Genomic DNA, 138,476 nt, shown 5'->3' with positions numbered 1-138,476 from the left:
GCACAGCATCTCAGTATCAAACTTTTCAGACCTACATTTATAAATTTGTCATTTAGACTACCGTCTTTGTGGTTGTTTCTAACAAACTAAACAAAACTTTTCCAGAGAAAAGGAACTGGCCAAAGTCACAATCAAGAAAGAAGACGTAGAACTTATAGTGAGTACAATATCAATTCTCTACTCATTTCCGATGTTTTGTTATTGGCTTTGTTCTCTATTTTTAGCGAAATCTGTTAAGGTTGTGACCTACACAACCAAAATAGTTCTATTAAAAGATTTCTACTTGGATGTGTTATGCTAATATAGAAAAATTTTGTTTTAAAAAAGTAGGTGTTATACCTTTTAAAATAATGTATTCTATACAATGTCGAATGAGAAAACATTGCTCATTTTCCGCAGATGAGCGAGATGGAGATCCCCAGAGGCACAGCTGAACGCAGTTTGAGAGAGCACATGGGCAATGTGGTGGAAGCACTGATCGCCCTGACTAACTGAACGGGAAGGAAAGAGCCTGTAAATGGTTTCTCAATAGCACAACAAGCAGACTGTCTTGAGCTATTCCATCTATGGTGCATGGACTGTCTATAAATACCATTTGATTGACCATTTAATTGACAAAGTGGACTGGATGGGGAATGTGTTTTAAGTGCATCTAGTCCTGACAGAAAACACAAGTATGGAAATGCTTTCATTGCAATACACGAGAGCTGACATTCTACTTTTACTTTTCCAATTTAATATCACTCAATAAAAGTTCACTACTTTCAGGGGCTGTTACAAGTAATTATTTACAGAGAAATTCACCACATATTTAACAAAAAAAGGAGAAAAAAATTCAGCTGTGGAAAAATCAGAAGACTGTTTCTGTGATATTGTTCAAATTAGAAAATGGTATTTTCACTGCAATGGCTATGAAATGGTTTTATATTTACTAAAAAATGTACAGAAATTGGAACAATCGATGACTGAACACCCATTCTCTTTGATGGATACCTGTTTGACATTTATCCTCAATAATGGATTACAACTTAAAACCAGTTGAGCATTTATAGGTAATGTAGTCCGTGAGTCAAGGGTAACCACCCATCCCAAGCAGGGGGCTTCCAGTATGAATGTGAGCTGGAAGGAGTGTGGTTCAGTCACAAGACACAGAGCGTCGAGTTATTGTGTCCCACGTCTTCACCGGAGCTTTCACTCTGCATGGGTGCAGTTTAGGTTTTCCTCTTCTGCACAGAAGGACGATCAAACACGTCCCTCACGCCACCCGCCTTCTGCTTGAAGAACTTGCTGTTTTGTGCACTCTCTTGAGCCCAAGCAGAGTCAAATGAGGTGGTGTCCTGGTCCACCAAATGCGTGTACTTGGTACGCCCAGAACGACCAAAGTTCTTGACCTGAAATCCAGCAATGAAATTCCAATTAGTTTTCAATGAACAATACCAAATCTTTACTCAGTAATACACAATCTGTAGCTATTCTAATGTAACATTTTTTATACTATCTTAATACAATAAAATAAAAAAATAATTTACTATCTATACCAACCCGCTTGGCAATTTGGAATGCACAATCATAAGAGCAAGCCAGTCCATTTGGGAAGGCACACGTGGCCTTTGAAAAATATATGTATCGCAAGACAGCCTTTGCTTTTAGTATGCAATCGACCACATTTACTGCACCGGAATTTCCAACTGGCACTTAGGTTAGTACATTGCCCAATAAAGGCAACTGCCAATCGACCAAAAGTTACCAAATATGCGGTATCCCCTTTCAGCTGAAATCCTACTTGTCTGCATGACACCCTGACCAGTTGTTCATAGACCCACAGGACTCCTGACTAGTCAACTCTGTAATGCACGATTCGATCCACACCGGGTGTGCATCACTACACTAGGGAACAAATACCTCAGTTGGATTTGCCACCTCAGAGACTCAAATAGTTCACTTTTAACATTTGTAATGAAACTCAAGCTGACCTGCATGACTTTGGGCAGAATGGTCTTGTTGAAGTGGTCCTCCAGGGTGGGAGCACTGAAGTCTCTCTTGAAGACATCCTGCTCTTCATCCTGTAGAAAAACAAAACAAACAATTTAAAGTCAGAAAATGTTACCATATCATAATACAAGCATGCATCCTAACAAAAGTCTAATTAGAATCACAGGCCTGTGTTTCTCACCATGAAGAAGGCTCCTCTGTGGTAGTACTTCTGGAGGAACTTGTATTTGCCCTTGGTGGCCTTGTTGGTGATGACTTTGCCGTTGTTGCGAAGCTCTGCTCTGCGCTCCTCCTCGGTGAGATTGTGGAATCTTTCAATCTCACTCTTCTCTTTCTCCATCCTGAGGGGGAAAAAAAACATGCACAACCAGTCAGTCAAATCAGTTGTCACCAATGGAATTCCACTGGGAAAGTCAAACAGTGGCTGTGTTCTGTTTCTAAATAAAGTCTGCTCCTGTGAGAAATTCAATGAATGCCTTCATATATATAGGGCGGTACTCACGCTTCTCGACACTCGCGATCCCGCTTGATCCGCTTCAGCTCACGGACCTTCCAGGCCTCGTACTCCTCCTCCTCATTCTCTCCGTCCGTGTCCAGGGCCTCCAGCGCGGCCAGCGTGCGCCGGTTCTCCTCGAACTCCTTCTTCGCCTCCTCCTCCACAATCTTCAGGGTGTAGCGCCTTCGTTCCTCCACCTGCTTTTTGGCCTCAGCCTCCAGCTCCTTCTGCCTCAGCTCCTCGGCCTCTCTCTCCGCCACAGTCACTCTGTCCTTCCTGTAAGTACAAGCAGGATAAGGATACCGTCAGCTCTTCCACTGCCTGTACACCACCTTTTCTAACAAACTATTTATCATTTATTTATTTAACTTAGCCGGCATTACAATTTTACCTTTTCTTCTGCAAATAAAAAAGCAATTATTTTTTCCTTACATACAATATAGGGGATGTGACATTTGCATTTCCCCCACAGTGTGTCCCACGCCCGCCTGTGTCTCTTACTTGCGTATAAAGACAGGCTTGAGCCGCGGCTCTGCCTCGTCTTCGCTGTCTGTGTACTCCTCATACTCCGACTCAGATTCAGACTCCTCCCCTGACTTGCCCTCCTCCTCCACCTCCATGATCTCCATATCTTCGTTTTTCCGTTCCTCTGCTCGCTGGCGCATCATCGCGCGGCGCCTCTCGATTTCCTGCAACCCAAAACCAGACACCGAAACGTCAAGCTTCATTCTAAGGCCTGAAACATACCCTGCGCAAGTACGCAAATGCACATGAAAACACCGGGCCGAACACTCTGCAAACACAAGGCCCGATGGTGCATACTCAACACGCATTCTTATGTCCCCCTGGAGGTAATGAACCAGAGTCTCGGGGGAGCAAAAATCGAAGAAGACAGCTTCATCGTGTTGTTGCCTGCTATAGCGCACTTCGCAACGCTTGACACCGCAGCCCGCACTTGTGTTGCATTAAGAATTTCAGGTGACACATTTCAGAATGCAACTATGCATGAAATCAACTTTGCGTAGCTCAAAGCCTCCGTGTTCATGTACTTGCATACGGTATCTTTTGGGCCTAAGCCTCTTGTTTTGTTGCTGCCAACAAAGGAGAGGTATTATAACAATGGTTTTATATAGTGGCCTTACATCCCACCAATATGACCATGGTCGTTACTGAAATTCTGACACGCCTGTCCAGCTCACCTCATCGTCAATCTCTTCCTCCTCCTCTTCCTCTTCTTCACTGCTCTCCTCACGTTCAGGGTGCCAAGTCCCCTCATCCGACTCCTCACTCTCCACCACAAGCTCCGGCTCAGCGATCTGCCTGTGTCGTGCCAACCTTTGGGATGCCCACAAGATGGAAACATTATTGCTTCAGAACAGTCCAAAACAAGCAGTGTAAAACAAAAACATCAGCATCACAAAGTACATCTGTGGATGAAGCAATAAGAAATACCTTTCCTCCACATCCTCCGAGACGCGGTTGAGCAGGCGTTTCAGACGAGGGTCTGACACCTCTTCCTCCTCAAGCTCCAGCTCTGGCTCAGCCTCCTTGCCCTTCTTCCCGAACTGGAAATCCTCCTCTTCTTCATCCGACGACTCCATAGGGGCATAGTCAGGACGCTTACCTGACACATATCGCTTCACCTTCACCTTCTCCATAGAAATCTCACCTAAGAAACAACCACATTGACAAAATTGAACACGTTTTACAACAACATAGTAGGACGTGTAAATATTAGCTACGTTGCACACACTACAATAACATTTCACCACCTGTCCCTCATTCATTTCAGTCGTATGACTTATTTAATCAATCAGCCTTATTTGGTCATAATATATGCCGTACTAGACACACAATTACCCATACAGGTACAGGTTAACGTTACTTCACCGCCATAAACATACCGTAATACATGAATAGCGATATTGGTACTGATATGTGTCAGGGAAGTATAATTAGCATTATGTCTCAATTTAAATTTCATTTTAATCAGTATATTTCAAGGACTACGTTGTGCTAAACTGAGAAAGTAACAAGTAAAATGTGCCGCAAATCTCGGGCCCTCGTTAGCACCAGGCTAACTCAGCACTTGCGCTCACCTTTTTCATTTCGCACCGGCACAGCTCCAGCTGTGGATTGGATCGGTGGTTGCTTCATGTTGAGAGCGTTTTGCCCGGACATGATTGACCGGCTAAAAAGACAAAAATGTACGGAGAAACCTAACAAGCAACGTTGAACCTTATTATTTTGTTTAGCCTACTAGAGTGATGGCTGTTTACGGTTTGCCTTTTTCAGACCGGAAATACATTATGGGTTACCGGATCTCGGTGGCGTTCCCTTTAAAACAAGAACTAAATCCTAAAGGTTCCCAGGTCGTAGCTTCGGGCTATCCATTGTATTAATATGAAAGCAAAGGCTGAAATTTTATTTCCATACGTCTCCTGTCTACATTAGATCACTTGCTGTTGAATCTAATTGAGCTGTTAATTAGTAGAATCAGGATTAATCCAAATTAGGGTTGAAACGAAAACCTACAGGAAGGTAGATCTCCTGGAACAGGATTGGGCAGCCCTGCATTAGAAAATCAATGCTCCTATTTTAATGACAGTGGGAACACAGGCTACAAAATAAAATTGTAATAGGTATTCTATGCTGCTCTGCATTTAATTTGGAGGACATGGCCTTTGTTATTTCATGTTACAAATGGTCATTCTCTGTATTAGATTAGATAAGATTAGATTCAACTTTATTGTTATTGCACAGAGTACACGTACTGAGACAACGAAATGCAGTTAGCATCTAACCAGAAGTGCAAAAGAAGCAGTAAAGTGCAGTAGGTGTATGTACATATATATATATATATTCGGTAAGCGCAATACATATACATGTCAACAAATCATACTTTTCCCACTTAAAATTAAAAATGTGAAATTTAGAAAACAGGCTAATTACATGAAATATCTGTATGGAAACTGACCCATTTAGAAAAAAGGAATGACACTTTTGAGATAAATATTTCACAACCAGTGACTGAACCAGTGCAAATTTGGTTCTTGTTTTGTATTTCTATTTGCTGTTCATCATCTATATTTGCATTTGTCTTTTTGCCTATATGGTGTCTTTGAATATAATAAGATAAAGATGAACAATTGTTTTGATTGTCACTTCAAAACATAATCTACTGTATGAAAACCTTGTTCCATGTCATTTGTTCACAGGTAAAAATAACTTATGCCCCTCATACCTTCATTATATTGGATTTAAAAATATATAAATCACATATTTATCAGAAATTAATGTCACTTTCATTATTAAATGTAATCTAGCAGGAGTAAGCAGCAACCAGTTACCATACATATTGTGTATATTGTTTGGAATTGAAATTATATATAGTTTATATATAGTGTATTTTGCAAAAAATAATAATAATAATAATAATAATTGTATTGCTTTAAATTCCCAGTAATGTCCTGAGTATATGTGACTCAGGCTGACAGTTTCACAGGTGCTAATAACTAACCAGAACACAAGGGTTAATATTACAAGCATACATTTCGGCTTTGTAGTCTAACAGGGTGCTAACAACCACTAGTTTGTTCATACAGTAAAAGTATAGGATATATACAAAGCTGTTCAATGTTCACGTGTCAATTATTTCTTATCAACCATAACTGAATAGTGAAGTAGAGAACACAATTGCAGCATCTGTGTGATCATAAATAAATTTATTTCCCAACATTTTATTTTATTTTACAAATCAGTGGAGTTTATCAATGTAAATGCCGTATAGTGAAACTCATATGAGACACAGTACTGACAAATGAGGTAATATGCATTCGATAAAAACCAGTGTTGAGGGCTAGATCTTAAAAGTGCTGTTAGACAAAAAGCTCTCAGTTACAGAAAAATGTGATGAAATCAATTTAAAGAACTGGGGCAACTTTTTTCCCCAGATACATAGGTGTGGCACTCTGACAGGCTGTCCAAAGGCAGTCACATCTCGACACCTCTTTGCTTGAAGAGCTGCTGCAGGTTGTTCTCGAGTGTCTGGTTGGTGCCACGTAATCCTCTCACTACCTGTGCCGCCCACACAAAGTACTCCTGGACCCGTTCTTCTGTCCACCCTAACAGGAGTGAAAAAAGGCCTTAGAAGAGATTCTTATGGAAAACGTATATCATAATATAATTGGCTGAAGAATTCAAAAAATAGAACATGAACGTGAACAACCATTTCCGATCTCATTGTGATTTAAGATTCCAGATTCAAGATTCAACACTTTATTGCCATACCAACTTAGCTGTTACAAATTTGCCTCAGTGTATTCATGACAGAACAACAATAACAACAACGATATCAAGCACAGCATAATGTAAATAAAAAGAACTATTGTGCATTTGGATTGTATGTTGTCATAAACAGCTGGTATATCATTGAGTAGCTATTCAGTAACTGTATAGTCATACAATAGGTGCTGTCGAGGAAATGAGTATTTTTTGTTTTAATGGCTCTGAGTCTTTTCCCTGAGGAGAGGGGTTGGCAGGGTGTGTGGAGTCTTTACAGTCCTTTGCGCTAAATGCAGATCTGATAGGTATCGGAGATCGAGGTGAGCTCACGGCCGATGATGGATTTAAGATAAGATTATTTCATCCTGTGCACTCACCAGAGGGCGTGCAGCGGTTGAGATCCCTCAGGTTGTACAGCTTGTCGGCTAGTTTCACCAGTTTGGCCTGGTGGCTGCAATATGGCGCATGCTCCACCTGCTGACGCTTCCTCTCTTGCTTGGTCAGAGTGCGGTCATCTGTTACTTCTTGGACAATTCTGGCCACCGTCTGCCCGAATACCGCCTCAAGCTCTGTAATGGTGGTGTCAGTGTCTTCCACTGTATCATGAAGCAAAGCTGCCTGAAGGGTTTAAAACAAAGCCAAACTGTAAATGGAAATTTTTGAGTTGTGATGTTTTGTGACCTTGGCTGTATTCAGAATCTGTTCTTCCTTGTATACTCAAGGAGATAACACAGTTATAGGTGTACAGCATGTTATGCAAATTTTGGTACACTTAATTACAGCACAGATCAATGCTTCTGGGGACTTGAGAGTAGACACATTTGGTAAACTTTCACCAGCATGTTAAGGCACATACAATTTAGGCCTAATAACAATAAAATACGAGTACACCAGCATGTTCCATTCATATAAGAACAGCGTGTAGGTCGAGAAATCAATGGATTTCCATGTAAAGGTAGGCTATTTTGCCACACATATTAGCATGGATTAGTGTCCATCTTCTCACCTTACAATACACAGAAAAAGTAAGCAGAACTACACACCAACCTAGATGATGAAATTAAAAGAAATTTACCTGTAAAACTTCAATGTCAGTAATTCCACCTTCATGGCTTAAGATTCTTGCCACACCTGTAATAAAAAACGGGAGGAAAAATACAATGGAAAAAATAGATTAGATTCAACATCTGATTGTGTATTTGAGGGCCGTGACCGCCTTCGTTGTTTACCTACCAATTGGGTGGTTGATATATGGTGTGGCTTCAGGGTCCTTCCGCCGTTGATTTTTATGTTTTTCTGCCGCAAAGTGTACGGTTTCCAACAACAGCGCTGAATCTGAACTCATTATTTCACTACAGATAGCAGGTCATGTATACTGGAGTAACATTTATTAACGCTACGTTACCCACAACAGACTTTAAATTTCACCTGCTACAAGTAATTTAACTAGTTACCTATTCGTATCAAAATATATAAATAAATAAGCAAAATAATTACTTTGTATAAAGCCCACAAATATTTTCACTCAGTTAAATGAGCAAAACGACTTTTGCCCATCGCTCTTTCCGTGTTTGACTCATCGAGATATACAAGAATGTGGATAGCTTCCGCTAACCTGTTCCACAGATTTCTATGGGAGCTGCTCATTGGCGCATGAAGCCAGCTCATGCAGCTACCAGTTTGACTATGGGGCTTTTTTGGAACCGGAGCATGCGCACTGTGTACCTAAAGTGAAGGGATGAATAGGAATAAAAACCTTTTATTTATTACTGTGCAGCTTCGGTCCCTGGAGAGTAATTAGTTCAGTGTGAAGTAATTTCAGAATCATAAAGTTATGTCCAAAATATTATCATTTCGCCATGGTAAATTCATAGTTTTGAATGGACGTCAATGGTGGAAATTTCCTTTTTGGAACCAGAGGCTTCATAAACTGCAATACCTAACCTAAGCACTGGAGTTTTCGAGCTTCACGGGGAATGTCGATCCCTGGTCCCCTGATTTGACTACAGCCTTCATTGAACCGGATGTATCCTGTTACTTGTCCGGAAGAAACAAGCATTGCAGCAACTTTGCTTCCGCATCCAAAGGAACGACAAGGCGTCAGCAGAGAACAGTTCTCTGAGCGTTAGAGATGAGCTCCGAAATGACAATGTTAGCCAGATAGCTTACTACTTTGATTTAGTCGGCTGCGCGTATTCCTGCATGTCACCTATTAGCATTAACTTAGCGGTTCTATTGCAGTTGCTATGCATTTAGTCCAATAATTGGTTGGTGACAATTAAAGGCAATTAACATGTGCTGTGCAGTGTATTGCTGCTTGTTAGCTCGATCATGCGAAGCTTTATGTTATAGCTAATGTTGTGAGCAACATTAACGTTTGGCATCTAAGTTGTCGCTCACACTAGTTGTCTAACGTTTGACTCATTTTATTTTGGTAGATACATTTGTTTTGAAATGTTCGCCCCAGGTCGTTTGAAATTGTTTAGCTTGTATATGGCATAGTATCAACGACAGAAGCTTGTGGTACAGCTATTTAGCTGTAAGTTAAATTAGGACCTTTGAATACTAAAAGTAAATGCTGGAGGTTGAAATAGATTCATTTGTTGCTAGTTTTTTAAACGTTTATAACTGATTGGGTCATACCGCCAATATTTGACAGCGCTAGTACGATAGGAAGAGGGTTTGCAAGTAACGTAGCTGTGTCAGTCAGCTGTTCCCGCACGCTGTACTGTCGCCCATCTGTCCCTATGGCACACAGCAGCAGACGAGATGCCCCCGAGCCACCTGATTTTTCTCTTCTCAAGAGACTGGCAAAGGACCAGCTCATCTATCTCCTGGAACAGGTACAGCAACCCTCCTTATGAAACACAACCAGCTGCTCTATATGTCCACACTTAACAATTAGCTACAGCTCCCATTAAAATATATAACTGTGCCCTCTTGTTCACCAGCTCCCTGGGAGGAAGGATCTGTTTATTGAGGCAGATTTAATGAGTCCTCTGGATCGCATTGCTAATGTCACTGCTCTCAAGGTACATTGTGTGTTGTTGTTTCATCATGGCAACCTTCTATGCTATTTTTTTCTCATTTTAATTATTAATGTGTGTTCTTAATACATACACTTAAACTACGTTTCTCTGGGGTCACTCTTTAAAGTTCTTCCTGCTTATTTTCTGTTTGCAGCAACATGAAGTGGACAAACTGTATAAAGTGGAACACAAACCAATTGTCAGCATGTGTGATCAGTGAGTTCTAGCATGTCCCTGGGAAAATCCCAAGCCTATTTGAAAACCCCACATATTTTAAGGATCTTTATTTGATTTTTTCATAGTAAGTGGATATATTATAGAAGTACTGCTACTTCCGTAATTATTTTTAGTACACAAACAACCCCCCCAGGCCCCACTCCCCTGACATACAACAACATGAGATAAAGAAAGTTAGCATAGCTGCGTATTAAGAACACGTACAGTATATGTACAAGTATAGAATTATAGAATTATAGAATACTCAACTGCCTTAAGAGTACACAGAATAGGCCTGGGGGGAGGGGCTTGCTGAGTGGGTGGGGCCAGGAGCCCAACATAATAATAATATTTTTAATGTCAGAGATGAGCACGTCCAGTCTGTCAAAGTAAGAAGAAAGAGGCTGCCACCTAGAGTAGCATTTATTAACTGAAACTCTGGTAGAGTAATTAAAACCCAAACATGCTTTTAAGTAGTAATTTAATATAATCTTCTCAATCTTTCTGTTTCCCGAAGACTGTGCTTTCTGATTCGGCCCCGAATACAAACTGTGAAGTGGGTTGCTGGTAAGTTGGACTATAAGATTATAATGACTTCTGACCTGTAAAAACAATTAATTAATGCAAAATATTTGCTGAAATATTTTCAGATATTGTCAATGCGGACAAGGCAGCCGGGAAATTCAGGAGATATAAGATCATATTTAGTCCACGGAAGGTGATGTGCTTCCCTTTTACTTTCAAAGGCGCAAAGACACTTATATCCTTTTAAATAAAGAAAACCCGCATGTACTCAAAGTTACTGTAAAAGTCTTGTACCTCGTTACCTTTTTCAGTTCTACGTATGTGAGACGATTTTGGAGGAGCAGGGCGTCTATGGTGGTAAGTGGCTTTACATTATTTATGTTGTAGAACTACACATCCTGTGTGGTGTTATTAGAATGCCCCTTTCTCTTTTTTTAGATGTGAGCACTGATGAATGGGATTTCTACCTTCTGCCTCTGGATGATGACATCATTAGCCTTGAGCTTCCTGAATTCTTCAGAGATACTTTTCTGGTATGGATGAATGATTAAAAACATTGAGTGGTCGACTTTCTGGTATCGATGAACGATAAAAACATTGAGTGCACAAACATTCGTCAGCTCAGAAATATGAACAACAGTAAACCAAGTTTGAAATTGATTTTTATAAGAGCGGTGTATTATGGAGAAATTCTACTGTAATGATCAGGGTAGTAATTGCTAGGTGTTTTCAGGAGGGTGACCAACGCTGGATGACGACAGCAGGCAGTGCACTTCACCTCCTGCATTCTCTCTATGGTCCTTTCTCAAAGGCTTATGGGATTGGCCGTTCGGCTAAGGTAAGACACAAGGGTTTTCAGGGTTAGCTCCATATCAGTGCACAAGAGTGACTCCTTTTGTCAACCAGTCACCTTACAGTCTGCCTGTGTCCTCTGGAAAAATGTACACCTACTCAGTGGCTGCATGGCTTAGTTGGTGGACTGCAATATAAAGTGGAACCAATGAACTACATAAGAACTTATACAGTTCAGTGAGCGGAACCTAGCAATATCCACAATTGTGTCAGTATCCTAGATTTGCTAACAAATTGGCTAGCCTGCAAACTTGTACATTCAACCTATAGCCAAAAGTAATGATCATTGATATTCACTCCCAAAAATGTTTGTAAGCGACTGCCACATTCTTGTTTTAGATGACATATGCACTGTGGAGGGAGCTAGTGGAGGAGGGAGAGCAGAGAGCTCGAAAACCTGATATTGGGACTGTCTTTCTCATTGATCGAGGTTTGCAAGCTTATCTTATTGGCTGTTGACTCTATCTGTCTATCCCTCCATCTATTTTTGGAAGTGTTCTTGTGGTTGCAGTATGTCATGTGTATGTTCATTACTGTATAGCCTATGTGCTGCCAAGTTTGTCCTTTACTGTGGTCATTGCAGTAATTCACAATTCATTTTATCAGTTGAGGATTCATTATATACTCTTTTTCTTCTCTGCCCTTTGTTGTTAAGATGTTGATTTTGTCACTCCACTCTGCTCTCAAGTTGTTTACGAAGGCCTAGTGGATGATATCTTCAGGATTAAGTGTGGTATGTAGTGCACCAAGTTATTCATATTTGATCTGTTTGACTTAAACTAGCAATTGTGCTGTTTGGTTACTTACATTTAACACACTCATGGCGTGATATTGTGAGTGGTTCTTAGCTTTGCTATGATACTCAGCATTGGTTTGAAACTTATGGCAGTGACAGCTGTACTACGTAGTTCTTTTTGGAGTCATTATTGCATAGCCTGTATTCAAATGAACATATTTTGTCATGTAAATATTGTCCTTATCTGGGTTCTGTAACTGCAGCAGTGCTCCAACATCTAGTATAAAGCCTTCCCAGAAAAGTGGAGGTTGTTATAGCAGCGGGGGTGGACCAACTCCATATTAATGCCCATAATTTTGGATGAGATGTTAGATGTTGGATGTCAGGTGTCCACATACTTCTGGCCAAATAGTGTATGATTATTATCATTTTAGAAACATTTTTACAGGAATATCACTTGTCTACTCACATATTGTTTTTAATTTTAATTCAAGCATGACCATTTTCAAAGGGAATTGTGCTTTGTTATATGCAGGAAGTGCGGAGTTTGGTCCTGATGTCACATCCTCTGACAAGAGTGTGAAGGTGATGCTAAACTCTCAAGACAAGGTTGGTATGAGGGAGGATGGCACTTTGTGAGTGTGCTCTCTGTTGTGTGTCCGGATTGCTCTGATTGGATGATTTTGTTCCAGGTATTCAATGAGATCAGGAATGAGCATTTCTCTAATGTCTTTGGCTTCTTGAGTCAGAAGGCCAGGAACCTGCAGACTGCATATGATGTGAGTGATTCTCTCCATTTGAAATGGCTTGTAATTTTTTGTGCTTCAACTTAGTCAGTTCTGTTAAAAAATGTTATTATCAATCAGTCTGTCCCAAGTTATGTATCCATCTATCTATTTATCCATCTTCAAGGGGAATTATGTGTGGTGTGGTGATAATGAATAGAAAATGTTGAGAGGTGAACCTACAAGGGAGCCTTTTGAAAATGTGAGTAAATTTGTAAGGAAATAAAAGGCCACTATCCATCTCTCCTGACACCTCCTTCCTCTTCCTGCAGAAGCGGAAAGGGATGGACATCAAACAGATGAAAACTTTTGTCTCAGAAGAACTGAAAGGGTTAAAACAAGAGCATCGCCTGCTCAGCCTGCGTGAGTTTGCTGACCTCAGTATTTAATCATCTGACTGATTTACACCACTCCCACCACTTAAGCACTTCCAGTGATGGTTGGTGGAACGGTTTGCACTGTACAGATTATCGATGTAAAAACTATTTTGCCTTGAAACAGTCAGACATTTTACTGTTGTAAAAGTCTTATAAAAACACAATGTTTATCATTCATAAAATGGACTGCATTTATATAGCGCTTTTATCCAAAGCGCTTTACAATTGGTGGCTCTCATGTCGTACACATCACTCAACTGCATGGTATTACCAAAGCTAATAAATGTGCTAATTCCATATTTCCCACATAGACATTGGTGCAAGTGAGTCAATGATGAAGAAGAAAACAAAACAAGACTTTCAGGAGCTTTTAAAGACAGAGCACTGTGAGTTTACAAAGCTACATGACTTGCTGCCATGTTTTGGGTCTTTATATTACCCTTTAGTTCCTTTATACAGAAGGTATCTGTTTTAAAGACAGAACTTTTGGAAAGATGCACATGGTAGTTTTAGGTATATAATGTAGATTACTTTTCTCCCTTCTGTTAGCTTTGCTGGAGGGTTTTGAAATTCGAGAGTGCATTGCCTACGTAGAGGAACACATAAACAGACAGGTAAGCATAAGAAGGGCAGGCCTACAAGTGGGCTTACAGTGGTACATTTGGATCCTATCTCTGGTGAGACTGAGATTCCTAGAACTGTTATTTAATTGTTTGTACTGTCCACTAGGTCTCAATGATTGATAGTCTTCGACTTCTCTGCTTGTTGTCTCTCACAGAAAATGGTGAGTCTGTGTGCCAATTCTAATTTGGAGAAATGGAAGCATAACCTAAATAAACCTGACAAATGTTTAAAAATGAATTATATGTCCATTTACCTTTAGGACTTCTTCCAAAAGATTATCGGTCTCTGAAAGCTCAGTACCTTCAGGTGAGTATTCCCTTTCCAAACATTTTAATGGATTTCAAATGTTTGGTCTTTGCCTTAGATTTCCTCCCATTTCCTGCCAAGAATATTCACTGATACTCCAGTGAAGTTGTAATTAATCTTGTTTACTTTTGGCATGGTGTACTTGACAGTACAGCTTCAAAACTTGTTTGGCAATATTACGTTTTTGTCAAGTCTTGTCCAGACACAAAATTGTGACTCCACCCATCATGGAGTTAATGAAGTTCATTCTCCAGTCACTACACAAATCTGTTTTTATCTCAGACACAACTGACCCTCTCTCTGTGCCATCCCCTTCAGAGTTACGGTATTGAGCACCTATTAACGTTTGCCAACCTGCGGCAGCTGGGACTGCTGGTGGAGCAGCAGCCAGGGGAGACGCTCACTGTCATGGAAAGCAAAGTGGGCAAACTGGTCAATGACAAGACTGCAGGTGAGGTACCGAGGCAGGGCACTTAGAATCAAGAGGATGAACAGTCAATCTGTTGGTGAGACTGGTGTGAAATAAGGCGGATAAGACGAGGCATCTTTGAACATGTTTTTCTAAGCGCAGCTACACAGTGTCTGCTGGAGAATAATTCTGAGATCAGACGAACCATAGCATAGGTGCCACTGTAGCATAATGATGTGGCACTGGAGCGTAATGGTTAGGGAACTGGACTTTTATAATTCCAAGTTTGTAAGTCAGGACCCCACGTGGGATGCTTCCGTTCTACCCTTGAGCAAGGTGCTCGACCTGAATTGCTTCAGTAAAATATCCGTCTGTATTAATGTATTGTATGTAAAAATCGAATCTGTGTAAATCATTTTGGATAAGAGTGGCTGCTAAATGCAGACATGTAAATATCTTGCGAACGAGCTTTTGTACGTGTATAGTAGATGGACTGCTGTATTGGAGTCTGTGGATATTTAAATCATGCAAAGTGTTTTCCAGGAAAGTTGACTGATGCCTTCTCATCACTGGCAAAGAAAAGCAATTTCCGAGCGCTGAGCAAGAGGCTTGCCCTAGTGAGTAATCAGTTAATCGTATAGAGATCGACATTAGTTATTTCCCTGCGCTTACTCGTCAAGTTTATTAAACTGCCTTTGTGTGCCTTTGATCTCTAAGCAGGGGTAATAAATACTTGGCCAGAACACTTTGTACTGGTGAAACGAATGCTAAAACAACATGTTTGTTTTTAGGTCCCAAAGTCAGGGGAGGAGTATGACCTCCGTATCCCCAGAGACATGGCCTACATCTTCAGTGGAGCCTATATCCCCCTCAGCTGCAGACTAATAGAGCAGGTGGGTAGCCACAAGTCTGTTTTGTAGTACAAACATAAAACTACACATAATATACTATGCAATACATATGTGTGTGTGTGTGTGTGTGTGTGTGTACTTATTACCCTATTTCTGGCTGCTTTATATTATATATATTTACTTGGAGTCTTTATCATGTATATGTTTTCCACTGTACAAACTATTCACGCTTTACTGAAATATTAAAATCATCTTTGAGCCTTGCCAGTGTGATATTCCCTTGACCTATCAGTATGCAGGCCTGTTCTCTCCATGCTCATTTTGTCTCTCCATAGTCTTGTTGTCCTGAGATGCCAGTGTGCTGTTTCTGCAGGTCTTAGAGCGGGATGGCTGGACTGGGTTGGAGGAAGTTACACGCATGCTCAATGGCAATGAGTTTGCAGTGACAGGTGGGGGCGCTAAATCCCAAGGGCCAAATCACACTGTGGCAATGCCTCTTTTATCATGGGGATCTGCTCCAAATAATTTAACATTATATATTTTTTTTAATTCTTTTTTGTTTTAAGCCCACCAAAACCCCCTAACATTATAGGCATGGAGATGTATTACTGAGAATTTATTAACTTCTTGCTTTTGAGGGAGCAACAATAACTGTATTGAGGGTATTGCATTGCATGTATTACATTGTGGGTAGTTCTGTAAGACAAACCTTGTACAGTAGGGCTTAATTAAATGCAAACAAACAAAAAAAGAAACATTTTGAGCACTATTGGGTGTGAGAGAGGCTTCAGCTGGGGTGAGGCTAATGGAGTGGTCAGACTCCCATTCTTCCTGCTGCGACTGTCTGAAAATGGTTAACTTCCTATCTGTTAGCATTGATGCAGGTACTTTTCCCGGTAGATCTGAAGTTTAGGTTTGTCTGTGCTGGGACATTTTAAGAAAAAAATATGTTAACATGTCTGCACTGAACCCCTTCTGGTGAAATTGTACCATGCAATAATAGAAATATGCTGAACATTTGTTTGAATATTTCCCAGTTAATTACTAGGAGGCTCCCTCCTAGTAATTAACTAGGAAATATTCAAGCTTAAGCTGTGCTTGCTTAAGACTTAACTTTTCATTTGGATTGTTTTGTTTTTCACTAACATTTATTAGTCTGGCTTGTATAGGGAAGAGCTTTATGAAATATTGTATAATATTATCAGCCTTTTTATATATTGAACGAGGACTGCCTATTTGCTGGCCTCAGCTGCTGTTGTGTATTAATTCATTGAGGTTTTATGTAGATTTACAGCCGCAAAGAGAGAAGTTCTGTCTCACTGCATTTAACACCTCTGCCCTTTCAGCGGGCAACAGTGGAAGCGAAAGCAGGCTCAAGACCGACGCCCAGCGCATTATCCTTGTGATGTTCCTTGGAGGCTGCAGCTATTCCGAAATCTCAGCACTACGTTTTCTGGGCAGAGAAAGGGGTAAGGAGACCCAAAGTAATTCTGTAATTTGATCAAAAATGGGAATGTCCTAGAAATTACAAATGAACATAGGAGACATAAGCGATATCAAAATTGTATTAAAATACTTCAATATTAACCGATTGAAGGGAGAATTAAATGAGCATGGAAGAGTTGTGGAAGAAAAGCCTTTCTTCAAATGTCATAATCATTGTAGTTTCTTATTTGTAAATTACATGTGAGTTACAGAATGTGAATAACTATATATGACTGAGGTGGCAGGGTTTTGTAACAACAGAAGTTGTGCTTTCACATCCTATTGTCTTAAAGTGACCATAATCAATATAAACTGACTCATCTGTTACATATCCACCCAGGGTGTTAACAAAATAGTAAAACTTAAAAATGGTAAATAAGGTTGAATATGTACAGTGATTTATTTTACTTTTTTTAATTTTATTTTTTTAATGCATAACAGTATACAATTGTGACATATATTTTGTTTTTCTTTTAGGGTTTAAATTTATTGTGGTAACAACTGCCATTTTAAACAGTGCCAGAATGCTGGAAGCTATGTTGGACAGCCATGTGTGAATCCTAATTCCTTCCTCAAAGGCCAGTAGGAAGATCCAGGTACAAGACTGTCTTCCATCAACAAGCTGTAAAACCACAAAGATCAAGACATGGGGAAATCTGATTGTGCCATGTTCATTTGTCCAGTAGAAGAGCGTACTGAGAGGATATTCTGCTGATACGAACTCTGATATCTTAGCCCCATAAGTTTAGATGCTTTAAATAAAACTTCTTTGGGAGCATTCTCAGTGTCATTTCTCATATTTCAGTAGTCCAAAACAGGGAGCACAGTGGTACAGTGGTGCAGTGGATGGCACTGTCGCTTCACAGCAAGAAGGTCCTGGGGTTGAATCCCAACTGGGGTCTTTCAACTTGGAAGGTGCATGTTCTCCCCCTGTACACATGGGTTTCCTCCCACAGTCCAATGACATGCATGTTAGGCTAACTGGAGAGTCTAAATTGCCCGTATGAGTGTGTGAGTGAATGGTGTGTGGTCCTGCGATGGATTGGCAGCCTGTCCAAGGTGTATTGCCTGTCTCTTGCGCAGTGCATGCTTGGGTAGGCTCCAGCGCTGACCAACCCTGACCAGGAATGAGTTAATGGATGGAATGGAAAAAATAAATCAATAAATGTAATAAAGGTCATAGACAGGGGTTGGCTGCGGTTGTGAGTAAATATGACTGAGGGTATTTAAATTTGAATTGACATCAGATTATGTGGCACCAACACGAGCAACACCTCTGGATGTGACAAAAATCTCAAAGCATATTTCAATCTCTTTCATTGCAAATTTACACAATTTATCTTGTTGGCTTGCTGGATATAATTTTTGGTTCGGTGAGTACCAGCTGGCCAAAGTGTTGCCTCTGATTATTAATTTTCATTTTTAAAAGATTTAAGAAAATATTTTGGCAAGATTTATGACACTGGTCCCTCTGTGTGTTTTTTTTTTTTTTTTTTTTTTGTGATCTGTTTTCCAGTTTGCGCAAATCGGTAGCCTACTCGCCTCTCCCATAATTTGATTTTTAATTTTCAAGCACCGCAAATACAAGTGACCTCACATCGGTTCGTTACAACCTAACGGGGTTTGGTTACGTCTGGTGTGATTGGTTAACGTTGTGTATTGTGCCACTCATGGGTGAGTGATTGTCTTGAGCGTTGAAAAAAACAACTACCCCTGGTGGTTCCTGTAGCGACGGTTCCGTGACGCTAGGACCGTCGTAGCCAATGAGAAGTAAACCTACATGCGGTGCACTATTTGAATCGGCAAAGAAGAGAGACAGTACACTGGCTAGAACAGAAAAGCTCGTTCGCAAGATATTTTACTTGTGATTTCAAACTTTTTACAGTAAACGGACTTGGTGCAAACATTACCATAAAGGAAGATCTCGAGGAGTGCATAATGAGGAGGAGGTTTGTAAAAAAAATAAAAGAAATAAAAAAACATGGTTTTCGCTTTAGAACGATCTTAGTTATCCAGATAATTTACTAGCTGCTCTGCGAACTGTTTGTTAACGTAGTCTAATGCTGCATTCTTCAGTTTTGTTTATACTAGCTGGCTAGGAATAGGTAGCGTTAGCTACTGTGTTATCTAGATACACAAGATGTTCACCATTAGTAACTAATACATAGTAATAGTTTTGAAAATACTAACATGGCTAACGCTAGCCCGATAAAATCGATAGCTAACGTTAACCTAGCTATGTCATTGGCTAAATGGTGGTGGCATGGTATGACAATGTAGCTAGTCTAGCGAATGCTAACGTTAGTCGGATTATCAAACAGATCCCTAGTATAATAGTAACGTTGACTTATTAGGTAGTTAACTAGCTAGCCAAATGATTTTTAAGATCGAATAATATTATATGATTGCAATGAACAACATACCATTAGCTAACGTTAAGTAGGCGGTGACATAGTCTAACTTTAGATAAGATAAGGTAATGACGTTCACAACGGTTTGTATGTATACCTAATGCTAATTCCATGCTAGCCTGCTATTTTGAACAACATTTGTCTGTGTAGCGTTCAAGTTTCTCGAGTCTAGTTGTGCTTCACTGTGACCGTTAGCTAAGTATTTAATACAAGGCGTGATGTAGCTTACTAAATGTAGGTAGCTAAATTCTGTTGGAGCGTTTTGATATAGCATTACCGTGTGATTGTTAGCTAGCTGTCATAACCTTATTCGAGGTAACGTACAGCCAAAGGAATTTTGCAATCTGCAGATGTCGAAAATGTAGCAACAATTAATGTCAGCTGAATGTACTGACGAGCTAGAAAGCTGTCGTTTGAACTTAAAAACCGAGACCGTAGAGCTGGCCAAACCGGTTGGGTGTGTCTCGCCTATGGGAAATGTTTAGCATTATCGGTTACAAATAATTACCATTCCAATGAGTTGAAGTAACACTAAGCGCAGATCTGTCGCTGAGAGCTTGAAATAAGATTAGTTCACAAACTTTACTGACGTACCCCAGAATGTATCCAAGTTATTTTTGCTAGGCAAACTGAGTGAATAAAGCCGTATTGTGACATTTCTATCATGCTTTTCTGCTTATCTTATTACTGAAAAATTGGTTAATGTTGATGTTTGGCAAATATAAACAATTTAGACACTGTTACATGCACAGCCTTTGAATGTAGTCCTTTAAATTCACTTTTTGTGTTAGAGAAATTAAAACCTTGGGTGTTGTGGTTGCTGATTGAGAAATATTGGTGCATTTTGTCTGGCCCATACCAGTGAAGTGCTCGCAGCTGAATCGGTGTCATGTCTGAACAAAGCACTGTGCCGCCTGAAGGATATTTGGGAGGAAATAGGAATCCCAGAGGACCAGCGACTGCAGAGGACAGATGTTGTAAAGAGTCATATAAAAGTAAGTTCTGCCATCAAATGCGATGAGTGGGTTTGCTCTTGGGGGTTACCTGTACGCTCTCATGAGTTGCCCACAGGACTAGCCTAAATGTGCACTATCCCCAGGGTCTGCTGGAAATGATGATCGCAGAGGAAGAGAGCCTCAGGAGCCGGTTGATTAACAGCATAGATATGTGTCGCAAAGAGCTGGACATTCTGTGCAGGGAACTGCATTTACCGCCGTTTGAGGTAACCTCGCGCATTGTTGACGCCTTATCTTGACCTCTGTCATTGTGAAGATTTTTGCCATTGTGACTGTCTTTGCCGTAGGCACCTGTGCAATCTTGTACATCGTCCCCCAGTGGTTTCACAGAATTTTGGTTCTGCTTTGGCAGGAGGAAGAAGGGCACACGATGCTGCAGCTGGAGAAGGACATTCGAACCCGAGTAGAAGTGATGATGAAACAGAAGAGTCAGAGGATGCAGGAGCTCAAAGCTCTTTGTCAGCAGGACCAGGAGCTCTGCGACATTCTGTGCACAGACTCTTACAGTATCAGCCCCGACTCGGTCCCCTCCCTGAAGGACCTGGAGAACTTCCGCCAACATATTGTCAACCTCACTGCAGAAAAGGTAAACCTCTTCTATGGCCACTGTGAGCCTCTCCTCAGTCTGAAATACCTAAATTCACTATGGTGCTTTAGTGGTGTTGCTTAAAAGGTACCTCATGGCATGGTTTTATTGGTGGATTGTGTATTTAGAGTTTTACAGCAGGTAGTAACAGTGTTGTATTGTTTGATCCAAGGATCGGAGGCACAAAGAGTTTGTCTGCATTAAGAGACAAATTATCTTGTGCATGGAGGACCTGGAGCAATTGCCAGACACTAGTTTTGAGCGGGATGTGGTGTGTGAGGATGAGGACGCCTTCTGTCTGTCCGAAGAGAATATTGCATCGCTTAAACTGCTTCTCCATCAGGTGAGAACCTGTCACAGATGTAAATTAGTTCACAGGCTTGTTCCAGCAGACATTTATGACAGTTTTGTGTTCTCTCTCCAGCTGGAAGATCAGAAGGCTGTGAATGAGGCAGTTTGTAGCTCTTACCGCACAAAGGTCCAGGCGCTTTGGGAGAGGCTGCAAATCGCCCAGGAGGAGAGGGAGGCTTTCTCAGAGCATATGGCCTTGTCCAAGAAAAGAAATAGGGAGGCTGTAAGGAGAATGTCAATCTGAATCAATTTGTCAAATTGTCTGTCTGTTACTATGTTAAACTGCTGTTTGACTTACTCTCTGGCTGTATTATCTGTTTATGAATGGCATAATCTAAACGTATAGTTTAATTTGTTTCAATTCCATTTCAGTTAGAAGCTGAGATAAAGCGCCTTGAAGAACTAAAACTTCAGAACATTTGGAACGTTACTGCAGTTATCCGTGAGGAGATTGCCTCCTACTGGGACAAGTGTTTCTTCAGCGAAGACCAGCGTCAGGCCTTTGCACCGTACTATGTTGGTAAGTGGCTGTTTTGATAGAACCAATCAGTAGCTTGCGTAATCTATGGGTTCATTTTAGGCTAAGGCTACCACGGTTCTTTTAAATTTACAAAGAGGAACACATTCATTATGTCTTTCTCCAGATGATATCACTGAAGACGTTTTAAGCCTGCATGATGCAGAAATCCTTCGTCTCAAACAACATTATGAGGCCCACAAGGAGCTCTTTGAGGGCATTCACAGTTGGGAAGAAAACTGGACACTCTTCCAGGAACTTGAGGTGAATGTGATAAGTAGTTGATTTTAACTTCCTTTTTGTTTTTGACCTTTTGTTTTACTTGTAACAAGAATTCAATGGTTCTTAATCATGGAGAAGTTCCAATAGGCAGTGTTCTCTTTGATGTGATTCATTAAATGGCCTATTGTTCGTTTCACAGAAAAAGACAACCGACCCTTCCAGATTTACTAACCGTGGAGGAAATCTTTTGAAAGAGGAGAAACGCAGGGCTGACCTGCACAAAAGCCTGCCAAAGGTGGGAAATCAATCGCAGAAAGTCTGCTGAGAATCAGAAGCAGACTTGTATTCTTCTGTTAACGTTTTTGTGGAGTCATGTTGATTTCTTGATGTTGGACTGTTCTGTTGAGGCTGCCCATAGCCCTTGAAATTTGAACGTTTCACCATGGAAAATGTTTATTTTACCTCAAGCAGAACATGTATATATCATGCTTGCTTACTAGCTTGATTGCAAGTATCTGATATCAGCCTGCTGCCAAATTGGCTAGCTAGCTGTTTTGCACATTGAACACGCTACCAAAAGTCCTTTAAGTGTTATTTGCTGACGAGAGGATCTGAAATTGGTTGTCAGCACAATTTCGGAAACGCTGTTAAAAATTATTTTAAAATTCCATCTTCAATGCTGCCCATTTTTATTGCAATGATAAAAACTGGAGTTGTCTCGTTAAATTATAGGGACTGAAATAACTTGGATAACTTAGAATAACTAGGATTTTCTTATTTTGTGGGGGACCTGTGCAGAGTTCTTGTAGGGTGTGCAGGTGTTTTCCATTGATGAGTGGAAAATTTAAATGTGGTTTGTGTGGAAATGTGTTTTTAATTTTTCAGCTGGAGAAGAAGCTGAAGGCTGAGATCGATGTTTGGGAGCAGGAGCAATGCTGTGAATTCTTAGTCAGGGGTCAGAAGTTTATGCAGTACGTAGAGGAGCAATGGGAGACGTACAGGATGGAGAAAGAAAGGGAAAAACAGGAACGGGTAGGAACACTTGCTTCACAAAATGATTTTTGGCAGGGATGATATGGGGTGGTGTAGTAGTACATTTTAGAATGTTGTGTTTTTAAAAACGGTCCCCATTTCCAAATGTGTCTAAGTCTGCTTTTAATATTTGTAAAAGCAACTGAAGAAAAGCAAGCAAACGGAGGAAGATATGCTGTATGGCACTGCTATTCGTACTCCGTCTAAACGCAGAATTCCAGGCGCCGCCACACCTGGAAAAATGCGAAAGGTAATGCTGGGCCTTTTGGCTCATGTCTTGTACTGTCGCGTGTAGAATTGCATGCCTTTTGCGATTTTTGTGGAGCACATTTCTCATTGACTAAAACTGACTGTCCCATTCTGTGGCAGAAAATCTATGTGAAACTGGTTAATTACTCCAATAGTTGCTTCTGTCATATTTCATAATGAAGGTATTTTTATGCAAGTTTTAAGCTATGAATTTTAACTGATTTCAACTGTTGTGCCACTAACAACCCTTGCATTTTCTTCAGTTCAATACCACCTCCAGCATCTATAGCACCACTCCTAACAGCACAATGCGCTCTGTCTTTGGGGGAACCATCTGTCGCTCTCCAGTGTCCAGAACCCCCCTCTCGGTAATATAGCAATTTTTGCTTCTGAAAGCTTTGTCTGATACAGGATTTTATCACCGTTTACTTTGCATCGCAGTAACTTTGCCAGTGCTAAATGTAAAATGAATTTCACAGGAGTCGAAACACACAGAATAATTCACATGAACTTATTCTTTGATTTTTCTCCCCAATGTCCCTTCCATAGAATGGTCTCATGGTGCGGACACCAGGACGCAGCAAGACTCCAAATATGGGTCTGATGAAGCACAACAAAGAGAACATCTCTCACCTCAATGGGACTGCTCTGAGTGGTGCGTCGAAGACGCCAGCAGGCTCACAACGCACCTTCAGCATTAACTCTGTTGCCAGCACCTATTCAGAATTTGCGGTAATTGACATTTTTCAAAAAAAAAAAAAAAAAACATCTACCAATCTCTTCAGCAACACACAGCCTAGTTGGGAAGAGAAACTGTTGAGAGGCTTAACATTGTGACTACAGATAAAAATAGCATGTAGAGTTCATTTTGCGCATTTAGCTTGGACAGTCTTAAAATGTTTTGGTTCTACAGACTACCCATTCACGATTTTCCTTGACTGTGGATTAAATACTTATTGCCTCAACACCACACAGGTACAGAAAATATCTAATCATGCATTCCATTTTAGATGGAAATTGGCCACATTGATTCCACCGCCCTGCAAAGGTTTGTATAAATTAATGCATTTTGGAACCCATGGCAAAGATCTCCCTTACCTTCTTAATGCTGAATATTAACAATCTAATACAAGTCCCATTCGGTGGTACTTTTTTGCTTTTTAATATATATTTTTTTAATTGAGAAAATGAAGGATGAACTGAAGGGAGAAAGCATTAAATATACTTACACACCTACGCACCAAAGCAAATGACTAGGCTGTGTGTTGCTGTTTTCATTAACCTCATCCCAGTAAATTCAGAATCCTTTAGGCGAAACCCAGTTTATACATTTATCAGGAATTTGCCAATGCATCTAATGTTCTAACACCTGCTGGATAAAAAAACTTTTCCATCATTTGCCAGAATATGGCACTTTGTACTGTCTACATTAATCCCTCTGCTTTTTTCCCCTCTTTCAAATTTCTGTCTTATATTAAAGACCCTGTGCAATCAAAATCATCATATTTCTAGTTCTATTACACGCAAACCAATTTGAACCACTGAAAATCAATACTATGATATGTGCAGTTTAATTTGGTTCATCCCAATAATTTGGTATTTGTCATTTGAAGATTATTTTAAAACAATCAGCCGTTAGGCATTTTAGTGGGCTGCCAAACAATTAAACTTTAAGTGAATATGCATACAGAATGCACAAGCCTTTCTGACTTGTACTGGTGTTTAGAAATAACATATTTGTATTTTCCTTTTTACAAGTTTGTATAAAGTATGCTTCTTAACCTTGATAGTAATTAACTCTTAAAATCCAAGGATTCAAGTATTTCACAGGGTCTTTAATTAGCTGATTTTCTCTGCAAAACCTGCGCTGGGATTGGTAGATGATTTAACCAAAATTGTGAAAATTCAAGATGTAAGACCAGTCATTTCTAATAATTTTAAGTTTTATTATTGACAGTATTTATACTTTATCTATTTTATGTAAAATATCCCTTTGTCATAAATAACTAAATAACTGTTTTGCTTTATATAGAAAACCAGAAGAATACACAGTTCACTGAAGTACCATCCCTTGGTCATCAATTTAATGCTTTTAGGATGCTGACATTTTATGAATTCACTGGCATTTGTGATGGTTCATTGTGTGCTTGATTTGCCATGACCTTTTTAACCCCTTCTCTGCCTTTCCACAGCAAGAACTTTCAAGGGCATCCAAATCTAACTCCAAGCCCGGAGTCTTGAACTCAACCGTCACTCATATTTGATCTTGGAACGCAAGCATATGCACCCTTTCGCTGTCCAGTGAGGGCTCCGTGCTTTGTACAAATGGAATCCGTACAGTTTAACTGGTGTCTGCATTTGTATGTATTAATGAAGGTAGTGATGTATCGTCAAGAATGTGGATGCACACGGAAATGATGTTATATAAAAAGTTGTAATATATTTTATTGTAGTTAACACTTTTAAAGGCTTCTAATTGTTGCACCGATCAAGCGCGTCTTTGTTTTAAATTGGTATGCGTTTTTTTCTCTCTGATTTAACAGTAACGGGAAGCTTCGAAAAGTGTTTTTCTGTAACTTTTTTCTACCGACTTATTTGCTCCTGAAGGTCTACATGGTTCGAAGTCAAGTTGGAATTTATGAACGCTTTCTAACACATGCTATTTTAACCTAATCTGTGTTTCTACTTTTGGGTATTTTAATCATCAGTTGCACATTTTGTCACTACCTGAATATCACACTGCTTTCTTCTATTTATTCCTGACACTACGTGACACTCTCCAAGGCATGGTATTGAATTGATATGTCTTTTTTTTATGGATGGGATGGGTCTATGTATTTGAATCCAACAAATTTGACTGCTTTATATAGGCAAAAATCTATTCACATTCGTCATGTATTGCAAACCCGTTTCCAATATGTAAATAAATTCCTTTTATTTCTAAAGTTGTAACATTGTCATTTTTAAGTATTGGCGTGAAAGTACAATAACCGCTTGCTAATTGTTTAATGGCATTAGAAATCGGTGCTTGCACCAAAATGGGATTAGTATCGTGCCTGGGGTTAAAACAAGATTAAGATTATTGTCCTTTTTTCTTATTGTGTATCCTTTTCACAAAGTTGATATTCACGCCCTATTTTGTAATTTAAAGTTTTACAGCAAATATTTAGGACGGACGTGTTTAATTGATGCACCAATTTAACTTCCGGGGATCCATTTCTTGTAGTCCGCTGCTAAAAACGTGTCCGGATGTATTTGTAAGTTCTTCCTAAACGCAAAAATCGTGCTAACTCGGTGTGTGCGGGTGTAGTACTTGACTACAAGCATACCGTTGTACTTAATAAATAGAGGAACTATTTTCCCCCAGTTCTCCCCATGAATGGATTGCTTCGAAGAGGATTTAGTTAACGCACTTAGAGAAATTGTAAAGGGTAGTAATTGGCAGTGTGTAGGAACAACATGTAATTTTAAATCCCAATGCACCAAGTAAGTTGTGTTCATTAGCCACCTAAACGTTTTTCTTCATCGATATGGACGTATAGTTCTTATTTCAGTTAGGTTATGTCAGTTGTATTAGCTGCATTTTGTCAGTTATTTAACACTGGACACCCCGATGAACGCAAGCTAGCTTGCGAACTAGCTACATTCAAAATCTAGCCTAAACAGGAACTTGAATTAACTTGACAATATTGTGTATGTATCTGCTTATTTGAAGCCGACAGATGTGTCCGTTACATTTGTATTTTTATTATTTTCACGAGACTTTATTCGGAAGACGGAGAACACATTGTTCTTGTACACGCCGAAAATGATGGATACTGGGCGATGGATTCATCGTGTCCTCATGAAGGTAATGACCTAGTGCGTTATGCAGAATGCTAGTTTAGTCAACGTCATGTGATATCTTAAAGATGCTTGGTTTGTAACGTGCCAACGATACACGGCGTAAATTAAAGAAATAAGTCAATACACGCAGATCAAGTGCAGTGCTAATATTGTATGTTATTGGATTATTGGAGAAAGTTTGCATAAACTCTAAAACTAAACGTGCGTTTATGTGCAGGAGGACCACTTGACCTTGGTGATATTGAGGACTTGGGCAATGGAAAACTGGCATTAATATGTCCTTGGCATCACTTCGACTTTTGCCTGGAAACAGGTGAATCCTCCACTGGTCTTAAGGTAGGGGATGTGATCACCATTCAAGGAAGGACCCTCTCAGTTTGATAGATATAATATTTACTGAATCAAGTAGATAGTTCCTGAGCCTAATAGTTTTTGATAACTTGATCAATTTTATTTAAACACTGAGTGACTTCTATCCTTTCTCTTTTCAGAACCAAGTCTATGAGGTCAGAGTGGTTCAAGGAAAGATTTACATAAACACACAAAATGCCCTGTCACTTTGTCCCATTCCAGAAAAAGACACAGTATCATTTGGTAAGAAAAATTAAGATGATGTATGCTAATTTTGGACATAATTCTTTTAGCAAGTCTGTGGCTCATAATTAATCATGCAGATTAAGCATGGACATTTCCGTTTATTTGGGGTTTATTGTTTAGGCAGATTGTTACCAGATAATGCAAAGTCCACTCCTTCTGAGGATTCGCTCTGCTTCTGGGCAACAAAAATCCTCCTTACCCCAGACCCCAATGAGAAGGTAATTAGGCTGCTTATTGAAATAAATGCTATAGCCATGGAGTGGAAAGTATTCAGTGCACTGCTGTAAAATAATACTGGAGACTTGTGATGTGGTTTGTTTCCTAGCTCTGATTTAACTTATTCATGATCTGATCTCTCAAGGTCGCTTTGACGCAGGAAGTGCTGCAGCGGTGGAATTCCGGCAAGATCACGGACGTGGGCCAGGCAATGCCACCAGCTCAGCCCAGCAGGAAGGACAGCCTTACTGTGCTGGAACCAGGGAAGATCAAGCGGGGCAAAGGAGGCACATTGGTCAGGACATAGCAGGAGTTTGACATTGCCATTCAGTCAGCTCTCAGAGGCTATTCCTTCTGGAAATTCATTTTAACTGAATTTGCAGTAAATTTTTCTTTGGTTTCTACTTGAAAATATATATACCATTGTGTCCACGATACACAGTCTTTCAGTGGGTTTGCCGTTTTGTTTTAAAACAATTCAGTGATTGTAATGTAATATTAGTTTGATTTTTTGAATGAATGAAACCCCTTGTTTTTTATTGCGGTAAGGAAATTACTCTTGTCAGCCCAGAGGGTAAATATAATCTGCTGTGCAGCTTCATCAGTGTCACATGGCAACATGGTATCCTCGCTGAATGCTCAAATGCCTTTCACTGTGTCCTGTGCTTTTGTTCTGATAGGCCAGCCGGATTGCCCTGTTGCACTCTTTGGCTAATATAGAGCAGTGGGCCATCGACCTTTCCTGGGACATAATTGCCAGGTTCTCTTCCGTGACACTGAGCTCTGGGGAGCCTCTGCCCCGACAGTTCTTCAGTGACTTTGTCAAAGTGGCGGGAGATGAGGCCAAGGTCAGTTTCAGAACAACTTTAGCTCACGTCTGAATAACTTCCGCATGAAATATCATTAACATAAACATTTTCCCCCACAGCATTATCACTTGCTGGAGAAACGGATCACCGAGCTCGGCAGCTTTTTTGGTTCTTTACCTGTGCACAATGGTAGGTGCTCTTCATTCATTACTCTTTTCATTGGAATATTGCTAGTTACATGTGAGAGATGTTGCAAATGTGTTTGTCTTTGCAGGACTCTGGCAGTCTGCGACAGACACATCCCATGACCTTCTGGCCAGGCTGGCAATTGTCCACATGGTACACGAAGCCAGGTATGATGGTTACCCGGGTCAAATGTCAATGCCAGATTCATAAGAATCTTCTGTTCTCAAAATATTTCCAAACTTCATTTGACTGGCGTGCAGATTTCATACATATTGTCTGAGTCTCCCATATACCAATTATTTCCCTGCATTCTCCATGTCTCAAAAAATTTTTTTTTAAATAAATGTCTCAACCCCATGTAAGTGCAGCCACAGGTTTGATTTCCCACAATAGGTTTGTACTCTGTCTATAATCCCCCAAAATTGTGGGAAAATACATGAGGATTGTGGGGACAAAATGTGCTAAACCATTGCGTTCAAAGCTAGCATGGTGGGTTTGCAGTTGAAGTAAACTCAAAATAGGGCTCGCGCTCACAAAACCAAAGGGTAAAGCCAAAAGCAAGCCAGTCATTTTTCTGAACATGTTCAGTCAAATGTATTCACATGTTTATCTATAGTGGTGGTCTCAAAGGCGCAGTTAATATTTCCCGTGCAGTGGAGTGATGAGGCTGAGTTGTGTGTCCCTGCAGGGGTCTGGATGTCCATCCCCAGACGCTGTCCCGCTTCGCGGCGCAGGGTGACGCAAGCTCTGTGCAGGTCCTGGAGGTAATCTACAGCGATGAAATCACTCACGTGGCTGCAGGGCTGAAATGGTTCACATACATCTGCTCAAAGGAAGCACGGGTATGTTCTGTTTTGTAGGGGTGAGAACTTCTGAATTCAGCTTAAAATTCCCATGTGTTCTTAGTGCAAGTAAAGGCTATGGTAGAACCTCACCTCCCATATCTGACGTTTCTTTCTGTTCTGCACCTCATCCTTACTCAAAGTAGAGGTTGAGTATTTACCATCTCTCCTTAGGATTGTTTGTCAACGTTCCATGAACTGGTGAAGCAGCACTTTAAAGGATATCTGAAGCCTCCCTTTAACACTGAGGGAAGAAGAACAGCAGGAATGACAGAGGAGGTGGGAGTCTGTGACATATTTATACCAGAACATGTTTAATGTAAACTGTGAATTGGACAATTGTACGAGAATTTGTCCTGGGCCCCCCGTATGCAACTTCCAGAAAACAATTCATGTTTTTTGATTAATTCTTGAAAAACAAAATGAAAAAGTTACGCAAATGTTTGAAGTGAACCCTTTGCAGTTAATCTTAGTCTGTTTCATTCCTTCTTTCCTTAGTGGTACGTGCCTCTGGTCAAGCCTAGCTGACTGAAGATTTTTCCGCAGTCCAAGTCCAGGTTTTACATGGACACGCAATCTCAGAGACTTGTCTGTTCTGTAACACAACTGATGAGTGTTACGAGCATGAAACTGGTGTCAGTTGTAACTACAGTCTCGCAAACCAAATTGAGAAAGGTTCTCACTCCCTGGAGTTCAGTGCAAAGGTCAAGGCATTATTATTGAGAATCTGCTTTATTTATTCTGATCTTTGACTCATCATCACTGCATTGTCATGGACTGTAAATTAGTTTGGAGGCCAACAGCATCATATTCTATATGCCGCCAATCTCATCACATTCATGACCACTCAGCTGACTGTTAAATCACAGAAAACCTCAGCACTTGCTATATTGCTGCTGATAATATTATGTTGTACAACAAAAGGATTAAACTGTGATGCCGTGAAACAGTTAGTGCAGTTTATCGCATCACCTCACTTGATATCCGATGGACAGATTTTCCAGATCACCCCATGGTATGAATGAGCTTCTCAGCCTTTGGTGAATCCTCTCTCTACCTGTCCAGATTTTGCCGTTGGGTGCTACTATATGTCTCATGAGCGCGTCATTGTCTTCTTATCTCTGCAGTCGCTGTCCTTGGAGCTGTTAACATTCCACAATCCCTAGCCCTGCAATGTGTGAATCATTAGAATTACTACATCTATATTTGGTAATGAAAAGGAAATAAAGGTAACTGTGTTTCCAGGAAATCTCTGAAATAAAAAGATAATCCCTTTTCAAATGTTAAATTTGTTTCCATATACTCTTATAATGTATTCAGAACCGACAGTTTAGTGTTCTTGACATCAAAAAGTGGTTGCTTGCTTCATTGTTTTCAGAGCTCCATCCTCTTTAATTATTTAATTCTCTTTTTTCTTTTTTAATAAAGATTTGTAAGTCTTTTTTCTTTTTTTTTTTTGCTCTGACACAATCTAAAAAACAATAACACCCCTCCCCCCCTCCAAAAAAAGTAGATAATCCTGTAAATAATTTGAGAATGTATTTCACTTTAAAATACGATTCTTCAAACAGTCATATTTGGTTTTATTGGTGATGTAAATGTGTAAAAAGGTTGCTTCTCTCATTTGGTTTTAAATACCCATTTGGGCATTGGCAGATAGCAACTGACAATGGCTGTGCCAGGAAATTGCAGTGAAATTCCGGTGACCCCTCGTCCCTTCACTTACGCTGAAATGACAGATGGGTCATTCACCTTTCCCCAGCAGCTCAGGTCATCGTAAAGGAATAAAAATCATTTTACAACTCGCACATTAAAGGAACATGTATATTAACAGAAACTGATTTGTGAGGTGTTTGACCGATAGGTTGGTGACCGTTTTTCTTAGCTTCGTTTGACTGACAGTTGGTGGCAGTTTGTCTTAGCTTCCCAGCTCAGTTTAATTAAAATTCAGCAGCTTATTAACTGCTCCATTGTATTCAGAACAAGTAAAATCATTAAATCAGGGTAAGTAGAATTCACCGTCCAATGTTATCCTTAAGACACAGACATTGTCACAATTTATTCTTGTCTGATGCTGCATTCTGAAAGGGTTTTTAAAAATAATGGTTTCGTTGCAACATCACTGATTTTTGTGTCGTTTATCAAGCCATTTGTGATATGTTCATTTATTGTAATTAAAATGGAATTCTGTTGGAAGGCACAAATGAATGGCTTTTCACTAAATAATATGAATCTCTAGCATTGATGAAATGACATTTTCAATGCATGCAAACAGTACATTCTCAGTGGGGCTGCCTGGGGTATAATGCTAACAGCCAGGAGTTATTCAAATCTTCTCATTAGCCCCTTTTCACACGTATTCCCTTCTGCATGCCATCACTCAATCCTGAATATCACAAAAGAAATCACATTGAAGGTATCAAATAATTTTAATGTTCTTGTGTTATCTTACTATATTCAGCATGAATAGCAGAATCTCTAGTAGAATAATCCCCTCCCACCTGAACTTTGGAAATCCGAGAAGAGTTGGGCATGACTCAACAGAGATCATGCTCACTCCTGCAGCTTACTTGTCGAGTTTTGTTTCACTTAAGTTTGTCACTACAGACAGTCTGTCTCCCGGAACTACTAATCATCTCTCTCAGATGTAAGTCTTGTCACATATGCTGTAATATTCTGTATTTTGTTTCTTGGTGTAAAACAATAAATCTAGCAGTTTTTTCTAATAAGGTGCAAAGTTAATCTTAAACATAATTTGATGTGTGATTAAACCCACAGGTCCATAGTTCTGACTGATCTATTGACTAACCACAGAACTGTTAATATAAATTTGAGTAGTGAATGGGTTGAATGTGTTGTGTTGAATAGAATGTTGGATGTTTTGCTTCAACATTCCAGCCTGCATAATGTTTCAGTCCAGGTGGATTTTTAAATGAATTTTTTTTTTGGATTTGACACAAAATTAATATTACTTTGTCTTTCCTCAGTCAGTTATTCAGAATTGCAAATTCTGCTGTTAGCTGCTGAAATTGTGCTTCCTTGCAATGAAAGACTGAATATAAAAGCTTCCAAAAGGAACAAGAATAAATGTGCTCTCAGACCTGGATTTAGTTTCAAGCCTGCATTGACTTGCAGTCAGAACTGCCGCACAACACGCATCAGGATTGAATGCGTCGTCGGGATTGCTACTCAATTTCGTTGTGCACTGTCTATGGCTGTCTGTGTGCCAATGTAAAATTTACAAGATTGTACAACATTCTTTTGTAATTCAGCTAATTCATTCCAGATTCAGGCTTTTTTGTTTTAGAGATTAATATAAATATAAAAGGCTAAATATAATAAAAAATATAATATAAAAGGCTTAATATGCTCTTGAAGAATTTGGTGTTTGTATGCTTGTCAGTACATGTTTGAAGACCAAGGTGTTCAATACTTAGTCAGCGGATGTGGCTTCATCTCATTCACTTGTTCTTCACATTCAGTCAGTCATTAACATTAATACTACTCTGGGAAACAGTTATTCAGCATTGTTATGCATTGTTGGATGCAATTATTTTAAAAGCTCTCTTGGGTTATGCTCATAGATTCTAGGAATTCCATTCACATTGAAGAATGTTGCGCATGTGGATTGTATTAAGCCTGCTGTTACCAGGTAAAGTAATGAATACATTATTTCAATATCTACTCAATACTGCTGCTAATTTCTAACATTTTAGACTTCTATTACAATCATTTTCAGTGTGATCTGTATTTGGACAGTGACACATTTTTTGTTGTTTTGGCTCTGTACTCCAGGACTTCGGATTTGAAATGAAATGATGAATATAAGGCTAAAGTGCAGACTTGTCAGCTTTTATTTCAGGGAATTGGTTTCATCAGAGCAGATAAGATGTTTTTCTTTGCTTCAGAATTCATCCTGCTGAGGCCTTCAACAGTCATATCATCAATAATAACAAGTGACCCAGTTCCTGTGGCAGCCATAAATATCCAAATCATAACACTCCCCCATGTTTCACAGATGAAGTGTTATGCTTTGGATCATGAGAAGTTCCATTCTTTCTCCACATTTCCCTCTTTCCATCACTTTGGTACAGGTTAAATCCAATCTGTTCATAAGACTTTTCTCCTGCATAGAACCCTTAAGGTTATGCTGGTGTAGTCTCTTTTTTATGGTACATCTATGCCTTCTTCCTGGAGAGTGTTCTCGATCTATTTGACAGTTGAAAAGGGGTTTTTCTTTGCAGTCGAAAGTATGCTTTTGCTATCCGCAACAGTGGTTTTTTATGGTCTTCCAGGCTATTTGCTATTACTGAGCTCACCAGTGCATTCTTGCTTCTTAACAATATACCAACCAGTTTATTTTGTCAGCCTCATGATGGCCTGCTTTACTGGCATTTACACTTCTTTGGTCATTGAGAAACAAAAGCGACAGAATGTACATCCAAATGCCACGCCTAGAATCAACTCTGGACCTATTGTTAGCTTTCTTGTGCATGAACTAATGATCCAACAACACAGCTGCCCAAGAAATAGCTGAGCAGCCAATTGTTCAATGACTTTATGCCCCAAAAAATGGGGAGACTATGTATAAAAAGGGCTGTATTTCCAACATGGATTGCCTGCTGGATGTAAATACCCTCAAATTACACCTTACAGTCTACTCTTTAACCTTACATTCATTGTTTAATTTATAATCCAATGTGATGGAGTACACTGCCAAAACAACCAAAATTATGTCTCTGTCCAAGTACTTATGGACCTCACTAAATATCACTCCGCTGGTAGCACTTGTATATTTCTTCAGTATCTGTGATTTTCTTCTCATTACAATGTGCTAATGGAAGAATTTTTATTAAATCTGGCTTAACAGTTGAGTAAATTGACTTACACACTGTACCTGGTGGACATAATATGGTATGTGTCTGCATAATATTACAGTGACGAGAAGCTTCATGATCTACAATACCATTCATGGCCTGTGCTTGCAAGACTCCCGTGGGAGTGACCGTGTGCAGCTGTGGCGCTGTGACCTGGACTCTCACTTTCAGCAGTGGTTCTGGGAGGACGGCCGCTTGCTGGTGAACAGGGGCACGGCAAGGTGTCTGTCCAGCCACCAGATGAATCCTGTCCTCACTGCATCCTGCAATGGCAGCGAAGGCCTCTGGTGGCACTGCCGTAGTAACTGGCTGGTCAGCCACAGCAGCTCCCTGAAGCTAACCACAGATGGGAAAGACTTGTCCCTGTCACATGAAAACAAACTATCCAAGTGGAGATCCCTTGAAGAAGGCAACATCTGTCAGGAAAGCCTGAGTAAGTAAGTTCTGGGGAAAGTTGGCATAAAGAACTCAGCAAAGAATGGTGCCTGCATACCTGTATGGAACTCTCGGATGATGATTTATTGGTGAAGACTGAAGGATATTTCGTCTACTTCTGTCTTTTTTAAAGTGTACTCAAATGCATAACTTTCTGAGACTTCTGTACCAGTATGTGGATAGTATACTTTATTGCCTCACAGTAGCTTTGGCAAGAACTTTCTCCTGTGCATGTGCTTTACTGAACATATAGTTATGGTTATGGAATAGAAAGAAGGGCCAACTTTTTACCTGCTCAACAGTTTACAGCTTGTTTATAGCTTTTCATGTGCAACCTCTGCCAAGCGTCTCAGCAGTGAGGAATGGACTCAGTGTCCTTCAGTGTGATATCAAAGGCATCAAATACCTTGTCCATGGTGACACCACCTCATGGTCACATGGCCTAGGATGGGAACATTAACATGGTGATTTAAACATTCTTGTTTGTAATGGACCCACAGGATTCAAAAGGGCATCGGATGAGCCATATGTCTTACCAACAGACTACTCGGAAACAGAGTATGATTACGCGGAAGAGGGCACCATGACTGAAGAGCAGAGGCACTACTACAGATGGTACTACCGCACAGAAGACTGTGAGTGTCTTTATTTTGCTGCCTGCCTTTCTATTGAATGTTGAATTTCCACCATGCAAGGTAAACGTCAAAAATCAATCAAGAAAGAAGGGTGTGAATACTTCTTTTTTTTACCACAGTTGAGGTTTCTCAGGTTTGATTCATTCTTCGTATAATTTTAGCAGTGGTTTATATTTGGGTAAATGTCCTGGTATGGAATGTTCCTATTTATTAATCTGATAAAATGTTTTTATGCTGCCATTTTTTTTCTTCCAGTGTTGTAAAATAATCTTTAAATGACCCTGTGGTTCATTGGAAGTGGTGAAGAAGTGCAGTAAAACTATGTCAAGTCATGCAAAGGGATAGATAGGCAGTGTAAGTAACAGATGATCACTATGAGAGTGATGGTTAGGGGAAGTGCATACATGCATGGCATTACATGGGAGAACTCTGGCGCAATGAAGTTGAGCAGGCTGTAGACGGCCATCTTCTCCAAACATGCTCTGCTGAAATGTTTTAACCACAAAAATGTTCAGTAACTTATTTTAGTTAAAAATTTTGTCAGGCTTTTAACCTGAGACTTAAGTGCCCATATTGGCCTTGAGGAGTTGTCTGTTATAGCTGAAGACAGAGGCCTGCATTCTCCAAGCATTCATCAGTAACCTGTCATAAAGCCAGACTGAGATAACAACATGAGGAAGTGTCATTCATTCAAAATTCATTTTCATATCTTCACTGTCATACAGGATTATGTCACCATGCTCCTGCCATAAAAGGACATAATAATTGTAAAACCATTTTAGAGATTCACCTGCGTGTAAAGTTATATCTACCTCTGCCAGTAAAATGCAAAGTGCTCACTTGGATTGAATTATTACGTTGTCTGTAATTACCCCTTCAATTTCTTAAAGTGTGCATAATAGGAACTCATTCACAGGAACATTCACCGCATTATCATCATACCTGTTCATTTTGCAGCGTCTCCATGGACATATGCAATGCTGGCCCTGTCTACAGGAGCACTCCTGCTGGGCTGCCTGCTATTTGCCATGGGATCAATGGCAAACTGGTGAGTGCTTTCCCATTAGTTTTAAGGTTATGCATCAGGATAAAAACTAACTAAATGGAAAAATAAAATCTACATGTGTGCGGAATGATGGAATGATAGACCATGAACTGATTTTTATGCTCTGGTTACAATTGACTTGATTAAATTTATATTCATTTTTCAAATAATGCATTACTGTCCAATCTTGAATATGTTAAGAGCCTGAAAAGTGCTAAACTCTCAGTCCTGTGTAAGCATGGAGTAAGTCCTGCCAACCTGTTACTTGGCAGATGGCCTACCTGCCATGCCAATAACCTTTTATCCACGCAGAAGTGAATTCCTTCTAAATCAACTGCAGTAGTGTATAAATCCCTGGATAAGGTCCTCTTTAATGATACGATTCCGGCTGTGCCGGAGTTGTGGTGTGCTCCTGACCTCAGCGCCTCTGTTCAGGAACAGGAAGAAGATTGGCCAATACAAGGCTGCCGCTGCAGCCCAGACAGCGCGGGCGGAGGAGCTGCAGGGCATGGTTGTGCTCAAACAGGCCCGTGGCGCTCCCTCTCAGCACAGCCAGCCCAGCGAGAAGCCGGCCCCAGAGAGCTGCGAGATGGGAGAGCTGAGGGCTGGAGAAGTCATCCTCAAGTGGAAGGATGGGAACGTGACGGCCCTGTACCCGGACGCTCCGGAGGAGGACGTGTAAAATGGCCGACCAGAGCACTGAGTTCACTCCCCTCCTCTTCCTGATAGAAACAGTACCTTGAAAGCTTTTCTTTTGTTAATGGACAGCGCAAGGTGAAAGGAATTCGGAACAGTGAGATCGTCTGGGTTAAGCCTATCCATCTCTCTACTCCTTGTGTTGCTTTCCCTCTCTGTTACAAACAGCCATCGCATGCTGGATTTAGGAATTTCACTCGCAAAAGACAAGACATGCAGTTGGCCATTAAGTATTTCTGCATTTATATTTCCAATTGCATTTGTTTGAACAATGTCATCACCTTTTCATCAAAAGAAACAGTGACAGATATAGCACAAATTGCACTGTAAATTATGTCTTTTGCATAATACCACACAAATACAGCATGTGGCTTCTGAATGTTTTTGAGATGTGTTGGTGTGATCATGAGAACAGCGTAATCTTTCAGTTGTACCATTCACTTCTAAAAGTTTATTCACCTGGGGGAATGGCATACAGTACAGTGATGCTACTAGCTCTTGACCACTCAACATGAGACAATAAAAACACCAGAGTGAGAACTTTGTATATATAATATCTACCTTTCCCAAAAACAGTTGGTTAAAATTATATATGATTTGTATATCAAAAGAAACAAAGTAGGATTGTACATACTTATTTTTAACATAATAAATGTTTAAAAATGCTTGGCCTTCAGTCTTTTGATCTAAGTTCAAGTGTAACCATTTACAATAAATTGTTTTGCATAGTTTCCGATAAACTAGAGCTTTAAATCTGTAGATTAGTCAAAAGCAAACATAATATTGCAAAAGATCAAATAATAATAATGTGGCCACAGATCAAATCTATGCAATGCTGTTTTGCATATGACCAACAGATGTTAATGTTCATAAAATAATCTTACTGAACACCTCATCAGATATGACATGCTCTGCTTTGATGTTTTATGATATAATCTGCATGTAGTAAATCCAAATTGTGACTCCAATATAATAAACATTGTCTTTTATAGGGGCAAAATGGCACACAGAAAAAGTAATCATGTAAAAAAAAAAAAAAACAAAGAAGCATGACCTTGATCTTCTAGCCCAGTAATTTAACTATGGCTATGATTAGCTGTACCTCAGTAATAAAACACCGGCTACAAATCTGCTTGATCTGAACTTGTGCTGGTTAACATTAGAAAGCAGTCACAAGCTGATTGATGTTTAAGTCTTAATATGAAATAATCTACTTTAATCTTTGCGTGTTAGACCACTGAAAAGCGCATTGTCTGGAAAAAGTAAATACTAAGAAAACTAACACGGATAATTCCAAATACAAAGAAATGTTTCTGTGTCAATCTAAATAGCTGATGGAATCAGTAAATAAACGCAAAATTTAACAGGCTGATCTTCCTCACTTTCTTAAAAAACGTATACAACATTCATAAATTAACTGCCCTCAACATTTTAAAGGTGAGGCTTATAACCATCAAGTGCTTCAGAAGACAGCTTCACAAAGAGTCTTTGCTGTTAAGTTAAAACAGCTGCATAGATCAAAAGAATAAAAACTACATTCATATGTTCATTTTTATAAAAAAAATATTCAAACCTTTCAGCAGACCACTTTGCAAAAAAGACTAAATTAGTCAGTGCAGTTCTGTAAACCTACCACTGCATTTAAATGCTGCCGTTTCCACATATAGGATCTTGAGTGGAAGCATCTCAGCAAATTCTTGTGGCACAAGCACATTAAGTTATTAATGCAAGTCTGACACCCTCTGCCATCTGCTCCTCTTTCATCTGAGCTAAACACTCAGGTGCAAACATATCATCTTCCATTTAAAGGGATCACAATGGTCTCCCTTAAGAGATCTCATTAGGATTCACATTCCATTTGCATTATGTCAACACATTTTAGACTAATGTAGTTCAACCTCTCAACTAAAGCACATACAAAGTCAGTCAGAGTCAGAAAAATCAGACACATAAAGGAAACATAAAGTTGGGAGTAGAGCTCCTACAGAAAGAGTCCTGGCAGAGGAAGTTCAGAAGATCTTGAAGCCCTTCAGGAGCGTGAGTGTAGGGGCGCGGCGTTTGCTCTGTGCCCGTGAGGATTTCACGGTGACCAGCTTGGCGGTGGCCGGGGAGGGCAGCTCTTTGAAGCAGGGGGTGAGGAGCGATGCGGAGGCCAGGCTCATCACGGGCCTGTCCTCGCTGATGAAGAGGGGCCGGACGGGCAAGGCCCTCTCCGCCTCTCGCCGAGCCTCCCGCACCGCCTCATGGAACACGTTCTGCACCGAGGCAAAGTCCAGGCAGGCCGACACCTCGAAGAACAGACAGCTGTACCGCGAGGCCAGGTCCACCCCATCAGACTTGCTCACCTGCCTGAGGCAGAGAACACACAGCTCCACCTTAGGCACACCTCCAACATCTCACTTTACTCACTCTCAACAGTCTGGAGTAACATCATAACCATCAAAGAAGTATTTGATCATGCTAAATCAGGCTTCAGACCACAAGCTATATTATCAGCAAGATTAAATATAATGTATTGCCCAATAATGCACGAAGAGGACATCCTGGAGACCGAGATACTGACTCCCATGGTTACAGGCCCAAACAAGTATCCACAGATATACTTTCATAAACACACGTCCAAATTATCCAGTCACTGCATAAACTACATTCAGCTGAACACCTGTGTTGATTATCTTGTCAGGACTATACACATTAAACTGATTCTGTGAATTCAGATTGACTGATACAAGAGGCCTGAAAGTCAAAAACGGCATTGTCTAAAAAAGGATCAATCTGGAGCAAGACATTTTCCTTTTCAGCTATACTACACGAATTAAACTCTTCATTAAAAAACGTAATAATGATTTACAATACATTCTCCTATAAACAACAGAGCAAGCATGCAATTTGAAATAATGTGATTGTTTTACACCTTCTATTCTTCTCGATCCTAATCAGTGCAGTGCCCAATTGTATTCATAGGCCATTTCTAACACTGCAAAATCCCCCTTGAAATCAGGAGAGCACAGAGCATCACGCATGTCCTCAGAAATATGCATGGACTGTAGCCAGCCAACGTTATTTTCATTCTGCAGTCCGCCAGCTGAGCTTTGCAGTCGTTTTGTCAATGGACTGCACCACATATGCGTCTGGCGCAGACAGACTACAGGTGTCCGAACAGAGGAGGGGAAGGGCATGTCGAGTTTACATTACATTCACTTTAAATCACACTGTTTTCATAAAATGCATCCCAGGTATAAATCAATGACAATCCATACCTGTACCTCTCCATGTCCAGCTTGTTCCCCACCAGGATGAGAACTGGTTTGGGCTGAATTCCCCTAGTGTGCAGTGTCACTGCATCCAGATACTGCTGGCAACCCTCGAAGCTTCGCCGGTTGTCAATACTGTAGACCACCAGGAAGGCTGTGGCCCAGGTCACATAGCGCCCACAGTTCACTGGCCCATCCTGGAATTATGGAGGGAAATGCAGAGATATTGAAGTAAATGAGAGATATGGTAGAAGTACCTTGGTTAACTACTTAAGGAGACCACTACACGTTTTTCTATCAGCCTGTGGATCCCCAGTCTCCATGAACTCCATTAATCCCCTGTGAAAAACCACCTGGGTCTTTAGTACAATGCGCTACCTTTACCTTTTCGTGTTGTGATATGTGTTTGTAAAACTTGCCAGTCCCAACATTTGATGTCTTTTGCAGTACTTAGAACTTTTTTGAGGGATTTATAAGAACCTTAAAAAAAAAATCGATAGTTGAAGGCATGGGTCCCAGACTGGGTCCTGGAGAGCCACAAGGTTTGCCGATTTCCATTGTAACTCAGCTCCTGATGTCTTGGGTCTGGAATGATTGCTGATTTTTAAGCAACCACAAAAACCAGCACAAATATTTGCATGTATTTCAAAGAGAAAGGTTTATAACTGTCAAACAGTGAAGTTACTGCAACAAAACTCTTCAGCCTTTTTTCTAGATGATGACAGCATAGAGCATTTTTGTTCTTGCTTGCTTCAAAGCACTCATCACTTGGTTGAAATCTTTAGAACAAGTAAAACATCTGCAGTGAGTTCTGAGAGGGACAGGGACAAACCAGTGATGAAAATTAAGGACTGAAAACGTGTACCAACAGGAGGCACATCTCGAGAGAAAACCAGAATAAGCCATGAGTTTGTGCAGTCAAAGGTTGTTCTTTTTATCTTTTGTGTGCCTTAAAGGGATGGTTCATTCCTTTTTTTAAAAATACTATTTTAGTTTTAGTGTGTTTTAGATTAGCATTGACAGTTTTTGTGTGCGATGAATGATATTTTAGATACTTGCAGACATTTCTGACCAAGAAGTTTCTGCTGACATTATAATGGCAGGTAAAAAAAAGGGCATTTGGGGGTTTGTGATCAAAAGTAAAAAATCAACTAATGAGTATTAGTTAATTTTATTATACAATGATGTTGTTTCCAGATGCTATACAGTTTAGTAGAATAATTGCATAGTGTTTGTGTACAATTCTGAACCCAAAAATCAGTTTCATATCCTGCTGGTACTTCTTTACTTCTCAGTTCTTAAGCAGTGCAAGCTCCTCACTCCCGAAAACCAAAAAGCCCTGGTACTAATGTTGATATAGTTAGCTTTGCCACAATTTCCTTTAGCTCAGGTTGCAGGGTCCTACGAAACAAATCTACAATTTAACTTGATGCTTTAAAAAATAATTGGGCACTATATACATCTAGAACCTCAAGAGGCATAACTTCACTGTACAAGCTACTTTGAAGTTACTTGAAGTGTATTTTCTTGCAATAGATATGGATCCATGCCACTGTAATTCTGGCAGGTCATCAGAAACCCCTGTGTCTAAAATATCCTTCATCTCACACAAAAGCTGTCCAGGCCAATCTTAAACATTCAATAAAAATGAAATAATATCAACAAACGCCATAAAGTGAACTCTGCGTCCAATCTAACTTTATAGGAACAAAGCAAAAGACACTTCTTATAAAATTCAGGAGAGGGTGAGCAAAAGACATTTACTTGTGAACTTCTATGTTTAACCATGTTTATATACCTACCTGGTCAGCTGTGTCCATAAGTTTCACAAGAACAGGCTGTTGATCCACAATCTCTTCCGAAGTATACGTATCTTCTAAAACACAGTTTTATTGTTTCATTAATGCAATGCATTTAAGTAGTTTCTTTCACTGTTATTTTATGTGCTATTTTATCATTCATTTACAGCTTAATTTAAAAAAAAAATATATCACAGAGCACTTTATTTACAACTTGCAGCTGGAACTTAGGCCTGATTATATCCCTTAAAGTCTTTGGACTGTATCCATGTTTCAGCTTCATTTGCATAATGAAAATAAATATTCATATCATGCATTAATAATAGATCCTACCATGCACCAATGTGTGTAATCACTGTGAATGCACACCAAAACAGACTTTTTTAGAAGATCCTTTTTAGTGAGAACATTTGTTTTGTACTGTAGGAGCTGCCGCTGCCAAAATCAAAGCCAAATGCTACATTATGTAACCTGTTATGCTAGGTATTCAGAAAAAGATGAACTGTAATGTAAGAAAGTTCATTTAACTTTAAAATACAAACCAAAACTACATAAAAATGTTACTTAATGTATACTGTACAAAAATTGCTTTTTTCATTAGAATAAAACTTACCTAGATTAGGGTCATATTCACTGATAAAGCGCTTAGTGAGAAACTTCACTGTAAGGGCTGCAGACGAAAGATTTCTTGATTAGGTTCAGACCATGCTTTATGCTCTTTTTACAGAATTCACAAGACGGGAAATAACGCGCGCACGCGCTCACACACAATTACAGTTTCTCGGTTGCCATGAATACGTTTTCCTAACTAATTTTTACTATCGTACACTTTTATTTCTTGCTGTGTGAATTTCTGTCAGCCCAAAACAGTGACATGACAAGCAATTCGGACACAAAACTGCAGTACCGTCCATGGCAGGAATTTCGCTTCGACAGAGCTTTGAACACATTTGGCATACGTTTTCAGAAATGTATTTTAAGAAACGTGTGAACCTTTATACACTGAAACACAATACACAAACTAGTAAATAAACTCTTACAAACGAAAATATGTATAACATATCTGTTGATCAGGTAGCCTACCTGACTTTCCCGAGCCAGTAATTCCTAAAAGAGCGATATTGCATTCAGCTTGTCCTCTGTCTGGCGCTGGGACAATATTGCAGGTCCGTATTTTCCCAAATTTTGAAGTCATCTGTGCTTACAAAATACAATGAAACATGATTTAAATTCGATGTGCAATAGAACGCACCGAACATATGATTGGCAAACAGAAACACTGACCATTTGCAGTAAAATAAGCATTATTAACGTCTATTAACAGCCTGCGCGTTGTCTCAAAAGTGTATCCGACGCGCGCTTTTGTTTTACCTTTCAATATTCTCCAGTTCACAGAAATGGTTAAAAGTAAAAGTTTTATTTTAAACGAAACGAACTCGATTGAATGCTGAACGACCTATATTGATATACTTTTGTCTTGAGGTATCTTGTTTCCCTGTTTCTGTCAGACGCGATGTCCAATTATTTTCCTTTTTGGCTTATCCATGTTTATCTATGTTTAAATCAATGACTATCGCGTCAGATAAGTTTTAAAGACAGTCCTGTCTTGTGAAATTCAGAAGCCATATTCCTCCGCAGCATGACTAGTCAAAGCTGGCGCCGAATGAAGGAATAAAAAGGCTAAGATTTACAGAGGAATGTGCATACGTATTTGATTGACTGCCAAATTCCTTGTAGGGAAACTGCGCAGTTCTTTCTAAATTAACAATGCAGAAATATACGGCATGGCCTGTCTCAGTAAACACAGACAATGTATAACCACCCTATTCAGAATATAGAATATGTGAAAATATATGTGTAAATATATCTCCACATGTCGAATATCTGCTTTGTAGTTTGCATATTGTTTGTGTTACAGTTTAAAGAATACATGTATTTTACAGATGAGGAAAGGGGTGTTTTAGGGTCCCATGCATGAGCACAATAAGTCTTCATTCCAGATTATACATGTATAAGTACCCTTAAAAATATGACTTGTTCAAAAATCACATGTGAACACCCAACATGTGAACTATAAAAATAATCCCACTTAAAATGTGAGCCAAAATCAGTAAGCATAGGTCATCAGTAAGTCAGTGACATGTGACAATGTGAAGATGCAAGAGATGTGACCTATTTTGACATGTGAAAATGTCCATTTCACATGTGGTATTTTCTTTTCACATGTGAATATTTTAATTCACACGTGAAAATATTGAATTCACATGTGAACTTCACATTTTCACATTTATTTTTTTATTTTTACATAAGGGTACATATACAGGAGTCTGAAGGAGGAGTCAAAGCATTACGTTAAAGCTGAAACACATCATGCAAAGGCATGCTGACCCATGAATAAAAAGATGAGGAGTCAGGGCACTGAATATTTCAGTTCCAGTGACATCACCCAAGCATATAGCTGCAAGCAGAACCAGACAAACAAAAAGTGTCCTTGGTGTGGGTGTGTATACATTAAGGAAGCCCAGAATACTGCAGTCTTACTCTAGGGTTTATGGGCATCTCATGAGAGCATGGGATAGAGAATGCAATAGTGCTATCCCTGCAAATCAGTCAGCTAGTAGTGTGTTCGGTGCTTAAGGATCACTAGAGCGAATAAGGCTTCAGTCAGATTATTTCTGTCAGTGGAGACAAAAGGCTGGTCTAACCAACTCCCTCCTTTTTATAGAAAGTATGAAGACTTGCTCATAAGCTAAAACACTGAGTTAAGTCATTTTGATGGGCTGTTATACCGCAAAGGGGAGTTTAACCTTGCAGGGCAGAGCGTAATTAGCCATAGTGTCATTTATTCTGGGAGGGATTTAGTCATTGGAATGACCATGAACTTGTGGATTGCAGAATGAAAAGAAGCAGCAGCTGACATTATCTTTTATTTGAGGGAAAGCATGTTAGCTTGTCTCCTGAATAGACAGATGAGGTTGCTTGCAAATACAATTGAATGTTCCAGGGGGTGGTTCTCATGTTACATGTGAGTTATTGGGATTGTACTGAAGTTGCAGTTGCATGTTCTCATTGTGCCTGGTGGAGTCAAGTCACACAAGTGTATATTTATGCAGCAGACTACTCACTGGGTTGACTGGAGAACATCTCTTGTAAGGCCAGTTTAATTGCAGATAAATATAAGTCCAAGTATAAAGTGAGATACTGGCCATGGATGCATGTATCCAGAGGAAGTGAATCAGAATGTGTAGAGATCATTATCCAGGAGCTGGTTGTGAATAAGTTGATTGTGATTGTAAACTGGGAAAGTAAAACAACAGAGTAGAAGTCTCCCTGCAGTCTTAGGTTTGTTGTTTTATGGAATGGTCTCAGGTGACAACAAGGGTAAACAAGAATGCTGTTGTGGGACCAAAGGGCTCCAACATAAAAATAAATAAAAAAACATGAAATGTGTGGCCCAGCCGTGGCACAGATTATTTAAACCTACACTATTCTGTCAGAGATTGGATTTCAGAACTATACAGCTGCACAAACTAAACTGTCTTACAAGAACATTCAAATTAAATTTGTCATCTACTCTTGGTCATTGAACTCTGTTCTGCAGAATTGACATCTGGCTGTAGCCAGGAATAAATGGCTGCAAATCATCATAATTATTGTTTGGCATTGTAACAGGGGTCTATTTGACCTCTCATCAGCCCACTCTGTCAGCTAGTCATAGTGTATTGGAGTTCTGTCACAAGCCCTGCTGCTATCTATAGCCAGTGCTATTCTTATAGCTGCGAACAGCAACGCAAACAGTAGATGCCCAGTGGAGTCAATCTGCATTAGTCAGAGCAGACAGTTTCTCAGGTTTCTCAGTTATCGGACCGAAAGAGCACAATGTAAACTGATTTTATCTCCTGGTTTCGTACTCTGATAAATTCTTATGGTATGTCATTTTACTTTCCAATAATTGAGATGAAAAAATAATGCTTGATGGGGCAGAGCAGGTGTTCGGAGGGCGAATCGGAGGAGCTTGATCGCAAACCAGGGCTGGATCCAGAGATGGCAAACCAGAAAGTGAGAGTGGGGGAGAGTGTTTTCTCGGTCGACAGGGCTCTGCTGACAAGGAACTGTGAGTACTTCCGAGCTCTTTTCCAATCGGGAATGAGAGAATGCCAACAGGAGGAAATTCATGTAAAGGGACTGCGTGCCCGTGGGTTCCTGGTCACCCTCAGCGTCCTCAATGGTGAGCGACCCATTCTGAATGATGAAGAGATCATTGAGGCCATAGAATGCGCTGCATTTCTTCAGGTGGATGCTCTTACAAAGCATCTTATAAATATAATTCATTCTGATAACTGCTTGCTCATGTACCACACAGCGGCCACCTATGGCCTGTGGGAGCTTTACCACAGTGCTGCTCTGTTCATCCGAGACATGTACCGTGATCTGGAAGAAGATGCAAGATGTTTGCCTGATGAACTATTACAGTATGTGGAATCTCTGGTCCCCAGTACGTATGTGACAGTTGGAACACACTCTCCAACTATCAAATTGTTACAAGACTTCCAAAGGACGGTTTGTTACTTGGATGAAGATGAGAAGGAGTGGAAAGTTTTGACTGATTTACCAGTTGATGCTAGCACGACCATGGCTGGGGTGACGGTCCTTAACAACAAATTATACATTGTTGGAGGTGTGCGTGATGTGACCAATCAAGTGGTGGAACCCTGCTTCTGCTACGACCCTGTGATTGACACCTGGAGCACTTTTGTGAGCCCCCAGCAGCTACGATATAACTTTACATTGGTGGGACATGAGGATTACCTTTATGCCATTGGTGGAGAATACGAGAGAACCACCATGTCATCGGTGGAAAGGTACAAACTCTCGACTTGCACCTGGTCCTTAGTGTCTCAACTACCTCGGCCAGTGGCCGGTGCGGCATGCACCAAGGCCATGAGCAGGATATTTGTGTGTCTGTGGAGGCCAATGGACACCACGGATATCTACGAGTATGTTCCTCCTGAAGACAGATGGGTGCACATCACGGCATTGATACGCCAGCACAGCTACGGTCACTGCATGGTGGCACATAGGGACAACCTATACGTGATGCGAAACGGACCCTGCGACGACTTCCTGAGATGCATGATGGACTGCTACAACCTCACCACGGGGCAGTGGACAGCCATGCCCGGCCTGTATGAAAACAGCGAAGGTGCTCTCTTTACTGCTGTCGTGAGAGGCGACTCTGTGTTCACCGTTAAACGCAAGATGACGCTGGAGTTTACAATTGAGGACAAGAAAAAATGGAAACCAAAGAAAGAGATGAATGGCTTTCCCAGAATTGGCTCCATGTGGACATTTTTACTGAGGCTGCCGAAGATGGGCAAACTGCCACGGGGTCAAGGAGTCCTGAATGGGTATGAGCAGAATTTAGAGAACAATGTGTATCACCAAAAATCACCCCCTTCACAATGTACTGATTGATATTGGAAATAATTGATATCATGACTTTATAAGATGGTATAAGTATTAAACAAAAGGAAAAAAAAAATTGCTGTCTAGATCCTTTGCATCAGATGAGCTTTGATTGTTTGTGTCACGCCACTGAAAATTGCTGGTCATAAATTAGTGACAGAGCCAAAGCTGAGACTTGAATCCTGCAACAAATTCAAAGTCCTCAAGTTTTGCCCCTTTAAATGAGTGAGGTCCCACAATAACATTACATCTGTATCAGACTGCTTGAGAACACTCATGTTTCCGCTTATTTACTTTATTCATATTCGGATAGCACTGCAATCACTTCCCAGAACACTTTAGAATGAATCCATACAAGGCCTTTTTCCTAAAAACTACCATACCCATGAGCCATTAATGACAGGAATTTTAGATTACATCTTGCTTTCAGGGAACTGTCCCCTGGGAGTTCAAGGGTATGCTAAATAAACACTAATGTTTTTTCCACTGTTGTTAGATAAAACTGGTAGATTGTGCAAGAAAATGTATGCAGTGGACATTTTTTTATTGTCATCAAAGAAATTACATCCGTGCAGCCTTGTTCCAAGAAAAATAAATAAATAAATAAATAAATAAATAAAATGAAGGGCTCTGATACCTAGTGTTATTATTCTTTTCAGAGCCAGATGACTTGCCAGTAGTCAAGATTTAATGTGCAGTGTTCTGGAGGTGTGAAATTGTGAAGGGTTTTAACACACTTGTTTTTTAACCAGCCGCATTGAAAATTAAAACATTCCTATGCAATATTAAAGCTCCATTTTTCTTAACACTGCGCATAATATGTGACAAGTTCAAAAAAATGAAATAAATACAATACAGATTTTTCCCACTCACTTGATAACTACAATTATAACTACACTTATTAAAAATCCATGCTTCTAAGGAGTGAAGTGCCTGCTCTTTTTTGGTCTGTATTTAGTCATAATGAGGTCATAAAAGAAAAGCCATTTTAGCTCAACATACCCTTTTATGCATACCTAGTCAATCAACAGAAGATACAAATCTTTAATACACACCTTGTCAGCCCACTGCTGATATCTTTTGTAGTTTTGATAATAAACTCACAGAACTTGATTGTTTTGTTTCCCAGTGCACGCTCACATTTCCAGTAATGACAGCAAATGTCTGGAAGGAAACCCATAGTCTTATCAACAGATTCATATTGGGTTTCACATGCTGCAAATCTGAGTAGAAAAATGTAAGTAAAACAAAATACAGTGATTCAGAATCAGAATTTCTGAAAATTATTTTTAATATTTTTTGATTTCTTTTTGTGACATTTTTACAACCTCTACATTCAAATTTTCTTAATGCAACTTAATTATTGTATATATACCAATGTAAAATTGAATATAAAAAGAGTTGTGATCCCGTTTGAAATACAAGATCACATACAATGTTTTGAAATAATCAGTAATTTGAAAATATGCAGTATAAATATAATATAGTTGCATTAATTTAGCAAATACATTGTAAAATCAAGACATTTTATATAGCCTACCCAGAAATAATATTTAGAGCATCATCTACACCAAATACTCATGAGAAAAAGACCAGCTGGCAGCTATTATTTGAGCTATTATTAATTCCAGGCATGGTGTCGTAGAAGATGAGCATTGGGATCATCGGAATATATAACAGGCCTGCCTCTACATGGGGTCAAATTTCAGGTGGATGATTAACACTTTTAGCATTACACTTTGCACCTCATTGGTTGGTGTGGGCACAAGGAGCAATGCAGAGAGATTAATTATATTAACCGACACTATATACTCTTACCACCACCTCTCTCAGTTTCTCAGCTGTGCTATGTTCATACACAACTGTTGGTACATTTAAAAAGTCACATTGTAAACTCAGCACACATATGGCCTGCATGCCCCTTATGGGTAACGCTACAGGAAAAAACATTCCTTGGACTTCTGTGTTGTTACAATAGATATCTGTTATTCAAAGTGCAAAGTGAACAAATAAATATAAAACGTACATACAATTATTATTATTATTAGTCATAGTAGTAGTAACAACAACAACAACAACAATAATAATAATAGTACATTTCTCAAGACAAATCTTTAGACAGCCATTTTTTTCATGAAAAACCAATATGCCAATGAGCTGATGCTTAAGCTTTTCTTATAAAGCACCTGTCCATCATAATTGTTCACAGATACATTTATTGTTTAATAGATGTGACATCTTTAACATGTGCAATGTATAATGCACAAATCAGCTTAATCCATTGCCCAGAGGGGGTGACCAATCCACACTCATCGTGAGACAGACTGGACTTCCTGTCTCAGGATGCCACACGTGTCATCAGCTCCTCCAGGGCTCTCTCACAGTGGTTCTCATGCACCAGCAGCACCTCTTTGATGGCATTCTGCTGGAAGCCCATCTCATTAAACTGAGCCAAAAGGTGCAAGAATTCTGCAGCCTAGAAAAAAAAGTCGGGGGGGGGGGGGGAACTCAGTTAAACTTGCTCTAAAAGGATTTAATGATTTAAGGGTTATTCAATTGCCTATTTTTCAGTGTTTACAAAGCCACATCCTTTGAAGGATGTTAAAGATGACAATATGCAAGTCGTACTGCGTGCAGTCCCACAAAAACAAAGGCCTGAATTATTAAACATTAAGATTAAGAAACTGTCAATCATTGAAATTGCTAATGAGACAATATCGAATAAAATTTAATCATGCAAATTCAGCTTAGGAGATAGGGGCAGGGCCATGCTGGGATATAGCACACTAGTTGCAGACCATAGAGTGCAAACATACATGTAAAAAGGCATTTTGTTTTCTTTGTATCATCGTCATTATTTCTTATGGTCATTGAAATAGCTCTGCACTGTGACTTCACAGGACACTCACCTTGGTCTCGCAATTGTGGAACATCTCCAACGCCTCCTCCACTTGGACTGAATCATAGCCGAGCTTACACAGCCGATCGCACGTCACCAGGTAGCTCAGGATCTGTGGACAGCAGAGATGAAAAGAAGCATCAAAACCAATGAAGACGGGAGAACCCATGGCCAATTCCACACCACTGTGAGAAATTCCACCAATGACATTAAGAGCCCCGCCCTCCCCTCCATTTATGGATTCAGAGTCCCTTGCTCACTATCGAGGATTCATAGCAGATCTCATTGCTACAGGTGAAAAAAAACTGATTTCACATATCAGAGTGGTTAAGAAAAATTAAAAGTAAAGCCATGTCTTATTTTCATCCTGCCACTGACTGAGTGAAACAGAATATGTGTGAGAGCTGTGGGATGTCAGTCTTTGCCGATTGGGGCACTAATTAACCAGGTCAGGGGGCTCAGCCTTGTTAGTGAAGCCCTGAGCATCCATGCCAGCTGCTTTCTCTCTTCAGCATTTTACAGCCAAGTGCAAGCAAAGCCTTAAAGGTTCTCAGACACAGACCACCTACCAGTACGTGGCACTGAAAATGTGCCATCACACAGGCTAGGGTCATGAAAACTTATGTTAAATATTCAAACAATGGTAAATGGTTTACTTCTCAAATGTAATGCAGGAAAAAATGTTCCTTTCCCTCCTGATCATGTTATAATTGTACATACAAATTCAGAAGACAAAACAGCAATTGGCTTTGACTCATAACTTTTGTGCAGGCTCTCTAATTAGATAAAAATTTTATGGATTGATGAGAGAAGCCTTCTAAACAATAGACAGCAGGCCGAGAGTCCAGCAGAGGCCTGTATGTGCCTCCACCACTGGTCTTCCTGAGTACAGCTCACAGCTAGGGTTAACTAGGTTTAACCACATGACCCCGCAGTACAACCACAGCTCCTCCCCGCAGGCTATGCAGACTGCCTAGTGACTCACTTGTACTCCTGGGAACTGCTGTGAGACACTAAGAATAATATAATAAATTCCAGATTGTGGAAACTTTAGTGTCTATTTTTTGGTATCTATTTTTTATTACCATGGTTTCAATTTCACAGGCAACCAACATCTTTTGGGAGATAAAACCAGATGTTCTCTCAGTAAAATGAGAATTAATAGAATGTTTAATAGTAAGGTTAGTGCTGGGGAGGGGGCTTTTGAGCAATATTTGGCAACAGATATGTAACATTACATTTCATATGTATATGCACTAATGGCTTAAAAGATCTTTCCAAAAACAGTAAGTATTAAGTAATATTAAGAATGAAGTTTTCCAGGGGAGACAGTTTCTCTGTCATTTCATGCATTGTAAATACAGTTTGAGGAAGACATTTTTATTCGACGTCAGCACTTGCATAAAATGACACATCTCTCAGGGAGCTTGCAGGCGAAGACAATACTGCTTTCACTGACGAGTGCACTGTATTTGCAAACTAGTCAAGAAGAACCTGCAGCTGAAACCCTTGAGAGAGCCTCCAGTTTTCGGTTACGTGGTCAGACCTGCTCTGGGCTCTGCCGGCCGGTCTTCTGCAGGGCGATGATGGCGGTGCGCAGCGGGTAGCCCTTCTTCGTAACGGCTTCCAGCAGCTCCTGCTCCTCTTGGCTCAGGGCCGACAGCAGCTCCACCGAGGAGTCCGGGGCGGATGTGTGGGAGCCAAGGGGATGAGGCGCCGAGGGAGGGGGTGGCAGGCAGGAGTATGGGCTAAGAGACTGCAGAGAGCCCACAGCACAGGGTCACAACCCCATGAATGAGAGGGGACTGAACTACAACTAAACTACACTGAGTGCGCCTTATGTGACCAGGCCTTAGAGTCCCTATGTTAGAGTCCCTATGTCCCTATATCCCCAATCTGGCTTCCTCATTGAGTAACTGGCAGCAGAATTTATTGCTTTAAAGCCAGCAAACAATGCTCAGTTATATTTGCTATGCGACACCATCAAGCATATAACCTTGACATGCTATTCCGCTGAGATACACATTTGCGGGGCAGTATTACCCACTAATCCCAACGAACTTGTAACAACTTGGGAGTATTCCAGGAAAAGACTTTACACTAGCTATTCTTAGAGGGTACATCTTTAGAAACATTTGAGAAATGTGGCATGAAAAAGTGAACATAGCTTACACAGTCATTATCTCTCCTAACCAACATCTTCAACTAGTTATAACTGGTTTCCTTTGTGAATTAAAAGAAGACTGATATTCTCCCAGAAGCAGTATGCCAGCAATCTGGGGTACGGTTCAGTCTGAACACTCAGACATAAAAAGGCTGTGAGAGTTCCATGAGGCATTAGAATAGTAACAGTGCTTTGTCCACTGATTTAAATGCCTCCTGTCTTTTTTAAGCTTTGGTAAGTCATAGCTGCTTATAGTAAGGTCACACATGGCTGGACAAATGTCTGTGTTCAGCAATGGATTAAACACACCCTGGAAAGTTAATTAGGCTGACTTGCTGTCAACTGTACATTGGGAATATCTTTATCACAGCCTTTTCCGACATTCACAATATTTAATAAAAATTTGTGGAATGATAGAAATCAGAGTTTGCAAATAAACACCTCTATGGTGATATTCTTAATCAAATATATTTTTGAGAAAAACATTACTACTCACAGTTTCAGATACATATACATGCAGGACCTTATGGATTTTTGTGCCATTTTAATATCAGCATTGTAAATTATCCTCCTCTGACTTCTACCAGAGGAGAAATAATAAAGGCATACTATGCAGGATTTTCTTGAAAATATTAGAAAATAACTATGCTATGGCATATCTATGATGCACTGGAAATCTCTGTCTGTGCACAATTTCGCTAAATGTTTGCACCTTGACCTGTATTTGTTATTCTACAATGTGTTCAGGATGTTTCTGGGTGTGGCACTCTTACCGGTGTGGTGGGCTTGTGGCTCTTGATGGAGGGGATGTGTCCGGCGGTGGCAGGCCTGGGCTGTAAGTGGCAGGGGGGGGATGAAGATGGCGGCTGGGGGCTGAGGGAGTGCTGGCGGCTTGAGCGGGACAGCGAATGCAGCCTCCTTGTCGGGCGCCTCTGGCCTTGGCGCTGGGGGCTGCTCGTCCTGGGCCTTTCCAGTGAGTTTTTGCGGAATTCGTGGAGGGAGGAAGAGGAGCTTTTCCTCAGGTGGGCCACGTTTCGCAGGGATGGAGGGTTCAGGTTTCGAGAGGAAGGCCCCAGGTCTTTGAGGCCGTGGAACTGGCGTCTGAGTGCAGAGCTGGGCGGCCGCTCTGCGTCTTCATGGATGGTCGATTTGTCCTCCTCGGTGGACGAGCCCTCGTCATCCTCGGAGTAGCCTTCGTCCCCTTCCGAGTCTGAAATGAGGAACTTGACCCTGGGGTGCATGTAGCGCAGGTCTGCGGCGTTGAGGCTGCGGCTCCTCTGGCGGAGCGTGGGCTCCCAGAGGTCGCTGCTCCTGCGTCTGGCCAGCCGGCTCTCCTGGGGACTGCTGAACATCAGCCAGTATGGGGGACAGGACGCCACCACTTCAGAGCGGGAGTGAGGCAGTGGCATTTGTGGAGCGCTGGGGTAACTCCTCTGTAGTCCTCTCAGCACCCATTTCTCAATGCTGAACTCATACTGCCAAACACAAAAGAGAAAAGTCACGAAGGTGGACGGCAGTGGTAGCTCCATGGTGGTCAATGCATTAGACCTGGAGAACCTTGTCTCGGATGCAACAGTCTGCTGGTTTTCATCATTATGCTCGTTCTCATTGCAATTCAGTGCTTAACTGAACAGATAAAACAGTTGATTACAATGAATTCACCTCACATAGTTTCTTTGATCTGAACCGTTTGCTGATTTTAAGGTGGAAACATAAACTAGAAAACCCTGTTGCACTACAGGTCTATTGTTGGCAAGCCTTGCATTAAGAATTTTTTTAATGAAAGGTTCAAAAATCATTAGGCACAAAAGAATAGCTCTTGAACAAGATCTATCACCGAGCTATTTGGAACCTTCTCACAAACAATAAGGCCCTGTGTGATGTTCTGTCAGCTGTAATAATGGGCTCTGGACTTTTGCTATGTCCTGCCAGAATCATTGCTGTAAAGTTTGCACATTTGTTCTTTTCTCCTTGGAGAAAAATTGAGTGAGCAACAAAACCCTCAAGGTGCACAAATCTGGCTTTTAAACTGTTCTTATAATCTGAACATTTTCACTCCTTACATTTCCCTTAAAGCATGCAAAAAAGCAGTGGGGGCAAACAGTTTATTATTTTTGGACTGGTAGAGAACTGGTAGAGTTCTAATCGTTTAGCTCAAACCAGAAGAGCAAAAACCTGTAATAGAATCTCAACATATTTCCAAATAAGGCCTTTAGGAGCACTGAAGTCATCATAAATTATAACAATGGATCCAAAGTGAAATTAATGATGAATTGATGGGAAATGTTACAGAACTTTGTTTGCTCTTATCAACAAACAAAAATTAAAAGAGGTGGACTGGCTTTGCAATCCAGTTGAAACAGATCTGCAATGCTATCTAACATCAGCACAGAACCTCCAGCTGCAGACTATTTAAGGAGAGGGCAGTGCCCGAGTATTGCTCAGGACTCAGTGATCTAGAAAAAGCACGACTGTTATAACATGTTTAAAGATATCACCCAAGCAACAGTTCCAGCAACTGCCCAACCTTGTACCAAAGTAATTACAATGTGATTTTAAGAGGGTGGTTTGATGCACTGAATTCATATTAAATATCTACAACCCAATTCTTCAGACACTGGAAGATAAGTACTTGGTTGTTTGGCTATCATTACAAAAGAAAGAGAGTGAGACCCTGGGAGATTTCCTGAAGCACGTAACACTAACATAAGGCTTGCCAGTGATATAATCCCAGAAGAACGGCACAAGATTCAATGCCACTGCCAAGGCTACAATAATGTTGTAGCTCAAGTCCTGTCATCTCAACCAAACTGAACAAACACAGAGCACTGTGCATGTGTGTGTGAGAGAGAGAGAGAGAGAGAGAGAGAGAGAGAGAGAGAGAGAGAGAGAGAGAGAGAGAGAGAGAGAGAGAGAGAGAGAGAGAGAGAGAGAGAGAGAGAGAGAGAGAGAGAGAGAGAGAGAGAGAGAGAGAGAGAGAGAGAGAGAGAGAGAGAGGGTTCAGACCTTCGTCTCCCGCAGTATCTGAAGGTAGTCGGGTAAGCAGAGCTCTGGCGCAGTGACAAGCTCCACCTCCTCCAGAGTCCCCTCCAGAGACCCCATGGGGACCTTGAAGGAAACTTCATCGAGGCAGTTCATTTTTATCCCTGGGAGAAAACATCCACATTCACACGTGACGTCAAATGGAAAAGATGGAAAGCTAGCTGGGTAGCTCTTCCCACAGAACCACACCTTGTGTTTTTCTGCTTAGGATGTTCAAGCTTACGAGGAAAAACTGTCTGACTCTATTCTTGATTCACCTAAGAGAAGCAAACTGGCTGCCTTTCCTTGCTATATTTGCTTACCTTATTACACAATGTTTGATGCCTCTAAATGGATTATGGATTAGAGCGGTCTTCTAAATGGCCAGCCCTCTGCCACCACCTAATGCTATGCAGTGATTGGTTGCAAGGCACCCAACACATGCTTGGACCCCCAAGCACGTGCCATCAACAGAAAAAACATTACACCAGATAAAACCTGTGAAGGCTGATTGCAGGTCTACTGATATTGAGTCTCTACCACTAGAGTTTCAATCTGAAAATACTCTATTGAAGCATATAATCAATTGTTTCCTTACACAAAGTTGTGAAATTTTCATGAGAACTAAAATCGAGCCGTTAGTTTGACATTCTATAATCTTTCAGCAAATCTAATAACATTCCACTCCTGAAAGTCCTCTCAAATCATACATTAATTAAGATCAAGACTCCAACTGTCTGTGGCATACATGAAACCATTCAGTAAATGTTCATTATTTCACAGCAATACTTCATAGTACAAGTGTACTTATAAATTTTCGCTGCATTACTCTCAGTTGATGCAATGCATTTTTTGGTTTAAAGATTAGACAAGGGGTGTGAGGAATAGTTTTCAGTCAGGAATGCTGTGGCGCTTATTTAAACATTCTGCAGTTACCTTAATAAAGATTCTACATCATTCAGCAAAAGACAAATTGGGAAAGTTCAAAAAGCAACCTTCAGTCATGTTTCTTAAAGAATTTGCAAGTAATGGAGCCAATTTTGATTGATATCAAATCTGAATGAAATTCTGTACTTTTTGATGCTTTTCCTTAGGGGAAAAAGCCAACCTGCACATTCTATTTAATACCTATTAAAAGTTGAACACACGAGAAGCAGAAATGCCTTTTTAAACTTACGGATGACTAAACTTTCTAACTGGACATCACATCCCACCCCTTCAGCAAAAGTAAAATATTTAATATATCAGTCTAACTCTTGAATGCAACCAGATGGGGCATTCTATTTGATAGTATTTTGCAATTTATAGAGTCAGATCAACGTATTTTAATTTACAAATATGTATTTTAATTGACAAGTCTATTGAATATTTCATCAACTCACCACTTTAGAGAAGCTGTCCAGAGCAGGTGTCTCCTTGATGATTGTGTTCCCACAGACCTTCAATGATGCAATATGATGATCACAGCCAATACCTTGTGGGCTAAATATGGAGACTTTCCATAAGCATACTCCTGCCCAGAGCTGCCATGGAAACAGGAAATCTGTTTACCCTGTATTTAATGAATGCGTGTATTCTGCCCAGGTCTAATGTGGTGTAAGTTGATGTGGAGGAAGTTCATTGGTTGTTCAGAATAGGTAGCACTCCTGAATTCAGGAATTACATTCGCTAATTCCCTCTGAACCTTTAATCCACTGACATAACCCCAGTCAGCCCATCTGTTTACTGGAGACAATGCATGGAGAGAGGTGAACCCTTTTGATTGGATCTATAACAAAACAAGGCAGTCCCATGTTTGAAAATGGATTTCTTATTTCTTATTCATTCATTAAAAAAGGGTCGAATCACAGATAACATTTCTTCTAAAAATATTTTATTCATGAAATCACACGTGGAAGGAAATCTGTCTCATTGCTTTTGGAATGAAAACAAACTTGATGAAACAGATAGCCCATATCCCTGGAGAAAATCAAGGCTCTCTCACCAATGTGGTTTCCTGGGGGGAAACTGGGACACTGACCCATGCCCTCAATCCAGAACACTGTTCCACCAAGAGGCATTACATATCATTTACCCACAATTCTCAAAGTTCTCAAGGTATTTGGTTGAGGATGGTAAATTTTGTTGATTTCAGAAACACATTGATAACAGCCCTACAGCTTGTGCAATAGAGTGAATGTGTGTGGGTGTGTCCAGCAGCCTGTATGTAAGGGACCGCTACTTTTCCAGGGCCGAGGCCCAAGTCTCATCTGAGGGGGGCTCAGGAAGGACCCAGCCCTGAGGAATGAAGCTCCCGTCAGGGTGATCTGCAGGCACCAGGTAGGCATCCCACTCTCTCCTGAGGGTGAACAAAAATATACACTTTTAAATTTTCAATTCCACCTACAAAAACATCACCAATATTAATATTAAATTCTGTCTTCAACAGTTAAATAACAGAATAAATCATACAGAATTGTATCATGTGCCCAATGGTGAGAACCAACTGAAAAACTCTTCAAGGACAGAAATTACATAACTGAACAACAATTAAAAAATTAAATAAAAAAAAAATAAATAAAAAAAAAACATTGGACAAATAAAATGTGACCACCCACAGAAAGGCTTGCAGAAACACATCCTTACCTTATCTGAATCAGGGCATGTAAAGAATGCTCTGCCTGTGTGTAGCACTGTTTGAAGGGCTGGAGAGGGTGATCTGGGTGCATTTCCGCTGAAAAATAGAGGAGAGGAATGTTGGGATTTTGAGCGCCAATGGAATTATCACCATTTCTCCACATTTACACATTGGGCGGACATACTGTCGCCTCACAGCAAGAAGGTTGTGGGTTCGAATCTTGGCTTGGGGCTTTTCTGTACGGAGTTTGCATGTTCTCCCCGTGTTCGCGTGGGTTTACTCCGGGTACTCCGGTTTCTTCTCACGCTCAAAGACATGCATGTTAGGCGCACTCCTGCAGTTGCCCTTGACCAAGGCACTGGCCTCAGAACTGGAGTTGGTCCCCAGGCACTGCACTGTGGCTGCCCACTGCTCCAAAGTAACTAGGATGGGTCAAAATGCAGAGGACAAATTACCCCACGGGGTTCAATAAAGTATATCTATCTTATCTATCTATCTTACATATTGGCTCTTCTATCCCCTTAAGAAAATAAAGTGTTATCCCCATTTCTCTTTTTTTCCTGAAATTGGAATATCCATTCATAATTGTCCATCCATCTCTGTAATACCCTCCATTAATACATGGGCAGGGGCAGCACAGTAGTACATGCACCATCCAAAATGTCTGCAGCCAACTGCAAAGCAGGGGACTGCAGAACTGACAGGGGCATTCAGACAGCAGGCACCTCACTGACCAGAGGGGTCACTGTTGTGTGCTGAGACAGGGCATCTCCTGCTGACTGAAACCCACCCTTGCTCCTCCCTCCGTAGTGTGAGGGACAATCTAGAGCAAGGTTCCTCAATCTTATCCAGAAAGGGCTGGTGTGGGTGCAGGTTTTTTTTTTCCAACTGGGCAGTTACACACCTGATTCTACTAATTAAGGTGCTTAGCAAAGATTCCAGAGGGTTGATTAGTATAATCAGGTGTGTTGCTGCTTGGTTGGAACAAAAGCCTGCACCCACACCGGCCTTTTCTGTATAAGATTGAGGACCCCTGATCTAGAGCTGCAGCGGTTGATTATTTCATCATCAATTACACTAGCAATTTTCTTTTTTGGGGTAATTAAATAGTCTATAAAAACATTCAGTCTTTTGACATAATCTTGAACAATTTATTGACACAATCAAGAATCTGAACAAAACTCAATGTACCAGTCACACGTTTCAGTCTCACAAAAAACTGATTGCTTTTCATTATGAAGTAAATTCTGTTAGATGCCCACACACCTCCAAAACATTCAAAGAGTTATTTTCAGAAAACGTAATTTTTCCGCAACAGCCATGCAATTCCAATCAATTCCCTGTGGCGATTAGCAGCACTCGTTCATTGACGGATGCTTTGGGAAAATAGATTATTTGTTTGTAATCGATTAGTCAGATTCACTGCTGCAGCCCTAGACCAATCTGACTGCTGTTCATCTTGTTGTGTATACCTCTGGGTATTACTGCTGTTATTATATTACCTGTGCTAAGTATTTTATGTACTTTGCTAATGTTTTATAGGCCCATTACCACAGGAACTGACAAAAGAAAAAGTAACTTTACTTTGATGCGATTTGAATAATGAACTCTCGGCCACAATTCCTGGCACGATCAGGAATGAGTTCACACAATTGGCAGTGACGGCACAGTGCTTCAGCTGGATGTTCCTCCTCAGAGACATATTTCATCTCAAAATGTCTGTATAACTACCTCCAAAGAGCATGGTCTCCACCTCCCATTTTTTCTGTAGGAACTTCTCCCTTTCCTTCTTCTGCCGTTTCTCCTGCTCCTTTTTGCGCTCCTCCTCTTGTTCCCCCTCCAGCATGACCCTGAGGGCCTTCTCCTCCGCGTCGTACACGGTGGTGCGTTTCCGTATCAGCTTTCTGAGCCGTTCCACATGGCCTTCAAACACCTCATCCGCCTCTTTCTCAGGGAAGATTCCTATAAAGAAAACAATACAACGAGGCTTACCATGAGAGGAAAATCCCATATTCCATACCGTACACAGGAGCGAGTTCTTTTCTGCCTTGTTACTTGGTGTAAACATTGCCGATTAACACAATAAACACTTTTATTTAAAAAATCAGACATTTTATTTTTCATATTCGCATCCATTGAAGAGCAGTTTCATCCACCATTTGCATACTGCTGCAATTCTACTACCAATGGAATATTTGTTTACTATTAAATGACTGCTGTTTGTGTCAGCTGACACATAATACAGTTGACTGCAATGCATCCATCACTTGAGATTGTACGGGGATTAGAGAAATGCTGAGGTAATGGGAAACGGCAAAGAGCTGTACCCATCTCCACAGATTACATATGTGCTGAGCTAATCGGAACATCCAGTGTCTTATGTCTGCCATATGATCTAACATCACGCCATTGCTTAATTTAAACATCATCCATTTCAGCAGTAAAAAAAAAAACTTCTGACAAGTTGCACCAATGCCATTTGAGTTATTGTTTAATGTAACAAAATTTTTTTTTGGGGCGACATAGCTCAGGAGGTAAGACCGATTGTCTGGCAGTCGGAGGGTTGCTGGTTCAAACCCCGCCCTGGGCATGTCGAAGTGTCCTTGAGCAAGGCACCTAACCCCCAACTGCTCTGGCGAATGAGAGGCATCAATTGTAAAGCGCTTTGGATAAAAGCGTTATATAGCCTAAATGCAGTCCATTTACAATTTTTATTTTTTTTTTATTCGTTTTAAATGTGTCATAACCATTGTTAGTCAGAAATGTGACAGCATTCAAACTCAGCATTCATTTCTTATTCAATGGCCACAGTCATATGTAATGCATTAACCCCCCCCCCCCCCCCCCAATTTGGAATGCGCAATCATGCTCCCGCTGCAAAACTCACTGCGATCTCCAATGTCAATTCATGAGAGCACAGACATGCATGCAGACGAACTCATCGACACGGAGTCAATCATGTGCCACCCTACGTGGCTGTGACACTGTCCGCATTCAATGTTAGAACAGAATGTCCTTAACAGGATGAGCCACCCAGTAGCCCCATGGACACATTTCGCACATGCCATTTAGAGTGACATGCGCTGAAAAGTGAAAGACTCCGTTTTTACCTTTTCGACCAGCTGCCTCCTTTCTCAGCTTTCGTAGTTTCTCCAAGGAGCGTAGAATGTCCAGCATTCTCTTGGCATCGGCCTGTTTTTTCCTCACCTCAGAAAGCACACTATCGGCAGCCATTTTCAGCTCCAGCTCCTGTTATAAAATAAATTAACTGAATAATAATATAGCATTGCATATTTCCTTAGCAGACACTACCCACGGTAGTGGACAAACTTTATATTTCCCAAATCCATAAGATACAAATTGAAAATCCCAGAAGGTAAGAAGTCAAGCGATATGTGCATATAAAATTCATATGGTAGCCCTATAACAATGCAGTTTCTAGGAGCAAAAGTAGTCAATCTTACATGAATATGCTAAAGAATTTAATAACTGTAACTGTGTTGACAGGTTGCCCCCTACTGGTAAGTAATTGTAAAATATGTTTCTACATACAGGTCGTTGGTTGGGGGAGGTCGCATTTTTGAATGATTAAATTATAGACAGACAAGTGAAATCAGTGGGGACACTGAAGATGGAAAATGAAAGGTTCAAAAGTACGGGATTAGTGTTGCCGGACAAGTTTTTTTTTTTTTTTTTTTTTTTTAATCACTGCACGTCAGTGATTTCAATGGTCTGACACACATTCCTGCCTAGCATGAAAAAAAAAAACCCAACAACACACATGTAACTTTATACAATTAAAAGAAAACACGTTTTTTTAACATTTAAAATATGCATGAAAAACATAAGAGCAACTCTTTCTCAGGTGGCTGAGAATGTCAATGCAGGACGTGACCAGACTGCATCAGCAAGAACATAGTGGGGAATATTATAGTGGGGTTGCAGTGCATAAAACCTTCATTACAAAGACGAATGCACATCTGAGAGTTCAGTGGTGCAAAAATCATAGGTACTGGTCTATAGAGATGTGAAAAAAAGTGATTTGGTCAGATGAGTCATCCTTCACCATATTCTCGACAAGTGGGCGAGTACATGTGTGGCATACACCAAAACAACGGTACAGGCCTGAATGCTTGACCCTTATAGTGAGGGGGTCCAATGGCTCTGTCATGCTGTGGGTGGCATTTTCCTGGCATGGTTTGGGTCCACTTGTCCCCTTAGAGAGGACTGTAAATTAATGCAAAGTTATTCTGAGTGATCACCTTCATCCTATAATGAAACAATTCTATCATGATGGGAGTGGTCTCTTCAAAGATGACAATGCCCCCATCCACAGGGTATGAGGGATCACTGAATGGTTTGATGAGTATAAAAATTATGTGAATCATATGCTATGGCCTTCGCAGTCACCTGATCTCAATCCAATTGGACACCTATGGGAGATTTTGGACCAATGTGTTACACAGCGCTCTCAACCACCATCATCATCAAAACACCAAATGAGGGAATATCTTTTCTGAGGAATGGTGTTCCATCCCTCCAGTAGAGTTCCAGAGACTTGCAGAATCTATGCCAAGGCGCACTGAAGCTGTTCTGGCAACACCTTACTACGACTTTATATTGGCTTTTCCTTTAATTTGACATAGTCGCTCTAGACGTGAATAAAATTGCTGGTAAAAACTGGCATTAACTGACCTCCCCGAGTGAAACTAATTCCGTCCAGACAGGGGTATAGACATAGCAAATTCCCACAACAACAAGAAACAACAACAGCAGCAAACATACATAGTTGGCCCCCTGGACGACAATGACTAACCCGGGGTGGTTCCTCTTACCCTTTTCTTCTCTTCGACTTCGCGGATGCGTTTCATTCGCCACTTGTCAATGGCAGCTTCCCTTTCAGCAGCTCTTTCATCCTCTTCTTTTCCCTCCTGAATTAGCTCGCGTTTTTTTCTCCGAATCCTGAGTCTTTTCTTACTTATGAGAGCCAATTTTTTCTTGACGGTTTCTACATAAGCAGAATCACTAAAAAGGTTCAGTTTCTCCAGTAGTGCGCTTTTCGTGGCAACTGCCTTGGGGTATAATTCTGTCCAAATATTTGCATTATCCACATTCTCTTTCAATTTCTCACATGCGACTGATAGCTCAGACACTAACCGAGCGGCGCTGTAAAGTGTCTCCCTCACTTGACTGATGGATGGCCTATCACGCGTCTGCTTAGGGGAAGTAAATTCTACAGTTTTTCTGTTCAACAAAAAATTTACGAGCCACTGCTTGTCCATCAGTCTCTGTTTTGCTTCTGCATCTGAAATTGAAGGTTGGAATTCCTTCGAATTACCACTGTCCTGGCTGCCTTGGTAAGTCTGTTGATGCCAGCGAGCGTTGTGCATCTGGTGATCAGTCGAGCTGTGGTTGACTTGCGGTTGATTATTTTGTCTCTGATAATGCAACTCATTACTGCCTACATTCTGGAACTCTGTCCGAATCGGTGGTCCAGATTTCGGATAAGCTTGGCGCTCTTCCAAATGTGTATTAAAATGTGAAGCTCCCAACTGACTATGTAGTCGCACATCAGAGCCCTGCTGCCACTGTTTACCAGACACTTCGCGCTGCATGTAGTCTAAGGGAGGTCTGGAGGAAGAATCGGTGGCAGGACGGTCGTCAAACCTGCGGGGAAACTGCCCGGGTTGTGACTCGTACAGTGGTGGAGGCGGTCTCGTTGGGTCAAAATCCGGGACTATAGCGTTCGGATGTCCCCTATTAAAGATATATTGTTGAGGTAATGGAGGTCTGTACCCATCCCTGCCATGACCAACAGCAGGAGGTGCCGTGGACCATTCTGTTTGAACATAATTCAACATTTGACTATTAACAGGAGTTAGCTGAGCGTGCTGTTGGTAAATACTCGAATCAGACCAAAATCCACCAGGAGCAGTAGACGTACTCTGATATGCACCCGGAGAGTCGTACGATGGCTGAGGCAAAGGTGGTCGAGCGAAAGCTCCCCTTCTCGTGTCACAGAAGTTTGGGTCTAAAAAACCTGAATTTGACGGCTGCTGCGGTCCATCCGGAAAACGCTGAAATGGTGTGTTTTCCATAATCCTCCAAAACCCGATATTCAATTAACTGATAGATTAAAAACGTCTGTAATTCAAAGATAAAGCCCAAATCGCTGGGCATGCCAGTGTTTCATACTAGCGAGCCCACAAACACTTCTATCTATTCACAAAACAGAACGACCAACAGGAACTAATAACTGTGTTTTACATCCAGGTCCTGACGTTGTACATCCGGATCGGTGATTGCGCGCGCACAGTACCCCCCATTTTATCGGCGGTCGTGGATAAATTGACGAATGGCGGAGTTTGACAAATTTTATACAGCAGGTTGGGGATTCTAAAGGATTCAGATTTTTTGTGTTGAAACTGTCATGTTTATCAGTTAAACGTGTGATTCAGATTTGCAGAATTTATACCACATTTCCAAAAGTATGTGGACACCCCTTCTATTTAGTGGTTTCGGCTATTTCATAAACACCCATTGCTAACAGGTACATAAAATCAAGCATGCAGCCATTCAATCTCCATTGACGAACATTGGCAGTAAAAAATGGTTCGTCCTGAAGAGTTCAGTGACTTTCAATGTGGCACTGTCATAGGATGCCACCTTTCCAACAAGTCAGTTTGTCAAATATCTGCTCTGCTAGAGCTGCCCCAATCAATAGTAAGTGCTGTTATTGTGACGTGCAAACGTATAGGAGCAACAACAGTTTAGCTGCAAAGTGGTAGGCCGCATAAGTTTACAGAACAGGACTGCCAAGTGCTGAAGAGTGTGGCGTGTAAAATCATCTGTCTTTGGTTGCAACACTCACTACAGAGTTCCAAACTACTGTATCTCTGGAAACAACGTCAGCACAAGAACTGTTTGTCAAGAGCTTCATGAAATTGGTTTCCATGGCCGACAATTTGTGGAAGGCCCGTTCCTGTTTCAGCGTGACAATGCCCCCGTGCACAACGCAAGGTCCATAAAGAAATGGTCTACCGAATTTGGTGGGGAAGAACTTGACTGGCTTGCACAGAGCCCTGACCTTTAGCCCATCAAACACCTTTTGGATGACTTGGTATGCTGATTGCGAGCCAGAGCAGGGCTTATGCCCTACATCAGTGCCAAACCTCACTAATCCTCTTGTGGCTGAATTGAAGCGAATACCCACAGCTATGTTCCAGTGTGTAGGCTGTTACAGCAGCAAAGGTGGGTCCAAGTCCACATTAATGCCCATGGTTTTGGAATGAGATTGTCAATAAGTACATATGGGTGTGAAGTTCAGGTGTCCACATATTTCTGAAAATGTAGTGTATATCAATGTTCATAAATGGTCGTAGTCCTCTGCTCACGGGAACGCAGTTTGCATATTTCCTACAGGCAAATGATTTTTGCGTTACATTCAACAGACACTCTTACCTAGAGCACCATATTCAGACAACATTTTCCGTAGAAAGCGATAGGCGGATGAGGTGTTTGAGGCCTTTTTATTGGCTGGACCGCATCAGCGGGGCCAGCCCTGCAAACGCGAATGTCTGTGACTGATGACTGACTGATGAAGTTACACCGCACATGTCTGTGACGTTGGCCGGTTTGGTCCCGCAACATACTAGGTTTTAACCTGGTCTTGTTAATACAGGATCTAGCACGTAGGAACTTGAGTATGGAAATGCGAACCAGTTAGTTTCTAGTAATGTAAGATCATAACTCCACTTCCCATCTAATGGAAACACAAAAAAAAAAAATGTGGTGAAAGTGTTGAACTTTGCAGCAGTATTCCTGACAAATTGGAGTGGATTAAAATGGACCCTGACAAATGTAAATTCACACAAAATGAAGGCAAGAAATTCGTTCTGCAGCTTTGAAATGTAAGAACTAGGCCTATCTGTTTCTGATATAAAAGGTTATGTTTGTACATGCTATCAATGACACCAGTTTAGGATACATTTTAGGTTAGTTTTAGAACTGATTTAAAAATTGTAATCCTGTTACTTTTAAGCAGAACATAAACTGACTCTTCAATACAAGACATGCTCATATATTACCAACAGGAGACCTAAAGGTAATCTACGGCTAGACACTCTGTCCCAAAAGTTGCATTAAAAAACCTGAGGTCGGCTAATTTTTTTTGCCTGGAACTATTCCACAGAATATCAGGTAATTCCCATCGGATCCGGTTTCTAAATCACAATTTTAAAATGCTTTTTTATTTAAGGTGTGCTTTTGTTGAGATTTGTTTGGTTGTATTAATGTTTTTGTTTTTCTTATTTAATCCTATTTTTATTGTCTTACTATTTTGTGTCATTTGTTTAATTAACCTATCCAAAGATGTGATCTGTTGTTCTCTTCCATTGTCCAGTTGCTGTACACAATGGATGTCTCCAGGAGAATCAAGAAAACATTCAAGCTGCCTAGTTTATACAGAGATGTACAACTTTATTCATATTTTAAACAATCACATCTAGAAATCCTTGAGGTTCACAAATGTTTTAGGGCAAATAAGTTTGCTTTTTGACCTGTATGCATTGGATCGAAATGAATAGGTAGCAATTTCCAAACCAAAAAAAAAAGCACTGTTTCTTTAGAAGAAACAGAAAGTGAATGTACAGTTACAATATAGTGTTCAGCCAACGTGTAGAGGCTTTGCTAAGGATTGAAGTGTGGTTCAACCTGAAGATACAGAATGGCTTTAACACTTAGGAGAAAATGGCTGTTCCATAAGAAACATAACACTGCATGACTACATGGAGGAGAGAAAAAAAGCTTTCAAACTCCCCCAGTGTAAGTGTTAAAAAGCTGGTTTGTCCAGTCCAGTTCCTTTAAAATGTCAACAGACATGCATACATGTACTTCCTCTGGAATTATGCATATGTGAATAACTTTGAGAAATCCCTTTTAAGCAGCAGAACTGTCAATTTTTTACAGTTTAAAAATGTTGCTTTCAACATTTGCTCTGTGAAATTTGCTAGTGTACAAAATCATAACTTCCAAATTACTGTCAGGTGCATGACCTTTTAAACTCCATTTCAGTAGAACTGCTTAACACCAATAAGCCAGTTTAAATCAAAAAATGAAAACAAAAATTGATGTACAGATTTGAACACTTCAATGAAAAGACCATTACATGTAATTTCTAAATTGGTAAAAACTTGAATGTGTCTAGTTCTACTTTTTCAAGTGTAGGTTATGATCCCATCTATATCCATTTGGTTCCCAAACCATTTCAACGGAGTCTTCAAAATCAAAATAGAGCTACCTACTTAATTTGTTAAGAATAAAATTAATTGATCTTTACACAGATATACATGTTAACAGTCCCTCTTTCAGGAAAAGACAGAATAGAGTAGGTCACCCGGTTAATGCACCTCCAAACACTAAAAAGAATTCTGTTCCAATACATGGAAACAGGGTCTCACAGGGTCAAGCCTAACTTTGTTTGTCCTCTGTTTGAACCTTTGTTGTAGAAAAACATAATCACCTTGTTACTCTGTTATAGTATGTTCTTTCTGATCTCACATTGTTACATTTCTGTCGACGGATTGCAAAAAATCCACAGCGTATTTTCTGAAGGGATAAGATTCTACATGTTTATATTTAAATAAATTCCTGAAATGAGCGACAAGCATGTCAGTTGTTGGCTGCATCTGCTTGTCGTGGCCAGCTCTCCTCTTCAATCCCAGAATCATATTCCTCCTCAGCAGACTCTTTGGCAGGTGCCCTGAAAACAAAACAAGAACCGTTGAAACGACACACGATTGTACAGACATCGGCTTGCAGTGCATACATTGCAAAAGTATAAAATGCCTTACCTAATGTACCGGGGATCTGATTTTCCATGAACAACTTCTTTGTTGAGTTCCACAGCCATAATGTCAGAATGTGGCACTTCAAACATGGGTTCAAGCAGCAGCTTTTCCTGTTAAAAAGAACAGCACACCAGGAGGGAACAGTGGTGAGGTGGCATGTTCAGCAGAAGTGCACACACACACACACACCAATGCCATCTGTGCCCAGGAGTTCCTGGAAACAGTTGAAGTTTCAGTTTGCAGGTACTCTTCAGGTAATCAACTCTTCAGGATGATTAGGTACATGGGCTGCACCCGACAACGCTATAGTGTCCTTCCTTGCTTCTTTCCTATACACATTTATGAGTATGTGTGCACACACACCCACACATATTAAAGATACACACTTAATGTTTGTAAGTTATGATGCTCTTACCATAATCGATCTTAGCCCACGAGCACCGGTCTTCCTCTCCAAAGCCAGTCTGGCAATGGCTCTCAAGGCATCTGGAGTTACATTCAGTTCACACTGAAGTGATTTAAAAAGACACAGTTGTTAAAATGAATCCATAGCAATGATCTTTTAAAAAATAAACAGCCAGACTGGTCTGTGCCTGCTCGGTGGATTTGTGTGAGACCAGAGGTGCCTGCCTAGCAGGAATAGTTACTACCCTCAGGCAGTGTACCACTATCTGCACTGCCCATACCACAATCATATTTTCCCCTTCATCCAGGAAGTGTACAGCACACAGACAATGAGCTCACAAAAACACTCTAAATCACTGGACTGTGTATAGGACCCTTGCACCTCACCCTTAACTCATAACTTATATAACTTATAACCCACTTGTACGTTGCACAATGCACTTTCACTAGTACATCGTACTATAATGACCACTTGTAGCATCATGCACTTTAATTTGTTTACCCTACGGCAGCAACTCATTGCATTAAGGCATGTAGACATGGTCAAGACGATCTGCTGAAGTTCAAACCAAGCATCAGAATGGGGAAGAAAGGTCATTTAAGTGACTTTGAACGTGGCATGGTTGTTGGTGCCAGACGGGCTGGTTTGAGTATTTCATAAACTGCTGGGATTTTCACACACAACCATCTCTTTTACAGAGAATGGCCCGAAAGAGAAAATATCCAGTGAGCGGCAGTTCTCTCGGCGAAAATGCCTTGTTGATGGCAGAGGTCAGAGGAGAATGGCCAGACTGGTTCGAGCTGATAGAAAGGCAACAGTAACTCAAATAACCACTCGTTACAAACAAGGTATGCAGAAGAGCATCTCTGAACGCACAACACGTCGAACCTTGAAGAAGATGGGCTACAGCAGCAGAAGACCACACCCGGTACTAGCAAGTACCTAATAAAGTAGCTGGTGAGTGTATATTTAAATATATGTGTGTGTGTGTGTGTGTGTGTGTGTGTGTGTGTACATGCTAAGGTATTAGGACAGTGATGCAATTTTAGCTATTTTGGCCCCATCCTCCAGCACATGAAATGGAACAATGAAGATAAGGTTAAAGTGCAGACTGTCCGCTTTCGTTTGAGGTTATTTGCACCAAAATCGGGAGATCTGTGTAGGAATTACAGACCTTTTTATACAGTACCAAAAGTAATTGGACAATTGACTGCTCAGCTGTTTCTTGTCCGGCTGTGTGTTGTACAAGAAAGCTAGCAAAAGGTCAAGAGTCTGTTGCTGGTATCTCTCAACATTATAAACAAAGAAGTGTCAATGGCAGTAAAGCAGGCCATCCTGAGGCTGAAAAATTTGAATACATTGATCAGACATGGCCAGCATTGGGTGTATCAAAATCAACAGTTTGGTACATTATTAACAAGCAATAACACACTGGTCAGCTCAGCAGTTAGCAAGCAACCAGGTAGACCACAGAAGACCACTGTTGTGGACAAAGAATACTAGGTAGTGTTATGGCTTTGACATGTACAGTATGGTTGCCACAGGAACTAGCTCACTTGGATCAAACTTTTTTCCTTTTGTATTTTTGTTTATTTTTGCTTTTAGCTATGGGAGTGGGGAGCAAGCATTCAATTGTACATATGCATTCAATTGTACATAGCTACATATGGCAATAAAAATGTGGAGCCTCGAATCTCACCTTGTCCATGCTGAAGAGGGCCTGGTACTGGGGCACCACGGCGTTTCGGGGCTCGATCAGGATGCGCACCAGCGTCTCCTCGTCCAGGCTGTGCAGCGGCACCACCACGGGCAGGCGTCCCACAAACTCAGGGATCATGCCGAACTCGATGAGGTCCCGGGCCTCCACGTGGCGAAGCAGCCGGTCCTTCTCCTCCATCTCCTGCACCGTGTCCACCTCCCCGCTGCTGTTGGCCAGGTCAGCCGCGGCCGCCGCGCGCCGCCCCTTCCCCAGGTTCGACGGCGTGCCGAAGCCCAGGTACTGATCCGCACGAGAGCCGGAGGGGGAACAGCGCACAGCCACGCCTTATTACCACGAACGCTGGGCAATTTTACCTTGAGATTCCTTTTCACTTCATGCTGGATCCAACATTTAAAAACAGACTTGTTTAAAATCAGTGGCTGGATGGCAGGAACTCACCTTTTCATTCTTTCTCCTGCTGATTATTCGGTCAAGTCCATTAAAGGCACCAGAAGCAACAAACAGGATGTTTGTAGTGTCCACTTGCACTGTCTCTCCTCTCAATTTTCTTGAATTCTTTTCAGGAACATTGACAATGGTACCTTCCAAAAGTTTGAGTAAACCCTAACAAAGGACAACCAAAGCAGACAAAATATCAGCACTGACACCAAGAAAAAGATTGTACAGAATCGATCATTTCACAATTCAACATCCTGCAGTAATATTAGTTCACTAGCATCTCTTACTGATGGTAGGTGTTAACCTGTGTGTGCCAGGCAAATCTATCAAAGAAACTAATGGTGCGGTAACCCGAGCAACCCTAACTGACGTAAATTAACCCTACACCTGGCAGAATGAAACCAAAATATGCCCCACTGCTACAGACTCCCAATCTACCAATGACATAGTCCAGACTCAGAACTGTCACATACATTGGGTACAAGGCCCAATCTGTGCCTGTGGTAAGTGCCTTTTCTGACTGGCACTTGGGAACCCTTCCAAAAATATGTTTGTCATCCACTCCTCAGTTGCAACATGGTTAAGTATGATATTTCATATACTGACTTGCTGTACACCTTCCCCGCCAACATCTCTCAACTGATGAATTCCAGGGACACTTCCAATTTTATCAACTTCATCCAAAAAGACTATGCCTACAAAGGAAGAAAAGTATAATTAAATACCACATATTTTAACTGCTCTTAATCATTATAATGTTTTGAACAATGTTCCTTTATTCTCTTTATTATTATAAATGGACAATGTGACACTATAATTACAATGTGTAATAAAATCTCGAATAAATTGCATTACATTACAGGCATTTAGCAAACACTCTTTTCCAGAGCGACTTGCACAACTTTCACATAACATTTTCTCATTGTATACATTTATACAGCAGGATGTATACTGAAGCAACGCAGGTTAAGTACCTTGCTCAAGGGTACAACGGCAGTGACCTACCTGGGAATCGACCCTATGACCTTTCGGTTACAAGCCCAGTTCCTTAGCCACTGTGCTACACTGCCGCCCTATAATAATAACTTCAATACAACTTCAGTGTTACTGAGAACACAAATATAATAACCCCAGACCCACCTTGCTGTGCTTTCTCAACTGAATAATTAGCATCCTGCAGCAGCTTGGCAATCACAGACTCGATGTCCTCGCCCACATATCCGGCCTGGGTCAGAGTGGTGCAGTCACATATGGCAAAGGGGACATCCAGGCATTTCGCGAGGGTCTGAGCCAAAAGGGTTTTCCCTGTTGATGACAAATGGAATAATTTAAAAGCATCAACATAAAAGGTCACTCTGGAAAGCAAATGAGGGAATACCCCACTTAAACCATGCTACATCTCACCTGATCCTGTTGGGCCCAACAGCACAATGTTGCTTTTCTCCAGTTTAATGTCGCTGTGGTTGGAATCCAGGACCTCGCCTCCTCTCTTCTCCTGTGGGGTCTGCTGGTTCACCTGCTGCTGCATGGAGGCCCCAAGGGCATTGCCATGGGGACTGATTCCAGCAATTTGCAGCAGCTCTGAAACAAGAGGAGGACACAATGTTCACAAAACTAAAAGGACGCCAGTTTGACAAGACTACACGGCAGGGAGAATACACTCAAGACACACACACATTTCCTCATTTCTGCCTCCATGTTTTTACTCCCCAGTCGACCTCCAGGGTGAGCTCAATCTCCTCTTCATCAAAGCCCTAGCAGTTCATAGAATATCACCGCGTTACAATGCTTTGATGGCATTGTATGGGATTTGTCTTTCAAAATAGCCAGCTTTACTTCAAAATGAAAAAGAAAAAATAATTGTTATATTCAAAAGGACAGCAAAATGCACGAGCAGCTTCCTAACCCCATACAATATTTTACTTTGGGGTGGGATGCTTGTGGTTTTGAAAGAATACGCCATTCGGCTCTGAGTTTCAACACTGCCTCAGAAGACACAGAAGCACATAACTGGCGAAACAGTTGTTCCCTTGTGAATTTACATTACCCACTTCTACTGTATGTAGAAGTAATATCTTTATAAAACAATCCATGTACTCAATAACACAACTGAAATTTTTGAAATTGAGAAAGAAAGACGACACAAATTTGTATAATGAACATTACACAAACATTACACACAGGTAAAGCAGAATCACCTCAGGGCATTATTAGAGATACAGTTTAGGTAAAAAAATAAAAGTACATTTTAAGAGCCTCTAACAAAGGGCAGATCGAAATGCAGATGCGGCTCTTCCATTACTTTACTCATGACTTCTGTGAAAGTGATTTCTATTATACAATACTGCTAAGAAACATGACAGGAACTTTTCACAAATGATTACAGCACCTCACATTCACATAAACAGGCACAAAGACACAATGGAAGAGCACATGAATTAAGAAAAGGAACCCCAGCCCTGGTACTCAGTACCTTAAATTGTTTAGCTTACTATGTTCCCAGCATCATACAAATATAGAAGAAATTTTTATTTAATTCAAGCAACTCTGAGATAGCATTGTTACATTCCAGGCCACTGCAGAGAGGAGACAAATATTCAAAGTAGGTGATAATGACTAAATTGGCATATTTCACCCTTTTATTTTCAAGGCAGAATTATGCAGATTCATAAACCTAATTCAAAGTGCTACATGTTTTTATTGCCCTGAACCCTCACAAGTATTCTTCTGTGGTCATGTTTAGTAGCCATTACAACCTTGTTTTTTGTTGGAGGTGACATGATGTTGACAACAGGTTAAAGTTCAAGCTATTAATAATTATGTCCTGCACAGTGTAAAGTTACTGCACAGAGAGAGAAGATGGATAAACTAGGTCACTGGGATGCTTCATATTTCTGCCTGCACATGATCGAGAAAGGCAGCAGCAAGCACTTTGAATGGAATTATTCCTGTGCAGTTTTTGCACTTGTGCAACCACACAGCAAAAGAATATTTGCACGTTTTAACTTTTTTTGCACCATAAAATTCTAGTTCATCATTTTGATTCTGATTTTAGGTGGAATTATTCATTCAGGATCAGGTCATTACTGCATGGCTGTGCTGAAAGGCATAGGATTTTGGCATTTGTACAACACAAAGATTAGTTAATTAAAAAATGAAAAGCACCTAATTCGGAAGGGTAGTTGCTTAGCGTGCCACTCTGGAGCGTACTCTAGTCTTGTAACCTCGGTTAACATCTAACAATCTACAAATATAGGGCATGAGAGATAATCACTTACTTGTAAATCTGTATTCATCTTCACGTCTTCTTATTTCTAGCTCTACAGAAAAAGGATGAAAGTTGTCATATCAAAAGAGCACTATCAAACTACTTCTGCCTCCACAAAAGCCATTGTCAGAAGAGGACGCTCCACTGAACCTCCCTACATAAGCACTACTACCACTTGTTTCCATAATACACGAAAAAGAATGAACTGAAAATGACATTTTACACATTATAATCGATTGTACAAATGCCAAATCACAAAGAGGAGTCCAACAGCCTGCAAATGCAGAAGGAAGTACAATTTTTTTTTATATAGCCTTGTGCTTGTGTGGCAGTACTGACAGCGTTCTTGCTATGGAGACCTGAAAGTCTGGTTGAGGGCACTGCTGGGTGGCTCATCCTGTTAAGGCCGCCACGCTGCAATGCATGGATGAGCCCCATGATTTCCGATCGAATCCGGACCAGTAGTTCCATAAGGCGATGTGCAACTAAATGCTGATTTCATCGCCTAGGGTATGGGAAGATTCAATCAGCTAGGGGTCCGTGCTCTCTAGCAAACCCCTGCTAGTCGATAGAGTGTCTGTGGATTACGTCAAAGCCGCATATAAAAAGGTCTTCCTCCGACTCCAAACTTTGAAAGCTTAGCCAACGTGTTTTGGGGAAGAACTGCGGATATCTAGACTCTCCCCAATCAGTAGTGGGGTTTGCGTATGAATGTGGACGCGGTTGCAGATATTTAACCATTCCAAATTAGGGTGGGAACAGCACATGCTGGATCTAGAGTTTTTAAAGTCACCTCACGTCTGGGGCAGCACGTGCACAGATAAAGGTATCTGTTCTTACCAAACGCTCTGAAAAAATGCAAAACCACAGAGAATTAATTCATTCTTCCTTTACATTACAGGTGGGACATATTTGTCTTTCAGGAATCTACATTACATTAGAAATCTTATCCAGGGCGACTTGCACGGCTACCCTGTTTATCAATTAATTGTTTTTGATTAAATTTACGTACAGAACTTTACAAATGAAGTAATGTCCCATCCTGCAATCAAGCCTACAGCCTTCCATTTTCAACTTCAGTTACAAGCCACACTGACAAAATTTCAACCATCAATGTTATAGAACACTAAACCTTAAAACAACCTGTGTGGTTTTTAAATAATATGAACATATAAAGTTAAAAGTAGAATACTGGTGAGAAACTAGGGTTTTGTGTATAATTCAGAAAAAAGAAAACAGCCAGACACTTTTACACAGAAAAAAAACCAAAACAAAAATAAAAACAAAAAACAAAACGAAAAGCACAAACATCTGACAGTGACAAACACAAAATTTATCCGCAAAATACATGAAAGCCCAGCAAATGAGGTGTCCATGACAGACTTCTCCCACTCTTGATAAAAATATACAATTGACAATCACATGCATGGCTTCAGACATCCAATGTTTTCCCACACAGTAATGTATGAAATCGCTACTGACAATGAATGGAGAAAGCTGCATCAGACATATTTGTTAGATGACAGAAACCTAAGAGTAAACATTGCTATCCAAATTCAGAATCCATTTATTAACACAGGGATTCTCAATGCTGATCCAAGAGCCACAGGGTGCGTGGGGGTATCATTTTCACCTTAAAATCAGCAATAAGTTCTGACTCAAGAAATCAGGTGAGGAGGGTTAACTGTAATAAAGTGCTTCAGTTGATAAATTAAATGCCGTGTACCAACAAGAATTATCAGACACTGCGGTCATCCAGGACCAAGGCTGAGAACCCATGTATTAAAACAAGCAGCAAAAAACATCAGCACATCCATCAATATAGAGCTTTTTTCCAAGTGTTTATTTTGACACCACCACGACAGTGACTACCAACCTCGTGGTGTGAGGGAGGTCTGCTTCTCCACTTCAACCTGCTGTCTTGGGCCAGCTGGGATATTGTTGTAAATGCGCTTGTAATGGTTATACACAGCCACTGCTAGCACTTTCTTTGCATAGGACTGGCCGACAACGTACTTATCGAGGTAGGCATAGATCTGAAAGACAAAAAAAATAAATAAATAATAAAAATGGTAATGTGTAACTCAAATGTGTGACTCAACCAGACATATTCAGACAATCAGAAATTCTGAAAATCTGGTGCAACTGAAAATAAGATAACATGTTCCAGAGGTTTTGCTCAACAGATAAGGGTTTTTCTTTACTTAATTGCACCTTACTAAGGTGGAAAAGTCTTGCTTTTTTAAACCTTTTTTTAGTGTTCACCTACCTTTTTTGGAGGCGGTGGTGGCTTTTGCTGAAAGGCTAGTTTAACAGCTTCTGCAGCAGATTCCGGCTCTTTATTCAGACCTTTCTTTGAGTCAGTTTCAGAGAGCACCACAAAAAAGTGATGGCACTTCTCACATTTCACGAAGCGTGTTGAAGCTGGAAAAGTGAAAGATTTTTTAAAATCAAAAACAAATCCTTGGAACTACACAAAATTGTGATTCAGTTACTTTGTTGTGAACTGTCATGGTATCCTTTTTTCACATGCCATATTGAGTATAGTTGGACGACAAATAAAATTGTACATGGAGTCTAAAAATTTTAAATATTCAGTAAAGAACCTGCTCCTGAGGACGTTAACATACTTAGTTATACACATACACACACACACACGCACACACACACATACATATGTGTCTGTGAGTGCTGGACTTGACAAAGTGATTACAGTTGTTAACTGACTGCTGCAGAAGTGTCCATCTGACCATCAGTATGTTATGCAAGACATTTATTTTTAGAATCATACAATTTGTCCAAGAGGGATGACCTAGTAGAGTCCGATATTCTCCACCAACTTGTGCAAGGCCTTCACATGCAAGAGGCACTGAAAAGAAACTGTAACCATTTTTCAAACCCCTTCTAATTCAGGCACACTTCAAAGCACTTACAGACAAATGTTTCCACATGAGTGCAGGGATCACCGCACTTCGGGCAGCGGAGCTGGCTGCCTCCTTTCCCAGAGCTTCCTGAACTTGCAGATCTCTTCCCTGCTCCCTCACTCAAAGACTTCTGCTTAGTAACAAGGCAAGAGCAGACATGGAACACAATTCCAAAAAAAACCCTTCTATCTAAACACCAATAAGGAAAGTAGTTTACATATTTTAAAACAGAAGATATCACAAGAATCGTAACATTTCCCAGATGGCAGTCACTGGTTATTTATGTAAAGAATACTCTTTTATGGCATGAGGTAAAAAAAATGAACATGCATACCTTTCCATCTCCTGAGCCATCTTTCGTTGTTCCATCTTTTGATGCAAAATACACTGCGGTCTCTGAGAATGACCTCACAGGTACTCTTCGAGTCAGATGAACTTCATGAGAACTCGGTCTACCAAATGCAAACAACTGAACCCGAGAGCAAGTGAATCCTGAAACACCAAGAAATGAGCCCATTAGCCATAATAAATCTTTTTATAAAAGGTCTTTTTAAGTTACATTGGTAACTACTGATCTGATATGCACTTCTCTAGAACAGCCCCGTGTGTAATAGTGTCATTTTCACGATCAAAATATTTAACATCAAGACTGATAACTGCCAACTGATGCCTCATAATACAAAAATCAGTATTCGCTAAAATCTGCTTTTACTAAAAAAAAAATGTATACCATTTTAATAAGCTAGGGGGCACAAGACTGAGAAACCTGTATTAGGAAACAAAATGGCAAAGGCCACATAAAAGAGTAAAGTAAGAATTTAATGGATTTGGTATCTGGATGTTTCAGGCCTGAGACCCATGTATGCATATATGTATGTACGTGTGTATGTATCCGTGTGTGAGAGCATGCATGCGTTATGTAACGTTAGCCAGAAACAAGTTACAAAGATCTTAAGTACAGCTAGTTTATGTAACTATGAAAATTGGCAACAAGGCACTGGTTGACACTGAATCGTGGTCTGCATTACTAAACACGTATTCTAACTTTACTGAAAGAGTACTTATGAAAGCATCGAGAGAACTGTACATTTGTAAATAATCTGGGTTTGTCCAAAATATTTTATTAATATTCCATACTGGATACGGTTGCTTTCAAATCTACATTCACATAGAGAGGCCTGTAATTTAGCTAGCGCTGCATGCATAACTGTTATTACTCTTGTCCCATAATCAAAAGACTAGCTAACGAGCAAGTACTATAGCCTTACCCGACAAGGTTGTCGCTAAACGACAAGCTACAGCCTACGTTACAGGCTAGCGAACGAACTATGTACTAAGGTACGCAGATCTTCCAATAATTGCCATTTAACATCCATGCAAAAGTTAGTCAAACAACTGACAATCGCATTCAACCCATAACTAAATGTCATATTTACCAACCTAGCTAACGTCAGGGGCCTACCCCCTGCCTACAACACAATGCTAGCCAGCTAGCTAACGGTATCAGGTAAAAGTTGAGCTACACAACTGGAGAACTGGGTTACTCACCTTTGTGTGCTGAATTTATGAGTAATCTCGCCGCAGATGCGCACGTGCAGGACATTTTTTCACTAACAAGGGTCCAGCCACAATTAACAAATAAATTTGTTCAGAAATGTTCGAAGCCGTGTTAGCTTGCCAGCTACACTGTAGCAAAAATGGTAGCTACGGTAACGTAGGGTACGTTCTGTTCCGCAAATACCGTGTGATGTTGAAATGTGTTGGTAGGCCCAAGCCTGTGAAAACAGAGTAACGGATTAGAATATCAAAACAAGCAAGCAAACAATCTTGTATCAGAAAATGATCAAAGCTAAATATTATTAATCGTCACGGTATTGGGAGAGATTGTAATTTGCAGAATCCAATTCAAATTAGTTCTGTCGGCATGTTATCGTCTAGTTGGCGAATAGCTAGCTAATAATAACACAGGCAACACATTTTCTGGATCGCTAGCTAGGCTACTGTTGTACTTAACTTACGGGTAAATCCGCGAGAGGAACCAACCATACACAATCAGACTAAATAAATTCGTTGAGTCACGGTGAGAACAGAACTCGCGCAGAGTGCTCCAGGTCCGGTTGGCATGTGTAGACTAGTTCCAATGTCACACAGTACAGATCGCATTGGTAAACTCCCAAAACGCAGTTTTCTTGTCTGTGTGTGACAGCACAAATCGCGAAGTGATGTAAGCGCTGCTTGTTACGAAGTAGGTCAGCCACATAGTTTATGGTTATTATTGAAGATTCGAATGTTATATCGTTAGCTGGTTAGACAACAATATTTGTATGAACAGCTTGATACATTCTGCCCCCATGCGCTGGTATTCGATTATTCACCGGTGCACAAAATGCCAAATGTTTTTATTCTAAGTTTTTTTAAATAAATTTTTTTTAAACTAATTCTGCGAGTTAATGGAGACATAAAATACATGGAGCCTAATGCACTGTTTAAGGCAGCAGAATATTATGTCACTGTCACTCCCCTTTATTAATTTAACGAAAATGCATATTGTTTATGTTGAGAGGTCGAAGCATTCTCAATAAATAAATGACTTGAGAGAATTGATATGTTTACATACTTTCTTTGCATTACACAAACTATGCAGGTCATGATATAATAGACCTATAGTCCATTCTAGGATCACCCCAAGTTATGTACCGAGGAAACCAAAGTTTCAAAAGATAAAACAGTTTCAAGCAACACTATAAATTAATTATTGTCTATGCCTCCCCATGTTAAGGGCAGTACTTCATTTGGCCACTAGATGGCAAAAAGGAGCACCTGAACAAAAGCTGATTTCTGCTTTTTAGGCATTAACAGCTTCTAATTTCTTAAACTGTAAATTGAGAACTTACAAGTTCTCTTTTGAGGTGACTATAAACATAGGTATACATCTATTTATGGTGGGCAGGACGGTGGTGCAATGGACCTCACAGCAAGAAGGTCCTTGGTTCAAATCTCAGCCGGGACCTAACTGTGTGGAGTTTACATGTTTTCCCCATGTCCGTGTGGGTTTCCTCCAGGCACTCCAGTTTCCTCCCACAGTCCAAAGAGATGCAGGTTAGGTTAATTAGAGAGTCTAAATTGCCCCATAGGTATGAGTGTGTGAGTGATCAGTGTGTGTGTCCTGCGATGGACTGGCAAACTGTCCAGGGTGTATTCCTGCCTCTCATCCAGTGCATGCTGGGATAGGCTTCAGCACCTCCTGTGATTCTGACCAGGAATAAGTGGGTATAGATGATGGATGGATGTATTTATGGCATTTAAAACGTGTGTGTGTGTGTGTGTGTGCGTTTTATTTCATGGTATTTGCTGTTTACATTCACTTTTTATTTCCTTGTAAGTCTTTGTCCAATTTATAATAAAGAAACTACCTGTCATAGTATTTCAAAATCCCTGTTGGCTGTATGCATTAATACTTTTTATTTATTTGAATTATTCAATTATTATTCACAGATTTCTGTAAGATTTCAGTGTTATCTGCACAAACTGCATTGCAACAACAACTGCAACAACAACAATAATAATCATCATCATAAAGAGGCATGTTTTATAATGAAATTGGGTAAACCTAACAATAAATAAATAAACACTGTCGTTTATGAAAGGACAGTGTACTCTCCAGAATGTTGATTAGATATGTATTGTTTTTGCCAATTCAGTCAGGATTGACTCATGAAAATGGTTAGGTGAGCCTTAGGAGATGTCCCCCGGTAGATATGTTCTGATGACACTTCAAGGATAAAACAGAGCAGGCAGGCTGACAGACAGCTCAGACGTCTTTCTGTCGATTGCTATGGCAAGAAAAGTAAACAGCAGCAGTAAGGAAGGAGGCAGAGGCTTTTTTATTATAAGATATGAAACACACTTTTCCTTCATATTTTATCAAACAGCAAATAGTTCAATTTCCTGTCTTTTATAACCCATTTGTTGCAACACTTCTTTGTGAGAGGTTAATGTCATGAAGAGTGCACTGCAAATCCTTCAAGTGGCTACGATCAGGAAAGCCGCGTTTCCACCAAAATTACCCGGAACTTTCAGTCCCAGGAACTACTTTACCAGGAACTAAAAGGTTCCTTCAGTCTGCGTTTCCACCGGGGTCTAAAGTACCGCGAAGATTAGGCAAATTAGCCCACTGACGTATGAAAAAGCAACGTTGTCGTCGGTCCATCTGTCATATGATTTCTTCCGTAACTCCATACTACCACCGAAGTAGCCTACATTATTTTCTAATAACCGGGACAGCCCGGAGGGGTTTATTCCACTTATACAACGGGTTACCAACAATGACTATATATGGTTACTTTTGTATTTATTGATTTTCATATATCCTCTCAAACACATTCATTGTGTTTTTATGCGAACATTCGCTTTCATGTCTTGACATCCGAAGCGACAGAATGCATTCACATTTATATGTATAACTGGCAACAACAGCAGAAAACATGCACACGTTGTAAACAATTTGCTGTTTGGTTACTTTCTCGTCGTCAATTGCATATAGGCTAATGGCAAAATGACAAGAATAGAACGAAAACTCGGACTTGCGTGAAAATGTAAATTAGTAGTGGTACAGCTAGCCTACCGTTTGCTTTCCTTCGAAGTTACTGCTAGCCGAGCAGCGAAGTGTGCCCTCCAGTTGCGAACCATGCACCATAAATTAGTCCATAGTCTTCCTGGTCTTTTCGTGGAATTGAAAAATGCCAGTAAAATTGAGTAAAATTACGGCAGTCTGAAAAAGCTAAAGGGAAGATTACTAGAATTAACCTGTTATTTTACCCGGATAAAAAGTGCGGATGGTGATTTCCAGTTTGCTTGTACTGTATCACCAATGTTAATTATGCAGAACTACCGCATACCTCACATAACTGTATCAAACGTTTTGAGTCAATTACAACGGGCTAACAAAGAAAATCCGGAAGAAAATATTCAGCAACCGAATTAATCCGTTTGAATGTTTTGGTACCCTACGTAATATGCTGTCCCAGCACGAATGCTTAGCATTTTATAAAACGAATACTAAAGCAAGAAAAGAACAGAAGAGCACACGTTATAATTCCAAGACGTTGACAGGCTATAACCAAAAGTAGGCTACTGCGCCGCATAACATACAAGTTTGATTTGAAGTTATTATGAAAATAAATTGGTTTGCCGCTGCATATTTTCAAACATGGCGGGTAATGGCGGAAAATAAATACAACACAAATGCTGCGAGTACTCGACCAATCAGAAATGTTCAGCGCTGCAAGCTCCACCCAAAAGGTTCCTGTACTTTCGGAAAGTACTACCCCCCGAGCAGGAACGTTTTGGGGGGTAAAACAAAGCCCCCAGAACTAAATTTAGACCCTAGTTCCTGCGGTGGAAACGCACTGAGTTCCTCAAAAGGTTCCTAGTTCCGGGGTATAGTTCCTGCGGTGGAAACGCGGCTGAATATGTTTTGGGGTGATTGTTTTGGGCTCAGGCTCAGCTATGATCTACCTTAATTAAAAGATGACTAGGGAGGGTTTAATTGCCACACCCCCCGGAGACACGTGGGTCAGTTGCCATTTGGGTGGAACACTATTCAATTGTTCGGTGTAAACGCGCAAAGCGGAGGAGCAGTTAAACTAATTTATACTGATTAGGGAGCGATTTAGGACATTCTTCCCTCAGTGCGGTAGCTTTAATTGTACAAATATCAAAAGAAACATTTTATCTTTGGAGCCCAAACTGAGTCTAAACTGTGTCACATGTGCACTAAACCAATCAGAAAAGAGTGCGTTTCAGGAAAGCTGTGACGTTACAGGGGGGGGGGAAGCTCAGCCCGGAAGTAGCTGCAAAAATGTCATATGATTTGCAATAGTGTGTGAAAGGAATAGAACGGTAATTAGCTGGCGTCCGGGCACTAGTACGTGGTTATCCATCGGACAGAATGATGTGGTAAATAACAAGAAATGTATTTCACTATCATTTGTTATTTTGTTAAACAAATGTTTTTGCTGTAAACTTAATATTTACCTTGCAATTAAGACAACAGCAGCTAGCTAACTTTTATCTTATGAAAATGTGGCGGTGTATCTAACTTGGCTAGCTAGCTAATGTTTATGTTATCTCTATAATATAATCAACGTTACTAACTAGTAACGTTCGGTATCTAAAAGCTTAGTTAGAACGAGCTGACTGACTAGTTCGTCATAGCCTGCATTAACCGTGGTCTCATGTCGACTATCTTGTATTTAGATTATCGTCGGATGATTGTCAGACCTAATAATCTTGCGTGAAAGTGGAAGACAACTAACACATAAATGCTGTTAGCTAGATGCAACACATTCTGTGGATTGGGAGATGTTATTATTCCTGTAGTAATTAACGCTAGTTTAAATAGCTAACGTTATCAACTACTGGCTATATGTACTATAAAGGTTGTAGACATTAGGCTTGTCAGCTGGTTAATTCATTTACTGGCTGGCTAATTCAGTTCCATAAATTTTACTTTAATTATTTTACTGGCCTAACGTTAGTATTGCTATTACAAAACTGTTTTCTCCTAACTTGTTTTTTAACCGTAACAAGGAGAGGCTAACATTTCCAAACTAACTAAAACTAAAAGAAAGGAAATAAAATGTGATGTTTATATAATTTCCGTATTATCTTTGATCGCAGTTCACTATTTTGAATGAAGATGGAGCCAAGTCATGGGCCAGTAAAATAAAACGAGTTGCACCTAATCTTATGTGTGAAACTTCTTTTACTCAAGATAACATTTTGGTCCTCACATACAAGCACTGGTTTTGGCTGACAGAGGCCCAATTTAATCTTCTAGGCTATGTATTTTTGGCTGGACCGCAACAGCGTGGCCAGCCCTACAAACGCGAATGTTTGTGACTGAGTGATGAAGTTGGTCGGTCGAGTTATGAAGTTACACCATTGGTCGGCCGTTCCAGCCATGTACTAGGTTTTGACCTGGTCTTGTTTAAAACTATTTTGAAAATTATTTAGTTGTTAACATTATTGTTGTCTTAAATGCTAGTTAATGTGCAAGGTCCTTTGCCCCAGACATGGAGGAGATAAGAGTATCTCCTGACTACAACTGGTTCAGAAGCACAGTTCCACTTAGAAGAGTAAGTTTTAAATGGTCTTTTCTTAATTGACGTTAGCAAATTGATTAAAGATGGCAATAAGGGTAGATTATCCTATGGTTGCATTTAAGACCGCACAACATGTTTTATATGCTTGCAGAGTCCTGCTCTATTAGACATGTTTTTTCCCTGTGGTACTGATCTTCTTGTATAGGCAGTTTGTTTTAAAGTATTTGCTCACGTGTTATTCTAATTTAAATTTGCATGGGATTTGCAACTGTTAGAGCCATTGGGAAATTGTAAATTTTGAAGCACTGTGAAAGGCTTTGTCATAAAAGTACCTACCAATATTCAAAATGTCACCGTCACCCCCCCCCCCCCCCCCCCCCCCCCCCCCCCCCCATTTTTCATACTTAACCTCTGTAGTTACCCTAGCATTAGAAAAATAAATGGTATGTTATGGTATTTCATTGGTGTGAGTGCTTTAGTTGTTTAGTTGACTCTGTTTACTTGTAGATAATTGTGGATGATGATGACAGCAAGGTTTGGTCCCTGTATGATGCTGGGCCCAAAAGCATTAGATGCCCCATCATCTTCCTGCCTCCAGTCAGTGGGACAGCTGAAGTGTTCTTCCAGCAGCTTCTGGCACTGACAGGCTGGGGATACAGGGTAATCTCGGTGAGTGCTGCTCTCAACGCCCACTGCACTGACATTTATGGCCTTGTGTTATTCACTGGGTTGTATTTGAATTGTAGTTTTGTAACCATGGCAACAACTTGATGAAGGTTCTGAATATGACTGCAGATGTATTATGTTTATTTACGCAGTATTATCTTTTCCTAAGGACATCTTGTGTAATTCATAGTTTGGGCTTTTTTTTGGGTAAGTAGCGGAACATTGTCTACAGTCCACTACCGGAATGATAATACAAAACTGGGGTATGTCCTAATGTAAGAAGTACTAATAACTCAAATGTTTTTTTTTTTTTTTTTTTTTTGTAAAAATGTTATAGAAATTTTAAATTGAGGGAACAGTTTCACAGAAATTCACTTTCTTGTCAAGAAAGGATATCATTACTCGGATACTATTTTCTAGTATACCATAAATGACAAATGAGTCATGGAATATTACCACAGGTTGTCCAACTCAAGTCAGGCACATCTAAATTGTACTATTTTTTTCCTCAGCTCCAATATCCGGTTTACTGGGACCTGCTGGAATTTTGTGATGGATTCAGGAAGCTACTCGATCACTTACAGCTGGACAAGGTTTGATGTTTTGACTTTTTTGTGATTATGCAGACCTTACGAAAATGATAATCCACTACATTTAGAGTGTTTCATTAAATTAACTGGCAATTTTTCATTTTTACTATCAAAGGTTCACCTTTTTGGTGCTTCTTTAGGAGGTTATTTGGCCCAGAAGTTTGCTGAGTGTACGCACAAATCCCCCAGAGTGCACTCTCTTATCCTGTGCAATTCCTTTAGTGACACATCCATCTTTAACCAGACATGGACAGCAAACAGGTAAAATGAACTCTGTGTGTGTGTGTGACCAAAAGTATCTGGACACCCCTTGGTCTGGGGCTGTTGTTCATGGTTTGGGCTAGGGCCCAATGAAGGCAGTGAAGGCAAATCTTGATGCTACAATCACATTTTACAGCATACTATCACATTTTAGATGATTCTGTGCTGCCCCAACAGTTTGGGGAAGGGCCTTTCCGGTTTCAGCATGACAATGCCGCCGGGCACACAGCGAGGTCCATATAGAAATGGTTTTGTTGAGAAAGATGTGGAAGAACTTGCTTGGCTCGAATAGAGCCCTGACCTCAACCCCATTCAACTCCTTCGGGATCAATTGGAAAGCCAGCTGCGTGTACACCGAAGCTTTATACATTGTTTACTTGTTGTTACAGTTTTTGGCTGATGCCTGCCTTCATGTTAAAGAAGATTGTCCTTGGCAATTTTGCAAAGGGACCAGTCGATCCAAAAATGGCAGATGCTATTGACTTCATGGTTGATCGGGTAAGATTGATGGTTCAGTCGATCCATTACACACACCCATCCTACTCATGTGACTTCTGTGATCTGTTGCAGTATCATTCAGAAAAGTGCCATTGATGCAAAAGATTTCACATGTATATTAAATACATTTTAATAAATTGGTCTTCACTTAAAAAGTCAAAGTGAGTAATGTTTGAAATCTGGGGTTATTACTGTGGAGGGGGGACATGGTGTTCTTCAGCTCAGGATCATGGGTAATGAATATAACTTGCATGTAAGGCAGAGGGTGTGCAAACTTTTTTTTTACGACTGATTTGTTGACAAAATGCATGTTCTACTCTGTTGCTTGGGAACCAGCTGGAGAGCCTGAACCAGAGCGAGCTGGCTTCGAGATTGACCCTGAATTGTCAGAATTCTTACGTGGAGCCGCACAAAATAAAAGATGTCACAGTGACCATTATTGATGTAAGACCAATGTTATTTTTGTTGAGCCTTAGTCAACATGCAGCTGGCAGGTCTAACATTTGTTTGGATTGGATTAGTTTGGACTGTTAATGCCTTAGGTACAAGGCAGTAAACCTTATTTAGCAAATTATGTCTGCTACTATATTATTCTTTTTTGTTCTGTGAGTTTGGCTGTATGTGCAACGGATGGCTGTTATTCTCTTTGAAGGTGTTTGATCAGAGTGCGCTTTCACATGAAGCGAAAGAGGAAATGTATAAACTCTATCCAAATGCCAGACGAGCTCATCTGAAGACGGGAGGAAACTTCCCCTACCTTTGCAGAAGTGCCGAGGTCAATCTGTACGTACAAGTGAGTGTCCATGTTCCTTGCTTCCGTTGAATTCTGTATGAGTCTGCCTGTCTTCCACCATTTTACCCCAGGAGTTTTCACCAGAGCCTGTGTTCTGTATTCTTGCAGTATCATACAGGGAAGGCCTTGGCTTTTCAGTCTGATTAACGTCTGCTTTGTATGAGTTTATTTTTCCCCCTCAGCTGTTCAAATGTTTGTGATGTTTGTCTTTTGATTGCCGGTTACGCATGTGTGCTTTTGTAGTCAATCCAGGTGTGCATAATGATCCGTACTGGGCTTTTAAAGAATTTGTATTGTTCCGCAGATTCACTTGCGGCAATTCCACGGCACAAGGTACGCGGCCATCAACCCGGCCATGATCAGTGCAGAGGAGCTGGAGGTACACAAGAGCAGCTTAGGCAACGGCAGGGGCAGTGACGAAGACCAATAGGAGCCTCCCTCCTTCTCCTCTCCCTGCTCTGGCTCGTACGCTGAGCTGGTGGCACATTTCTCCTCAGCTACCAGCAGACTCACAGAATCTTTAACACCGATCTAAGCACTGTGGACGGTTGGCATTGTGATGGGAGAACGAGGCTTTGTGAACCCTATAATGGATGCTAAATCTTTGATTCCTACAAACCAATCATTGCTCCCTGTGGCAAAATGTGATCTGTTCAGAATCAGTTTAACACAATAGCTTCACATGCACTTTAGGGTTCACAAAGCCTCCCTATTCAGTCAATATTAGAATATTGACCAATCAGCATTTCAAACAGAGATCTTTTTTGGTCTCAAGGTTTGTTTTTGTTTTTTTTTCTTCTAAGATGCAGATTTCAGTTAACACAATAACTATAGTAAATATAGGAGCATATTTTATTAATTGTTACTGTAAATAATTATAAATTGGCTTTGTTTAAAAAAGACAGAAAAAGCCTACATATGAGGCCATCTTTTGTACCCGTTTGCCTTATGATTCTAATCCTTTGTACTCAATTGTTCATGGACTTTGTACTGTGTCACTTAAGTCATTGTTTTTCTTCTTGGTCTTCAAGTTTTTGTTCTAGCACTTTTGTTGTACTGAATATGAGCAATGATTCCTGCACTGATAAATAAGGCTAAATGATCTACTGATGTTTCAATGATTACGGCTGGAGAGAGAATTGTGTAGACAAATTTTTTTTTCTGAGGAAAATGAGTTTCACATCTTTGATTAAATCTATCTTGGTTATCCACCCCCTGCCTAGTCTTAGTGGTGATTATTCTGAGTGAAGTCTTTTAAACGGTGTTTCGTTAACTATAGGAAGGGAGTCAAAAGGAAGGATCTTTGTCATCACTGTGCCATTTAGTTTGAACCTGAATGGATCACAGGGCATGTTCCCTTAATTTGAAGCTGGATAGATCACAGGACATACTCCTTAACTCAGACATATGTGGTAAAGTGTTTGATTTTTAATACTGTAGTGCAGACCTTCATCTATCCTGAACACTAATTTTTTTTATTAAAAAAAAAGGAATAGACTGCATTTCATTTTATATTTATCAAGCCTTGTTCTGAATACCTCTGGAGACAAACGTTTTATGAAACGGCGACAATACTGCCACTCAGTGCACAAAAAAGTTTTATTGAAAAGAAAAATCAAATCCTTTTAAGGACAGAAAAAGAACAAACTCAGAAGCCTGGTACTTAGGTCCAAAGGTCCATTATTTTTCTTTGTTGAGGCAATTCTTGCTTGTCATGGAAAGGACATGCATTTGTCTTCATGAAACCTGCTAATATTAACAGTTGTATGAAAAAGGTCATTTTTGTACAGAAAACATTTATTGCATTGAAACCCTGTCGAAGTATGACATCAGTTTGTTGTCAAACTCTGTAATGGGTGTATCTTAAATATAATAGTTCTGCATAGACTGTAATTTCATTTAGACAGGTACTCACATGATATTACAGGTAGGGTAGACAGTAGTCAGAATTCAGGGTACAGATACAGGTATAAATATGAGGGGTGTAAGGCTAAAGGATTTGTCAGCATCCAGCTATTTTGCTCAGTTAAAATGTATTAAATTACCGGATTAAAAAGACAGGCTGCTCCATTCAAGTTGACATTCTTCAGTGTAAGATGGAGAAAAACGTCAGTTTTAAAAAATAGCTGAAAAGTCCTATGGAGAAGGTCAGAACAAAGCCTGTCACCAAGAGTAAGAAAATAATCACAGATGCATTCCTTGTCTTTGTAGAAAATGTGCTTGTAGCTCGACAGTGAGTGGACAGAAGTGCCTGTGGAATGGCACGTACAGTAGTAGCCCTTTCAGATGGAGATTTGGAGGACCCTGTGGAAAATTCCACTTCAATGGCACTGTGTTTTTCCTGTCTGCATCTTTTCTTCATTTGGATTTCCTTTGAAATGCCTGAAACGCTCTTCCAAGAAAGGTCACATAACTTTGAGAAAACTGGTATACAATTAAGTTTTTATCCTGGTGTCTTAACTGTTTTATTCAAACTACAGTCGTTTTGTTGTTTTCCCTCTCAAAGTTCGGTGACGTAACAGCGATGGTATTGGTTCATGAAGCAGCCCTCTGTGTCTGTAGGGAACGCTTGCTCACATGACTGAGCATTTCTTTGGGGAGTTTGAATCTGCATTGGCCTTCTGTCGTATGCTTTCTGTTGGAAAAAAAAGAAAAGCAACCATGAGGCTAATATGAGATTGGGTGGTGGGCATGTAATATAACTACACTCTCCTGCAGTCAGAAAATATCTCTCCCCCCACCGGTGATCAAACGGCATGTTTCTGTTTCCTCTTTATCACGTTGATAAACCTCATTTGGCCCTTGTGGCAAGGGAAGGATTTGAAAACAAACACTGCCTTGAAGTACAGATTGTTTTGTGCCAGTTGACTGTTCTGTGGTTTTAAAATAGACTGCCAGCATGAAATTCCATCGGAAGCAGCTCGTGACTTGTTAATCACTCACCTGCTAAGTCTCTTCTGGAGATCCCCACTAACCCTTCATACAGGCCCTTGATGGGATTCTCCTCAGCCATTTTCACACCATGTAGCCAGATCAGAAGCATGCGGTGTCCATGCTCCTTGTAGCTTTTTGTGCCTGTAAACGATTGACAATATCGCTGTGAAGTCACTGTTTAACTGTGAAATCAATTTACTGTTTCAGAGGGTTCACTCATCTGTGACCACTGCTGTTCTTGTCAGCAACTCATTTAGCAACCTGGATATTACAAATTCACCACTACTAATGAGTTGCTACTGTCTTTAAAAAAGGAAAATATTTTAATCCCGGAGCCATATATATCATTTGTTAAAATATCAGTTCTTTTCTATGAACTTCCTGGCTTCATTTACAGTTAGCTGCATCATGAGCTAATAAGTTAGCTAACTCACTTTTTTGTATACCATACCCACTACTGAAAGTCACTGGGATGGTGTTCTGTACATTTTCTTCTTGAAGTGTTACATGTGACACATTACAAATATATTCTGCAGAAATTACTCTTAAATAACCTGTATGCTTAAGTTACTCTTAAGGTCAGGACCAACATATTCAGTAATTTCTGTTCCCCTTTAAAATGTGACCAATGCCATTGCATAGTTATTTATTTACTTTTTCTCCTTGTGCTACTCACTATTCAGCATATATGCCCATATTTGTCACTTCTCTTATGATTTGCACTTATGTACCATGACTGATGCCTCTGTAATTTGCTCAGTATAAAAGTATCTACTGCTGCTACTACTGAAAGTGCTAATCATAGCGACAGCATAAAAACATCATTTGGATGTGACTAGGAGGCCTAGGACCTACAGTTGAAATGACCGCTGACTGTATGTGCGCTGCCTGCAGTGGTGGGCTCTGACCTGTCCACTGCTGCTCGATGGCCCGAATATGAGCGTCTGTGAACCTCCAGAACTGGGCCAGCTGCTTCCACTCGCCGGGCTTCAGGTACTTGGTGGCCAGCCTCCACAGGACGGAGCGGATGTGCTGCGTCTCCAGGTGGTGATCCTGCTTGAAGGTCAGGTGCCTGCCCTCCCAGGAGTCCGAGTCGCTGTTCATGTTGTCCTTCACAGGCGGAGTCAGGAGATGAGTCAGCAGGTGAACTGTGAACTCCCGCTAAAGCCATGTTCTAACCTTGCATTATTTCACAGTGTGTGCTGAAGGTGATACCTTTTCCCACTTATAAAACCTGTCAGCTTTGATGATCATGTCCACTAAGTTGACATGGTTTCCTCTAGCGGCTACCTCCAGTGACGTCTTTCCTTGCTGAAAGAAATGGGCAAATATTCATGAAGATCAATGTTTGTGAGCTCTACCCAGTACTGGAAGTATTACCGAGCTGGGTGTAAGTTTCAGATATTACAGAATGTGCATAACCAATGGTAGTAACATAAAATATTGATCTCACAGGCTTTTCAACATGTAGTAGAAGAGTCAAACTATGATAAATCAGAAAATATTCCATTTGAAGCAACAAATGGGTCATTAGCAAGTGCATTTTTTATTCGTAGGATATTATCATGGGAGATTATATTCAGTTTAGTGTCTTTAAACACACTAAGTAATTTACTGTCTGTGTGAGACTAATCCAAGTAAACATTTACTATGCACCCATTCAGGTGTCTGCTCTGGTACCTTGTCCATCAGTCTCAAGTTGACACCTGCAATGAGGATCATTTCAGCAATGTCCTGGCGTCCATGCTCCGCTGCTATGTGCAAGGCTGTCTGTTGCCTCTACAAAAAGAATTCACATTAAAATAAGCTAGACACTTATTACCATGAGAATATCAGTCATTCATTACATGATTGTTTGATAACATGTAAAAATGTGTGTGTGTGTGTGTGTGTGTGTGACTGTGTGTGTATGTATGTGTGTGTGTGTGTGTGTGTATGTATGTGTGTGTGTGTGTGTTTGCGTGCGTTTGTGTGTGTGTGTAATGCATGCACTTTTCTTTTCAAATAATTCAACACATCACTCACATTATCTGGAATGTCCAGGTCACAATCCGCATCAATTAGTAGCCTCACTATCTCTGCATAGTTGAAGAACACGGCCATATGAAGAGGTGTAGCATGTTGCTGTTGAAACACAATATTTTGAACTCAGACATCTTGCAAAAGTCACAGACACTGTAGAGTCAAACAAATTATCCAGTACCCGTACACCGAAGCAGAGGTTCAGATAAAAGGAAATTCACACATCAGCCCTGAAATGGCCTGCTGCTGTTCACGGGCTGACATACAGGGGATCCACTGAACCTCAGTACAACTGAAAGGAAAATTCCCAACTTAGACATTTCTGATAGAGGTCAGTTACATTGTGACACATTACATTTGCCTAGAATATAATCATTATTATTCATGATAATATATTTAATCTTAATGTACAGTGGTTTTGATCACGTGACGAGAATGCATGACAATTCAGTTCTGAAGTCTGAGCCAGAGATCCGTCAATGCAGTCTGCACAAAGAGGTGATATTCCCACAGTCTGCATACAGTTACTACAGCACCAGTTATTACTTTGTGTCATAGAATGTATCACATTGCTTCTCATTTCCTCATACTGTGACTGTGGAGTATCAGAAATATGTAGAAAATGATTCATGATTTGTTATTCACTTCATAAGAAACACTAACAATGACAATAAAATAATAATTTTTATTATTTTTCATATACATTTTTCACTTTATAATATCTATTGCCTTGTGATAAGTGCCTTGTTAAAGCAATGGGAGTTTCAACAGAAGTTCATGGGGACTACCCAGGCATAGCTTCTGTGATGCAGTTAAAGTTTGGAATGATGCCTTTCTGACAAATTTATGTAAAATGTGAAGGACTACCATTAGATGGCACCATTGAGCCACTGGCATTCAGCTTTCAAAAACTAAAAGGACTTATTTCAAGTGAACCCATGCTACACACAAATCACACATGCATGTTCCTTAATATTACACTACAAGAGATGTTGTCAGTTGGGCTGTTTATCTTAAAAAGATACATGCACTTTCGTTTTATTACTGCCATCAAACCCAAGGTGCTTTCTAGTTCTAAAACTGAAGCAAAAGGTAAAACTCTTTCTCTGCACAAAATTGCCCTACCTTTTGATTGATGGATGGATCATGCATCAAATAATGCAATTTGTACAAGTGAAATAGAATGATTACCTCTCTTTTTCTCAATGACAGAGACAGAAACTCAATTTCTACTTCAGTATAGTGGGTCAGTTCTGTCGCATAGCAGCACTGCCCCTCAAGCCAGCAGATATTCGCTTATCAGCTTAGCTAAGGGCATTGTCCTGGGCTATGGCACAGAGGGAGGAAGGTAGCTTAGCCAAATCCCTGAATGTATGGTCTAAGTTAGCCCTGCAGGGTTATAAAATAAATTGAAATCAGGCTAGGGCTCCAGTAGGAAGGCTCACAGTAGCCGCTGCCTTAGCCGTCATAGGTTATATACGCTGGTGGCCGAAAATTGTATAGTAGCAGGATGGAGATTCTATCCAATCTTTATTCTAGTTTTTTGGCACAGAGACTACATGTATTCTGTTTTGACATAGTATAATGACATAGTATACTTTATAGTGCCTATCCTCATCTTCTCCCGTTATTTTGCCCCTGGGCTCCTGCCCCTCCCTCGCCCTGAGTTCACGGACCACTCTGGTCCTGCTTCCTCACCCGGAGTTCACGGGATCGCTCCAGCCCTGTCCCTTGCTCTGTGGTTGTAGACTGCTGCAGCCCCGTTCCTCCCATGGTTCATGTCCATGCCTTAAGGCAGCCAATGCTCCACATGCATCACCGGGCACTTATTAAACTACACTATACTGAACTATACAATTTATTCAAGTTAGTTTATTACCTCAACTGTAACCTACTCAACCCATTTTATTTTCCGTGCTAGATCTCTGTTACATTTCTATAGCCGGGGTTCCTCCTGAGATTTCTTCCCATTGGGGAGTTTTTTCTCGCCACCATTTGAGGTTTGAGGGTTTCTTTTCCCCACTGGGAGTTCTTTATCTCATGTGCTGGAGTTTCAGGCCTGGTTTCTACTCTGGTTTTGCTCTTTTTCTGCTACTGAGTAAAGCATCTTTGTGACAGTTTTCTGTTCAAAGCACTATACAAATAAAACTGATTTGATTTGATTGTCTATTGCAGAGGTTCCCAAACTGGGGTCTGGGGACCCCCAAGTAGGATTCCATTACACGTTTATGTTTGCATACTTCAAAAATCACACTTCATAAAATCCCTTATAAAATAAACATTGCCTGCTGGGCCAAAGGAGGTCATGTTACAGGAGGGGCTCAGGATAAACATGTTCTGTAACTCATGGCAATAGTTAGGCTGCAGTGCACAGGGCCTTATCTTGGCTGACACAGGGTCACACTTATTCCCCTTGCCTTGGGCAAAGGGCAAAGGAGAACAAAGGGCAAATCTGATCTGACCAGATGTCCACAAAATGCACTTAGCGGTTCCAGTAAAGGTCAAGGGTCGCACAAGGTGGATAGCAGCTCTGATGGGCCTTCAGGGAACTGCAACTTGTGCTCACAGAAGTAGACAGAGCGCCCCATGATTAAGCTGGCCCCACTGCCCCGCAGGACTGTACGTGATTTATTAGAGGGGGTAGAAGACAAATGGATTCAATAGGCTTTGTCTTTGACTCCGGCACGCCTGATGCGCTCAGCTGCGAGGCAGGTACGTCCCGTTCTAACACCTCATCCTTTATTTTCTGAGCACAACCTGGGAGCACATTAATAACAGTCACACAGCACCGTTTTTTTCCCCTTCGCGCTCGCAACAGTGGGTTCCAGAACCACTTACACTGTCCACGGCGTCCGTGTTGATTCCGTGGTCCACCAGCAGTCTTGCCACTTTTCCATGGCCGTGTTGGGTAGCGTAATGGAGGGCATTCGTATTCTTCTGCAGAAATAAAACCCCGCAGAAGATGGGTTGAGTCACTGGAAAGCACATTTGATAGGGCCCATAATAGCCTTCATGTAAGGACCCCCGCGTGCACCACAGAGGTCTCAAACTCATTTTACCCATGGCTAGTCCACATATTTTCATTGCTTAGGAACCTTGCTTTTTTGGGTTGCTACAGCGAGCTCTATAATGTCTGGGACAAAGATATATGTATATAATCTGATAATGTGCACTTTAACCACATGTAAATTGATTGATTATACATCTAAAATTGTGGCGTACAGAGCCAAATCAAGAAAAAAATAATATGCCTTTGTCCCAAACATTATGAAGCTCACTGTATATCACCCCTGCAGACATTACCTGATAAAGCTTGGTGGGAAGCTAGAAATATACCTAGATATTCTTCAAATTTATGAACCCATGTATTCTGCATTGTTTCATGCATTTACCTTTTTTTTATCACAGAAAGGTCATTTTCTTCTTACGGAAATTCATTTACACGTACATGAAAATATGCATACGAAGTATCGGTAAAACTTACATTTGTTAGAGCATTGATGTCACAGTAGGACTCCAAGAGCAGTTTGACACAGTCATAATACCCTTCATCAGCGCAGAAGTGCAAGGCTGTCAATCCATCCTGTTTTGCAGATGGCACAGTGTCATCCAACCACCACGACTCCCACATGTTCAAACAATATCAAGAATTTTGACCATATATTCTACTCAAAACAATACAGCTAACCCTGTTTGTAAGCATATCAGATGTAAGAATAACCTGAACATAGAGATGAAAATCTATAGGATGGAATTATTCCTATATAAATGCTATTTGAATACTCTGCATGTTAAGTTAGCAAACTATTCCCAATAATTCTCAAAATATGAAATATTAACAGAATACACATGATCATTTAAAAATTCATATTCTTTCATCTAGAGTTAATGAAAATCTTTTTCATCGGAAGTGCGCTCATTGTGTAACCTGCCCAACTTGAGTGTATCAAAAACATGACAGAAATTACAGTTACAATGAATAGATTCACCAAAAAATAAATTTGCTATGCAATTGCTGTCGAATTACAAAATGAGTGAAACAGTTATGTTTAAAATAATAATTTACATTTCAGAAGTAAATTTGGCAATAGGGTGTTTTGGTAGGGTGACCAGATTAATTGGAGGACCATGTACATGATGCAAAGATGTCTGGTCACCGTAGTTTTTGGTCATACATCTCGAAAAGGTTGTAAGACCAACACCAAGGGTTTCATGGGCTAATTTTATGTTTCAGTTGACTGGCTCTCATTTTACACTTAAAACTCAGCAGAGAGGTTCCAGTTTTGGACAAAACCCATTACAGGCAGAAATAAAAAAGAACAGAGCCTTCCACTCACAATGTTTTTCTCATTGATGTCCACGCCGGTCTCCAGAATCTTTTGCAGCACCCTGTCGTGTCCATGCTTGGCAGCTAAATGTAGTGCAGTGTTCAGCTCCTGTGTGAAAAACATCAGGATGTATTGCTGCCTTATTATCCTGTTTATCTTACATGCTCATGCCCGCTTCCCTCCCCAGTGACTCCCCCTAGTCATGCTGTCATTAAGATGACATGGTGTAGATTTTTTAAAAAGTATTTACATTTAAAAAGTAAATGTATAAAATTTACTTTATTGTTTTTCTCACGGATTTGGAATCACCCAATAGTGCCCCTAATCATGGCTGTTCCACAAACACCCATGTAAGAACCACTGAAGCTGAAGTAGGGGTACTCCTCTGACTCACTTGCCTGTGTTCTATTTTACATTAACTTCTGTGAGAGTGTGCTGGGTAGAGAAGGATTCAGAGGGATATTGAGTTTTTCTCAGGTTAATAAAGGGAGATGATACACTGCACTATCAAAATCAATAACAGCACAGAACTCACACTCCGCCTATCAAACATTGCCCTGAGCAAATTAAATTCTTGTTGGGGGGGAGGGGGCATGTTCTCCTTAAGTCAAACAGTCAGCAAGTCATCTTCTTCAGCTTCTTCCTTGTCTTGAGCCAGGGTGGGACAGGAGGTGCGGTTACCTTGTCTTTGAGACCATGGCCACAGCCGAATCCAATGAGGAACTCCACTATTTCCAGTTGTCCATGCTCTGCGGCCAGATGAAGTGCCGTCCTGTCAGACTGAGGGCAAGGGGGGGGGGAGGGGGGGGGATGAGTGCGGTCAGAGAATACGTGCATGATGAGACCCTGCCATCGTGCTCAACTGAAACCCTCCCTTCCCTGTGGACACTAGTGTCAACTGTGCATTGCCCTGCTTGGCTGCTGGCCACAGTCAGTCCTGGCACGTTCCGGATTGGAAACTACTGGAACAATGCCTTAACAGGATGACCTACCCCGCAATGCTGAACATTCCTTCCAAGGGCCAATGAGGACATACAAACTGACAGTTGTAACTAAGCATTATTGTTCGGTGCTCTTGACTCTTCCAGGAGAAACCCATTCATCAGCGTGCACAAGGGTATTCAGAACCTGCATATTTCTCTCATCGTAGCTTAATGCATACATTCTACCGTCAGCCACCAATCAGAGTTAATGAACCGGCTGCTGCAGCGAGATAGGAGAGATAGAAGTGCCTTTATTATTTAATCAGTTTTATTTATCTATTCATTTATAACCCTGTCTCCCCTTATGCAGCTGTGACAGCAATCCTCAAAAGGGGTAACCGAGGTCATCCCTCTCTCCCCTCCTCCATCACTCCATTGCTCCAGGTCTCAAAGAATGTGCTTAAGGAGGGAAATTAGTCACAAATGTTTATCCACTGCGCCCTGAAAGTATTGCTCCCAAGCCACTTCCTACTGCCAATTCATTAATGAAAGTCTCAAAGAGCGGTGTAGGATCCGCCGAGCACTTTCTGTAATTGACATTATTGATTGTGTCATTCCGCTCCGTGCCTTGAGCGACCACACCTCACCCCCTCCACCAAGGACACTTCTCGTGTACAGAGGGAGGGGACATGAGAGTACACAAACCCGATCCCAGCTCTTTAGAGCTGTCCAACGAAAAACAAGAAAAAATAAACATTTTTTAATTTTTCAAATGTGTTTTCACAAACATCCGCATGACAAACACGCTACTCAGACTCAAAATAAAGAAGCTGCCCCCACGCTAGACAAAGAAATGCCATAAAGTCGCCGTGATGTGACTGGGGAAGTGATCCATGCTGCAGGATGTCAGTTATAGCCAGTGAAATGTGAGCTGCACTCTTCTGGTTGGATGTTTATACCACTGCTTTTAAAGCTGTGATATCAGTCATTGTAGAATAAACTTATTTTATATTTATGTTCAGTGCCAGGCAGGATATAGGACGAGTAGAGACACCTATCAGTCCGTGATTCACAGATTCCCAGGATGAGGTCTCTTTAAGCAGGCATGATGCCAACTTTTACTGATGTAAAGAATGAATCACTCTGATAACAAGGCACAATATGTACAACTGTAAAGCACAGCCACTATGTCTGCAGTTCCACCTTTGAATACAAAGCGTTTGCACAACTCATGAAGATAATGCAGGCGTTACTTAGACTCTCCTGAGCTACCCATGGCTTATTTGACAGTCAATCAAAATAAAAATGTGTTTTGTCATATTGACTGTTATTTCATTTGATGTATTCTCATTTCAGAGCAATAGCGGCATCCATGGTTTGGTACTAAGTCTCCAGAGCATGCAGGGCTGTAACGATATTGCATCTTCTCTGACTGCCTCCCCTTGGGAAAGCCCTATAAAGACAGGAGCATCCAGACCTACGCCTCACCTTGTCCCTCTTGTCCAGTTGCACGTCCTCCAGGTCTTCCATAATGAACTCAAGCACTTTAATGTGACCCCTCTGAGCAGCACAGTGCAGGAGATTTAAGCCTTTCTGAAGCAAGAGAGCATAATTACAGTGAGCCACCTACATGGCTGAGGTTTGCTTATAAGGAGATACAAGTCCAGTTCTAAAATAATTAAGATCATAAACACATCACGGTAAATGAACACACACACACACACACACACACAGACACACACCATAAGCTTGACTATGTGAATATTCCGCGTTGATCGCCTCTGCCCATTGAGAAGTGGCTTACTTTGTTTACACAGTTTAGCTTTGCTCCAGATGCTACCAGGATCTGGAGAATCTTGAGGTGCCCGAACCAGGATGCCAGCAACAGAGCGTTCATACCAAACTGCAAGAAAACAACCCCTCATTGTGTAAGTTGAACAACCTATGACCTAGTGACTATGGTTCATTTTGCTTTTCCAATGAAGAGGGATGGACAGCTCATAATTTCAACTGCATTGACTGAATAGCAAATACATACACGTAGAAATGATATTACAACAGTGGCTATAATGTTATTCTATCTAGCTCAGAAGAACACAGACCTGTTTTAGGCATTCAAACATAAAATGTCACGTGGCTGAACTACATGCCATAAAATATTTATCAAGGTTCCCAGTAACCACAGAAATACCCTGAGGCCTTGCTTCATGGTGTGTGCCTGTGTGTGTGTGCATGTGTGTGTGTGTGAGCGTGTGTGTGTTATATGTGTTTGTGTGTGCGTGTGTTTGAGAGAGAGAGAGAGAGAGATGGGAACAGGGGAAGAGGGAGTGCATGCCAGAAAGAGAGAGAGAGAGAGAGAGAAAAGATTTTCTGGAACACTATGCTCACTTCCAGCATCCCTGGGTTTCATGTGCTGTGCAAGACCAAGCCCCTGTCAGGAGCGATGGATGTAAAGCCTTCACTCATCCATAGGGCTCTCCATGCATTAAAAAGTACTATGTCCTCTAAGTCAATTCATGGATGTAGCAGAGGTGGAAAAGCTTTGAAAATATTCGAAGCAGGGCACACATAGGGAATAGTCAAGGCCACCTGCATTTAAAAGCAGAATTGGAGAGGAACTCATGCATGTCCACAGAGGAGTAGCTGCTCCATACAGCAAGCCAGTGCTTCCTAATTCTGGTCTGAGGGATACACTTACACATTCTAACAGTGCATAGTTCAAGACTGAACGAGCTCTTAAATGAACACTGTTCATGAATTTGCTTCTCTTGTCAGTTGTATACAGTAAGTTAAGTTGGAGGTGCATTTTATCAGAGATGAAAGGTTTTCTCATCTCACTGAGTTTTTGTTCACGTGCCACATGCGCAAATTGCTGAATGCATTCTAGGTAATTGATTAAGACAAATCAGTTGTTCTGCTAACATCTAATTAAACTGAATAAAATAAGACAGCTGCCCTACATTTAAGAGGAACACATTAATGAAGATAATTATGAGACCACTGTTATCTTCCTTGCAGCGCACTGACCTGCAATGGCCCATCAATTTTTACACATATTACCCACCATGGAACGTCAAAAAAGGCAGCACTACAGTGCGATCAGACAAAGGAGCCATGTTTGTTCTGAAATGAAGACCCAACGTGCACAGCAGCTTTCCCACGACCAGGACTGGGAATCAGTGGAGCATGAAACCGTGACCAAAGACAACAGGGCAGGAGCAGCACGAGGGGGCGAGGCGTCGTGCCAGGGGCACGCTGTGGGCACCTACGCTATCTTCAACGTCCACCTCAGTGTCGTGGTCCAGCAGCAGCCTCAGAGCTCGCTCGTTTCCCATTCCCGCGGCCCAGTGCAGAGCCTTCCGGTCGATCTGGAAGAGGATCATAGAAAGCAAGTGAGGCTGGGGTCGGCAAGGCATCGCATATGCCAACAGAGCAGCAGAAGAACGTTGCAATAAAACCAGAGCAGTTAACTGGGAGGAAGAAAACTCATTAATCAAGCAGTGTATGACAACAAAATGTTTTATTATAAAATTAATAAAATTATGAAAAGTAATTCATCAGCATTATGAAGTTATGGACAATTACTAATGTCTGTGTAGAAAATCTTCCAGCAGTGTTGTTCACGTGAGGAGTGACCTTGTGTGTTTAAGTACAACGGTAAGGAATAGGTGCTCAATGTCAGCATGGTTAGACTTGAAATTCCACATTACACAAGGAAGACATACAGTAGGGAAAGAGCAAACAATCTCCAATACGAAAAAGCTATGATCAGATTACACATTTCCGTATCTTATGTGAAACCGGGAGCATGTCCTGTTTCAAAGGCAACAAGAAGTGTTTTTTTTTTATTTTTCACTAAGCCCTAATGTGAAACTGGCTGAAACAAAACAATGACCATAGAGCTATTGATTTCCATGTGGGCTAGACTTCCTTTGATCAGGGACTTCCTGTTATTTCAGTAGCCTACTTGTTAATATCTTATGCCAGCAGCAGTCTACTCGTGCAATGGAAAAAGCCTCCACCACATTCATTTTTCCACCTTCTTCAATGGCTTTAAAGGTGTCAAAAACATTCCCTTCTGCAAAGTGACAGATCTCTGCAACAGTGATGGTGGCTTTGCTGAAGTAAACAGTCTCTTTCAGCTCTCTTGGTGAGTTAATGGACTTTTCTTTGTTTATGGTTCATTTACAGATTATTGTTGATTAATGGGGCATACACATTTCCCCCATGCCTTTCAATAAACATAATATTTGTACATAAATGGCAGGGAGATACTTGTAGGAGAACAGAACCTTAAACTGTGCCAATTAGTCACAAACCCATTTGTCAGATGAATTCCAGACTAACACTCGGCGAATAAGTATGGCGGTAAAATTATAAGAAAATCACCAGAAAGAAAAGGGACCTGCGGATGTGTCAGCAAATGCTGCTTTTTGCTGAAAAACTCACTTTGTTTTTGGCCTTGATGTCAACCCCTTTTTTCATCAGTTCTTGCATTTTGTCGGTGTCATTCCTCCTCACTGCATCATGAAACTCCTTCTCAGACCGGAGCACTGAAACAGGATACAAGCCTCAGTCTCTGTCAGGCATTAATTTGCCAGCCTGTCCAGTTAATTTATTCACAATACAATATATTCTGCAATATATATTCTGCATGGTATTTTTTCTCCATTGCTTGCCTGCAGTACTTTTATAACCATTGCCACCGTCCACAACTGCCACACACTAAACTGCCATTATTTTAATGTCTGTCTCAGTAATCAGTTTGACTTCTTGCCCAGACTTAATGATGGCCATTTAAACAGTCATAAAACATTTCAATCATATTCCCCATAACCATTACAACAGTTCAGAGATAGAAATTCCAACAGCTGAGGTTGAGGGTAAATTCCAATACTGAATGAAATGGAAAGCTTAAAAAAGCCTGAGTTATACCCAACATATATACCCAAAAACTAAACTGCTTTTTCAGCAAACAACTGTTTTGGTCCTGAGAACAGCATCCACAGATAATGGACTAGTTCCTTTTAGAGCCGCAGTTTCACATTTCTCTACTTTGCTGTTCAGAGAAACATGATTATAGTTTGAGTGCATAAATCTTCTTAAGTGAGACAGGTTATTCATGCGTGTCCTACTGTGACTCAATAATTATCGATAACATTTTCCACACACATAAACCTAGCAGTTTGTGCAAATAAATCTTACCCATTCAGCTGCTGAATTAAAGTTTGTCTTGCATTTTCAAGTAGATAAATAATCTCAATTTATAAGTAATTTCCAGTAAACTGGAACAAAATCCTATAAACTAGAATATGAGGCAATGAGACAATGACACCTTTCAAAGATGGCTCTAACTCATACCACACCTAGCAAGGGGAAAACCTGATTCTAGAATGCCTAGCATAAACTGATGTTGCGAGAACAAAAGTTTAAATAAAAATAAATTGTTCAAAATTTAGATAGCACATATCCTGAAAACTTGGTGCGTTTCTCAAATTACTCCAGTCCACAAATCTATCTGCATGCATATGAAATAACAAGATATGGTACTGTGACTCTGTGGTACTGTGTAGCCTAAAGAGGAAATAATGAATGCATTATCACAAGCATTAGCCTATTATATAGCCTATTAGATCAAGTCATCAAAGTCGTTGCCCACTGGGATTTGTGCTGCCATTTGAAATATAATTGATAATAATAAATACATTGAAAAAAGAAAACACTCAGTAAAAAGGCAGCATTTAATGAACTATTTAATGAAGATTTAAAAAACTGTATAAAACTGTATTAATCCTGTTATTTTATGGGATGGTCGTTAAATGAGTCATTGCCAAAGTATGTCATGACTTTAACAGTGTTTTAAAAAAGCAGTGAAATCCTGTAAATTGTGAACATTTTACCGTATAAATGCTGTTTTTTTTTTTGTTTTTTTTTACAGTCCAGCAAAGTCTCATAGCTATAATTTAGGGTATGGCCATAATTAACTGGAATTATATAGACAGAGATAATGCCTTAAGTGCAAAGAAGGCCTTTTGCGAATTTTTGCATTTAAAAAAGAAAGATTTAATGTACATCATCCTTTTACAATAATAGAAACCTTGAACATAAATAACAGACTTTCCAATAAACAGAGAAACATTTAGGCTATTTCTGTGGCTAATTTACAGCTAATAAGAATGTACGCTGCACCCAGATGTCTATAGCAAGCTGTTTATCTTTCCAGTAGAATATGTGATCTAAATGATGAAATACTACTACTAGGGGTGTTGAATAAACAGCAAGTTTCCCGCGAAGTCAAATAAGAGCCCAATTACAAATGAATAAGAACTCTACACGGTGTTAACTCACAGTTATATTTGCTGGCTATATAGCATTTCACTCACTGATGCAAAGCTGCAAACAAATACTAAATCCAGCTCTCACATCTTATTGGGGGGGAAAAACGGTGTGTACTTACAAATATCATCCTCTGACACCAGATCGTCCTCCATGCTTTGGGTTAATTGAAAACGCTAAATTTTAAGACGACGGCATAGTGCTTTCAGGCTTCGGACGTCCACATTATTGTTTTATTCCGACTGCACAAATCCAGGATACAATATTGAAGCCTGCCGCTAGACTAGATGCACATCCGGGTGCTGTGTGGACCTGCCCACATCCACGAGCAGCCATCAGAATCAGTTACGTGATACTAGCTATAATTTCGTTAATGACAGTATTTTCATTTATATCTGAGCTATCTGGATCCACTGGATCTAGTGCGAATAGACGGCACGTTCTTGTAAGAAAAAAAATTGTATGCTACACTCACAAGCACACACACGAAAAGCATAACGATTCTTTATCAATGATACTATGCACTGATTGCTCTGTCGGCTACTGATCCTTACTACTGTGACTGGGACAACAGGCTTTCACCCAAGGTTAAGACCTTCCACGGTTTTTCAACAATTCTGTCCATACACTTGCCAAGAACATTTACCTTTCTGGTATTCATCAAATTATATCATTGGCACCCATTCGGTCTCGTAAGTAATGAAAACTAATGGGAAAACAGCCATCGAGGAACTCAAAAACAACAGCTGCTTTCATGTACACTGGTCTATTTTATTATGTTGGAGTCATGGATTGGATTTATAAAGTCTTTAACTAGTTCCAAATTTCCATTCTGATCTCGTCTGTCATTAAGCGTATAGCACTGTAACCAACTTTTTTTTTGTTTGTCTGTAAATGACAACATAACTCATTGTAAATGTCCAGTTTCCAACTAAGATACAATGATAGCGCATCTGGCTTTTTATATAAGCACAGCTGTGTTTGGAACCGGTTAAAGTTTTAAACATTCAAAGAGAATGTTACGTGAAATACTACTCAGTCCTAACGACGACGACGAAAAGGGGGTGGCAGAGACCATGTTTTTCAAATATATTCCACAAGAAGGAGCTCTTCCCCAAGCTATTTAAAACAAGGGACGATATGAGTCAACATGATAGGTGGCACCAGTAAATGGTGGGCGTAACCGGGCAGTTTTTGACAGCTAGGACCTTTGTACCATAAACGGTCACACGCATTTCATAATAGCTCTAACTGGCAACATTAAAATTCTAACCGCAGTTGTACCCAATATGCTTGCTTGTGAGGTAGGCTAATAGAGGATGAAACTTGAGTGTAAAGCGGTAACCCTATAAATGTAGTCATATACGTAATCACGTTGCACAACATGCTTTGGCAATTTCAAAAACATGGCCCGGCCATATTTCTGAGCATTTCGGCATTGGTTATGATCTGAGCTACATCTAGTCAAAATTATGACTGGCCTAATGAAGTGTGTATAAGTTGGATAGTAGATAACAGAACATGCAGTCATCAAAAGGGATTGATTACCATTTTCAGGACCTGCTTGAATCGTCAGTGTGTGATGGCATGGTGTAGGCCAAGCATTTCATTCAGTATTGTCAGAACGGAGCCTAACTAGAAGAAGAAAGCAGAAAATGTCAAGAGAGCACCATAGCTGGAGGCTGGATAGCTGTGCTGAACTCAGTCACTGCCACTTTGGAGACAGAATGGGATTTCCTAGTACAACCCCTGACATCTGTCACTTTCTACAGTGCACTCTTATTTTCTCCTAACAGATGTGGAACCAGCTTTCATCTTCAACCAGCATGTGTGAGTACACAAAAGTACCACCCTTAGCTTGACAACATTACATGGCTGCTTTAAACATATTAGTGAAGAGTTATGATATAAATTATGATTAATAATTGTAATAAATAAATTATAATAATAAATAATGTATGATATGATAAATATATATTAAAAATGCAAAAAGTAAATATGTATTGTCTTACCTGTGACTCATGGGCTCACCTTGATATGAGGGTCCAAGCCTATGCCCATGGGAGATTTGCCTACATTTTGCATTTTCTCGTCTGTTTCGGCCTGCAGATTAATTATTCATAAAAGTTGGAGAGATGGATAATAACAGTATTGCCTTGTTACAACATTGCATGACCTATAGTTGTGTTGCAGACACACTGTAAAGCAATGTGACTATGTATAAATGAAAGAGCCCTCAATATTGTAACAGTGTTGTTACAAAATGTATTTCATCAGTGGCTTGTATAATGTGGATTGTCCCATGATTTTCTTTTTTCTCTCTCTTTTTATTCTAGGGCTGGACATACTATACAAGACTGTTGTTCATCCATCCTTTCTGTTTCTCTCCTTCTTTTTCTTTCTTCCAGTGTAGATGATTGCTTTTATGTTTAAGTTAAACATTGTGCTTGGGAGCATCAACAGAACAATGGTTTGGTAAGTATTTTGTACCCTTGATTTAATTGCTCAGGTCTCTATGTTCAGATGGGCAGTGGAGCATATGCGATGGGAGTAGGTATGCTGTGGGCCTTGTAGATAGTGGCCCATCATAGGCTCAAATAGCTAAAGACTAAGGTCTCTGGCAACTAATCATGTTTGCTGAGGTAAACTAATACATGCTAATTAACTTGTTTCAGAAGAAGTACAAATAAATAATGAAGCATGTAATGTAAGGCCAACATAATATACTAAAATAATGAAGGAGACTATTGTAGGTTTTACACCAAAGTTAAATTTATGTGTTCCTGCAAAATGCTGTGTATATTTGCTCATAGTATCTTAAGCTGTCCTTTAGAGTTGGGTCACCTCGTCTTGTGCCAGAAAAACTGGAGTTACACTAGAGCTTGTTTGTCCTAGGAACTACCGCAATTTGTTTTTTCTCCCTAACCCAGTGTGCAGGGGATCCCTGCTGAACTTCTAGCCCCAGAAATAATTGCAGTTTGTGTAAATGCACAACTGCACGTTTCAAAACCCCACTCAAAGATCTGATTCACTACAGAAATAGTAGGTAAATACTGTAGCATCAGAGAGGCAGACTGTTTCAGCACGGCTGGCTGATGATGGAGCGCACCAAGTATAATTTGGAGACTCAGAAAGTGTCACTCAAATAAGGAGATCGGAGCCAAGAAGGTGATTTAAATGATTGATAACATTAGGCAAAAATATATTAAGCCATTCTTAATGGATTTTCTCCTTTGAACCTATATTCAGCATTATCTGGCAAATAGGTAGTACCGGTCGGATGAAAATACTATGCAAGAGAGATTCATTATGTGAGTTATTTTTTTATTTTAAAATTGTCGTGAAGATTGTGATTGCGTGACTGGAAGTTTTTTTGGTGCTTATAGACAAAGACTTTCAACAAGAACACAAAACGAAATAAGTATTAAAATGTGTTCTTTTGTAGACAAGAACAGTGTGACGTAGTCTACACTCATTGAACAACAGGTGTGCATAACAATTGAACAAATACAGAAACTTATCGTGGATAATGAATAAGTTATTTTATTCTTTCTAGAGTAATTGATAATATTCTGTATTTCTTCTGTACAGAGAACTCAATAGAAATGTTTAGTGAATAATTTAGATTTTCACATAATTTTAAAGAAAAAGCCTTGCACCCTGTACCACAAAATATTAAGCAAAAACATATTAATAAATAAAAATGTTTACTGGTTGGCTTTTCTGTTTTTTTTTTTTTTTTTTTTTTTCCCCGAGTAGGGCCAGGAAAGCTTCTTTTACAGCACTATTTAATTGGTACTCGAACAATAGAATAAAGATAAGTGGCTCCTTCAACTGAAAAGGATATGTAGCCGCAGAAGCTCTGAAGCAGAAATTCCACTGTTGTTGAGTGCTGTTTCTCAGGGCACACAAGGAACCAGCCCTGTGAGCGTGCCGAGCGTTCTCTGCTAAGACTTCAGAGTCAGCCAATGTGTTACAGCCGCATTTGAAGCTCTGCTTTTTCTAGAGGTGTACTGGAGCCACAGGCCACAGAATCAAGGATATGTTTGACCTGGCAATGGCTAAAAGCAATCATTTATGTCTCATTTATATATATATACATATATATATATATATATATGTATATATATATAGTGTGTGTGTGTGTGTGTGTGTGTGTGTGCATAAATGTCTGTGCTAAAACAGCCTGCAGGAGGCATTGTGTGAGTTCTGGTGAAGATTTAGGGGACTCACAACTCAGTTAGTTTTTATGATACAGAAGTCAGAAAGCCGCAAGCACCTCTAAACCTCTGTGAAAACTCCACAGAACAGCAGCACTGTGGTAGAGTGTACGACAAAGCGTAATACACAAAAATCCAGGGATTGTAGTGGTCCTATGTTGCTATGGAGACCAAAAAGACATTTGTTCCAAAATAAAATGTCACAATCTTTTAAGAAAGAATACTAATTGAGTTGGCTATGTGGTTTTAGCATTTAAAAAATATAAATGTCCCTATCATAGCGAAGGCAGGATGGTTTTTCGCAGTCTGTACCAAAAAAAATAATTTATGAGCAGTGCATTAGAGAACCAAAAATTAAAGGTAGGTTAGCCACTTCCATCTCTCTTTTCTGTGAAAATCAACACTGGTTAGAAATGTACAGCAGTGCTATAAAATGTTTTACAGCTAGATATTAACAGACTGGTTAAAATTGCCACTCCGTGTTTTAACAAGACTATGATTAGTCTCCCAGGGATCTGGGTTTCTAGATCAGTAAACTGAACATCAGTTGTTCAGCTGTGAGGAAAGTGGCCTACCTGTGTTGCAACACCATGTTCGCCAGCCACTACTCTCCAACTGCATATGCTACAGTACATGTATTTCAACTGGTATCATCTCCAACTTGACCTTACATGTTTATCACAAGCCTCATTCGACAAGGTGGATTTACTGTAGGATGCACAACTGCAGCCTATCTGTAAGACTAACGATTAGTGTTGCTTTTGCTTCCAGTTAGCCTGCAGAAATGTGTCCACGTATCCTGGGCTAGCTTGTTTTGCGTTTGTGTTTGTGTTCCCTGCCGCAATGCTGGAATATTACTGGCAAATAACCACACATCAATAATGATTCTTGTAAGAAGAAGTCCTCTTGTACTTATGTTGTGTTATCTAAGTTTCACCAAGGGTCAGGTTTATGCACATACACACTTATGCACATATACATTACTTTTCCATGGATTCTAGTGACACGAAGATTAGGAAACTTTAAAAAATCCAACTCCCCAGGGATGCTGAGCAATAATTTTGCAATGCACTGTAAAAATTGTGACAGCACGACTGACTAATCTTTCCAATTATTTACATAGAAATAGCTGAAGTGCCATAAGTTGAGTGGGTTGAGTACAGGAAAATCAATTTTTCACTCCAGTGCTCTATGCTGTTTAATTTGGTTACTGAGCTTGAGATGGAGCACATTTTTGTTACAATACATCCCTGTGTGTTTGTGTGTGTGAGAGAGAGAGAGAGAGAGAGAGATATGTGAGCATGCATAGTGGTGTTTGTTTCTGTTTCACTCATAAAAACAAAATACAAAACTTTTTTGTACAGTGCATAAATGCAACATTTGTAGACACACAAAACAAAAATAATGCAACATCCAATGATACACAAATGATAATGATATATTCAAAGAAAAGCACTGTAAATGGTTTCTTATTTTCCAGCCCAAATATTACTACCATATACAGTATATTTGTTTCAAATTAAATGTGATCTTTTCAATCTCTAAATATTTAGTATGTATGCATTTGTAAAAGTTTTAAAGTAAATTTCACATACTATTTGGGCATTGCATCATATGCTGATAAGCTGACACAATTAATTTGACAGCCATCAGATGAATGCAATGCTTTATTGTGGTTGAAGTTGAAAATTCTCTGAATATGGTCTTTAATCAGTTTAACTCGATAATCTTCATGTAATCCCAGAATATACTGAAATGTTGCTTTAAAAATGTCGCTGTTGCTGATATATACACTGTTTTGTCAGAAAATATTGCTTTTGGCAACCTTTCAGGAATATGCCAGGTGAACATGGAGGACTTTTCATGACTTTTTATTACCTCTCAAATTTGATGAGTTCAAAGAAAAGAGAAAAAAGAAAAAAAAACTCAGGTTTTCCCTCTCTGAGGTAACACTGGCTACTGCCTGGGTTTCAGAGTATAGTGGCCTGAAAGTATTTTATGTATCATTTTATTTTAAATGCTTCAATAACTCACAAGAGTAGCCTATACAATGAAATAAAGGGTTTAACAGAAAGAGAAAACTGCTCAATTAGGCAGGATTACATTGGAAATTATTACAAATGTTGAAGAGAAACAAACACTTGGGTTTGTAGCTAACATGAAGCCTCTAACATGTTGTTGAGAAAGCATTTTATCCCATGAGCCATTGCATCAAACTGTAGCACAGACCCACAGGAAGTTGTGTTTAAAAGGGCCTGAAACCACATCCTGCAGAGTAAATATCTGACAGAATAGCCACTCTTTTTCTGAAGACTGGAAAGATGATTAAAGGCGAATGTCACTGCGAATGATCTCACCCTTTGCATGTTTCAGTGTGCAGTTCTTGGAGGCCTGAGCTCTTCTGGGGAATGTATTCACTATCCTCAGGACTCTTTGGAATGTTCTGCTACTCACATTTCAAGTTTAAGTAATTACAACATAATTTGCATAATGTTACAAACAGTATGCTAAATGCAGAAATATTCTATGTTAGTTTGGTTAGCATCCAGACCTTGCTGTTGAAGAGGTTGGCTGAAGGTCACGGCTCAATCCCAATCACAGTGGCCTTCATCCTCCGGTCACCTGACTGAATGCGGTTCATCTGTTTGCTCTCATGCAGTAAACACCCACTCCCCTGGACTGCATGCCTTTCCCTGCAGTCACATGACATTGGACCTTAGTTCCGTGGCTGGCTGGCCAAACATAGTCAAATAGACCACCTCCTCTGCATTTTAAACACTGGCCGCCTGCCAATGAAGGACTGCTGCGCATACTGTGGCGCATACTGTGGCCATTATGAGGAACTGCACCAAGTCGCAACTCACTCTGGAGAAAAAAATTGGGCCAGCAGTCATTAGTCATTATTAAACTTTCGCATACTGAGCCTTGTGATCATCAAATTTCATTTTTTTTCCTTTCTGAAGGAGAGTTTGCAAGTTTAGGTATGGCTTCATACTGCAAAAGTTCCCTTTTTAACTATACTCAAAGCTTATTGTGAAGCGGAGGCGAAAGGCTTCAGTGTTACAAAGGCAATGACGGGTAAAGAGTAGGAGGAATCATTTTTTTTAAAATGTGTCAAAGTTCAGTCAATTCAACAGAAAGAACAACCAAATTTATAAATGTCTGTCAAAATCAATGGACCCACAGAATCTCAGAATTAACTGCTTACTTAAAATGGCTACATTAACTTAAGCGCATGCTAATATTACATACACTACATAGCCAAAAGTATGAGGACACCCGAACATCACACTCATATGTGCTTGTTGACCATCTCATCCTAAAACCATGGATATCAATATGGAGTTGGTCCTACCTTTGCTGCTACAACCATTCTTCTGGGAAAGTTTTCCACTAGATTTTGGAACATGGGTGCGTGGATTCAGTCATAAGAGCATTAGTGACGTTGGACACCGATGTTGGGCGATAAGTCCTGGCTCAAAGTCGACATTCCAAAGGTGTTCAGTGAGGTTGAGGTCAACGGTTCTGTGGAGGCCCGTCAAGTTTTTCACACCAAACTCGGCAAACCATTTCTTTATGGGCCTCACTTTGTGCATGGGGACACCCAGATTCGTCCGTCAGACTGCCAGATAGAAGCGGTTCATGACTCCAGAGAATGCGTTTCCACTGCTCTAGGGTCCAAAGGGATTGTGCTTTACATCACTCCAGCTGATGCTTGGCATTGCACATGGTGATCTTAGGCTTGTGTGTGGCTGCTCAACCATGGAAACCCATTTCACAAAGCTCCCAACAAACAGTTATTGTGCTGACATTGCTTCCAGAGGCTGCCTGGAACTTGGTAAAGAATGTTGCAACCGAGGAAAGACGATTTTTACGCGCTACATGCTTCAGCACTCTGCGGTCCCGTTCTGTGAACTTGTGTTGTTGCTCCTAGACATTTCCACTTCACAATAACATCACTAACAGCTGACCAGGGCAGCTCTAGCAGGGCAGAAATGTGGTGGCATCCTATGACAGTGTCACGTTGAAAGTCACTGAGCTCTTCAGTACAACCCTTTCTACCGCTAATGTTTGTCTATGGAGATGGCATGGCTGTATGATTTTATGCACCTGTTAGAAATAGGTGTGGCTGCAGTTGCAGAACTCACTAATTACATGGGGTGTCCATGTACTTTTGGCCATGTAGTGTATAAGGTCAATTGGCATTCAGTGCGCACAACCATTACATACAAGGTGAATCAGTATTCAGTCCTCTGCCATGTCTGTGTGACTGGGAGAGTGGCTGGTGCTTATTTCCAAAGAAACTCCAGATATTGAGGGCTAGCGTAAAAGTGTTATTACCAAGAATGCAGAAGGTGGGAATCGATTGCCTCACACAGTCCTGGAAGAAGACCTGAGTTTTGCTCTTTCATTGCCATACTCTGCTCTGGTAATGTATGTACAGGAAAATGAACACATACTGCAAGCCTGTCAATGCAGCTCATGCACTGTATTCTCAAAATATTATATCTTTGGGGGAGCACTGTGAGCAAAACAGGAAAAAATGGCACTCCAAGGGAATGCTGGTCTTGGAGCTTAAAAAACACACATGTGCATTGTTGTAAACAGTAATATTTTTATTAGGACATGCTTTCATGGAATCCATTTCTATGTTTCTTAAACTTTTTATAGGCACAGAAAATTTCATTATTAATAAGTGCTTTTAAAAAACACTAATATAAAAATAAATATTCAGCTCATATAAATGAATCATTTAATGGCTGAAGTATCCATTGATATTTTCCAAGTCAGCTGTTTTAACAAAATACTTCGTAAAGAAAAACAGGACATAGTGCAGGGGTGCACAACAAGGTCTGATCTCAGGATTTTGTGCCAACTTCTGGCCTTAATTACTTAATGAGCCAAATCATATCTTCATCTGACATTTATATAAGCACCACCAGCTACAGCTGTAGACTGCAAGTGTATCCTAATGGCTAGACGTGCTCTAGTAAAGGAGTGAACCAGTGTAGTCTACAGAGCTGTCTGAAAACTAAAACTAAGGCAAGTGGTTGAAACAAAAACCAGCATGTAGACCAGCCCTCCACAACCACAGTTGTGCACCCCTGACAGACTGTATCAGAAGGTTAATAACTTAAGTATTAAATCCTTTATAAGAAATTGTTCATTCACAAGTTGATAGAATCAAGATTAAATTAGACTTCAAAAAATGAAAGTGTGATCTACAAACTTGAGGCTTTACAGCTGTATGGTATAGTTAAACAAGTAATGGAGGTTGAAGACCAAAACATGAATCAAAAGACCAAGATAAAAATTAGACTGTTAAAGGTTAATTCTGGTGTAGCACACTTAATCAAGCTGGTTTGTTAAAATGGATTACATCCTTTTTTAACTGGCCATTGCCAAACATTTTAAAACATATTTAAGAAGCAAGAACCTTATCAGACAAACTACACAAATATGTTAGAGAACAAATGAAAATCACATTTATACACATACTGTACATGTCACCTCAGGAAACTAAGTGACTATGCAGAAATTGACACATTTCAGGTATCTTTATGAACATTTTCAAACAGGCACAAAGGCATGTATGCAGATACATATCTCTTCCTCTTTATATACCTTTCAAAATGAGTCAGTGAAGCTGCAACTGACTCAGGAAGTAGTTAGTTCCTGTGTACTATTTATAAATGAGGAGGTGGTTTCTAATTTGTGAACTGGAATGCTAAAAAGATTAGCTAAAGGCACATATCATACAACACACACATATCAACACTAGAAAGTCCATACTGAAAGTGCAAGCCAGCCTGATCTCTAGTTTTTCAGAAACATTTCATTTTGACAACAAAAATAGTTGTTATTCAAATACTTCAACAGGATCAATGAATACACTAATCCCAGCCAAACAAAAAAGGGGCTGGGCTAAGACAAGTTTATTTGAAAAAAGGATCAGAAAAGCAATACTGCAACATCAACGCACATTTACATGTAGACACCATGTCACAGTCTGAAACGGACACTATACACAAAATATTAGAACATGAGACATTACATCTCTCAGCCATCATTTTATCACTCAACAAAATTGCCCAACAGGATTAACTAGCAGGACAGCTCCTCGTCTTAGTTAAAACCACACACAAACAGTATTAAAATGAAGCCAAAGTAAATGAACAGAGCTATTGTCTGATATTATTATCATTAAATTCATTAAAAGGGCTTTGTACACGGAGGGTAATTTCTGAGATCGCTGGTAAAAAATGCTCTACTGTTTACACAGATTTCTGCACTCTTAAGAGCAGAACAGAGTTGATTATCTATAACAGTGCTAATGGATCTTTGGGAAGACCATTGTGTTGAACAAATTTACCTAAACAATGTGCAATTAGGACAGTTAAACCTGTTATTGTCAGTAAAATGTATGTAAAATATATGAAGCAACTCTGACTCATCTGATTACTGGTTCTTCAGCAAAACACATTTGAGTCATCCTGTGGGGAAACGATTATGAATGTTTTAAATCCAAGTACTGGATCTGAAGTGCATTCATTTGGCAAAACATGTTTTTTTTTTCATAATAGGTGTTGTTACAAAGTACTTAAAAACATTGGAACTGCTTCACAGAATAACTGTAAATCTAAGTTCAGAATATCAGAATATTTACCAGATATGGTACATTTTTCATGTTGGCCAAACACATAATTTGTATTCTTGTGATGCTGATATCCATAATGTCATTTCATAAAATATCTGTATACTAGATAATATAATATGGTGGCAAAAAAAGTATAAAGAGATTTTTATACATTCTGATGTAAACCTCCTCAATTTAAATAATTCTTCACTGATGATCTTGCTGTATGTATTTCAGGTATTAAATTAAAAATGATACACCCACAGCAATTGTGCTGAAGTCATTGTCATTGGAGTGTGATGATCCAAACATCCTGATACAGTAGAGCTTTTGTTAATGACCCAACCTCTCTATTATAAATTGCTGAGTGGAAATAATTGCACTTCATAAGGAAAAAAATACTTGCATATATTGCATATTTTCTCAGCTAACAGTTTTACATAGGAAAACCTTGCTTTGCCAGTGTGTTTGTGTGTGTGTGTGCATGTGTGTGTGTGTGTGTGTGTGTGTGTGCGCACGCGTGCATACGTGTGCTTGAAAAACAAGCGCCTGTCATACAGCTCATTTGAGGGCCATTAATTCCGCTGTCATGTTTAATTTTATCTGCGGTCACAAGCTCATTCTGTGCCTTTTCTCTACGGGTTGGGCCTGTTTCAAATTCTTAGCTTCTTGCAAGCACTGGTCCGCTTTTCTGAGCTGCTCCACAGCTTTGGCCAGCAGCTCTTCTGGCGAAAGACTCTTTGGCCCCCCCTTGTCACCCAGTGAGCCTTGCGCCTCTTGTCTGGAGGACACAGTACTGAGGAGCTCTGCCGTTTCCTCAAGCTCCAGGGCCACTTTTTTACGGAGCTCATTCGTGTCATTTCTTGACGATGTTCTAGAGATTTCCTTGAAAGCCCATTCCTCCGTCTGCACCACTGACTCAGAAAGCAGGTCTCCCACAGAGGCAGATTTCCCCTTTGACGGTTTGAGTGGCAGGGCAGGAGGAATGGGCTGCATGCTCTGTTTAATCTGCATCGGCTTTAGCATCTGGGCTCTGCTTCTAGCACCTGTGACGACTTTCCATTTCTGTGGCACATGAGCCTCAGCAGGTTCTGCCTCAGCTTCGCTGCCATCACCATGTTGGACTTCATCATCATCATCAGCTATATCCCCAGTCGACAGAGCTACCATCTTGTTCTTACGCTCAGCAGTTGGAGTCAGATCATCTCTATGCTTGGAAAGATCTGAAATGCCTGAGGCAGGAACACTTTCATTGGGTAGACCTGCACCCCTTGATTCTACAGAAATGGGAACTTCAGCTGAACCCTCCCTGGGATCACATGGCTGATCGCCTTCAGAGCGGTTGAGCAATTTTTTCTTGGGAAGCGCTGGTGGGCCGGGGGTCTTTTTCGCTGGTTGCAGAGATGGTTCTGTGGACTTTGTAAGAGGTGTAGCTGGCCTTTGAGTGTCTGCACTTGATGCGATGGCAGGTGCTGGATTACCTCCTGCCTCCAGTGCAACATTGCTGTGATCAGGCTCTTCCTGTGTAGGACAGGAGCCTTCCTTTTCATCAGTCGTTTCATCAGCCTCCTCAGGGACAGTGGAATCAAGCTTAGCCTCTGGCGATGTTACGGCTGTTTGAGGAGGGGGCGTGGAATCTCCCTCACTTCCCAATTTATCATTTTTTCCCTGGTCGTCAGAAAATGTTTCCTCAGGTCTTTCCTCCTCACTATCTTCCGCACCACAAGAGAGCTGCGGAACCTCCCACTCTACTGTTTGAGCGGGTTTCTTGTCTTTTGACGGAGGCATCGGGGGGTGAGTGGGGTCTTTGATTGGTGAAGGAGATGGCAGTGGAGTGATCCGGGTGCTGTCAGACTCTTCTGAAGAGTCTCTGGCTTTGTTGGGAGGCATTGGAGGAGCGAGTACTACCTCCTTTGGTGTTTCTCCTTCACCCGAGGAGCTGGGTTTTCTCTCTTTTGAGGGAGGCATGGGAGGCTTCAGGACATTTTTCTGAGGGGCGGGCTCTTCTTCTGGGATTTCCTGCAGTTTTTCACGGGGCTTAGATGGAGGCATTGGTGGTTTCACAGCTTCTTTAGAGGTATCAACCTCAGTGTTGACCTGATGTGTACCATTGGGTGTGTTGTCAGAAGCATCAAGATCCTTTCTCAGAATACCATCTGTTGACAGATTAGCAGCCTGAAAAGAGAAAGGGAAATCTGCCTGAGCCAATAATCTATGAGACCAGTTCTGTGATGCTGTTGTCTTCTGCATTTTGAGCATCCACAAATCCAGAAATCTCTAAAATGACATTAAAATGTCTAATTCTTTCCTCCCACAGATTTTAGAAAATGCTATCTGATGCCGTTGTTTGCTTTATCAGTAACTGGTTAAATGTAAATGTGCATTTACCAGCCCTATGCTGTAAATAGAAAGCAGTGCTAACCTCCCACAGCCATCTATGATGAGTCACTACAACAATTTCAGGCCTTATGCTGACAGGATTAACATACACTGCAGCTTCTGAGTGAAAGATTGTTTACTGTTTGTGTGTTGCCATTAACTCATGCATAGCAGGGGAGTAAAATGGCATCCGTAGTCTCCTGGGTAATGCTTAGCTTGTCAGAAGTAAATGCCTGCTTATTTGGAACAGCCTGGCTGACTTATTCCCATATACCTCCTTCATGCGTATCCTTGTAGGCGGTCTACGGCTCTGGTTTCCCTTGGGTCTTGTGCGTGTCACATGCTCCAAGGTACAACTTTCATCAACCTTCACCTGTGAGTGCAATAAAAAAAACAAGATTTCTTATTTTTAAATGTTTTAAAACAGAAATAACACACAGAAGATTTAAAAGTCTTATTGGATCAGTTAAAAATTACTTGCCTTTGTCAGAGTTTTCTAGCAAAAGTATCTTTAAGAACTTAAAAATAATAGGTTCATGTTTCTACAGACCTGTTTTACCTATAAGCTAGGGACCTGCCCTGATTAATAGGCACAGAACATGGATGAAGCACAGTATTATGTATGTAGCTATTAACATCAAAACAGGAAAGTAAAGAGGAAAAAGTACCTCATCAAAGATTTTGTTTTTAGTTCTGTTTATTCCATCACTGAGAGCTTTAATCCAGGAATCCTTATCTTCAGGATTCTGAGCCTGAATTTTGACATCATGGATCTACAAATTATAAGGACAGTTGTCATTTGCACATGTCCTCATAACAGGACTTAAGGAAAAAAGGAAAAACCAACCAAAAACATGGAGAAGTACAGGAAAGGATATAGGATTAGTTAAAATTGCCCACAGTATTTCTTAAAGATTGTTAAAGTGTCATCTACTGACTTTCAAGGTTATAGTTCAAAATAGTGTCAATTTAAATGCATGCTTCAAATCAATGTCTGATATTTTAATACAGGTCTGAAATTAAAACATGCATTTTTCATATGAGTATAACTGACCTGCTTGTCAGGAGTTAATTGCATGAAGGCATTAATCTCAGAAGTAATTAAAGTCCTTTGTGATTAGGTTTAGGAAGTGGGTGTGGCTTCCATGAGAGAAACTGCTGATTGGCAAGGGGTGTGACACAGCTGCCTCTTCAGCCATATGTGGGAGGGGGTTTGATCCTTGTTGTGTCATCTTCTGAGCTATGATACCTTCACTACCTGTTACCCTTTCTGCTTTCTACCTGTCTGAATAAAGCAAAAATACAAAAGGAGTGGGGAACTATCTGCTCTCCTCTAAAAAAGAAGCTATTTGCTTTTCCATGCACCTCTCTGTGATATCCCATTACATTATTTACAATCAAGGGGAAGCTGATCCAGCAGCAAAGTAGCTGTAACATCTCTGCTGATAGAAATTAATTCAACCCCATGGTCTGTTCAGCCATTTAGAACTGTCCATTCACTTCTCCCTTAAACAATGCAATAAAAATGGATCTTACTCTTATTGAATGAGAAACAACACCTGCTAAAGCCAAAATGTCAGACCACATTTCTTATCTTAACCACATCTGTCCAAATGAATCAATTTTTATTTACTTTCAGTCCAGTCCTGAAAGGTTATTTCAAAGTTTATAAGTATGTTCAGTCTTGAAATTGTGAAAAGTTGTGCAGTATTGACCCTGGAATTTGTGGTGACCCGCCAAGCTAAAAGAATCACACAGAACATGCAATGTGAAATTGCATAAAATATAATGACTGCAGTATTTAAATGGATCCAACACAGGGTAAAATTCACCCCTGAAAATCAGAAATACATTTTGTCTGAAAGTTGTTCTCCTAAGCAGTGCATTACCCATTTGGTTTATTTATACATGTGTTAAATTGGGTGACATGCACATTTAATGTTCTCGCAAAGACTAATATATTAAAATATAATAATATAAAATAACAATGTGAAAGTTCTGTTTAAAACTCAAATAATGGATGGGTGAGAAAGTGGGCCTTAGCTGTGTTTTCATGTGCTGGCTGAAAGTGTGCCTTAGCTGTGTTTTCGTGTGCTGGCTGAAAGTGTGCCTTAGCTATGTTTTCATGTGCTGGCTAATGCAGCCAGATGTCATGGGAGAACAATTCAAAGTCACCTTTCAGGGGCAGTGCATGGAAGCCTATTGTTAAAAGCCACTGTCTTCCATGCACCTCCAAGAAAGGTAGGGTGCAGGGTAAGACAAACCGACTTGCTAGGACAGTACAGCAGGTTCAGTTAAAGCAATTTATCTTGCAGGTATTGTTTAGCATTGTATGGGCCCACATAATTGTAGCTTGAAATTAGTGACATTTTTCATTTGGAGAAAATATCCATTTGAAAAATAACTCCAGGGAAAGCCTTTACTTTAAGTTTGAGCGCATTAAGAACATGGATCTTGAAGACCAGCCAAATATACCCCCTGGATGTTTACAGTATTCTCTCGTAGTATACAGTAACCTTAAGTGAAGAAGACTTTAAAAATCATAGCAGTTCCCCTCATACCACCAAATATTCTTTAATTCCCTGGCAACATTAGAACACTGACCTTTTGATATACCTTTAGGAAAACAGGACTTTGCCAGTAACACAGAAAACGAACCTCAGCCAGGCCCTCCCAGCGAGCGGTGGTGTACAAACGACCCGGCCACAATCAAACAGGGAGTCCGAAGCTGGAGCGAGGCCTAAAACCCCTCCTCTCCTGGCGATGAGCCTTCAGCTCTGGCCCGAGAGACCTTAATGCTAACAGCGGAGGATGCTCTCAACATAACAAACTCTGTGCTAAGCAAAACTGTCCACAGGATATAATAGGTAGTAAAAACAATACACATGTACATCCTCAGATGTGTTTACCCAAGGAAGCCCGGAATATTTAATTCTCCTGGGACAGCGCCCGTGACCTAAGAAGATACACAAAAATTCATGACGCCATAAAAAATTCTGATCGCACTTGCACTTGAGAGCCAACGCAGAGATTATTTGCTTGATTTCTTTTATTCTACTTCAGATCCTTAACAGCTAGGTCAACATAAACCATAAACTGAATGCCAGAGGCCTCTCCTTACTTTTGGTTAGTTTTTGTATAAACTGTGTTTATGTAACCTTGCCATGCATTATTTGTCTTTTGAAGTTTGTTTGGCATCCTGTGTCCTGGGAGGCCCTGTATGTGAAACTCACCGGAGGCCAGCAATGGGCCTTTGCTATAATGATCTGGTTTTAAAAACACACAAGCATGTAGCCAGCGTCGCGGCCTATTTAAGCTGAAATTGCCCATATCTGAAAATAATGCTTTTACTTAAGTTTTAACTATGCTTTCCTGTGGTTCAAGACAGCAGCTGATATATATTGCCTATGACCGTGTAGGATTCTGGACTTTGCTGACCTAGCTCTGTAAAAGTAGTTTATGAATAATGGGGTAGCAAAACTGATAATGAGTCAAAGGAAAACCTTTTCATATAGCACAACTACATTGTTTTCCCCTAGGTTTCTCCCCCAAAACAAAATACAAACACCCTCATTCCTACACAAGTCAGTCTGTTTAATAACGTTTACAGCCCAGCAAGTTTTAACTTTCTGAATATTCTCTCCAGACCGCTGTAACGACTGCAGCGCTTTAAATAAAACTGCAAGGGGCGGTGCCTTAGTCATTTCGCTGGCCGGTCGCTGGGTTGTAGAGGCAGGAAAATGTGACACACTGGGATGCAGCCTTCAGCTGCTGGATTTCAATGTGCCGTCTTGCGTAGGCCTCTCACTGACATCTGCTAGAGTCAGACCAGCCTGCCAGTTCTGCTGCCTCGTCATCTGTTACTAATACAGCACTCTCTTACTGCCTCAGACAGCCCACGTTTGTGAGATACGTTTCCGAGAGACACCAGAAGGGGATGGGCCGATCTTATCACACAAAGGGGGTTCTGTTGATAGAAAGAGAACCCCCGGGAGTTTATTTTTCAACTTATCGCTAGATGTCTGCGACACAGTCCGACAAAAGGCCACGTGTCATTGATATATTCAAAACTCATCAACAGTACACTTAAAAACCTGACCCACATCCAATATGACAAAAGTTCAAAATAGGTTAAAGAAAAACAACATTCCAATAAACCAGATAAACTGAACTCCTACAGACAAACTTGTTATTTCTATCACATCTCTTTACACCAATTCTGTCGAACAGGGCCTTAGATGAGCTAGAGAAAATCACACATTCCTGACAACAGAGGAGCAACAGCATTACACTCAGCCTAGCTACTTAGCTTTCAACGGCAACTACTGTAGCTCTGGTACAAATACTTTTAGTTACCTCTTTGCCCATTAAAGTGACTAGTTCTGAGGCTCTTTGATTAAAGCTTAAAGAGAAATTGACTTTTTAATAAAATTGAGCAGGATAAGATTAATACTGGCTTGGGTCAACATACCAGGTTACTGTAAACCTCTAAACTGAGATTACTGCTCAGAACGCTGCAGAGAAGATGGCGGGTCCTCATGAGTAACCCTGGATGGAGTATGGAAGAGAGCCGCTACCCGTGATTTCAGACACAAGGGGGTTAACATCTGAGTGTTATCTCCAGCTCGCTTCCTTTGCAGCTGGGCAGAGGTGACATGCAGGCAAGAGCAAAGTTTTTTTTCCTGCAAACAGCAGGGTTTTGAACTCTTGCAAAATGTGGTCAGGGTCAGCAATTTATCCACACCATTTATTTATTACATTTGCCCTGTCTGGTGGTAGTCCCAGGCAGAGTAATAAGGGGTGAGAGGAGTAAAGCTCAACCCTTGAATCTTTAATTATGTGGCATTTTCATTTCACATTAAGTAGAGCATAAAAACCTTTCAATTTCCATTCAATGAATATACGTTTTATTTATAGCTGAACCACATATCTCCGCACATGACTGTTGCCTTCTTGTCCAGACTAGAAAGACCGTTTCCCCTTTACAACCATCACTGAGTTTTTGAGCGGGCCACACAGGAGGCCACACGTAAGTTCCTACCTCCAGCGTGTCACTGTAAGAGAGTGTTCTTGTTAGAATAGCTTCTGCACCAGATTATACCAGGGTGCATTGCACTCTTACCTCAGAAGAAACTCCAGAAAACACACCACTGAAACTCTATGGTGCCCAATGCTGCTGGACAGCAGTTAAAGAATGCATGTTTGACCAGCATATCACCCAACACGTGACATTCTCCTTTGAAACCAAAAAATTGGGTTTGTGGTAGTACACGACTGATAAAAACTAGGCTTTAAAGGGAACCTAAAATGATCAATACATGAAGCATATCTCTTGTTAAAAATGAACAATTGATGTCCTATGACAGGTATAATGCGAAGTATTTACAAGCACAATTGTGTATTCTCCATCACAGTCTGCAAGCATAGAGTAGAACCCCCTCCTCCTGTCATTTTCACACGCAGATCTTACAACCAGTGACAGGTTTTCATTAGAATGAATGGAGTAATTCAAACTCATACAGAAAGTCATTCTCCATGACAGCATTAGCAACATCCCTACTTTCATTTTCATTTCTTTTTTATATTTTCTAGCTTTTCAATCCATCTGTAGGCAATTACATTGTCATCAAGCACAAGTCATACCCCAGTGCACCCAGAAAATACTTTTCTATGCATTTCTTAGTGTTGTAAGGGGCTGTCTGCACATATTTTTCTCTCTGTGTTGGGTTCTCTATGACAGCTTAATGATCGGGGACACCTTTTCAGACCTGTGGCACCGGAGCAGATATCCCAGCATGCAAATCTCTGTTGCTGCCTGGCAATGCTTACCTTATTCCCACACTTTTGGGCTCGTATTAGAATCAGTCTGTTCTTCTTCTTGAAAGCACTCCTTAATTCAGTGCATTTCTCGTAGTTCTCCAAATCCACCCTCTCTAAGCAGTTCTTTAAATCCTGCACCAATGAAAAAGAGTATTGTTTATTTTTAGGACCAAACTGCAGCTTCAAATATACTTTCCCTTTCAATATTAGAGTCTTCAACAGAGAAAATGAAGAGAGATTCTGTGGTAGATTGGTTTCTATTTTACAGTATATAAGGCAGTTCATGTTTTAGTGTGTGATTTCAGAGAGCTTAGTAAAAACGCTCAGCAGGACCGTTAAAGTAAAGATCATGTTAAACAGCAACTGTTTAAATATCTTCAAAAGACCTATGCACAGAGTATAGCACTGTGCGGCTCCATGCTGCACATAAAACTGGCATGACACATACTGTACTGTGGTCATCGAAAAAGTAAAAGCAAGAAAACAGCTGCAGAAATGACAGAGTAATACAAAATAGTACATGGATGACATATCCTTAAGTGTCAGCTGTGCAAATACTCAACACCAGCCACACCGAGTGTTTAAGGGATTTGATTATCTGTAAAACAATGACATCATCTGTTGCAGAACAGCAGGAGAATTCATGTGTAATTGTTTTATGTTAATAGTCCAAATTTCTCATCTTTTTAATGACTCGGATTTCTCCTCTCTACACATCTGGAGTCCCTTTGTCAAAATTGTCTATTGTTTTGCCAAACCCTTCCTGCTGCCATTTTGTATAGATTTAAAATAACATATGGAAGAACATGTCCAGAAAGACAGTTTATCTTGCTGTAGGCAGATACACAATACCACTGTAACCATGTATGTTTTGCCATACCTCACTCTCATAGACTGCAATCTCAGTCTTTTCCAACTGGATATAGCGGTCCTTATAGGATCCCAGGAACTTCCCATAGCATTTCTTCACCCAGCCCGCCTTCCCGATGAACTTTACCTCTTCGGGCTTGGCTGTGTCCTCTTTCACACCCTGTTGTATACGGGAAAGAAACAGAGGGAGCAAAATCATTGTCTCGCCCAGAAGCCCACACATAGTTTGTACGTGGTGAGCAAGAGACCCTGCACTTGAAACACTGACGAGACACTTCCCTGGTACTTCAGATAAGACAACATGGATTTATTTTTAAAAAATGAATTCCAGAAGAAAATTATGCACATCCACTATTTACAGTTAAATCATTTAGCACACACTTTAAGCAGCTGTCAAACTAAGTGCTAGGCAAAAATAACAATATAGCAAAAAATAAATTCACAGATTAGTTTACTGGTTCCAGAAATTAATTTACCTGTAGTAAGCTAATGAATGAACAGAAAATATATCAACTAAGAGGGTCTTTAAAATGTTATAGTGATGTGAATATATTGAAAATAGCTGACAAGAACTACACTTATCAATAATAAAAATCCTAGATAAAATTGTTTAAAATATAAGTTATACACATTTTCCCATAACCCAATTTGAAAGGGCCTTTTTGTCTCCACTTATTACTGCAACATTATTTTGAATCAAGAATGTGTTTTCCAAAGTGTAAACTACCGCAGCTTTTAATTTTACAGCCCACCAACTGAGCCACAGGGGAGGGGAGTGTCAGGGGAGTACATTTTAGAGACACATAGAGTAGAAATATTAGATTTTGAGTAGATCATACATACAGTAAGGAGTAATTGAGTGGGTGTGTCTGAACACTATAGGACCAGCAGTCACACACTGTGGGAGGAAAGGAAATAAGAAACAGGCAGACAAGGATAGGTAATAGGTGGCATTCCATTTCATCAGTTGCAGTTAATTGACCAAGGGTGCAAAGACAAACACAACAATGATACCAACAGAAGAAGGAACAAGTTAAAGGGAACTAATCAAAGGCAAAATGTCAAAGAACTTAAGAAGTGAGAAGACAAGTCGAACAGCAGAACTGATTGCACATGAAGCAAATGACTGTGTTGGAAAGTATTAAATACATACAAGTGCAGAGCACATGCAGACCACCATTTTGACTGATTAGGTAAACTGTTCTTTGCATGTTTGGCATGTGTAGCTAAAGACAACCACAGGCACCTTCAAACACCCAGCAAAAGTCCAGTGCTCTCAAAAAGGGAAATTCCGCAGTATATGACACAAATACTACATTATTTCCCACTTTCACTGTACTTACTACCCTATTGAAAGAACCTGTGCCCTGACTAACTGCTCATCCAAACATCATTGGCTGTGCAGTTAAAACTGTGCCTTTTCTCTTCAGACTGCCACACAGGGCAGACTCACTGCTCTGTCATATACAGCTGTCCAGGAAATGTGTGGATGCACTTGATAACCTTGGCATCCCAGGGTGTCTCAGATGAGAGGGAGCAGACTGTGATGGAGGGTTGTTTTTCTCACACCGTGGGGGAACTGGACTGCAGAAACAAGGCTGTCATGCTTTGCCAGACAGGGTGGGTGCGGTGGTGAAAATATATATTCCAAAACAGCTGTATGCAGCTTTGCACAACAAAGCAATGAGGAACTCCCTCCACAGGCATGAGGAGATTACAGTATCACATCATCACTGTTCCGATGGCTGATCGACCTCATAAATAAAAGAAATAAAATTTAATTCTGCCACTTCAAATACAGATTCCATGAAGAATCTTTTATCTGACACAGGCCTTACCACAGATTTTGCTTGAGGTTTAGAGTACTTCTCAGTTATTACAAGTTTGACAATGCATATGTGGTATGTCACTAGACAACACACATGGTGTTCATATGAGGACTTTTTAGCTTATGGGCATAAACATGTTTGCCATCAAACAGAAGTAAAATTAAGGAAAATAAATGATTTTACCAGGTGAAGTGAGATCATTTTTGAGGCACTTATGCTGTATAGTAGAATAAAGGACGTTACCCAGAAGCCATTATTTTTAGCTAAATGAACATTTGAACTCCTTATCAGTAATTCTTAATTTAACAAATAGAAATTACAGCATTTCCTCGGCGAAGCATATTGATGAACTCAAACCTGCCCTTTAACAACACAAAGGTGGCTATGGCAATTCCTGAATAAGACACACCTCAGCCAACATGTGTTCTGTATAAAGTATTCTGTTGCTGCATCTGGGATCACTTGAAATGCGCTCTGTGCTCTGTGCACTGACCTCCACTGCCGATTTGAACTCCATAACTAAACTGAAATCACATGATATTCTCCTCATTGGTCTACTCATCAGAGCAGGATAAACAGTCACAGAGTGTCCAACTGCTCTCACTGTCTGAAAGGGAGTGAAAGGAGTTTCAAAAACAGACAAATGAAAGGAAGTCCCAGAGCAATGCATATCCACCCCGTGTTATTAAAAATTGTTTGAAAAATTTCACTGGAACACACACTTATTTTGTACTGTACCACACACATCAGTGCAGAAGAGACTGGGTGTATTGTCTTAGCAGATGGCAAGAGCTGTACTGTAATCTAAAATGCAGCACTGTAAGAGCATTCAGTGTTAGCCTGTAAAAAAAAAAGAGGGCAGGACAAATCAATTAAAAACAGAAGCCAAAGTTACCAGGTGTGGTTGAGATTTGTCAAAAGTTGGTTTGGTCTCACACACATGCACAGATTAGGTACCAGTTTGTACTAATAAGTAAAGTCAACTCACAGTACATGGTCAAACTCTGAAACAGCGAACAGTCGCACTTCTTCAACTTCAACTGGGTAGGCTTTTGGTCATTAAAGAATATTCAGAAAAGACCAGCACTCCCATTTTCATATGAGACTTAAGTGAGCGGCCGGGTGGCTCGTTCTGTTCAGGAACTGTTCTGGTGCATGCATGGGCCCCACAGTCTGGGTTTTGTTCCGATGCGGACTGTAGGCGGCAATCCCGCACAATTAGCTCCATCCACGGCCAAGCATGGGAGGGCTCCTCTGTTGAGCAAGCCATGAAGCATCATCCTCCAAATCACAGTCTGGCTCGCTAACTGCCGTATGATAAGAAGCGGCGACTGACACCACGTGATTCAGAAGACAACATAGCTTATCTTGGATTTCCAGAACCGACAAGCGATCATGATCATGCATGGTTCATGAATAATCTTACTGTTACTTGCGCTAGTTCCGGTTTTTATTGTTACAGTTCCTGAAACTCGTACGCCTCTTTCCTGCGGACGCTCCAAGAGAAAGGTCTCGTTAACGGGAAGTTGGTCAACTTAGGCTAGCCTACCTGTCACTACACCGCATACCTCAGATATAGTGAAAAAAACCTAACTAACCCTAAACTAAATTCCACCCACTCGATAGGCATGTCAAGCCTCGTTTAATTCATGAAAACAAAGCCATGGGATTGTCGTTGTTTATGGTTATACAAGGTTTGAAAAAGTGACCATCATTTTTCAAATGCATTGACTTGGTAAAAGCCACTGGTGTTTGCAGTACGAGCGCAACCCCTCCCATGTTTTCTTCATGCATCACCATGGTCACTGGCGAGCCGGCTGGAGGCACGTCATTCCGTTACAAACATACTGGGTGGGAGCTCTTTAAACTGCAAAGTAGCGGAACTGGCGGGAGGCTTGCAGGTTGACAGGTGTGTGACAGCTGAGTTCTACAGCTGGTTTTTGATCAATACCCCCAAATATGCTACTCAGACAAAAATTAGGCAATTTCATAAAATCGCCATTTGGTAGGCTATTTAACGTTTAGCCCAGACTTTGATGACAGCCTCCGTTTGTTATTTCAAAGCGAAAAGTTCTAATCAAACGAAAAGTCAGTCACCAACTCGAAGAATCAATCCTGCATGCAAAGACGTCTCGCTACGCGCAGTAGCCTACGTAGGCTAGTCTATAGTAGCCTAAGTAGCAAGCTATAATTTCATCCACTGCATAGGCTACTTTTAAGGCGGAATTATATTGAATCTGTAAATAACAGGGAATACTTCATCCCAGTTCCCAGTTTCACATGGAATTTAAAAAAAAAACTGTGATTCGTGACTCAATAGCCTAATAACAAAGCCGTAGACAATACGCAACACTAACTCAGTTCAGTGTCTTCTGACCAAGTCTTTACAAAACTGCGAAACCTTTCTCTTCATGGCAAATGAACAGTAAACGGTAACTTGTACACACAGTGAAAGCAATAGACTACGCAATTCAACACTGCAAGTCATACTCACATCTTCCATGATAAAACAACACTAAAATCCGTTATGGTAGTAAAAAAATAAAAATAAATAAACAGGAGGCGACCTTTTCTTTCACAATATAAAATATTTCTTTTCTATCTGTAGTCCAATTTCTCATATCCACCATGACGCGAGGATGGGCAAAATAGGAACTGCAAAAGTTTCAACCCCGGACTGCTTCTGGTCTCCTTTTTCCTCTTTTCAATCGGCTACGAAACAATTTTTTTAAAGTTTGGTTTCCGGTAAGTCCATGTAAGCCTCCGTAGGCAGGCAGATAGCTGTCACCAAGATGGAAGTGAATCTGAGGTCTGTCTTCGGAAAACAGCTAGAAACGCTCGATCGTTTTTGTGGACCAAGAAATAATACAGCACGTACATTTACAATGACAATTCCATTAATACTTGCTCGACCCTGTGAGCAGAAATCGCTGAACTTCAGAGCGCAAAACAGTGAAAGCACCAAAGTAGCGACGCGTACAGACGTAATCAAGTCACCGGTCACATTCAAATCTCTGGCCAATGGCCATCAATAATAGGACGAAGTAGCATCGTAGATGTTCCCATTCGCTTGTTTGTAAATGGTATTATACTGTGTCCGCTAAATTGGCAGGTTACTTATGCCCTCATGTTTTGATTTTTTAATGACATTTTCGACGTCACTTTTAATGAAGCTTGATTGTCCAGCTATATAACTTAATGCGCAGTTTGAACAATAAAGAAAAAGCAGGAACATTTCAGCATTGTATTATTCAGATTAATTATTTAACATTGTGTGGTAACTGACAGTGCAAATTTTTAGAACTGTAAAAATGCATGCATACAATGCTTGGTTTGTTTGTGAATGACTGAGAATCATACTAGAAGAAACACCAGTGCCCTTTAGGCCAATGCTAGGTTGAAATACAGCAGATATTTCAATATAGAATGCTGCACAACTGCAATTAGGAATGTATCCTGCACTGAACAATAGAGGTGTGATTCATAGTAACATGTTTTTACTTAAAAATATGCATATTGTTATTTCAGGAACAGTAGCAACCAGATACTGATACACACTGGAGGCTACAAGTGCTTAACAGGAGGACAGGACAAGAGGACTTTGGTTTTGAAAACATACTTTTAATATTTACACGTACAGTGCTATCCACTGTTTGTAAACATTTAGACTTTTATGTACTGTTTTTATCAGAGAGAGCAAGTTTGGACACATGAACCAATGAAGCAGAACTGTGACTTCCTCTGGACAATTAAGAATATGACCTCATCAACATCATTACACCATAAAGGTACATACATTTATTTTACCATTATATGTATTCAGCAGATGCTCTTATCCAGAGCAACTTCCATTCATCCATTATCTATACCCACTTATCCTGGGCTATCCCAGCGTGCATTGGGCGAGAGGCAGAGCCGCCCTGGACAGGCTGCCAATCTATCACAGGGCACACACACCATTCACTCCGCATTCACTCACTCACACACACCATTTATAGTCTCCAATTTGCCTAACAGTCTTTGGACTGTGGGAGGAAACCGGAGTACCCAGAGGAAACCAACCCGAACACGGGGAGAACATGCAAACTCCACACAGAGAGGCCCAGGGCGGATTTTAACCCGGAACCTTCTTGCTGTGAGATGACAGTGCTACCCACTGCACCACCATATTTATTGATTTAGTTATTGTATTTATTTTTATTATATAGCATGCATATATAGCTGTTTCATGTAAAGTTCTGAAGTTAAACAAGTTATTGAAGTCAGTCAGATGCATTTGTCATTTTCCATGTTGGTTTCAGAATTAATTCCTGTAATTTTATATCAGTTTGTCATGTCACTTTCATGTCGCTGTGGAGAAATTATTTTCTTAATTAATTTGCCTTACACCAGACATAATGAGACCTATGTCATTCAATTAGTTCCACTTTTGACTCATCTGTCCATAGAACATTATCCCAAAAGGCTTAGGGATCATCCCAGTGGTTTTTTTTTTGCAAATGTGAGACAAGCATTGATGTTTCTCTCGATGAGCAGTTTCTGCCTTGTTAATCTCCCATGAATCCCATTTTTGCCCAGTTTCTTTCTTAGTGTGGAGTTGAGTCATGAACATTGACCTTAGCTGAAGCTAGAGAGGCCTGCAGTTCTTTGGATGTTCTTTTGTAACTTCCTGGATGAGTTGTCGCTGTGCCCTTGGAGAAATTTTGGCAGGCCGGCCACTCATGGGAAGATTTACCACTGTCCCAAGTGTTCTCCATTTACAGATAATGGCTCTCACTTTGTGGCGACTACTTCACTCTGAAGGTAAGGTTCAATATGTGTGAGATTTAGATTCAACAGGGCTGGCTGCAGTCAAGCCTGGCTGTGTTCAGTCAGCAGCTGAATGTAATTATCAGTTAAATTACGTTACTTGGTTGACTGAGTAACTAAGGGGGAAACTACTTTTTCGCATGGGTGATATTGGTGTTTCATAACTTTTTTCATTAAATAAATGAAATAATAATTTTAAAATGTGTATTGTGTTTACTCTGTAACAACACATTATAGCAACTGCATTCACCTTTTATTGTTTATTGGCTGTCGGCCAACAAATGTGATGATCAGGCCTTTAGTAAAGGTGGAGCTTTCAGACACAAATGCATTGTTCTGTATTCAGATTAGTTGGCCATAAATATATTGTCATCAAGTATCAGGCCTAAATAATCTACTTCAAATGCCACATGGCATTTGAAGTAGATTATTTAGGCCCTTCCTTGATTTTCACCAGGCTTGACATTTAACTGTTTAAATCACCCAATCACTTGTGCCTAATCATATTTTTGATTAACAAGGTGATGTAGTGCTTCATTCAAAGTCACTGGAACATGTCACAGTAAGTCGTGGCGTGTGGAGGATGGGCTAGCCCTCTATAGTTGAGTTCTTTCTAAGATGCTGAGTTTTTTTCAGCCCTGTTTTTAACTTCTCTGTTTTACCCTAACGCTAATTTTGGGGGCTCAGGCTAGCTGTTTCTCCATTTTCGTATTTCCTGCTTTACAGAAAAGTGTCTTTGTGACAGGGCCTCTGTAAAAAGTCCATGAAAACACTCAAAATGAATTGAATTCTGAAATAATCCATTTGATGCCAAAATATTTAATAGCATTTAATTAATATCCAAAATTCTCTAAATATATTTGTATCAAAAGTTTCTTCCCATACAGCATATGATGTTTTATGGTTCCTCCCCTGCCATCAATATTAGAAATATAAGGTAATATTAAGAGTCCACACCTAACACACAAGACTTCACCCAAGACTATTAAACATTAACATTGTTTAATTCTCAGGAGAATGATATTAAATGAAACACCACCACTGAAGAATATTCTTAAAATAAAATCAAGTTTGTATGAAGAGCAAGTTGGTGCTATCCTGTCCTTGGTAGATTTATGTTTGTCCTGGTATCTCCATGCAGGACATGAAGTGGTACCATAGGTTCTGCTAGTCCTTTCTTCTCATCTCCTCCAGTGTCTTCTACCAATGTTGTCCTTATGGAATACTTCCGTCTGTGAATACCTGTCCCTGAATTCACATTATACAATAAAGCTGGTTTCAACCCTAACCCTAACCCTAACCCTAATTTCACATTCATGGCCAAGGCAATATTGCAGATACAGAAGTGTTATTATGCTACACTTAGGTACATGCCCGCCACCTGAAAGCCATCTTTGTTGATGCCACATCACAGACTTTTCAGGGGATGCAGCTGGTGGCACCTTTGACCTTCTATAGCTATTTTCCCTGCAATTCATCAAAGTCATCTTATTGATAATATAGCCATATCTTTGAGGATTTTTCCCATCATTACTAATCTACATTTTAAATATTTACATTTTTTTTCTGAGAACATACATGAACGGAGTGTTACATTTCCTTTACATTTAGAGCTCTAGTGAAGTATGAGTGTTAGAGATAAAGGAAATCATCTCCAGAATTTAACAGGTGAAAGCAAATGAGCGCTGTGAACATACATTAAACCTGAGGATAAAACCACAGATGAAACTACTACTGTGCTGTCTGTCACTGACAAATAAAAATGCATTAATGAGGTAAGAAAAAATGGACTGTGCTCCCACCACAACCACGTGCTGCATTCACATGTATCTATTTAAAGACTTTTGCAGAGACCTCACTGCATTCGAAAAAGCTGTTGTGATCTCATCTATCTGTGGGCCTGCTTGTAAAAAGCCCCAATTCTTTCAAAGCAGGTGAATGCATACTAACATGATGTAATTTCGTATTACATGAATGAATATTTACGTTGTTGTGAAATTGCTTTCCCTCAGAAAGAGTACAGACTGTGACAATTGAGGGATTTTAAGTCCTGGTACACAGCGTGAGATGTTCAAGTAAGAACACATGTGGAGATGCATGTACATAAATACATACATATATCATTTGTTTACATTTTAATAAGTTTACAAATACATGAAATGAGTCAATGAAAAATGTATATGGTCGCTCAATAAAATTGTTATGAATTCTAGTTATGGTAATAGGTAATAATTATGTAAAGTAGGATTTATATTTATTCACATAAGCATATGAAATAAGGTGCTAATTGAATTTTCTCCAATTGCATTTTCATCACCATTCTACAAGACATGTATCTGCGGAGTTGGACCAGTTTCCCCTTTCTAACAAAACAAAAGCACACGCCCATGATCTCATGGAAAAGCATTCCTTTCTTTCCTCTTCAAATAGAAGAGAACAACAGCTGAGAGCGCCCCCTTCAGGTGCTGTATGCAAAAAGACTCTTGAGGAGGCCAGTTGAACCACACAAATTACAAAGCAAAGCACTATAGTAAATTCATGATAGTCTTTAGCCATTAATATCTCACATCAGGGCATCCCACGAGTGGCACTACAACCTCTGTTTGTGTAGAGTTTTGTTCCAGTGAATCACAACCTCTTCTTTGAATTGGCCATTTATCATGATCAACCCTCTTGATGAAGGCCACATGATGTCAGAAAAACCATATTTGAGAAATGAAGAATGCAAATGTCATATTTTAAAATATATATATTTACAAAGATCTGTTCTCAGACAATTCATGCATTATTTTTCTGTAATGTACTCCCAGGCAATGCCAACATAAAGCTTGCTTCCTTGATTTGATCAATTGACTGATTGATTGAGAGACAAGGCAAACCCAGTGGAGAATAAATTCTGGAAAATGAAATTTCCATTTCATTCTTTGAAATTTCTATTTCAAAAGAAATAAATATCTGCGATAAAAGAAGAGCTCTGGAGAAATCACTGTCTCGGGAAATGTGTTTAGTACTTGAGGCAAGGGCTTTTGCTCAAGGGCACAACAGAAAAGTTCCATCTGGAATTTTAAAAAGGATACACTCACAAACCACAGTTTCAGAGATTTAGTGCTTCACCCACCCCTTAGTTAAATAGTAAAATGGTTAGCGGCACCTTACATTAGCAGAATAGCAGCATTTTTTGAGTATTTAGATTGGATTGACTTTGGAACTCGTGCAAAGTGCCTAAAGCCTGAGGGCTTTGGCACAACCCATAGGGGTGGCTCTAATCCCAAATTTTGTGGCTTGAGGTGTAAATCATATGAAGTATGCTTCTAGCCCACTGCAGGACAACAGATTCTGAATAGATTCTCAGAAGATTATGAGCACCACATTATAATTCTTGAGATTGATGCATATGTTTTGCTTGCCCATCCAGAACACTTGAAACAAGGCCATCGGAACAGTAATGAGATCAAAATAATTAATTGATCATTGTTCATGGATATCACATACAAACATACATTTCACACAATATACAGTATATGAGAAAATGTATTATTGTAATATTGTTGTTTTCACTATAATGTTTGCATTCTTGTGTAAGGGCCACCTGTGTTTCACAATAGTTGATACACTGGATAGTCAGAATGTGGCCATTAATGTTAGATATTGGACAAGAACAAATAAGCCAGCACTCATGGAAGTGGAACTTTTCTAAATGCTGTGAAATACTAAAATGCAACGATAAACTTGCTTTAAATTGCACTGTCTAAAAAAGGAATTGACCACTTGTTACTGTAAAACAATGTGTATCTGTATATGCGGCCTAAATATTTTCTGAGTGTTTGTTTTCCTCTCTAGCAAGGGACCATTCTCATGCTCTCTCTAGGGTGGTTAATATTCCCATATCAGTATTCTGCACACATGCTTGAGTGTTGTGTCCTTTTCTGCCTTGCTGACAACCGATCCCTCCATTTTATCTCAGAATCAAAGACAAGTGCCATTGAGATGTGCTGTGTGACCGTCGTTGGCAGCTGCTGTAATTGCATTGTCATGTGGCTTATGGGATCTGTGAGCTTGTGAATCAATGAGAATCACTGCTGTCTTTGCAACTTCTGACAGTGCAATCTGCTCAAATACCAGCCATCACAGCAATTTTTGTGTATGTTTCTGAGCGTGTCTTGTGAGCTGTGTTATGGGATTTTTGTTGGAAGAGAAGGAAATAAGCGGGTCACTATTAGTAGAATTTAGCTGTTCAACCTCAGCTGTAGCCTACATTTGTACTAAATCTAGAAGTGATAATTTACTAAAGTTCTTTCAATCATTATTTGCTCAGTGGCAGTAATTTACTTCAGTTAAAATGCAATACAAGGTCAAGTTATGCAACATAAACAGGTACAATTTTCTAAAAACGATATCAGTTAAAATTTAGGAGTTTAATTTAATGTTGAGGTGCTAATCAACCATCAAATCCCAGAAATCCAGAAAATTTTTAACATTAATTTTATTGCTAGCATGTTTTTTCATTGAACACTATCAATATTGCATATGTTATTATGGAATGAATGTCATAAAGAAATATCTGAATATGAGTATTCAGTATTCATATCCATCTGAATATTTGTATACTGAACCTTTATTTAACCAGAAAAACCCCCGCTGAGATCGAAGTCTCTTTTGCAAGTTTAAGGGATTTAGAAATGCTCACTGCTGTCTAAATTCCAGCAAATGAATGGACTAGAATGTACCATGTGTTCAGTAAATTTTCATGGCTTATATATTACTGTGTGATTAATGTGGTGCTTTTATAGGCATAAATATGTTTATGATTTATTTTTGGCATAAACAAGCAGATTTTTCAATATTTCCACATTTAGAGCAGAATACACCACGGGTCTGTTTATGAACTGAGAGTGAATTTATTGTGTGCACATTTCTATAACTATACATATTGCAGTATTTGTTATTTTTTTCTACATGTTCTGTAATGCACTAAATGATTCAACTAAGTGCCAGAAAATAGCATAAATCAAAGTTATTAAGCTATGAGCAAATCAACTATATAGGACAGCTGCAAGCTACTTCTTTAATGAGCATTTTCCCAGAATGCAGATATAGTTATCGCCAAACCTTTAATTTACTTTTTGTTTTTGTTGCATGGAACATTGGCAGGTTACATCATACATCATACATGTACTGTATATGCGTGTGTGCGTGCATGTGTTTGTGTGTGTGTGTGTGTGTGTGTGTGTGTGTGGGCGGGGGGGGGGGGGGGGGGGGGGGGGGGGTGGAGTGTACAAGTATTTTAATTTTACTTCTCCGCAGGTACTTATCCACCTGATGAAGGAATCCCTTTGTTCAGTGAAATGTAAAATCTGGACACAGAGGATTTCGGCCATTGTAGGTATTCTAAAAATTCTTCCGCACCTAAGTTTCATGCTGTGTCCATCCATCATAAATACAAGTATTTGTGACCCTTATTGTATTTAGCACTCCAATGACAAAGTGCTAATAATCTGATAAGACCTTCCTCTGTGGTGTCAGTCCATTTGGTGCTCCTTCCACAACAAGGTTATTTAATATTCAAATAGTATAAAATCTCTAACCTCAGTCAATTTAAAAGAATATACTTTTCCTCAATGCAAACCCATTCCTGACTAGCTTGAAATGAAGGGAAGTCTCTGTCTTAAAGTCTCCTTTAATTAGATTGATAATGATCCTGTGTAAATAAAATGTAAATTAATTGACCTTGTGGGTGTGTAGGCAGAATGGTAAGGTGTGAAAACTAATCATTTAGAAGGACATTGGCTATACACTGGTTCTTAGCCTCAGATAACCACTTTAGAATCTATTTTAAATCCTCAATAAATATGATTAGATTTAGACTATGCACTCTGTCAAAATGGTGTTGTAATATTATTTGGTGATAGAAAATCTATCACAGTAGTGGAGTTTCTGCCAACCTAGTCTTGTACTGACTAAAGTCATGTTATAGAGTATTCATTTATTCTGCCTGCATTCCTACAGCAACTTATAAGTAGCCCCGCTGAAATGTTTTAAGTGCTCACATCACCTTGAAATTTTCTTCAAAACCGCTGTTTTGTAAGGGTATTTGCCTCCTCGCCCTGGTGATTAAGAATCAAAGACTAAGCAGAATTCAATCTGCTTCATTACCACAAACGTTTCTATTGAACCCCTTACGTATTGCTGCTGCACTTGTAGTTTGCTTGTTTCACTTAACTGCATTCTCACTCACTGGAAAATGCACATAATATATAGATCTCAGTTTAGCATACTACAAATAGAATGCAGAAAAAGAGGCTGGCTCGGGACAGCTGGCAGTTGTACAAAAACCACCTCTTCCGAATCCAGCTCTTTTATTATCATTGATTGACCTTGCGCGATGCTTCGTATCGATCCGCTACTACTGTTGGAGAGTTAATTAACTTGTAGATAGCTCTTCAATGTCCTGATAGGCCAAACAGCTTGCTTCAGCTTCATTAGAACTAATCCTACTGTAATGGGATATTTAAAGTCAGTGGAGAAACATTGCTAAAATAAGATCCGGGTCGGCCTCGGCCTGTGCAGTAGCAATCAGAGGAATGCCGTCTTGCCTTTCAGAAGTGCAAAGCAATTTAAAGTCTGCTGTCTCTTCCTACATGAAAACAAACTTTTGTGAGGTACTCTGACTCTATGAGTTGCTAGCTCACATACACCCTACGATTAATGAACAGTGTTCACAGCATACTGCAGTGTCTGTCTTAATATACCACAGAGAGAGTTGAAGCAAATGAATCCCATAATTATGGTACAAAAGTGAACAACATGTTGCAAAGCCTTTGGGCACTACTGCTGCACATCACAGAGACAATATCTTGTCTACAAGATTAATTCTACAAATTCTGTTTCGGCCAAAACATAAGAACTATTATATACATATTTGTTCTCATGGAAATTAAGCTGTATGCTAAATCAGGGGTTTTCAAACTCAATCATGAGGACCCTCGGTGTATGCTGGTTTTCATTCCTACCATAATTGCAACCTTTCAATAACAGTGAGCTGTTAATTGTTCTTAAATTGACACTTAATTCACATCCCAGGACTTCTAATCAGTGAGATCAACTAATGCTTTAATTTTCTGTATTGTGCTGTATTACAAATGATTCCTTCAAAGAGAAGTTACATTTCTGAAGTGATTCCATTATTCACTGTCAGATTAATTAATTTGTGTGCTAATTGCACAAACTCTGGTCACCTGGTAATTGATATTAAACAATTAGTAAAAATAAATAAATAAATAATAATAATAACAATGACAATTGCAAATTGCAATTGGAACTTTAGAACTATTCAGCAACCTTAATTAATCAAGACTATGGCTGTAACAAAAAACAATGTACATAATGAGTCCCCAAGATCGAGTTTGAAAAACAACTGCGGTATATAATATTGCTGAATATACTGCAGTTCATGCTTTTAAAACTGCGTTGTTTGAGTTCATGCTTAAAAGACTGTAATTAAATTAATGCCCCCCATGAGCAAAAAGAGCTAAATAAACATTTGTTTTTTTTTATCCTTTAACAGAGAGTGTTTCTCAACCCTGGTCCTGGGGACCCACTGTGTATGCTCATTTTTGTTCCAACCATTGTAACATGCTCTGTATTGTAATGAGCTGCTAATTGTTCCTAATTAGACGCTAATTGCTCTTAATGAGACTTTTTACATCTATTGAAGGACAATTAACCCTCTTAGAGCCACATTATGCCAGAAATACTATGCATGCCCTAAAAATAAATGTCCCATATTCAAATTCCATTCACCTCTGTGTCAAATGGAGTTAACTAACAGAAAATGGCAACAAGACAAACCTGCATAATGTAAAAATGAGTTTAAACACACATTTATATTGAAATTAAACACATTTTCAACTATCTGAATTGATAAAGAGACTTGCTTTCACAAAAACCAGGATACACAGTGGGTCCCCAGGACCAGGGTGGAGAAATGCTGCTTAATCGTTGTTTTTACAATTTCTCAATGTTCTTTATCATCCAAAATATAACTACCAGGAGGTGGCAGTACTGTCTTGGCAATGCCACATTTGTCTATGATGCAT

At 40.2% G+C, this 138,476-nt stretch overlaps 15 protein-coding genes and 2 long non-coding RNA genes across 24 annotated transcripts in view; 9 read left to right on the top strand and 8 right to left on the bottom strand.

Moving 5' to 3' along the window:
- The window catches only part of hypk (huntingtin interacting protein K), a 1,388-nt gene extending 621 nt beyond the window's left edge, over nt 1–767 (top strand). The window contains exons 3-4 of the mRNA XM_035419826.1: nt 106–157; nt 400–767. Coding sequence (XP_035275717.1) covers nt 106–157; nt 400–495 — 148 coding nt within the window. The 3' untranslated portion in view covers nt 496–767. The remainder of the gene's footprint in view (nt 1–105; nt 158–399) is intronic.
- On the bottom strand, nt 717–4,806 carry mfap1 (microfibril associated protein 1). Its single transcript, XM_035419825.1, has 8 exons — nt 4,588–4,806; nt 3,941–4,157; nt 3,688–3,823; nt 2,990–3,177; nt 2,495–2,764; nt 2,174–2,333; nt 1,974–2,063; nt 717–1,391 (listed from the first exon to the last, which is right to left on the bottom strand). The coding sequence occupies exons 1-8, from the start codon at nt 4,667–4,669 to the stop codon at nt 1,212–1,214; spliced, it is 1,323 nt and encodes a 440-aa protein (XP_035275716.1). The 5' UTR covers nt 4,670–4,806; the 3' UTR covers nt 717–1,211.
- A 1,390-nt stretch (nt 4,807–6,196) lies between these two features.
- hddc3 (HD domain containing 3) lies at nt 6,197–8,407 on the bottom strand. The gene is made up of 4 exons (XM_035419409.1): nt 8,006–8,407; nt 7,848–7,903; nt 7,150–7,390; nt 6,197–6,612 (listed from the first exon to the last, which is right to left on the bottom strand). Exons 1-4 carry the CDS (start codon nt 8,115–8,117, stop codon nt 6,482–6,484), a joined length of 540 nt encoding a protein of 179 aa, XP_035275300.1. The 5' UTR covers nt 8,118–8,407; the 3' UTR covers nt 6,197–6,481.
- A 415-nt stretch (nt 8,408–8,822) lies between these two features.
- Nucleotides 8,823–17,747, top strand: vps33b (VPS33B late endosome and lysosome associated). The gene is made up of 23 exons (XM_035419408.1): nt 8,823–9,615; nt 9,724–9,804; nt 9,956–10,017; nt 10,535–10,584; nt 10,668–10,735; nt 10,854–10,899; nt 10,981–11,075; nt 11,276–11,380; nt 11,734–11,824; nt 12,050–12,127; nt 12,666–12,739; nt 12,823–12,909; nt 13,188–13,278; nt 13,604–13,678; nt 13,842–13,906; nt 14,022–14,076; nt 14,176–14,222; nt 14,541–14,673; nt 15,175–15,248; nt 15,423–15,524; nt 15,856–15,931; nt 16,829–16,951; nt 17,445–17,747. The coding sequence occupies exons 1-23, from the start codon at nt 9,520–9,522 to the stop codon at nt 17,522–17,524; spliced, it is 1,854 nt and encodes a 617-aa protein (XP_035275299.1). The 5' UTR covers nt 8,823–9,519; the 3' UTR covers nt 17,525–17,747.
- Nucleotides 17,748–18,757: 1,010 nt separating this feature from the next.
- On the top strand, nt 18,758–26,296 carry prc1b (protein regulator of cytokinesis 1b). 4 transcript variants are annotated; one of them, XM_035416636.1, is made up of 15 exons: nt 18,758–18,916; nt 20,241–20,373; nt 20,478–20,600; nt 20,747–20,980; nt 21,153–21,323; nt 21,405–21,554; nt 21,704–21,851; nt 21,976–22,112; nt 22,270–22,365; nt 22,956–23,102; nt 23,242–23,352; nt 23,615–23,719; nt 23,901–24,083; nt 24,362–24,399; nt 25,544–26,296. In XM_035416636.1, exons 1-15 carry the CDS (start codon nt 18,906–18,908, stop codon nt 25,590–25,592), a joined length of 1,836 nt encoding a protein of 611 aa, XP_035272527.1. In that variant the 5' UTR covers nt 18,758–18,905; the 3' UTR covers nt 25,593–26,296. The 4 variants fall into 4 exon arrangements, with proteins under 4 accessions (XP_035272527.1, XP_035272530.1, XP_035272528.1 ...); XM_035416639.1 differs by having other exon boundaries at nt 18,906–18,916; nt 23,901–24,006; nt 25,544–25,670; XM_035416637.1 differs by lacking the exon at nt 24,362–24,399 and having other exon boundaries at nt 18,906–18,916.
- A 278-nt stretch (nt 26,297–26,574) lies between these two features.
- On the top strand, nt 26,575–31,135 carry si:ch73-314g15.3 (uncharacterized protein LOC368688 homolog). The gene is made up of 12 exons (XM_035418834.1): nt 26,575–26,837; nt 27,113–27,201; nt 27,415–27,533; nt 27,689–27,791; nt 27,915–28,012; nt 28,156–28,305; nt 28,691–28,858; nt 28,939–29,008; nt 29,094–29,172; nt 29,694–29,847; nt 30,022–30,126; nt 30,346–31,135. The coding sequence occupies exons 1-12, from the start codon at nt 26,731–26,733 to the stop codon at nt 30,373–30,375; spliced, it is 1,272 nt and encodes a 423-aa protein (XP_035274725.1). The 5' UTR covers nt 26,575–26,730; the 3' UTR covers nt 30,376–31,135.
- A 379-nt stretch (nt 31,136–31,514) lies between these two features.
- si:cabz01068815.1 lies at nt 31,515–38,200 on the top strand. Of its 2 annotated transcripts, none has more exons than XM_035418836.1 (6): nt 31,515–32,494; nt 33,432–33,499; nt 34,786–35,157; nt 35,702–35,794; nt 36,752–36,842; nt 37,275–38,200. In XM_035418836.1, the coding sequence occupies exons 2-6, from the start codon at nt 33,460–33,462 to the stop codon at nt 37,519–37,521; spliced, it is 843 nt and encodes a 280-aa protein (XP_035274727.1). In that variant the 5' UTR covers nt 31,515–32,494; nt 33,432–33,459; the 3' UTR covers nt 37,522–38,200. The 2 variants fall into 2 exon arrangements, with proteins under 2 accessions (XP_035274727.1, XP_035274726.1); XM_035418835.1 differs by having other exon boundaries at nt 35,660–35,794.
- rasl12 (RAS-like, family 12) lies at nt 38,070–44,285 on the bottom strand. Of its 2 annotated transcripts, none has more exons than XM_035418838.1 (6): nt 43,960–44,285; nt 43,672–43,788; nt 43,202–43,258; nt 42,592–42,665; nt 40,796–40,986; nt 38,070–39,884 (listed from the first exon to the last, which is right to left on the bottom strand). In XM_035418838.1, the coding sequence occupies exons 2-6, from the start codon at nt 43,781–43,783 to the stop codon at nt 39,545–39,547; spliced, it is 774 nt and encodes a 257-aa protein (XP_035274729.1). In that variant the 5' UTR covers nt 43,784–43,788; nt 43,960–44,285; the 3' UTR covers nt 38,070–39,544. The 2 variants fall into 2 exon arrangements, with proteins under 2 accessions (XP_035274729.1, XP_035274728.1); XM_035418837.1 differs by having other exon boundaries at nt 43,672–43,783; nt 43,960–44,284.
- Nucleotides 44,286–46,353: 2,068 nt separating this feature from the next.
- Nucleotides 46,354–51,063, top strand: kbtbd13 (kelch repeat and BTB (POZ) domain containing 13). The gene is made up of 2 exons (XM_035417336.1): nt 46,354–47,996; nt 50,955–51,063. The coding sequence occupies exons 1-2, from the start codon at nt 46,564–46,566 to the stop codon at nt 51,019–51,021; spliced, it is 1,500 nt and encodes a 499-aa protein (XP_035273227.1). The 5' UTR covers nt 46,354–46,563; the 3' UTR covers nt 51,022–51,063.
- A 1,430-nt stretch (nt 51,064–52,493) lies between these two features.
- On the bottom strand, nt 52,494–58,198 carry LOC118228179 (ubiquitin-associated protein 1-like). Its single transcript, XM_035419515.1, has 4 exons — nt 58,123–58,198; nt 56,124–56,263; nt 53,891–54,592; nt 52,494–52,709 (listed from the first exon to the last, which is right to left on the bottom strand). Exons 1-4 carry the CDS (start codon nt 58,196–58,198, stop codon nt 52,494–52,496), a joined length of 1,134 nt encoding a protein of 377 aa, XP_035275406.1.
- pdcd7 (programmed cell death 7) lies at nt 57,990–64,999 on the bottom strand. The gene is made up of 5 exons (XM_035417335.1): nt 63,591–64,999; nt 61,866–62,004; nt 60,487–60,717; nt 58,764–58,851; nt 57,990–58,476 (listed from the first exon to the last, which is right to left on the bottom strand). The coding sequence occupies exons 1-5, from the start codon at nt 64,851–64,853 to the stop codon at nt 58,356–58,358; spliced, it is 1,842 nt and encodes a 613-aa protein (XP_035273226.1). The 5' UTR covers nt 64,854–64,999; the 3' UTR covers nt 57,990–58,355.
- Nucleotides 65,000–65,068: 69 nt separating this feature from the next.
- On the top strand, nt 65,069–67,543 carry LOC118227166. Its single transcript, XR_004765188.1, has 2 exons — nt 65,069–65,141; nt 67,157–67,543. It is a non-coding gene; the product is annotated as an uncharacterized LOC118227166 (long non-coding RNA).
- On the bottom strand, nt 67,213–79,703 carry clpxa (caseinolytic mitochondrial matrix peptidase chaperone subunit Xa). Of its 2 annotated transcripts, XM_035417333.1 has the most exons (15): nt 79,378–79,703; nt 78,908–79,134; nt 77,694–77,851; nt 77,369–77,489; nt 76,705–76,859; nt 76,312–76,471; nt 74,446–74,487; nt 72,572–72,748; nt 72,308–72,472; nt 71,774–71,862; nt 71,168–71,332; nt 70,709–71,008; nt 69,019–69,111; nt 68,607–68,713; nt 67,213–68,515 (listed from the first exon to the last, which is right to left on the bottom strand). In XM_035417333.1, exons 2-15 carry the CDS (start codon nt 78,960–78,962, stop codon nt 68,425–68,427), a joined length of 1,878 nt encoding a protein of 625 aa, XP_035273224.1. In that variant the 5' UTR covers nt 78,963–79,134; nt 79,378–79,703; the 3' UTR covers nt 67,213–68,424. The 2 variants fall into 2 exon arrangements, with proteins under 2 accessions (XP_035273224.1, XP_035273225.1); XM_035417334.1 differs by lacking the exon at nt 74,446–74,487.
- A 3,462-nt stretch (nt 79,704–83,165) lies between these two features.
- On the top strand, nt 83,166–88,491 carry spg21 (SPG21 abhydrolase domain containing, maspardin). 2 transcript variants are annotated; one of them, XM_035419157.1, is made up of 9 exons: nt 83,166–83,317; nt 84,408–84,498; nt 84,973–85,134; nt 85,644–85,724; nt 85,837–85,982; nt 86,372–86,480; nt 86,817–86,924; nt 87,133–87,273; nt 87,578–88,491. In XM_035419157.1, the coding sequence occupies exons 2-9, from the start codon at nt 84,436–84,438 to the stop codon at nt 87,701–87,703; spliced, it is 936 nt and encodes a 311-aa protein (XP_035275048.1). In that variant the 5' UTR covers nt 83,166–83,317; nt 84,408–84,435; the 3' UTR covers nt 87,704–88,491. The 2 variants fall into 2 exon arrangements, with proteins under 2 accessions (XP_035275048.1, XP_035275049.1); XM_035419158.1 differs by having other exon boundaries at nt 83,187–83,333.
- A 363-nt stretch (nt 88,492–88,854) lies between these two features.
- Nucleotides 88,855–104,834, bottom strand: ankdd1a (ankyrin repeat and death domain containing 1A). The gene is made up of 15 exons (XM_035419156.1): nt 103,938–104,834; nt 101,930–102,033; nt 100,750–100,848; nt 99,285–99,383; nt 98,969–99,073; nt 97,239–97,337; nt 96,567–96,665; nt 95,714–95,812; nt 95,068–95,166; nt 92,233–92,331; nt 91,888–91,986; nt 91,423–91,518; nt 91,116–91,317; nt 90,217–90,348; nt 88,855–89,908 (listed from the first exon to the last, which is right to left on the bottom strand). The coding sequence occupies exons 1-15, from the start codon at nt 103,969–103,971 to the stop codon at nt 89,847–89,849; spliced, it is 1,527 nt and encodes a 508-aa protein (XP_035275047.1). The 5' UTR covers nt 103,972–104,834; the 3' UTR covers nt 88,855–89,846.
- Nucleotides 104,835–105,445: 611 nt separating this feature from the next.
- Nucleotides 105,446–107,453, top strand: LOC118228128. Its single transcript, XR_004765410.1, has 2 exons — nt 105,446–105,646; nt 106,153–107,453. It is a non-coding gene; the product is annotated as an uncharacterized LOC118228128 (long non-coding RNA).
- Nucleotides 107,454–112,629: 5,176 nt separating this feature from the next.
- Nucleotides 112,630–128,541, bottom strand: plekho2 (pleckstrin homology domain containing, family O member 2). The gene is made up of 6 exons (XM_035418543.1): nt 128,066–128,541; nt 123,753–123,902; nt 122,882–123,004; nt 117,721–117,825; nt 117,327–117,425; nt 112,630–116,848 (listed from the first exon to the last, which is right to left on the bottom strand). Exons 1-6 carry the CDS (start codon nt 128,072–128,074, stop codon nt 115,283–115,285), a joined length of 2,052 nt encoding a protein of 683 aa, XP_035274434.1. The 5' UTR covers nt 128,075–128,541; the 3' UTR covers nt 112,630–115,282.
- Between the last annotated feature and the right edge of the window lie 9,935 nt (nt 128,542–138,476).

Source organism: Anguilla anguilla, chromosome 5, assembly GCF_013347855.1.
Source record: "Anguilla anguilla isolate fAngAng1 chromosome 5, fAngAng1.pri, whole genome shotgun sequence".
NCBI lineage: Eukaryota > Metazoa > Chordata > Actinopteri > Anguilliformes > Anguillidae > Anguilla > Anguilla anguilla.
The sequence above is the reverse complement of the archived record's forward strand: the minus strand, read 5'-3'. Positions and strand labels throughout refer to the sequence as shown.

Excerpts from the sequence above, each read along its gene's own strand:
- si:ch73-314g15.3 (XM_035418834.1), top strand. The coding sequence starts at position 26,731 with ATGGATTGCTTCGAAGAGGATTTAGTTAACGCACTTAGAGAAATTGTA. Across the intron at positions 27,792-27,914 it reads AAAAGACACAGTATCATTTG|GCAGATTGTTACCAGATAAT; the intron begins GTAAGAAAAATT and ends TTTATTGTTTAG. Across the intron at positions 28,306-28,690 it reads GGGGCAAAGGAGGCACATTG|GCCAGCCGGATTGCCCTGTT; the intron begins GTCAGGACATAG and ends TTGTTCTGATAG.
- si:cabz01068815.1 (XM_035418835.1), top strand. The coding sequence starts at position 33,460 with ATGTTGCGCATGTGGATTGTATTAAGCCTGCTGTTACCAG. Across the intron at positions 33,500-34,785 it reads ATTAAGCCTGCTGTTACCAG|TGACGAGAAGCTTCATGATC; the intron begins GTAAAGTAATGA and ends ATAATATTACAG. Across the intron at positions 36,843-37,274 it reads ATGGGATCAATGGCAAACTG|GAACAGGAAGAAGATTGGCC; the intron begins GTGAGTGCTTTC and ends GCCTCTGTTCAG.
- clpxa (XM_035417333.1), bottom strand. The coding sequence starts at position 78,962 with ATGTCCTGCACGTGCGCATCTGCGGCGAGATTACTCATAAATTCAGCA. Across the intron at positions 77,490-77,693 it reads ATGGCTCAGGAGATGGAAAG|AAGTCTTTGAGTGAGGGAGC; the intron begins GTATGCATGTTC and ends GTTACTAAGCAG. Across the intron at positions 72,749-74,445 it reads AGATGAATACAGATTTACAA|AGCTGCTGCAAATTGCTGGA; the intron begins GTAAGTGATTAT and ends CTCTTGTTTCAG.
- spg21 (XM_035419157.1), top strand. The coding sequence starts at position 84,436 with ATGGAGGAGATAAGAGTATCTCCTGACTACAACTGGTTCAGAAGCACA. Across the intron at positions 86,481-86,816 it reads TTGACTTCATGGTTGATCGG|CTGGAGAGCCTGAACCAGAG; the intron begins GTAAGATTGATG and ends CTTGGGAACCAG. Across the intron at positions 86,925-87,132 it reads TCACAGTGACCATTATTGAT|GTGTTTGATCAGAGTGCGCT; the intron begins GTAAGACCAATG and ends TTCTCTTTGAAG.
- rasl12 (XM_035418838.1), bottom strand. The coding sequence starts at position 43,783 with ATGACTTCAAAATTTGGGAAAATACGGACCTGCAATATTGTCCCAGCG. Across the intron at positions 42,666-43,201 it reads TGAATATGACCCTAATCTAG|AAGATACGTATACTTCGGAA; the intron begins GTAAGTTTTATT and ends ACTGTGTTTTAG. Across the intron at positions 40,987-42,591 it reads TTATGGACACAGCTGACCAG|GATGGGCCAGTGAACTGTGG; the intron begins GTAGGTATATAA and ends CCATAATTCCAG.
- ankdd1a (XM_035419156.1), bottom strand. The coding sequence starts at position 103,971 with ATGGAGGACGATCTGGTGTCAGAGGATGATATTT. Across the intron at positions 91,519-91,887 it reads ACTTGAGACTGATGGACAAG|CAAGGAAAGACGTCACTGGA; the intron begins GTACCAGAGCAG and ends CATTTCTTTCAG. Across the intron at positions 90,349-91,115 it reads CATCGAGCAGCAGTGGACAG|GCACAAAAAGCTACAAGGAG; the intron begins GTCAGAGCCCAC and ends AATCGTTTACAG.
- LOC118228179 (XM_035419515.1), bottom strand. The coding sequence starts at position 58,198 with ATGCCTCTTGGTGGAACAGTGTTCTGGATTGAGGGCATGGGTCAGTGT. Across the intron at positions 54,593-56,123 it reads AGATACTGCGGGAGACGAAG|TATGAGTTCAGCATTGAGAA; the intron begins GTCTGAACCCTC and ends TGTGTTTGGCAG. Across the intron at positions 52,710-53,890 it reads GCCACAAGCCCACCACACCG|TCTCTTAGCCCATACTCCTG; the intron begins GTAAGAGTGCCA and ends GGCTCTCTGCAG.
- kbtbd13 (XM_035417336.1), top strand. The coding sequence starts at position 46,564 with ATGGGGCAGAGCAGGTGTTCGGAGGGCGAATCGGAGGAGCTTGATCGC. Across the intron at positions 47,997-50,954 it reads GGTCAAGGAGTCCTGAATGG|GACACTCACCTTGGTCTCGC; the intron begins GTATGAGCAGAA and ends GTGACTTCACAG.
- prc1b (XM_035416636.1), top strand. Across the intron at positions 23,353-23,614 it reads CACCTGGAAAAATGCGAAAG|TTCAATACCACCTCCAGCAT; the intron begins GTAATGCTGGGC and ends CATTTTCTTCAG. Across the intron at positions 24,400-25,543 it reads GATTCCACCGCCCTGCAAAG|CAAGAACTTTCAAGGGCATC; the intron begins GTTTGTATAAAT and ends GCCTTTCCACAG.
- mfap1 (XM_035419825.1), bottom strand. The coding sequence starts at position 4,669 with ATGTCCGGGCAAAACGCTCTCAACATGAAGCAACCACCGATCCAATCC. Across the intron at positions 3,824-3,940 it reads TCGGAGGATGTGGAGGAAAG|GTTGGCACGACACAGGCAGA; the intron begins GTATTTCTTATT and ends GGCATCCCAAAG. Across the intron at positions 1,392-1,973 it reads TTCTGCCCAAAGTCATGCAG|GTCAAGAACTTTGGTCGTTC; the intron begins GTCAGCTTGAGT and ends GCTGGATTTCAG.
- hddc3 (XM_035419409.1), bottom strand. The coding sequence starts at position 8,117 with ATGAGTTCAGATTCAGCGCTGTTGTTGGAAACCGTACACTTTGCGGCA. Across the intron at positions 7,904-8,005 it reads ATATATCAACCACCCAATTG|GTGTGGCAAGAATCTTAAGC; the intron begins GTAGGTAAACAA and ends TTTTTATTACAG. Across the intron at positions 7,391-7,847 it reads CTGACATTGAAGTTTTACAG|GCAGCTTTGCTTCATGATAC; the intron begins GTAAATTTCTTT and ends TAAACCCTTCAG.
- plekho2 (XM_035418543.1), bottom strand. Across the intron at positions 123,005-123,752 it reads TTGCAGTCTATGAGAGTGAG|GATTTAAAGAACTGCTTAGA; the intron begins GTATGGCAAAAC and ends TCATTGGTGCAG. Across the intron at positions 116,849-117,326 it reads CAAGGATACGCATGAAGGAG|GCTGCTAATCTGTCAACAGA; the intron begins GTATATGGGAAT and ends TTCTCTTTTCAG.
- vps33b (XM_035419408.1), top strand. The coding sequence starts at position 9,520 with ATGGCACACAGCAGCAGACGAGATGCCCCCGAGCCACCTGATTTTTCT. Across the intron at positions 12,128-12,665 it reads TATCTTCAGGATTAAGTGTG|GAAGTGCGGAGTTTGGTCCT; the intron begins GTATGTAGTGCA and ends TGTTATATGCAG. Across the intron at positions 15,525-15,855 it reads GCTGCAGACTAATAGAGCAG|GTCTTAGAGCGGGATGGCTG; the intron begins GTGGGTAGCCAC and ends CTGTTTCTGCAG.
- pdcd7 (XM_035417335.1), bottom strand. The coding sequence starts at position 64,853 with ATGGAAAACACACCATTTCAGCGTTTTCCGGATGGACCGCAGCAGCCG. Across the intron at positions 62,005-63,590 it reads AAGTCGAAGAGAAGAAAAGG|GAGCTGGAGCTGAAAATGGC; the intron begins GTAAGAGGAACC and ends ATTTTATAACAG. Across the intron at positions 60,718-61,865 it reads GGAGGCAGCTGGTCGAAAAG|GAATCTTCCCTGAGAAAGAG; the intron begins GTAAAAACGGAG and ends TTTTCTTTATAG.